Source organism: Falco cherrug, chromosome 9 (assembly GCF_023634085.1).
Source record: "Falco cherrug isolate bFalChe1 chromosome 9, bFalChe1.pri, whole genome shotgun sequence".
NCBI lineage: Eukaryota > Metazoa > Chordata > Aves > Falconiformes > Falconidae > Falco > Falco cherrug.
In genome coordinates this window covers 31663324-31802839 of record NC_073705.1, presented here as the reverse complement: position 1 = coordinate 31802839, position 139516 = coordinate 31663324, and the positions used below count along the sequence as shown (strand labels likewise).

General features: G+C 41.5%; 2 protein-coding genes across 3 annotated transcripts; one reads left to right on the top strand and one right to left on the bottom strand.

The window, feature by feature from the left end:
* The first annotated feature begins 39451 nt into the window (after nt 1-39451).
* On the top strand, nt 39452-80205 carry HECTD2 (HECT domain E3 ubiquitin protein ligase 2). The gene is made up of 21 exons (XM_055720839.1): nt 39452-39983; nt 45067-45196; nt 50560-50698; nt 53099-53201; nt 54130-54219; nt 54822-54886; nt 55949-55994; nt 57094-57203; nt 58536-58684; nt 60237-60360; nt 62556-62652; nt 63529-63636; nt 65468-65600; nt 69839-69927; nt 70980-71138; nt 71606-71680; nt 72675-72762; nt 73015-73121; nt 74315-74430; nt 75070-75213; nt 77635-80205. Exons 1-21 carry the CDS (start codon nt 39768-39770, stop codon nt 77753-77755), a joined length of 2409 nt encoding a protein of 802 aa, XP_055576814.1. The 5' UTR covers nt 39452-39767; the 3' UTR covers nt 77756-80205.
* A 38464-nt stretch (nt 80206-118669) lies between these two features.
* On the bottom strand, nt 118670-123012 carry PPP1R3C (protein phosphatase 1 regulatory subunit 3C). Of its 2 annotated transcripts, none has more exons than XM_055721167.1 (2): nt 122862-123012; nt 118670-121215 (listed from the first exon to the last, which is right to left on the bottom strand). In XM_055721167.1, the coding sequence occupies exons 1-2, from the start codon at nt 122873-122875 to the stop codon at nt 120270-120272; spliced, it is 960 nt and encodes a 319-aa protein (XP_055577142.1). In that variant the 5' UTR covers nt 122876-123012; the 3' UTR covers nt 118670-120269. The 2 variants fall into 2 exon arrangements, with proteins under 2 accessions (XP_055577142.1, XP_027659462.1); XM_027803661.2 differs by lacking the exon at nt 122862-123012 and adding an exon at nt 121941-122303.
* Between the last annotated feature and the right edge of the window lie 16504 nt (nt 123013-139516).

Here is a 139516-nt window from a genome sequence, read left to right as displayed (position 1 = left end):
CAAGCCATGCCTCAAGTTAAGATAGATGACCGGTAGATATGTTTCCTAAATGTCCTCACATTTTACTACCAGGAAGCTTAGGCTTAGTTCCACCTACTGTTTGCAGTCCAATATTAAGAGTTACTAAAGAACTTGACCTTAGAAAACTAGCATCCTAGAGCCTTACCATAGAATTACAGACAGAAAAAAAGATGTCCCAGCTATTGCAGAAGAGAGAAAGCTTCTTGCTGTGGCCTGACACTGAGGTTGTGAAACCCAGTGCAAGACTCTGTCCGTGGATTCACAGGTGTCTTGTTGCTAAATACATCGGGAGCGCAGGTCATGGTGAGGAAAAGCCACCTATTGTGAAGCAGCTGTATTGTCTGGTCTGCTTTTATTTGCCCACAGGTGATCATGGGATAATATTTATTTGGGAGTGGGAGTGGTAAAAAAACAATGTGGTAAGGTGCACACAGTTGTGAATATAAATAAAACATTTCTGTGACAAAGTAAGCACTGGGTAGTGCTTTATGCTATTAATAGCTGCAAAGAAAAGATACTGTGTCCCAAGAGCAAAAGCACAGGGGTTGTAGCCCGCTGCTAAGAGAACTTACCTAAATGTAGTCTCCACAGAGGCTGACAGTTGTTTCCATTTACTCTGTAAGTCAAATGTGTTTTTTTCCACTTCAGTACAGGATCAATTATACATATCTCTAAAAGCCTACAGGTCCAACCACCTCTAATGCAACAGACCACAAGGCACATACGCATTTCTGGTTTGAGGAGCTGAAGCTGAACTGAATCTGCATCTCTTCATGCATGAGTAATATTTAGAAAAGGTGAAAAAAATCCAGCTTTGGTGAGTGATGACCCATGAAGGTTGCATTAAGAATGCTCAAAGTGTCATAGATCCCTTCCAAGCAGCATTTTAGATGCTCCAGTTGTTTTTCTACAAAATTCACAGAGGGAGGTGGCAAGATTTTCCCTGACTTCCATAAATGCTTGAGCAAGCCAGCAATGCCCAGATGCTGAAGTCATTCTGAGTAAGAATGAGGAGCATCACACAGCTGACTGCTATCAGCAGAGCAGTACGCATGTATGCAAGACACAGGTCCCAGAGTGGGACACAGAGCCGAGGTGTCTGTCCCAGGGAATGGAAGGAAAAGTTCCTCTGTGACTCTCCAGAATCAGATGGATCAAGGCTTGTTTAGCTTTTACCCACACCCAGTGCTTTTGTCAAGGGTGAAATACATACATATGGGGAGTCTGTGCTTTGCATTCAAAGAAAAATTACTTTCTGACAATTTCCCAAGAGTCCCAGGCATTTTTTCCCCCCTAAATTTAATAGTAAAATCCAATACTGGAAGGCCAGAAGGCAAAGATCCTCCCTTAGCACTGAGACCTTCAGTGGCATGGCGACTGCAAATGTGACAGCAGCAAGAGAGAGTTCTGTGACTGGAAAATGTCTTATTAAATAGAAAAAAATACAGCAGATTTAAAAAATAACTCACTAAACTGTACATCAAAATAGAAGCCAGGGAAAGCAGAATTAAAAAAAAAAAAAAAAAAAGGAAAAAAGAAAAGCTTGTTAATGGTTTTATAGATGTCCTCCATGTTCATTAATATCTGGCCTTTTTCCTGTACAAAGGCAATAGCTGAGCCCAAGAGCAGCCACTCCCTGGGCTCAGATGTGTCTAAGTCAGGATTTGTAACTGCAAATAATACTTGTACAGTCGTTAGGCAGAAACTGAGCTTAAATGCAGGAGGCAGCTGCTGTACATCAGCGGTGACGGCCAGGGAGGAGGTGTAAAGAGTTATCTTAAGGTTTGTAAACCCCACCTGCGTGCAGCCTGTCACCAGCCCTGACCTTTAGGAGCTTGGCGCTGGTTAAACGGAGTGACGCCGAACCCAGGCAGGATGATACACCAGACACTGCTTCCCAGCTCTAGCTCTCTTATGTGATACAGATTTGAAAAACACCCTTAATCGCCAGGATCTATTATTTTCAACAGGTGATGCAGCTGAACAATTCTGACAGCATTTCTGCTAGGTATTTATGTAGAAAAACTAAGGTAAATTGATCTGCTATCCTGCTGCCCCACAATAAGCAGAACAAATAGTTACTCATATTCAGGAGCCGTTGGTAGGAACGTGCTGGACCTTGACATTTTAAGCTCACTGTATATGATACCTGTCACAGATACTTGTTTAAATTGCAGAAGGATTTAGCTCTCCATCTTTTGTTATCAATTCCATCCAAGCAGCCAATGGGTTTGTGAAGCCATGAGCTTTGGCTGTGGGTTTCACCAGCAGCGGTAACTATTCTGTTTGCTCTCAGCACCAGAAGTCCCACCTGAGAAGCCAGCTGCACTGTGTCACTCGTTTCCATCCTTTCAGGTGGGATCTCCTACCAAATCAGGTGCTGACTTATCAGATCTTCTTACAGAAGATTTTCCTCTCTTTGTCATTAAAACATCTTTGTCCTTTTAACAGCAACAGCTCTGCTTGAAATGACAGTGGTTCATTTCTTTGCAACCAGCTCTTCTGGCGGCAGGGTGGAAACTGCTGCTAAAGCAGCGGTCACAGGTGTGTGCCGTTGCTGATGGCTGAATGCAAAGCTCTGTTAGTACTCAGCTGCTCCTTCCTTATTAGCACAACACCAGGATATCCTCCCCAGGTAGCCGGAAAAACTTTCCCTAGTTTGGAACGTTCCCATCCCATCCCACCCATGGGAGGTGGCACCAACCCACAGGGGGTTCCCCAGGGCAGCCACAGCATCCCCCAGCCAGCCTCTCCCCTAACCCGTGGGGCAAGTTGATCTGCCCTGCACTGCCTTTCAGCTGAGAAAACTAATTTTGTCTCTTAAGGGTGACACCTGTAACATGAATTAGTGCATTGCAGTGCCTGGGGTTGTGAGGCTCCTGATCTGCAGAGATGGAGAGTTGGTGTAGGTATGTGAGTAGATCTGTCCTACAAGTGCCCTGGTTAGCTGTACTCTGTTAGAAGTGCCGTGTTTGGTTTTTTTTTTTTTTACATCCTGGTAAATACATCGTAGGTAGGTAGATCAGTTTCTCTTTTCATTCTTTTTCCTGCTATCATTATTCTGTTTTTCTCTTAGTTTTAGCTTCATATTATAGGCTTGCAATTGATGGTCCTAGTTCCTTCACACCTGTCTTATGTTACGCTCTATATACTGCAAGGATGGATGCTCTACGTTGGTTCTCTATATGAGTGCTTTTTTCTCTCTCCCCCCTTTTTTTTCCCCCTGTGCCTCCTGCCTCTGTGGAGACCTGTTTTGGTTGTTAACAGCCTTTCCTGATATTACACCCGAGAACAACTGCACTTTTTCTTTCTTTTTTTCTTAACCATTAAATTTAAAACTTCATTTTTCCGTTCTCTTCCAAACTTTATCGAAGGCCAGCTAACACACCCACTAAATCCTGCTTAAGGGTGCCAGTGCCCCTTCTACCCAAGTGTGACTCTCAAGGAAAGTCAAACTGGGGCCAAATTCTGTGCTGCCTCTGCCAGTGTGTTAGGATCAGGGAAACTGCATATGGCAAGAATTTGGACAGGGTTGAGACCCTCCTGGAGAATAACCTGATTCTAAGCTTTCTCAGTTTAAGTCTGGACTTGCTCCATGGGTACCGTGTTCATGTAAAGCAGACTAGATCAGATCCCAAGATTCTTTTTTTAGTATAAGCAATATTGAACCTCATTTTTCTTATTGTAAGCAAAAGACTTGTAAAAAGAGTGTTGCTGCGTATTTTCCTCCTGTGATTAATGTTATTGCGCATTACTTGCCACAGGTTGCAGGTTTGCAAAACCAGACCCTACTGAAGAAGTTTTGAGGGTCTCCCCAGTGGCATCTGTACATAAGCTGAAGTAATGCAGCTGCAGGAGTTCCTCGGGATCTCCAGGTAAGTCTTTGCTCCCTTTCCGGCGTGGACCTCCTCCTGGGATGAAACAAGGCAGCGAAGTCCCCCTGGGCCAGCTGCAGAACGCAGTGATTTGTGCTGTACAGAGGGGACACCTGCTGAGGGTTAATGTAACCTTTGCATTTGTTTCAACATGAAAAAAAACATTTATAGTAGAAGTGAGTTGACTGTAAATATAGTGAGAATGGACCGGAGCTCATCACATTATTCATCTTTCAGTTAGCTAATTAAAGCTGTGGAACACAGTCTTGCTTTCTGCATTGCTCCCTAGTATAGATGAGGTATTAATTTCAGCTTGAGCTGCAGAAGGACGTTGGCAGGAGCTGTTTGGATCCGAGTAGGTTTCCAGCTTTGTTTTAGTCTGTTTCAGTCTGTTTCTGAACATCTGCTGGGGTGGGTGGCTGCTTCGGGGGGAGTGAAAATTAACTTTATTGATTGAGTAATTTCCTTTATGAAGGATCTGAAGGGGATGGCTGCCTGCAGAAATCATATTTGTTAAGTGGCCATATTTGGAAAATGAGTCAGTGAGAAAATAGCATGCAAATCCCCCAGCTTATCTCCAGCAGGGCAAGAACAGAGATGTGCTAAGAAAGGGGAAGAGATGCTGACTTGGAGATGCCAAGCTAAAATGACCCTAACAGGAATTCTGTTTAATTTTGAACTGAAAAACAATCAGGAAAATGTCAGAACTGCCCGTTTCAAATGCTAAAATTTCTTCCTAATGAAAAAAATATGCACTAAAATCTGCATGTCTGCAGGCGAAATATGTTGGAAGTTCACAAGTGTCCATTATTGGTGGCTATGTAAGATTTTGCAGCTCTATCTTTTACCTACCGTCACCTACTTTTTCTAGAAAAAAGACCTAAAGGGGAACACAATTATGCATTTAAGGTATGAATAATAAAAGAAAGGGAAAAGAAACATCTTTGTGTTATATGTACTAGACTGGCATAATACACAAGGTTTGCGAGGCCCCAGAAAACTAAAATAAAATATCTCACAGGCAAATCCTTGGGTTTCAGACAGCTAGGCAGCAGCATGTCAGATTAGCTACAGTCACTGTCCCTTTAGCAACTTTGTCACCACTGACCTTTATCATTTACTGTAGAGGACGTTTTCCACAGTCTCCTGGCCTGGCCTGGCTCTCTAAACCCGGGGGCAGACTGAAATAGTTCCTACTTTCTACCAGTTTGGGGGTGTCTGGGGTCTTGTTTTCTCTTTTGTTCCTGAAGCTGCGCTGTGGCCTTGTTGGGCTTTATGTCGGTGTGGGCTTGGAGTGCCTGCTAGGGAAGTGGTGATAATGCTTGTTATTTGGAAAGCGGGAGCGGGGGGCAAGGTGGAAGGGGGGAGGAGACCAGCAGCAATCTGGTCAGAAATGCGAAGCTACATCACTGCTTTTGTCCCTAGGCTTGGGACCAGGGTGGGAAGTGGTGGGTGAAAAAATATGAAATCTGATATTTACTAAGTAAGCTTTTAAAACTCATGCATTAGTCTGGGAGGCTGCCCACGGAACAGACTAGCTCAGCAACGATGCAACGGCAGCATCCCTTGCCAGAGCCAGAAGCAAGGCAGCTCCGCACCAGCGCGGGACGAGCAGCGAGGTGCTGTGGGGTCCCGCTGCCCCTCTGGGAGCGCGGAGGGAGCTGGGGACTCGGGACTGCCGTGTCCCGGGGAGCCTCTGAGCTTACACAGGCCGCTGGGAAAACGCTCTGGGGCCTGGGGCAGGAGGGTATAAAAGGTTTACGACAGCATTACTCGTTTTCACTGCAAATCGCCCCCCACCTTACTGTGCAGCATGGACACCTCTAACATCAGCAATACTGCTCTTCTGGAAGAGCATGCGGCGGGCAGGGCAAGGCCCCGGTGCCGCCAGGGCTTGCAGGGCACATGTGCAGCACCGGCAGGGACGGGGTGACCCTGCCCTGTGCCAGCTGTGCCCTCCTCCGCCCTCTCGGGCGCTGCTTTGCCTCGTGCCGGTGCTCTTCTCTGTGAAACTCTTCTGTGTTCCGAAGACAGTGGAATACAGTCTTTTAAAAATACTCTGATTTATCATTGTCTGATACCAAGATTACTGTCTTCTCCCACTGATGCCAGAAAAACCACAAACGGCATTAAAGCCAGTGAAAAACTCCTGAGTGTTTTCCAGCCCACCCAAAAACTCTTCTCTCTGGAGTGGTTTTGCTGTCTAGTTTTTCAAAGATGTAAGTCCCTGTACTGGGCACTGGTGAGGCCGCACCCCGAGCCCTGTGTTCAGTTTGGGCCCCTCGCTACAAGACAGACATTGAGGGGCTGGGGCGGGGGCTGGGGCACGAGCAGCGGCCGAGGGGGCTGGGGCTGTTCAGCCTGGGGAGGGGGCGGCTCGGGGGGGCTTATCGCTCCCTGCAGCTGCCTGACAGGGGCTGTAGGCAGGGGGGGTCGGGCCCTGCCCCCAGGGAACAAGCGACAGGACAAGAAGGAACGGCCTCAAGCTGTGCTGTTGCCGCACGGAGCAGGTGACGGGCCCAGCGCCAGCCCCGCTCCCAGAGCTGTATGGCACGTCATGTATGGCAGCTCTGCGCAGGGGTGGGTGCCAGGCGGTAAATCCACAAAGCTAGCACACCTCCTCGCACACAGTAACACATTTTCTACACTCTAGGCAACTGTTTAGAATTACATGTAGTCACACTTATTTCTCGCTGGTTCTTACGGGCCTCCTCTCCTTGCAAAGATATGCTATACTTTTTGTTCCCCCCCCCCCCCCTGCTTCGTGTTCCTGGGATGGGAATTTGTTAGCAGGGGGCTTCCTTTGCTGGCGGGTGGATCCCTCAGTATGCTGGTTAGGATAGCTCACGCATCGTTCAAATAATTTTCTGTTCAGACTCATTAACCATTTGGTTCTCCTTGAGCTTATCTTGTTACGCCCCAGCTTGACACATTTATATGTCTACTCCTTCTCCCAAGGCCATGTTTTAACTATTTGTAACATTTGTTTTTCAGCTTCATTCTTGTTTTTCATTATAGATATTGACATACTTTGTCTAAATTTCAAGTTAAATAACAGACTGACTTTCTATTAACCACGAACCTGTGAGCTGGTCGACTGCAGTGCCAGGGGAGGTTTAGATTGGATATTAGGAAAAATTTCTTCACCAAAAGCGTGGTCAAGCATGGGAACGGGCTGCCCAGGGAAGTTCTTGAGTCGCCATCCCTGGAGGTATTTAAAAGACGTGTAGACGTGGCGCTTAGGGACATGGTTTAGTGGTGGACTTGGCAGTGTTAGGGTAACAGTTGGACTCAATGGTCTTAAAGGTCTTTTCCAACCTAAGTGATTCTATGATTTCAAAGGTTATTACAGGGAACCAGTTGATCAGAGCAGTGTGGAAGTATGGTGCTGCAAGTAGGACCAAGAAAGGGAGGACTGCAAGGTGTGAAACATGCTCAAAGCAAGCTGTGACACAGCAAACTGTAATGGGGGGGTGTGTGTGTGTGGTCCTTCATTAGGGGATAAGGTCATCACAAATTTAAAAAAAAATTACAACTCACCACATGTCAGAGAGCATTAGCTCTGGCCAGAGAGGGTTTTGGCAACTCTTTGAAAGATGATCTTTCTAAGAATAATACTGAAACCATCTATTTACAGTAAGGGTTGTGTTCTGACCCTGGACTGCACAGCATGGTTATCCTTGTTCTGTTTACAATAATAAAGATGGATGTATCACCCTCACGTCCCAGTGAAATACAAATTAGGTTATTTCCTTCCAGCTGAAGCTTCCTCTATGTCTTAATTGGATGTACTCTAATTCGTCTTGAGAGGTTGGGGAAGAGGAACATGCTGTGTGGGAAATCCTGGTCTTATAGGAGGTCTAATACGCAGGTTGCTGAGGCTGTTCCATCAGCTCCCTTGACCTGCCCCAGGCCCTCCATTTCAGTACCCGTCGACTTGCAGAAGAGAAAATAATCAAGCAGTGCATAAAAAGTTTGCATAGTACTTACAGCTGGATGAAGGTCTGCACTATTTTATGTAACCTAACACAATTATTTAAATGGCTGGCATGTTTATAAATTCCTAAAGTCTCCCATTGACTTTTTTCCACAGGCAGCATATTCAGAATTTAAAGTAGGTTTTGCTAGTGCCTTTTTTATGTTAGCCACGTTACCTTGAGCTGCACCCTTTCTGTTAGACTCTAGCTATTTATCAGCTAGCTCCTGCACTGGGGGTGTCTTAAGGAATTCAGACAAGTGTCAGTTCTGATCTTTGTTCCAAAATGACAGACATTAATCTGCTTTGGCACTGGGTTTGGTGTAAAGGATAGAGTCACTTACACCTGTGTGTAGAGCAACATCAAACAAGGCTGGACTGACTGTGTTTGCTGTATAGATTTACTCCAGCTCTGTATGGACTTCCACAGGGGCACAGACGACTTTTGTTGAGTTGACCAAAACTGGTTCCATAGGCAAGAAGCAAAATCCCACCTTTGAAAAAAACCCAAACAAACAAACAACAACAACAACCAAAAAAAAAAAAAAGAAAAAAAAAACACCCCACGCACAAAAAACCAACCACACAAAAACCCAAACAAAACCCAAACACTTGAATGTTTTTCATCCTGCACTCTGTTTTTTGGGGGGTTTACTGCCAGCAGGAAGACCAGCAATATTTATTTTTTTTATTCGAGTGCAATTATTGGCAAATTGCTTAATTCATTGGTGAGCCATTAAAATGGGGGCTGAGGAGGGGACTAAGCATATGACAGGGAAGAGAGCTAAAGGGATGTGGGTGTGTTTATCCTGGAACAGAAAGGGTTGGGAGGATTGAACTGCATTCTTCTGCTACCAAAAGCGGTGTTAGAGAGTTGAAAGAGCTAATTTCAGTAAACAGACACTTCATTAATTACTAAAATTCTTTGTAGTCAGAGGAACAGGGACTGCCACTGAGGTAACACAGTACTGAGAGTTAGCATGTGCCTGTGTACTGGTAATACCTGTTTGCTGCTAGAAAGCCAGCTTAAGCCATCTTTGTCACATATTCCCTTCTCAGACGATATCTGGGGTTTTCAGCATTCTTGCAGTTTCTGAACGTGTATTGTGTCCTTGGAGTTGCTGTCCTGACAGTGGGTGGCAAAAATTAAAAAGCTTCAAGTTAGAAGTCCGAGTTCCATGGGAATTGTAAATGCCTCAATGAATTTCAGAGGATCTTTAAGCAAGCAAAATGAGAGACTGCTCCAATGCCTCTGTGCAATCAATTTCAACATTTATGACTCAGACTGTGAAACATGCAACACTGAATTTTTCACTCTGGGCCAAGAAGAAAAATAAGGTGGTGTATCTTACCATACTGTGAAGTATTATTACAGGACAGCAGCAGTATGCTGAACTTCTGAAAATGCTGTTAGTGTAAATTACATGAAAATAGCAAAACATTACAGGCTTGGCTTTTGGGCATACACAATTTAATGTCATAATTATTTTTTTTAGTTGCACTTTTCCCAAAGCACAGGAAATGCTGAAGTGAAAATATGTGTATTTCTGTATTGAATCAACGTGGCATAACGTGATAACTGTTTTTTCAGTTGGTTTTTATCTTTTGTACACAAGACAGTAGGGCTTAAAGGACTGGCAGTATGGCAGCCTCTAGTCTCTAGGCCTTTGCTGTGGATGCCTGACGTGGTCATCATCTGACACCCTCACAATAGTCTACAGAACCCAGCAGGTGACCCAAGCCCAGCCTGTGAGTATCTGTTGGTGTGTTTCCAGAAAGGCTGTGCCCTGAGACAACCTTTTTGCAGTCTGACTAGCTTTAAAAAACCCAGACCTAATACTAACATTGTTCGAAAAGGAGTTCTACGAAAGCGTTTTTCACCCAAAAAAATAACTGAATGAAACTGAATGAAGTATTTCACACCAACTGTAAGGTCAGTGTAGTGCTTGTACGTATTGGTTCCATCTGGAAAGCTGCGTTACCATACCAATTTTTAGACAAAATCACTGGGTTTTCCCCCTAGCATTTAGAGTGGCAGCCAGAAACCCTGAGGAACTGGTCATGCAAAGTCTGTACGCTCAGCAGGCAGTTGCCTGGGTGAGTGAGACATCCTACCACGGGCTTCAAGCTTCAGGGAGAAGCTGTTGTGCAGGAGCCTGGCCCTGGCTCTGCCCTGGGGACGCTTCCAAGGCCCATTCCTCCAAGGAGCAGGGTATGGCTTGCTGGGTGTGTCAGACGTGCACCTTTCCCACAGCGATGGGCGGTTACAGCCTTTGCAGAGAAAGCGGGAGATTTGCATTCCTTTCCTTTCTCAACCTGAGAGTATTCAAATCCACATGTCTTATTTTCAAGGCAACCGCTTATCCTGGAAGAACACCCTTCCCCTCTCCTTTTGAATGTGTGCCACCAAATCAAAATTAATTAAGGGGAGAGAAAGCATGAATACAGAGAAACAAAAAGCTGCAGGACCGTAGGCTAATGCTCAGGGCACTCATGAGAAGAGGGGAGTTGTGAGCTGTGATTCCTGCCCCCAAGATGAGTTGTGTTTGGCACTTGGACAGAAATACGTGCAAGCATTTCTGGCAGCACAGAGAGTAACCAGAACTCCCTGCTGGCACTGGAGTGTCCTGAGCACAGTGAGAGCTTCCCTGAACAGTGTCAGGGCTTCAGAGCGCTGCCTCAAGGAGGATGAAGCTGTCACCTACCAACAAAAGCACGGGCGTCCTGCTCAGAATCACAGCTTTTTTCTTGCCCGCAGGCAGAGGCAGCTAAGTATCAGGCTGGTAATGGATTAAGAGGACCCCACCTCATCCTCTGTTCTACAAGGTGACAGAAGCCACCATGGCATCTGTCTGCACCTTGAAGACTTAGAAACCAACCACACCGTGCCCGAGTGGTTCCTGCCACCCTTAGCCTGAGCTAAAGCCCTGCCTCGGGTGCAGAGCAGATTGAAGCAGAGCTGGATGGATACTGAGCTCTGCTCTGGCTGAGCTGAGACAGTTCTGGATGTGTAAAGTGGTGCAGCTCTGTGCACCTGGGCATTGGGAAGTGGAAAAAGTAGGTACCTGTCAAATTGAGTTACCTCCAGTGCTAGGAAGCAACCAAGCAAAGAGATTCTGGGATCAGGTACCTGAGTCCTGCATTAAGTCCCGTCTGATGTTGCCTGGTAGCCTTTTTTGTCTCCTCTTTCCCCTGCCCCCCAGGTCTGTTGGTCTGAATTCCCTCATTGCAAGGACCCTAACAGCTCTCTGAGAGGGTGAGCACTTCAAGGGCTGAGGTATCACCAGTGCAACTAAGCATAAGAAATGCCTTCCACTATAAGGAAAAGCCAGTTATAAACCTGCTTTCAATGACTCTGTTAAAGGTTGTCTGTTCCAGAAGCTTCCAATGACAGTGCTGTTTGTTTTAGTACTTAGTGACACTAGCTGCTTTTGAGGATGTGTAAGTTTGGCTGCGATGACTTTTTAGTCTGGACATGCTCAGTCAGGGCATGTTACTGGAAGAGGGATCAGCATTGGCTCCCTCCTGCTGCATTGGCAGGCGTTCCCCATCACTGATGTCTGTTTTCTTTGCTGCTGGAGCCAGGGAGAGGAGGCTGAAATGAAAGTTAGGATTGGCAAGGAAAAAGCGAGGTGTAAAAACATGAATCTCTGCATTCTAATCGCAACTATGGTTATAATTAGTGATACGGCAAAGATAAAATATGCAGCATGCCTGAGGGACCTATATATCCAGCTGCTCCTGGATTGCTATCTGACAAGTTAATTAACCAGAACAATGTTGAAATACATACTCAGAATAACTGCTTGGGACTGGACTTACTGTTCTCTAATCATAGTGACATGGAGAGAGCAGAGAGAAAGAAACTTAAGGGAGTAAAGAAAGCAGTGAAATGAGGGAACCGTTTCTCAACCAGGTTGAAGGAGTTCAGTCTAGTAAACCTGCATTACAACTGGTGTTAAAGATGAGTGAGCTCCCTCCCAACCACAGCCTGGACTCAGAGCATACTTAGAGAACTCAAGAAACACAGAGGAAGAGGAAAGAAGTTGAACTCTATGGCCAGTCCACTTCAAAATAAATTATAAAAAAGACAAGACTCTTCCTGGTTTTAAGGAAGTTTCTTTTCTTGTACTTCTGTTTTCTTGTGTCTTCCATTTTCTTTTGCCCAAGAGTAGGCACTTCTGAGTCACCAGGCTTTCTGTGGATGGCAGAACAGGAGCATAAGCAGTGGAATGATGATGGAGCATTTCCCAGGGTAAGCAGAATAAGGCTCTGAGTTTGGCTTACTAAATGAATTGCTTGCTCAGCTGTAGGTGCTTGGGTGCATAGTGCTGAGTAACTGCACGTAGATACGTCATTATTGCTTGGTGTGTGCCGACAGATTCTGGTGCAGAGGAATAAAATCCTTGATCCAAAGGGGAAAAATGCAAAGGTGGCCTTAAATGATAATTTCTGTCTTGTGTGAAACGCTGATGTATCAGTGCTTGTTCTTGCCCTGTCTGCTTGTGGTAGAGAGGTGAAATAATGAACTTTTTTGTTTGACCTGTAGAAGATGTTGGTCATGTGGAAACTATTTTCTGGAGAATTTCAGATGGGTTTTTATAATGACTACACCTACAAGGACTTGGTAGGGCACTTGATGATGCTTCAGTGGCACTCTGCCACACCAGCACTCTGCCACTGGTTTGCTCACCTTTTGGTCTCTTTGCTAAGCGTACCGCAATCTCCCTCCCAGTTGCTCCAGTGGAGATGGACTGTTCCAAGATTTGGAAGTTCAAATAACTGGGGCTGTCCATCTGCTCAAATGTGGAAATTTGAACTGGATACTAACTCCTGCAGGGAAGTTGCCCACTGTTGAAAGCATATGACTAACAACATGAAACTAGTAAAGAATTGCAAGTGAAATAGGAGGCCTTGTATGGGAATTGTACATCCCCAGTCAGACCCAGCTTCCCTCCTGTTGCAGATAGAGTTTGACGTGTGTGCCTCGTTAGTAGAGAAAAGATATAGCTGTAGGAGGTGGCACATCAAAGAGACCCATCATAATTTTCGTTGGCTCTGTGTATATACATTCATTAGAAGGGTTTTTAAAAGTACCTTTCAAAATTTCAAATTATTTTCTGATTTATTAGCTATAGAGGTGTATTTATGCTTGGCCCAATGAACCTCTTTTGCATCTCGTGCTTTTGCAGAAGTTTGCTATTAAAAGAGCTGCCTATAGTAACTGGCAGCTTTGTGGTGGAGGCTCCTTTCTGCATGTGGATGTCGGGGCTACCTTAATTTCCTGAATAATCGATAAGCAAATGAGAGCATCTCCTCCAAACTGAAAATTAATTGTAACCAAACTTTAGGGAGCCCCAGTGATGATAAACAAAACCAAACCACCTGATAAAAATGCGAGTTGAATAAGCTCATGCTTTCTTCAGCTCAGAGATAAAAATCTCCGTTTAAACAAAGTCTTTTCAATTGCACTGTTTATTCACTCGAGAACACCACAGCATGTTCTGTGCCCTCACTACAATTCCTTGTTCTCTTTCAAGCCACTAATACCCTGTTCCAGGACAAAATCTGGAAGGAGGGCATGGGGGGGGATTAGGAGGCCAGCAGAGCGGGACTTATTATTGCAGGCAGTAGGAAAAGGTCACCGCTTCCCTTAAATAAGCTCCTTTGCAAAAGTATGAAATGTCACCGTGTTTTTGATAGACGTTTATAATTGCTAAGAGAAAACAGTAAGGTGTGGTAGATGTAGCTGAGTGTTCATTTTCATTTTAATATATTGGGTACTTCTGACTGAATGAAAAAAGTCCACAATGCTGATAGCCCAAAATGAAGTTTCGGTGCAAAAGCCACATCTTGCAGTCCTTAATCAAGCAAATCTCCTAATGATTCCGATGGAAATCTTGCTGCAGGAAGGATCATTTTTTGGCAGTGAAATACAAGAGCTACAGCAAAACATGAATAATCTTGACATGATTTACTTACTTTCCTCTTTGTAAATGACTTTTTTTCTTATTTGTGCTTGTAACAAGAAATCTCCTCCTTCCTGCACCGCCACAGAGCCTGCTTTAAAACCCAAAAATTGTTATTGGCCTGTTTTCAGCTGCTTCTCTTGACGTCAGTAGGGAGATCTGGCTTTCCCTGAAACACATTAAAGTAGTGCATATGAATGTTATAAATATGCCAAGAAATAAAGATATTTCTTCAAAGTGAGCAGCAGCTCCTACCTCAGCAGATGCCCTGCCACCTCCACTCAGCAATAGGCAGAAGCACGGCTGCTTGGACAGATGCCCTTCTTCTGAGTTGTTGTCTTCTGTTCCAAAGCGCATCTATTATTTCTAAAGGATTCAGACACATCAAGTTAAATCTAAACAAAGGAAGGTCCCAACAAGTCAAACGAAGAAGCAGTATTATTTTACTACAGATTCAAAAAGAAATAAAATATTTGCTATGATTTCATATTCCCTGTGCAGAAAGAATGCTTACTATTCAGCTATGGTGACTGGGTTATTTTTCAGTGCACTTTCATATTGAAGGAGATGCAGAGGGTAACCCAGGACACCGGTAAGTGGCTTTTCTTGTAACATGAGATTTTCATGCAGCACGCATACGAGCGAAGCGTTTGTGTGCAACTCAGCACAAATAATCCTGCACAGAAGATCATACTTTGTTATTGATGGAAAGATGATAGGGCTTCTCAGCCACACGGAAACAGCTCTCCCGATGGTTTGCATTAGTTCATATAGAAGGCATCTAGACTATGTCGCTAGCAGACAGCTCTGCCTTATTAGGATAAGGCAGTTTTCTTCTCCGAGTCTGCATTTTCCTGGGTTGCTCGGGAGCCTGATGAATGGGTAGATACCAATCTGACTCTCACTTTTTTCATGCCAAATAGATTACGCTGTTTTGACATAAATTAGAACCCCTTTCCTTAAGCTATATGTTGGTATTTTGAGTCTAAATATATAGTTTTCTATCTTTGGGAAGGCATGGATTGTGTTCATCGCCATCTGTGGGTGAAAGCTATATTCTTCATATGTTTAGGTCCACATAAAGTCCTAAAGATGTGTATGCAAGAGGGAGAATTTCTACCTCAACCTCTTCCCTCCTTAATCTACCAGCAGTGGGTTTTTCATGTGGGAATGTCCTGAGGAGCTGCTGTAACTATTAAGCAATTATTATTAAGAATATTTGGAACAGTCAGCACTGGGGCTTGAAGGACACTGCAAAGTAAATATGGATATAAAACAACGGGCACTGGAAATTTTGGCATTAGGCACATGTCTGGGTTTTTTACACCAATAAATTCTACAATTGGAAAAGCTGCAGCAGCACATGAAACAGCTTCAAGGAGACTAGTCTTCCTCTTCCCTAAGAAACTTAATGCGATAAACACGACCTTTTGCACAACCGAGCAGAGCCTGGTGCTTTATGCCAGCGAAGGTGTCGGTCTGCACTTGCAGATGCTGAAGCTACGTTTAAAACGTGTGCCTGCAGGGCAGCTGGTCGCTCGCACCCTTCTGCAGGTCTGTGGAGCAGAAACCTCGCCCCAGTGCAAGCGCCAGAGTCCGACCATGGGGCAGCTCAGCCCAGAGTCAGATGGTCTGTTACTGCATTTTTTACCCTGATTTTACCCTGATTAATCTGTTACTGCACCTTTACCCTGATTTCCCCTGTTTGATGTAGTCTGGCCCAAAATGTTCAAGCAAGAAGGTATCCTGACATTTCCCTTCAGCTTAAATACATGGTTGGGAAAAGCTGACAAATTACTCTCGTTTGTTCTCTGGGCTAATTTTGCAAACCAAGCACGACTTGCCGAATACTCAGAAAACATCTGACAATGTTGTTACAGAATAGACTTAACCAGGTAACTTCTGCTTCTAGAAAAAAGTCAGGCACGAGGCCACACGACTACTTCGAACATTTTCTGAAACCACGTTTGCCAGTAAAGGCTCTTTCCAGGAGTAAGTGCAGGCTGTCCCTGCACCACCTTAGGAGCCGCTCTGGCATCAGCGGTGAGAAGGGCAAGACTTGGAGACCCACTGCATTGAGTCCCACTCGTTTTGTATAAATCTTGAACAGACAATCACAAAATGCTGACAACTTCCCCAAGTGTTTTAGACATTCTTTCCGTCGCCTAAATTGCTGTTACAGGCGTAACTAACAAAATAGCAGAATAAGAAAAGAAAATTCCTCTTGCTGCTTCTCTGAGTGAGAGGTCCCAGTAACTCTGGTGGAACCCACCATTGCTATAGATTTCATTTCTTTTTCTGCAATATTGTTAATTCCAGAAGGAAGATATCACTATTCTAGACCCTCGGTCCAATAGGGAATTAATTTCTTTTGGGCATTTATATCAGTTCTCTTACCTAGATTTTTGTCTCACTTCATAGCTTTTGTTTCTGTAAGTTCCCTCAGGGACATCCCACAACACTTCCTGCTCTTGACTTTCACCAAAGCCAAACAGCGCTGCAGGAACACCCATAACTTCCTTAGAGAGATTGCTGAGAGAATACATAATCTCCCTTCTTTTTTTTTTTTTTTTTTTTTGGCTTGCTGTAGCATGTTTAAGTTTCGTAGGCATTAAAACTTTTAACACTTTTTAAATTTATGACACCAAAGAGATGAGTGGTATAGAAGAGCCCTAAATCTAAATTGCATCTATTATGTTGCCTTCTGCTAAACGTACTCGAGAATGCGATGCCTCTCGCCTCATGGCGATCCCACTTTGTATCAAAGACATGTACTTTTCATTAATAAAAGCTGAAAGCAAGCCTCAAGCAGTGGTGTTATCTTGTAAATCATTAAATCCTTAAGTCCCAATCTGCAGAAAAAAGGCAGGTTTAGACTGTTATACTTGTGCAGAGCCTCACTACCTCCCCTCTCAAGGATTATAGCTTTCAGCAAGAAAGAAATGTGCAATGGGTATGAAAAAATGGAAATCAGAGGTGAAACATAATGCTGACCTGGGTAATACACCATTTCTTTAAATATGTGTGGTTTTATTAGCTACTAAAAGCTTGTTTCTCCATTGTAAAATACTAACAGTAGCAGCTTCATTACTGTGACAGAATTCTGCTTCCAGTTAAATTTGTAACACTAAAAAAAGTTCCTTATAGCCATTTTTACAACAATATCTGCTTAAGATAAGCTTGAAAACTGTCTGACATTTCATCCTTCTTACAGACCATTACTTGGCGGTTCATTCACTTGTTCCCCCACTCCTCTTTTCTTGGAATCTCAGTATAAAAGCAGACTATTGGTTTTCAGTTCCTCGTTGTGGGTTTTCACTTAACTGTGTAAAGGAGGAAGGACATTTTTATTTTTTAATCCTCTGCAGTGTTGGTTGGAAAACTGTTTTGGTTCAAGAATGTCCACGTTTGGTCTCAAAAGAACAGATTATAGTCAGAGAACCTGAAGACATCTCAAACAGTTGCTGAAGTTTGAATGACTTAGGGTCAGAGTAGATCCCACTATAAAGCATCTTCCATCTCATACTTGCCTTCTTCAAAGCAAAGGATTTAATATACTCCCTCATGATTCTCATGGAGCTGTGCGCGAGCTGCATCAGAGAAAGTGTTTTATCAGTTACAGGGTTTGGGGCTTGTCTGGGTTTTTTGATTGGTCGGTTGGCTTTTATGTAAATAGGTTTGCATCTAATCTCGTTTCTGTTGGTTTTAATGAAAGTAATGGCTGCTAAAGTTGTCCAAATGACAAAGTAGTGTAATTCCTACCATAATGAAAGCCAAGCATTAGAAAACATAAAAATTAAAGTCTAGGGGTCCCTTAATAATAAAGAGAGGTACTTAGCGTAAGATAGATTTGTGATCCTATCTGTTCATTTCTGTTCTAAGCATCCAAATTCTGTAAGTTCTATTTTAAGTGACTTTATTGTCACCTGGCAACTTAGCAGATTACCCTAAACAAAGGCTTTCAAATTTTGAAACACCTCCAGAATGTCCAGTTAAAAACAGTTTTGGTGGTGTTCTTCTCTGATGTGATTTCTACAGTATCGGACGCCTGCCTTCATAGCTTTGCAAATCACATGCCTGAGAGCAAGGGCTAAATTTGCCGTTAGTAATACCTTTCTTACTGTGTGAGCCACAGAACTAGCACCTTATAGGTAATAAGATGAATGTTTCTCTCCTTGCATTGCTGCAGTTCTTGGCATGAGGTTTGCTGTGATGGAGGGTGTCTGTCTCAGGAGCAGTTCCGCAGGTCTCCATCTCGGACTTGTAACAGTCTGGTTACAGTCTGGTCCCCGTAACGCATATGGGGGCTGGATCCAGCTGCCAAAACCTATCCAGGTGCTCTGTGTCTGAACAGTGACCGATGGCTGTTTTGTAAAGCCTGGGCTCATAAAGGTAGTCTGATCTTCGCTGGGGCCATGGGACCCTGCAGTTCAGCTCCCCACATGCCAGAGCCAGCGCCATGAGCTGCCTGGGCTTGCCGTGAAACCTTAGTCCAGCGATGTCCACCCAACCCTCTGCAGGTGGCTGATAAAGCCACGAGCTGGGTTGTGGCTTAGCTTAACACGCGGCAAAGACGGGAACACATGAAAGTAGAGACAACCCCGTCAGCCCTTTGGAGCTGCTGTGATATGAGATGTATGCCACCGCTCACGCCGCAGAGGCTGGCAGGGCTCCGCTCCAGTGCGCGCCCATCGCAGGAGGCAAGACATAACCGCGAGAGTGCTAGCGCTGGCTGCCAGCCTGAGAAATCCACCGGGCGCCCTGGCCCTGCTCACCTTTGCCTCCCTCCAACACACGAACTAGGCTGGTAATGGAAACAATTTACAAGGCAATAATTTTTAATTCCTCTCACTGATTAACAGCCATAAACGCAGAGGTGGAGCAGAAACTCATCTACTATTCTTCTAAGAAACAAACACTTCAACCATTTATTTGACCTTACAGTAAAAAGGAGCCTGTTACAAAGATTTATCTGAAATTTTCTGCTTGTCTGAGCAGATAGCTAGTTTAAAAAGATCAACACTTTCTGACAAAACAGGGCAGGGCTTTCTTTCATTTTATAAAGACAAGAAAACAATCTTTGACTTTGTAGAATGAAATGAAACAGAGGCGGGAACGCTGCCTTTGCTGGGTCCTTTGCTCAATTTTCCCCCACGTTTTCTGACACCTCCTAAACTATTTTGCTATTTAGTGCAGTCATGATGGTGAGTAGGACTAGAGGACTAAGTGTGTCTCTCCTCCTGCTACATTTTAAGAACCTTTAGAGACTTTTCAGGACATACTTCCATCTCATGTAATTTGAACAGGATTTTTTCTAGTAAGATTTATGATGTTCTCAATTTTTAACCCTATTCCTTTTACAAATGGCAAATTATTTCATTTTGTTAAAAAGTGACATTAGAATCAGCACCAAACCCCAAAATAATCAGAGGTTTTCTGGGGGCAAGATGTAACATGAGACAGGGAAGACAAATTTCCTATGTTACCAGCCTGCTCAGGGCAGCTGAAGACTGTTGTGGCATCTGATGTAACTTGTCCCGGGATGCTTGGAAAGCTTGGGAGGTGATGTCTTGCTACACCCCTGACGAAGCCTGAAGTGCAGCACACTAAGCCAACCCCACACCTGGCCATCTTTCTCTCTGCTGTGCTGGAAGGAGGGACAGGACTGACATAGCTCCTTCACTGGGGGATTCTTCATACTGTAAACACGGCAAATTTTGCCTGAAGTGAATAATGCTTGAACTGTGGCACTTCTCTACTTGTGGAGCTGCTGCATGAGAATCTTAACTGATGCCAGAGTTAGTTCTTTTAGCTTTTGAACTTGACATTTTAACTTCATGTCTTTCTAATTCATTTAACTCTGAGCCACCAGTACTAGAGTCAATTAGATAAGGAGGTTCATTGCGCTGCTGTTCATATCTATTGTGATCCTTCACTGGGTTTTGAGGCTGCGTGACAGGAAGGGAGAGGTAAGGTCTGTCTTCCTCCTGTCTGCACGTTAGCTGTGCCAGGCTGGGACTAACAACACCCAAAATTATTCCTCCAATAATGTCTGCAAAATACTTTGTCATCATTGCTTGGATATGTTGGAAATTATCACGGGCTTGAAGCAGAGATTCAGGGCCTGGGTTTCCTCTTCTTTTTCCTACATCTGCTATATAAAGTCCTTGTATCGTGAGAGTGAATAATCATCCCTAATGATCTCTGCAGACAAGTTCCTGCTTGCTGCCTCTGTCCTTCTAATGTCACGGCCCAGTACTGGATTAGTGCCAGCATTAACAGGCATTTCCTTAACATGGAGAAGTGGGACATCACATGAATATTATCTTTGAATTGCCTCTGGCTGGTTTTGCCAGCCATCTGTCCAAACTGTGCAAAAACCATCATTTGTTTAGGCTGAATATGGTGCTCTGGTTGAGATCTGCATTGCTGTTCCTCTCCATGGGGTCTAACTTGCCCCCTCCACTCTAACCAGTGCGTACCTGACAGGGAACAAAACTTGGCCTGGACATCTCACACGTGCCTTGAATGCCAGGCTGCTCTTGTTCAGAAGGTTGCTCTATTTATACCAAGCAGAGAAGCACTTTCTTTCAAAGCTACTCTAAAAAACAACAAAAAATAATCTACCTTTCTTTGGCAACTAGTACCTAAGAGCCTGGCAGTTTAAGTTCCCCTAATAACAGCTCTAGGAAGTAGGGGAGGTCTGTTTTGTCACCATTTTACAGACCAGGAGAGGAGAAGAACCATCCTACAAGATAAAATAGCCCCAGTAAAACAGAGCACTGAAACAGCTCTTCTGCTAGTTGAGCCAGGCCAGGCATCTTTTGGTCTCGTATCCTGAGTGACACAGGCTATAGGCAAGCACGCTAACCACTGAAACGCTGATACCCAGTCTCCCTCTGTGGTGTACCCCATCTGGCTGGAAGACCTTTGCAACTTCTACCCAACCCATGTAACTGATGGAGTACGGGGCTGCCCTCTCATGCCTGAATACAGACTCAGAAGTCAGGCTTGTATATACATTTTGGAAGGATGCTTCTCAAAATCTTCGAGTAAGGCAAGCTAAAAAGGCTACAATTTCCACAGGAAAAAAACACACAAAGTATGCTTTTTAAAGGCCTAACTATAGTGAAGTATAGTAATTGCCAGCATGTGTATCTTATTTTCAAACTGTAATCCAGCCAATTTCAGCTAATAAACTGGATCGTGTGTTTGTTTACAGTACTCTCTGTTTAAAAGAGAAGTCACATTTATAATAATCACACCCACATGGAAGTAATTTTATTCACGTCTTATCAGTTGTTCATGCTTTTAGAATATTCCTTGTTCCAGTTTCGCTGAAGCAAGAATTATTCTAGTTCAGAATCTGTTTAAAGAAAAAATAGTGAAACAACCTTTTTTGCTAAGCACTGCAGATGAAGTGAGAACTATTTCTGACCAGTACCAGATCTATCCTGGGTTTCTGTTGATGTACAGCTCCGCTATACTCTTTGCCTGCCCAAAAACTGGGCCCTGGGCCCCGTAAGAGTTCGTAGCTGCAGTTGAGTGACCAGCATCACCTTATTTTCCCCGTTTATTCCAGCCTTTCCCAGAGTGAGCACGTTTCAGGCGTTTGACAGATCGAAGTGCTGCTGTCACCCAGCACAACCTTGCAAACAATGTCTTTCAAATTTTGCTCTTCACATTGTCCAGATTGCATCATTCCCATGCAAACTAAGCCAAATTAATGACTTTTTAAAGTCCCTATTGCAAAAGAGCAGAAAGTATGCACATAGGAGTTTAAAGGAGCAAGGACTTGCTGCCAAAAACCGATGGTGAACTTAACATCATATTCTATTGTTTTTAACAGTTGCAAAACAGAATGTTCTCTTTTCCAGTTCATTTAAATTTTATGATGGGCTTAGCCTGAACTATGATTGTATTAACAGAAGGAGGTAAATAGTGATGAGTTTTCTGCTGCAATACATAGTTTTTCATTGTTGTGCTTCAGCTTTCATATGAAGAATAATTTTCCATTAATCTATTCTTTATTGAATTAATATGTTTATATTCCCTATTTTCCTGTATTTTGCAATCCCAAAATAAGTATTTAACCATATAAAAAGACTTTTAAATTTTTCTGCCTGTTGTTCCTCCCCTAACTTCCACATTCCTAGCAAGCAGATCAACTGTGATCAACCCTTCTGAACCCTTATTCCCTCTGAGCGGCGCCTTGCTTCACAAATAGCTTCACTGACATCAGTGCATGTCCTTGTTATGTCTGGCAGCAGCTATCAAACTGTGATTTATCAGCCCAGTGAGATTCTGGCAGTTCCAACAGGGTGACTAGTCTGACAGAAGAACAATTGTTCGTATAGTTTATATGGTCACAAGCCCAACAGAAGTGGGATGAAACAGGGGAAAATTTGGGAAGGTCTAGTGTAAAAGCTAAATAGCTGTGAACATAGATATTAGGATCTGGCCCTTGATCATAAACAGGGCTGTTGAATGCTGTAGGACCGCTGCAAATGTTTTGTGCTGGAAAATAGAGTAGCAGTCTTTTGCATTTGAAGATCACGTGTGTCTGCCAGGATGCTTCATAGATACAAACATTAAGTTTGCAGCCCAGTGCCTACCTGCAGATACCATTTCAGCTTTGTTGCAGAAATTGTTGCAATAGCTTGTATGGACAAATGGAAAATATTACGCCTTGTGGTTTTTCAGCTACAATGTCATGTACTTACACCATGCCTCCCCAAATCATCCTACTTGTTTTGCTATTTCAAAAGAACCACCTTACAATCATTTATCCTTGTGTTTGCTAAATAACACAATAAGAGCTCAGTTCAAATGCAGAACTAATCCCACATTTATCTTCATTTCAGCTAGTTTATTGTTTCATCATGTTTATTAAGTGTTTAAGAGGCCAAAGTCACACTTGTAATAGTCAAGGAATGGGAGTTAGTTAAGATCCACATCTAAAACTAATAAACTTGTCAAAACCTATAGGGCCTGATAATAAAACAGCAGATCGCTTTGTGATGATAACTCCATCCTTACAGAAATCTGTATTTCATAAAACTGGAATTGAGTTGTTAGTTTAGTATGTCCAATTACTGCAAAGAAGGATGCTAGGCACCTGGGAGACTGGCTGTGGGAACGGGTAAGGGCGTGCAAAGCCTTCTAGTTCTCCAGCAGGAAACTTAGTGGGGATGAGTAAAGGCCATATGTAGGTATTGAGGGAAAAGCCACGTTGAGTATTTGAAGCAGTGAATTGTGGTTCTTGTGAATACCAGTTTTGGAAAGCCAAAATTGATCTAGGTCATTCAGCTCAGAGTTGGAGGATGGACAGTGGAAGTCTGAAACTCTGGCTCTTTCCTCCTTTGAGGTGTTTCCCCAGCTTCAGGCTGCTCCGTGACACAAAGAGTAGTCTGGAGAAATTATTGACACTGTTGCTCGTGCTGTCCACTGCTTTTTGGGCACACCGGTCTGCCTTTATGCTGCTCTGGCAACACAAAGCAATCATCAGCCCTTAACGTTCTCACCTGGAGGATTACACCAGCAAGTGACAGGCAGGATGCCCCCGTGAGCCCCGTGCTGTTCTGGGCAGTTCCCAGCAGCTTTTGTTATTTGAGTTCGCAGTGTGAGGGTCCGATGCTCAGCTGGACTGTGAGGGTCAGGCAGAAGCCAGAACAAAGAAAGACTCGCTCCTCATTGCAGCTAATGAGAGATGGGCTGCTGAAGGTTAAGTACGAGTAAAGGAGGCAGAGAGAACTTCAAAGGCTGAGATGAGATGAAGAACTTGAATTTTGCCTTACTTGTGTTTTCCTCACTTGAAGGAACCATGGCAAGAGCCTCTGAAAATGTGTCTGAAACTCTGACACCCCAGGTGACAGGCTGTACACAGGGCTGTCTTGAACTTGCCCAAGGTACATGGAAAAGAGTTCCAGCTTTATACTGCATACCTTTCCATTTGATCAAATGACATAAGTGTTGGTTTGGGGGGGGTATTTTATTACCTCTGGTCCCTCAGATTGTGAAAGGAATACTGGTGGAGGATTGATCGGTTTGGGGTTTTTTCACTATGACAAGAGAAGCGAAGTCTAGTGGAAACTCTGAGTTTCTTAACTCCAAACATGCAGGTGTCTAAGCAGAGCTTGCTTCCTTGCTCAGGCAATACATACTATTTCAAACTGACCCTGAGGGTTAAACATTACTTTGTTAAGGGATACTGCTATGGGAATGTGCAGGACAGAAATGGAAGGTGGCTTTGAGTTGAAGAGAAAGGAAAGTAAGGATTAAATTTTAGCAGTCTTGTTCTTTTACTGATGAGGCCACAGCTAGTTAACTGCAGGGTTTGCAAACCCTGCACTTCTTCAAACTGTGTCACTTCTTTATGTAGGAGACACTGAAAAGGGAAAATGAGGAAATAGCAGAAATTAGAACTTTATCTGTCATATGAAACTAGTTTTATAGTGTTAATGCAGACAATATAGAGGAGTGACAGGATCTGCCTTTAGTATAAGTCTTGTTGAAATAATTAGCACTAAAGAGACGAAGCTTTGAAGAACAGAGTCCTGATATGCCATGAAATATGCATTTCTAATAAGTCATTTAAATTAGAAGTGTTGAAAAGGGAAATTGTTCCAAGACTTCTCCCAAAGTCTGTGGAATAGTTAGATGGGAATAAGGAGGGAGTGTGGGGATGGAAGAGTTGTTTTGGTTTTGTTTTCTTTTTTAACTTAAAACCTGAGATGTAGCTTACCACTTACATTATTGATGAATCCCTTCCTATTTCTCTCATGTAGTCATATGATGCTGACCAAAACTGGGAAGGAAATGTTTGAAATGTGTACCTAAGCCCCTTCTCCCGTTTCAGCAATTTGTATTGTCGGATATAGAGTAATATGAACCAGCAAAACTGCCTGAGGTATTGGTTAACACTGCTCTGGAAGATTTATTACCACCCAAAACATGAGAAATTCTTCTCGGTTGACTGATTTTTATAGTAGTAAGATCTCAACTGAAGAAAAAACATATACTGTGGCAATGTTTGAAAAAATTCCCTTTGTACTACTGTGTTGCAACAGGCTGCCAGCCAATGTCATCCACATGTCTTCCTGGTAGCAAAAAAGATTTTCAGCATTTTTTCTTACTAAAATGAAACATTTTATATATATTTCAAAAGCATCCTGTCATCTTAAATTAGATTACATATATTTAGTTTGACTTCAAAAAGGAAAACAAGGTTCACACCTCTTATAGTTTGGCTTCACTTCCTATCACTCACTTCTCTCCTTTTTCAATCATCTTTCAGCAGAAACTCCACTGTGCCAACCAATTTAAAGCAGAATTCCCTAGATTAAATGGGTCTAAGTTTATACAGCAGAGAATAAAGGGCAGAGTGCTACAGCTGTATGTAGGAGAGGGCCATCAGTAGAGTTGCTCCCACAGACTGGGAGTCTGGAATCTGACTTGCCACATGAGCTAAGCTCACGTGAACCCCAAGTTCATCACAGCTAATGCTTTGCCCGCAAGACTAGAACAAGCCAAGAGAACAGCCAGATAGTCATTGGAGACATTTGCATCATGAGCAAATGGAAAACTACTAAGGCAAGGACATCTTGTGTCCTTGACCTCTGTTTTCAGTTGTACAGCACTCTGTTACCATTAATAATTCTTACTTATATTGTGGAGCTCCACTTTGGACTGTGGCTGTGTTATCCTTGATGAAATAGAAAGACCCAAAAGACTTTTTTCTGCTTAGGGTGCATTTGCCATGACCCATGGACACTGGCAACAGCCTGGTCTCTGGCTTATTCTCTTCATAAATCTCCTCCAGAGCCAGACAGGCTGGATTTCTGGCTGCAGAGCACCACCACAGTGCACAGTGATGAACCCTGGTGGGACCAGATTCAGCCTTAGGACAGACCCCTAAGGTTTAGGGGTCCCTCCTTAATCCAGAGATCACAACTTTGTGGCCATCCAAGAAGGCTTCAAAACAGTTCATCGAACATGCATGAAGTATAAGATTAAATACTTCAAACTCACCAAGTACCCATCATTGTCAAGAGGAATTTTCAACTAGACTGTAAAAAGAAGCTGAGCAAAGTCCTTCTGTTTGGAAACAGTCCTTTTGCTAGAAAACGGGGAGTTTTTACCCCCGTCACCTTCCCTGCCTACCAATTCTTCAGATTGCTGAGCAGCCTCTAACAGTGTTATTTCATCATACCCATCCATTAGCACTGATTTATCGTTTGCTGTATCACACATAGATTGCCAGCTGTCTTTGGGCCTGAATTTGTATTCCAGATCTGTACAACATTCAGCACAACAGATTTAGGGGCTCCAGAAGCAGAGATGAATAATGTCTGAACACAACTCTGCTAGCTCCTCCCGTGTGACTCTTGGAAGCGTGGATAAAAATCTAAATTAATATTATTTTATCTCACTTTTCTCCTTTCATAGGGGCAATAAAGTGAAATGTCTCCCTTCAAAGCTGTTGCACCACTGAGCCAGTCACCCTCTCAGTAACACTCCTGAGAAGAATGGGCACAAAGGGAGCCTGGGCAGATTTTAAAAAAAGCTAACCACTTCCTAAACGTACCGTTGTTCATGAACAAGGTGTTACCCACAACTTCATGCAAAATTCTGCCAGCTCATTTTAGCAGAATAAGTATTGTACATGTGCATATTAAAGATCACAATTTTTTAGCTGGCTATTCTCCTGAATAGCCTGAAGTACTTCATTAAGAGTATAAAAGATAAGAAAATACACAAACAACTCTTTTAAAGAAAGCTCACTGCTCTTAAGTCAATACATGTATAGCTGCCCCTTTATCCTCATAGCACAGAGTCATTATAAACGTAATGACAAAGTAAAAAATATTTTTTTAAAAGTCATAGATGTCACTCAGTACTTCACTAAAATTGGTACTTACAGTAAAAGAAAATGGAGAGTAACTTTACCAAATTAATTATTAAAGTTACAAAACCTTTATCTTTGTAGAAGTTTTGGATTGTTAATTTTGGGAGAGCACCTTTTTAGATGCAATTATATGGCGCATCTGTTTCTATAGCAAAGAAATGATCACTGTGTGCAAATCTAACCCCACTGGTGTTTGTGGGAGATCGTGTTCAGCAAGACACGCAGTTCTGTGCGCTCTGCATCCCTCTTGCGTGTATCAGATGTTGTCAACGTTTTGGCATGGAATTCACTTGCTTCCACTTTTCAGATCCACGCTCATGGCCCTGAGGTGCTGCGTTGCTCCTGTGTGCAGAGCGATCAGACGGTTGCACCGTCCCGCTCCTGCACCTGTTCTGGATGTATTTACTTTTCCTCTACCTCTTCTGAATGCTCTATTGATACCCCAGACAGAAAAGGGGGATTGAGTGGTTTAACAGTAATGTGAAGAGTATTTTGCAACATGGGAGTATGAAACCACAAGTTTTAATGGTTATGGCTAGAATTACTAAAATGCATAACAATAGAGAAGCAAAAGAACAAGTTTAATTGTTTTTATTATAACTGGCAATTTACTAAGAAGCAGATTGTTGTCAATAAAACTGCTTATATGGGTAAAATGGGCAGGAATTGGCTCTACAGCTCTCTAAGGCTGAAATCTAATCACTTTGGTTAATTTGTTATTTATCTAGAACATTTTGTTTATTACTTTATTGTCCTTCACAAGTAACTCTGCGTATAAATTTCTCTGCTCCCTCTCTTCTGATTATGCAGTTGTAGAACCTGAATGTATCAATTTAAGTAATTCAACAGATGCCACTGTCTGTAGCCACAATTTCAAACAGGGTCATAGGTACTTCTCTAAAAAGGTTGTCAGAACGACTCTTCTCTTCCGGCTGCTCTCTTAAATCACAGTCATCGTGTGCCACCCAGAGTTGAGATAGCAGAGCCAGGGCACAGAGTGGGTTTGGAGGGGAGGATGAGTCACCACGGTCCTTGCATGTCAAGCATCCCCTCCCATATTTCCCTAGAGATGAATGACTTTAAATACAACTAAAATATAGATGTGTCTTCCCATGACAAAACACAGGGAGGAAACCAACATCTTCAGTAGCTACATAGATATGACGCATGGCAGAAAACTGATACTAAATATGGTGCAAATGCTTACCCATATATGTTTTATTTACCTATGACTCACTTCTAAACCGATAATTTCTCATCCTGCAAGGGACAGAGGGGAGAGAGGGATAAAGAATGTCAACCCAGTCCCAGCTTATCTTGCTGGCAACACAGAAAGGCTTAACTTAAAATGTTCAATGCTACATTTTGCTTCTTCTGTGGTGACGTCTTCTGGGACTGAAATTCCATCTCCCCCTCTGCATGCGATAACACTCTGCATTTCCATGTGCCCAACAGTATTTTTAGCACATATTGCAATTCCCTAGATGGGAAGCAAAACCACAATGCTGTATCTCAGTCCAATGGTATCACTTCAGACTGCTTCCATGAGCTGGTACTTAAGTCATACATCCTTAATTATATCAGATACATACTAGGATTGCATTCTTTGCCCTGGAAGGTTGCTGTGGTATGTCATGTGTCAAATCACACCATAAGCAAAAAATATTCACTGAATCTTTTTTGGGCAGTTCTTGCAAAATATAACCTACGTGCACATTCCCCTTCTGCACTGTAGGCAGCCAAGCACCAGAAGTGAAATTGGGCTCTGAATCCCAGGGGTGCCCTGGCTGAGTCTCCCCCAGGGATTGATTTAGTCACCCTTTCCTGTACAGCCCCAATATTGGTGGGGTGAGTTCCAGCCCAGGAGCTGGTGACTGACCTTTAGGCACTGCACTGAGCCACCACTGAGCCCAGGCCCTTCTGCTGGCCCTCACCATCTTTTCATGAATGATTTACCAACCTTCACTGGTTTTTCCTTGGGTTTCACACAAGCAGCTCTCCATGTGACCACACAAAATGCTCCTGCGACACCAGGGCAGGGGAGTGTTGGGATGACAGCAAGTAGCTGGATGGTGGGGACGGGTGGACAGCTTCCTTTGGCACCAGAACTGATTTATACTACCTGAAAACATTCATGAAACTACAGCCACTGCTGACTATCAACAGCATGAGTAAGCTACCGAAAAAATCCAGCTTCTATTTGTCTCACTTGGAGACAGGTACAGAAGAAACTCTTGGGAGCTAGAAAGCTCTGGCAACAACCACGGTGTTTCCTGAGGGGAAACATTACAATGCAACCAGGGGTTCACAGAGCCTGGGGAGACACAAAAAGCATCTGGCCAAGGTGCGCTCCTCTGGCCCGTTCCCTCTGACGGCTTGGCTCAGGGAGAGACATGGCGCTGCTGCTGCTGCACAGCACCTGGAGCATATGCAGCGAGCACGGGCGACACTGGGAGCTCTGGGCTGAACGGGGCCTCCTGGAGAGCCCTGCCAGCCTCTGAGGGTCCCGTGCTGGGCACCATGGTCATTCCATGCTCTTCCCTAATCTGGGCCTAGGCTTCCTGAAACCTCTTCCCAGGAGGGTACAGTGCTAAAGAAAAACATTTTTATGCCCATACAGTAGCAGCAGATGATGTATGATGTGGAAATCCTCACATTCACACAGCTCCAAGAGGTGGTCTAGGCAGATGCTGACACAAACATGGACTCTTCTGCCTGTATCTTTCTGGGCTGTCTCATTTTTATGTACATTAGGAAAAAACACAATCTCTAAATTTTCATATATCTTTTCAAAGGCAAAAGGTTGATAAAGAAGAATCCCTTGTGGGTTTGGGTTTTCAAATTGTTTTATTTTTAAAATGAATTTAACGTTTTGAAATTATTAAAAAAGATTCAGATTTGTAACACACTGAGGGTTGTTTCTTTTAACAAACATGATTTCGTTCAACCTCCAGGTTTGCAGAGTTAAGAAAACGGATCCCTGAGTTTTCTGTAAATAAGCTTTTAAAGAAATAATTCACAGTGCACATAAGTAGAAAACGTTTGCTATTTTGCAAGGACAGCTGTAGCAGGAGGGAAAGAAACTTCTGACCAGGTTCCCATCAAATGATGATGTGAGATATGTGACCTTCCTAATAGCATATTGGACAGCTTCTGTTTGAAGAAGCAAGCTCCTGCTGGCATGATTTCAAAACCTGACCATAAATTAGTTCTCATCCACAGCTGTCTGAAACCCAAAGAAATCAGCTCAGGTTCCTCACATTGCTTCATTCTGACAGGAAGGACTAAAATATTTGCATGCCATGAGTACTGTAAGTGTGTGTTGTTAAAACTTGGCTAATAAATAGAGCTTGATATGGTATCATTATCTATTATTTTGATACAGCTCAACATTACATGGAGTAAATATTAGAATAGAAATTACTGATGAAAATCTCTAAAAAGAGGCATAGCCAATGAGCGTTGAAATTCTACCATTCCTCAGGAAAAAAATTATTATGATTGAGTATGGAATATGTATTACGTATGAGCAAATGCTTCAATCTTATAATCTTGTGACTGGTCTTTACTTGTATTTCAGTCCAGTTGGATTCAGTGGAATGAAAGGATCTCAACTTAAAAATAATTGTCTGTAGCCATTGTGGCAAATTTCTCTTTGTTTTATAAACAGATGGAGCATGCTTCCCCAAGAGGAGTAGAATAAAGAAGTAGTCATGCACATTAACTTGTACTGGCACAAGTGCTTCTACCAAGAGTAAATTGCTCACTGGAAAAAATACAGCTATGAATTTGAAGATCATATTCAATGAGCACGTTCAGTTGAAGCCTGATCACAACCTTTGTGTCCTTTAAGTATTCTTAAAATGTAGAAAATCAACAAAAACCTAGATAGTATGAGACACTTTAATTATATATAAATATGTTTGCAAATAATGTTGTGTATATTGCCTGCATTTATTACAAATGGAAACTTGTGCTGGAGACAGAGCTCTGACTTGGCAGGACATCCCCAGCTTTGTTAGCTCTTCCAACATGTCTTTCAGGGTAATTACAAAAGAAGAGAACGGGGTGTGTGTCCTGTTTACATTGATCTGCCTTGTCCTTGCAGCTGTTGGCTGGACATTCTGCAAGAAAGGTCCTGTGTTTTATAATCTCCTGGTTTTATTTTCTAGTCTACCAGAACTCAGGTTTATTTACTTCAGGATATGGCAGAGGGCCTTTCTTTGCATGTGTAAAATGGAGCAAATGGGTTCACCTGTGGATATTTATTTGGGTTGGTTTATTCTATGAGGGGCAGCTTTTTACCATTCAAACAGTGTTGTAGATCTGAACATAAGTGATCTATACTGTTACAAGTTTTCTGAATTGTGATGCTTTAGATTTTAGAACACATAGTCAATAAACACCATGGTGGACGTAGAGCCGTTCTCTGCAGTAATCACTGTGAAGGTCAAGGAGGTCACCAGTAATCCCTGGGAGGAGGATCTTCCTTGTCTAAATGGGAGTGTTAGGGAACCTCCACAGTGCTAAGGATTTTGTCTTCCCTTCCACTGTGCTGTCAAGCAATATGTCATCATTTTGGACAGTGTGTTCACTTCAGGTGTCGTCTTGATTTTTTTTAGTGTTAACTCCATAAGGATAGTTCTGTTTCACCAAAAATTACTTATGCTTCTTTCCACGGCACACCATCCTTGGATTATTACTCCAGTGTGATTACTTGTTTTATTCGTCACTGTTCAGGACTATAATGTTGGAGAATGGAGGAGGAAGGGAGGTGATACTGTAAGCTTTTGTATACTTGAAAGAGCCAGAAAACTAAAGCATCTGCAACCACTGCATAAATAAGCCATTTGACACCTTTAAAAGCTTTGACATACTCTATTTTTGGAATAAAACTAGGATCTCTGCTGACAGCTTACATGCTAAGTTTCAGCTTGATGCAAATTAGAAAAGTCCTGAATAAAAACTGCTAAAACTCAAGAGTGTATAAACACTACCTGATCCTAACTGACATTCAAAATAGACAGTAGTTAAGCTGCAGTACTTATATAGTACACTACTTCATAGCCTGGAAAGATAGAAAGTAATCTCCTTCTTTAGAAGTGCTTTACCAAGTATATGATTGGGTCACCTGAAAGGTTATTATAAATAGAACTACTTGGCTGAATACAAATGACATTATAACTTGGCACCACCGTCTTGGGAAGGAGCCTGTAGTCCTGTGGTGCTCACCAGCAAATCAGACACCTCTATACTCAGTAACAGTCAATTCTGCAATATCAGCTGAAAATGTGGGAGACTGTGCCCTTGTTCTCCTGCTGCCAGCTCAGCCCCTGGGGTGAGCAGCAGGGATCAGCAGCAGGGCTGTCCTCCCCTGCCTTCCCCCCTGCACCCTGCCAGAGCAACCCTGCTCGCCCCCACCCGGGCTTTGCGGCATGGGGAAAACCCACACACATCTTAGTGTCTCTTCTGCTGGACAGAGGGTTCACAGGAAGCTCTGCGAGAGCTTTTTTTTAAATGGCCCTTAGAGACTATGCCAGCATGACCTGCACTGCAGCGCCCCGTCTGCAGCCACATGCCAGATGTCCTGGGTGTTCAAACAGCATCCACATCACACAGCACTGGGAATGCCCTTTGCGCCCATCCGATCCCCTAAGCGCTTCTGGTACGCCTGGAGAATTATGAGTTGTGGCCCTTGCTGCCTCTTGCTGGCATGCAGGGAGCTTCTGGTGTCAGAGTCCCCGCTGACTGAGGATATGTCCTGAAGCTTCTGTCTTCCCCCAAAGCCGCTGTGAAACCTCAGGTATGCTCCTCAGAGGTATAGTAAACGTTTCAGTATGTGTGTGTGACGGGCCTATGCTGACACTAAGGACAGTCGGGGGTCTTGGGAGTTTTTCTCTCCCTCCTGTGGTTTTGGTCTGTGGCTGCCATAGCACAGCACGGTATTCCTTATCTCTACTCCCTCTCACAGCTATTCCAGGCAAGCTGCCAAAAGGCAGCCAATGAGTCTATAGCAGTGTCCAAGGGGAAATTTGCAACTGATAGCAGTGTAGGAAAGTTAAGAAAATCCTCTGGAAGAGCTGGGTTCAGAACTCATATATAGCATGCAGGGGAGAAAGCCCTGCGACACATTTTGAAATGACTGACTTTCTCAAACAACTTACCCTGAGCATGGAAGAAGGGAAAGTAAAGCAGCCCTGGAGGAGGGAAGGCTGAGACTAGGAAAGCCAGGTACCTGCCTGTTTGACACAGAACCCAACAGCTACTGCTCAGCCAAGTGCTGAGCTGGGACACATCAGCGCCTGTGCTCCAGATCCGCAGGTGGATCTGTGCCTGGCTCCTGGCTCAAGCTATACATGAAGAACAGGATTCGGGGGAGAATTGCCCTCAGGGCTTGCTCTGCTGCCGGAACAGCCCCACCAGCACTGTGGGAGAGGCTCCCTCTTCACTCTGGGTTCCCACAGGCTTGTAGCAACAGATGAAAAGCAGAGCCGATTTCCCTTACAGACCATGAAAAGCATGGCAGCAAAGGATCTATCAGCAAAAGCAGCAGCATTCAGTGGGTCAGGGCAGTAACTGCCCCAGCCCTCCAATTCTAGTTACTGTTGTATGTCTGCCAGAGGCCCTTCTTCCCTGGGAGATTCACTACCTCTGTAAGCTGTTCAGACAACTCTCCTATTAATAAGTTAGCCATAAGTAGGGAAGACAATGAGAGTTAGCTAACCAAGATATTGGAAGTAGCAGGCATCGTACCCATCCCATTAAGTCATTACAAGGGGAATATCACATGCTGCATTAAAGATGTGAAATTCTCAACAGTCTTCAAGCATCCAGCTCTTAATCCTGCCCAAACTAACATATGGGATTAATTTTGTCTGTGCCATTTGCCCTATCACTTTCCAGGATGCTCATGCAAATTGTTTTACCCATGAGCTGATCGCACATTTATGACTTTAAAGCTCAAAATCTAGGAATTTCTGCCATGTCAGACATGTCTGTGAGCTAACGTGATTTCCAAACGCTAGGAAGCAGGAGCGCCGCAGTGTGGGACGCTGCCCGAGCCGAGGCCGGTGCCTCTCCGGCGGGGCTGGGCGGCTGGCGGGGCTGGGCGGCTGGCGGGGCGGCCGCGGCGGCGCTGGAGGGAGCTGCAGCCCCGGGTACCACCGCTCCTGCTGCTCAGGCCTCAGGCAGAGAGGATGAGCATACCGAAATCATTTAAATTTTATCTAGCGCTGTCACTTCGGTTCAAGAATGTTCTCTTTTTAAAGCAATCAGGCTAGCTTGTTAAGCCACAAGTAAGCAAAGATTCACAAAGCCATGCTAAACAGAAATCTTAATTCTAACAGTATTTTACAATTTTATAGCTCATCTGACGACAAAGGTACAGAAGCAACTTTCTGAATTAAACACTATGTACTGCCTCCTCATTTGAACCTTCTTTAGCAAGGCACACGTGTTTCTTATTTCCAGTCTGAATACAAATTGGATAAAATTCTGTGTCCAATATCTGCCTCGCTTCCCGATGAGACATGACGAATACAGAGGGTTATCTCCTAGCCTTAACTTTTGTCCCTTGCTATACCTCAGGGAAGATCATGACACTGTTACATCTTGTAAGAGTTTAAGTGAAGTTAACTGAAGTTTAGAGATTGAATAACCAACACCAACTTTCTGGAGAGAAGAAATGGAAACTTTAGTAACTAAAGTCGTGTGGTCACTAAGTTCATTCTCTTCATTTGGTGAATTCTTCTCTTGCCATATCTCTCTCCCAGTGTTTGCATACACTGCATTATCACAGAAAACCTCACTAACTAAAATAGCCATCGTGTTTCTAAAATAGAGGCTAATGACTTCTTTCAACGCAAAGGTCCTGTTCCATGGCAAGGGGTAATATAATATTCAGCTTATTCAGGCAGATAAAAAAAAAAGAGTTAATCTCCAGCCTGGAATGAAAAAATCAGCTGTTGCCTAGGCACCAGAGCCCATGAGCCTTTCACGGTTAGCTGGTACAGGTGTTCTATTGCACCAGTCAGTGATAACAAGGAACCCAAAATGCAAATGTGATGATGCAGGTAAGACAGAACACGTGGCTACCTCGTCCTTCTCTGTACCAGGAATGCCCAAGCAGGATGCATCCCATCTGATGATGTAGCTTCAATCAAAAGTTTACCATTTGCCAAAGATATAATCAAGTATCTGCCAAGACAAAACAACAGCTGGGTAACTTGCATGTAAGTACCTCAGACAAATGAGCTGAGGAGTTCTTTGCACCACTTTTCTAAATGTTTTAAACTCTTCAAAAAATGGGTTTTCCCAAGTACTGGAGGACAACCAAAGAGTGAGTGAGAACTGTAGATTAGTTCATGTAATGTCGGTCATAGGGAAAATAATGTGGCATTAGTTCAGGAGAGTTTGAGTGCACCTTGCACATGTGCTCCTCGGAAAGAGGGAGCTTTTCTCCCTCACAGGTGAAGGCCTATGATACAGGGACTGAATGAGTAAGACAAGCTCAAGTTTGACAAAATTTTCTATTCTCAGCAAGAATAATAAACATAATTGAACTAGCTTGTCAGCAATGGCAGACGGATTTGCAATCATCTGGATTCTTTAGAACAGAACTACCCAAATTTATACCTTAGTCCACCTTCAAGAGAAACGGATGACTGCCAGTAGGGGAGGTCTGATGAGACTGCGGTCATCCCTTACAAGCTCTGAGGCTGTGCAGTTTCAGAACAATCACAACTTGTGGGCACATGTGAACTTCCATCTTCCCTAACGGGTGATGTGGGCAGGTGGCACAGGAGGGTAGAGCAGCTCAGGAGTTAGCTGGCCAGGGAGTCCAGAAGTCATGTAGTCTCTGATTTTGATGATTCACATGGCAAGCGTGGCAAGCTTTCCAACTGAGTCAGCAGAGTAACAGGTGGATTTTGGTGGCATCTTGCCTGAGTTCTGCTAAAAGGTCACTGAAAAAGATGCTTCTTTGTAAAACATTTCCATTTCAATGAATCAGGTCTTTCTGTTGAAACTGAAATGTTTTGCCGAAAACCTGTTGTGTTGGAAAACTCCCAACCATTTATCTCTCTCCCACTCCAATAGAGAGGAAATGGGTTGTATCCAGCCTTTGCTTCCCCTTTCAATGTTTCAGCCATCCCCTGCTTCCTCTTGTGCCCACTCAGGGTCCATTTCACAAAGTACACATCTGTTAAATGGTCTAATTATTTTGTATTGGAAAGTATACGAGATCTTCAAAGACTATGAAGAGAAAGAAACAGTACTACTCAATAAAAGAGACACAGTATAGCTGCATGATGAAAGCGTATTGCCAACTGAACAGGAAATTCAGCCTACCTTTTCTAAAGGACACAGGTCACTTCAATTCCTGAAATGCCACTTTGCACAGGGATCTTTGATACTCTTTGATTGCAAACATTACTAAAGCATTTGACAGCCAGGGAAAAACCCATAGTGGGCCAAAACCACCCCTAACGTTACTAAATTAAACCAGGGCTGATTTTGGCTATGACTGCGTTTTGGCTTCTGACTGCAGAGGAACATGTGAGGTACACTAGGTTTGTCATTACAACAGGGAATTTAGCCCTTTTTATTTTTTTCATTTGTGCATCACTCCCAAATGCCAGTCTCTGTGAGTGTATCTGTTACTTGTAAGCATTTGCTAATCATTTGTGAACAAATGTTAGCATTTGGTTTGTTTCCATCTGTCATTCCTAGTGGCAGTCTGTGCCTGGCCACGTCATTGCACAGAGATGTGCCATTGACTTTTTTCCCCTTCCTGACAACTCAGACTCTTTGGATAGAAGAAACATATTTGTGAACAACTTTAAAATAGGTTGTCAAGAAGGTCATCTTCTGGTTGAAAGGATCAACACCCTGCTAAGGCAGGGTTGCTCTCCCATAAGCACAAGAAAACATGTTCAGGGTCACGTACTGCCTGTGTCCCCCTGCAGTCATACCGGGGTGTTACTGCAGTGTAGGTATGCTTATCTGAGCCAGCAGTGTGGCACGCCAGTGTGGGGTCCAGCGCAGGCTGCAAACTCATCCAGGAATGAGGGTGGATGTGTAGGCTCAGGCAGCGTGTACCTGGCATGAGCAACAATTTTTGGTTGAACTTTACCCTTCCCCCGCTCACCAAAAAATACTGTGAAGTAGCTGGCACCATATGATTTAAAAATTTTAAGCAGCTCAGAAGGGATTAAAAAATCAAGGAAAGGGTCCTTGGAAGGATAAAGAGGGAACATAACAGTTGAGGATACAAAAGCAACCACTGAGGTAAGCAAAGGCACTATCGGCCTCAAAGAATGAACTGGAAATATTATGAAAGGCGATACAAACAAAAAGCCTGCAAACTCTTTCAAAATAAAGGCATTTAGTGTTCATGGCCCTTCGTCAAGGCTTCCAGGCCATGTGGCCAACAAATTCATGAAGTCCTGTAAAATGGCAGTTGCATACCTCTGTTTAGTTTCGCAAAATTGTGTACATTGTACATCCCACAAGTCTTGCTTGTTAGAAGACAGACTCTTTATCCTGTTCTGATTGCTCCATTGCCTGCTACCCAAGTTTATCACTTTGGCAAGAAATGATTGCAGGGTTTACATGCATTGCCTCATTACGCGCAGCACTGCTGCACCCACCCAGCTAGCATCCATCCATGCTAGCAAATCGAAAGCCAGTTTAGATGTGCCTTTCCCAGCTGTGGTTATATCTTTGACTCCGTCGTGGATCTATGAATTACACTGAAATACTTTAGTTACAAACCCTAAGCACCAGATGTATGCTGCCTTTGTCAGAAGTAGGAAAATGTGTTTGCTTCTACTTCGGTGTGTAGTCCTTTTACTGTCTTACAAAAAATAAGAAGAAAAGTTTTTAGCAGTACGTTTGTGCCTGGTTTCGTAATTGTCATGGGTCACAATATTCACCTGAATTAGTTTTGTTCAATGGAACACCTCAGTCTCAAACAGCACAGGATGGCATAGATATTAAAAATTTATGTCCTTGATGTTGCATTAGCTTTTTGTGAAATAATCTTGGCAGAAGGCTATCTCAGTGTTTTTGAAGCTGTTGAATATCAGGCCTTTATAGCTCAACGGAACTAAAAACAAAGACCACATTATGAATTAATTTGTATACTTGCCTACCTACATTTCTATTTCCTTCCGCTTCATCTCTCTGTGCACACTCAAGGGAGAAGATCCTTCGATGTTTCAAGTTGGCACAGCTCCACAAAACAGCTGTGCCAATTACTTCCACTTGGGGACTGCCACTGGGTGTATAGCTGCTTGTACTGCAATTACTATCATTATGTTGTCTCTTGGCACCCAAAGGAAAAAGGTGAGCGAGTGTGTGGGGGACTTTGCTTAAGTGCGGCAGGCCACTTATGCAAACCACTGAGAGCAATGGGGAAGTAAGCACAGTGAGGAGTGAACTTTTTGGAAAACCATTTCTTGTATTTAACTTGTTATGACAAAGCATTTTCTTAATGAAACCTTATAAATTCCAGGTCTGCCAGTTCCTTCAAACAGGGGAAGCATTTTCCAATGTGTTAGATTAACACTGCAGTACCTATTATGCCTTTGCTTGTGTGCGGTTTATACAGATCTTTACCACAGCTCCAGTGCGCAGGAGCTACTTGTGTAATGCCTATGCTGAGAAAAACCGTCACGTGGGTTACCTCCGATTCTGACCAAACAATTCTGAAGATTTGTTTCAAGTGGTCTCTGATGAGATTCACACTCCTTTGACCCTGAATCTGGGAGGGGAGCTCTTCTCCAGACACAAAATCAGAGTGGCCTGAAAGAATCTTGTCTTGTCTGGCAGCTAACGGTCTGAAGGGCTTAAATTTCGTGTAGTTTAGCGTACAAAACCATGGCACCACTCCCACGTGGAAGGCCTCCCACACACTTGCATGCCAACCCACGTGGTAGGTCAGCACCCACAGACAAGTGCTCTGTTACATCTAGTCTAGATGTTGAGTGGCAACCAGTTCAACATAGCATCTCCTCTGAAGGTGACTTGTTTTAATGGTGTTACAGCAGAGGTTCAGTAAGCACCGGCTACTGCGGAGAGGCTCTGGCAGCAGGGATTGCCTCAGGCTTCCCGAGGCCTGCCCAAGCCAAGGGCCGAGAGCTGCCATCGCACAGGCCCTGGCATCGCTCTGTTCTTGCCAGTGAAACAGGCAGGACTACGCTCTTACGCTCCCATTTCGGTATTATTTGCACTTCGTTATTTACAGAGAGTGTGACTGGAAGCCGTGATGAAGGTGCCATGAGGTGACAGGGCGGTGCCACCCGCGGCGCAGGCCCGGCCAGCGGTGCAGGGCAACACCGGCCCGCTCAGAAGGCGGCGCGGGCGGGGCCGTGCCCGCACCACCCGCGGTCCCTTCACCGCCGGCGGATATTTACTGCTCGTGTATTCACTTGCTGCCGTGCCCCGGCCCCGCCGGCCGACAGGAGCCCGCTCCCCGCTCCGCTGGCTGCCCCCTACCGCCGCCCCGCCGAGCGAAGCCCCGGGAGCCGCGGCACGGCCGGCGCCGCCGCTTTTCCTGCGCTACGGAGTTTCCGTAGCCGTGTCCTCCGCTGCCCCCGCGCGGCGCCCCCGGTTGCCAAGCGCGTTTCTATGAGCCGCCTATAAACAACATGGCGGCGGCGGCCCCTCTTCCTGCCCGCGGTCTGTAGGTGGCGCGGTGGCTGAGGGGGCGCAGCGGCGGCGGGGCCCGGCCGCGCCGGCCGCCTGCGCTGCTCCGCGTCCCGCGCTCCCCCTCCTTGCCGGGGCCGCGGCGGGGGCGGCAGGGCTGCGCTCCGCCCCACCCCACCCCACCCGCCGCGCCGTGCGGGGGCGTGCGAGCGCCCGGCGGCAGCCCGGCTGCTGCATTGCCGCGGCGGCCCGCAGCGGAGCGGAGAGCGGCGGCGGCTCCTCGGGGCGGCTCGGGGGCGGCGGGAGGGAGGAGTAGAGGGCGCGGGGGCTCGAGTGCCGGCGGGAGCTGCGGGGCGGCCGGGAGCGGGGCCATGTCGCTGCAGAGCCCGCCGGCGGCCGCGGCTGCCGCTGACCTGCCCCCCGGCCCCGGCGCGGGGCTCCCGGCGGGCGCGGAGCTGAAGCAGGGCAGCGCGGCGCCCCCGTCAGCCGAGGAGGGCGGCGAGGAGGAGGAGGAAGACGGGGAGAAAGACACGGAGCGAGAGAAACTGCCGCCCATCCCGTCGGCATCCAGCGCGGCTGCTGCCGGGGTAGGTGTCCTGCGGCCGCCGGTGGGGCCGGGCGACCCGCCAGCGCCCGGCCGGTGCCGCCCGGCGGCGGGGAGCCGCACCGGCTTTGCGGACCGCGCTGCCGTTTGCTGTGTTTGCCGCTTCATTGGGGGGGGGGGGGGGGCCGCACCGTGTTCGTTTTCGTTCACGTCCTTTTCCCTTGAGAGGCTTTCATTCAGTTTTTTTTTAAAATAACAAGTGCATCTGTAAGCAGTGACATAATGAAGCTATAAATTCTTCCGTCTACTTATAGTTCTTTAACATTTCTCACCGGTCTGCGCCTCGGGGTTAGTCATGACTGAGGCTTTGCAGCGCCGAGCGCTCGTTGGGGGTTGTCGGAGGCGGGGGGGGGTGTCGGCTCGTAGCAAGCCTGGCAGCAGCAGAGCCAGCTGGAAGGTACTTGTGTATTTTTAACTTTTTCTTACGAGATCTTTTCCGGTTTTTACTTTGCGTTGAAGCAAAGATGACAGAACGTTGCAAGAATCGATGGATGACTTAACACGGGTAAAAAATCTGTGGGAAGGATATTTGCCAGAATAATTTAATTTCAGAAACCTTGTGAGATTTTTAATTCTACTGAAGTTATGATCTCCTTTGTGCTGACCATACATTATTATGAAACATAAAATTTTCCTGGCATGAGTTGGGTACTTACATAGCTCAGCGTTAAAGCTTGCAGTGAGTTATTTCAGTCCAACAACAGAGCAAAAATTTCACCAATCCCGTAGTAAGTAATACGGTTATGAGGTTTTGATTCAACGGTTCTGATACGTAACTGACTTGCTAGAAATTATTTTACATAATTTGAATTTAAAAGATTGAGCATCTGATGTTTGACTGTCGTGAAATAATTGTAACATTAAATGAAGTAATGCAGGCAGACTACAAACTCCCATGTGCAATTCCAAAAGACTTTAAGCTTTGCAATTCTGTCAGAGTGTGGAAGAAGGTGTGTGTTCTTGTGATACGGATTTGGTGGGAGAGGTCTGTACGGACAAGTGCCCAGGAGTTCTTTTTACCTTTGGAAATCCCTATTTCAGACTTTGAATGGCAAATGCTAGCCCCTTAGAATAAAAATACAAGTGCTGCTCTGAAGTTTGTCGGGCTTAGCTCAGCTAATGAAAAAGGTGCGCAACTGGGCAGCCATGCGGAATTCCCACCGCCTTGGAGCTGGATGTGCATTGTGTACTCCTGAACCGTTGCCCACAGGCCTGAGTTGGCTAAGTTGACCTGCTACAGATCTGGCTAGGTGTGACTGCTTATCAAATGCCTGTGGGATTTTGAATTTACAAAGAGCGGCATATGGGTTTTAATGTTATGTTACAGACAGTGAGTTTTGTGGACAGATGTAATGGACAGTTCCATAGCCCTGGATTTCTCTGTAACAGAATACAGAGAGAACGCAGGTATGCTTTTGTGAGGACCTTTATGAGTTGCTGTAAAGAAGATATCAAACCATTGGTCTGCTAAGCCCTAGTTGTGACCAGCCTACCAGGGCTTTGTGAAGTATGTTATGAGATTCATCATACGTAGCAATGCAAGTTCCTGTATTAAAAGTTCTGATTGAACACCAAAAAATGAACGTTACTTCATCAAATTCTCTCAAACACTTTTTAAAGAGAGAAGTGTGTTCTCAGCTTCCTCATTAAGCTAGGGAAGTTTGTAATACGGTGTGATGACAAAAGGGAGAACTTGCTGTCTCTTAAAAAAATATCTTTGCTTATTCTTGGGGGGTTTGCCATTAAAAATTACCTTCCTTTAAAAATACATGCCTGATACAAATACAGTGATATTCCAGATAACCTTAATTTTTGTATGCTCCCTGCCTATTATTTTTAATTTTATAGCCACCATATGATGACTATGGTGATATAGGTACTATACCTTGTTTCTGTATGAAGTGAGACTCAGATATCCGTGTCTCAGAACATCTCCCCAGATTTTGTGTAATTGACATTTTCTCCAGCGCTTTAAAGATGCACCATAGATGTCTGCAACCAATGTGGCAAAGGTGAAGGTGACATGAAGGTGTGACACACCCTTTAAACAGTTTCCATTTTCCACAATAGCTGTGTAAAAGGTCAGAATTTTAGTAAGTCAGTAGATAACCATGGTATCCTTTTTCTCCTCTAGTGCTGAAAGATGTCTCATCTGCAGTTTAAACTGGTTGCAAGTTGGAATAAAGGGATGGTGTGACCATTGCTGTTGTCATTCATATCCTGGCTTTTCCTAGCCAAGGGCTGTGTGGAGTTGTGGAAGAATGGTTACTTTTTTTTTTTTCCCTTGTATTTCTGAGGAAAGTTGTGGAGATTAAATTAGTCCATGAATAAATTGACAAGGCACTGCAAGGAGTTCAGGGCCAAATGGTGATTAGAAATAATGCATAAGGGGTGATGGTTTGGAGGTCAGTGTTCAAATTCTAAAAAGAAGCTTGTGGGAAGCTAAATAACTTACCCCCTAGTAAGCAGGAACGAGTAGAGGCTTCTGTAATGCAAAACCAGTCCTATGTTATGGCTTTCAAGATAGGAATGGAAGGGAAAAGCCTACTTCTTGCGTAGGCTGTTTTATTGACAGCTGCCTTTAGGTAATCTGAGTATCTTCCATGTCTTCTTGCAAAGGCAAGAAAACCTTTTACTCCTTACTGGCCTTTGCTTGCCACATACACATGGGTCTTGAATGAGTTATGTTAGGGGTAAAGAGTAGGATTTTCAAGAAGTGAAGCATGTGCTCTTTGCAAACAGTTTGACTTTCACCATCTAATTTAACTTCAGAAATGAAAACCATAGATCTGTGAAGCATAATGCTAGTACCTTTCCAGTCTTATGGAGAACTTAATGCTTTGGAGAACTTCCATGAAGAAGCCAGCAGAGCAGAGTTGTCAGTTATTAATATGCTCCTCTTAAAAAAGAAGGATTAAAGATTACTTTGATCCACTTGCTCCCTCTAAGCATACTCATTCTTGTATGTAGGGTTTCAGTTTTCTGATGGCAGTATGTGTGTAGGCTCTTAGGCTCTAGAGGCTTGCTGACCTCCTACAAATTTTTCTAAGTATGACATGGTGCTGTATATTTGTCCTAGATTACTCTCCCAGGAGATGTCAGAGATCCTCATTAATAAGTATGCAGTTTCCCAATATTCTCTAGGGATTTCCATTAAAGCCTTTGTCCATACGTTTGTTTAATATTGTTGGAACTGCACTTGGAGCAGGATGATGGAGTTAAATAGCACGTGCGTTTTTTATTCTGAGAGTGTCATTAAGAAGAACATTTTAAAATAACTGTTCAACTGTACTGTTTCAGCGGTGTGGCTGGAGTGAAACCTAGAAAGCTGAGTCAATCAAAAAGGCTGTCACAGTAGTCTGTTTCATAAAAGCTTATCTTCTCAATTATCTGTGATAACTATTCTCTATTAATAGAGACTATTCCAAGCTCCAAAGGTTTTCTACCTAGAGCACACATTTTGTGACACAGCAGATTAACCTCAGATCTGGATTTGTTTAAAAGCCTGTTTTTCAGTTGATCATGTCTTGGCATGTTTGTTCAGGACCTGGTTTTCGCCAGTCATGTGCCAGGTGATTTTTAAGAAGCATCTTAGTGATATTTCAAAGGTGATAGAAAAAAAGAAAAAGGTAATGTGAAAATTCCAATGGTAACTACATTTTATTTTTGATTGTTTGTTGCATACCAGCAATTGGGAGCTAGAAATTGAAACTTTTAAAACCAGAAGGCTTGCTGATTGTGTAATTTGCTGAGTTTATAAGCCATGGGAAAATGGATGTTTGTGCCATAGTTATTTAGAATTCCTGACAGTGCACCAGCTTGCATATACTGTGGCATGGCAAGTTTATGGGCTGTGTTACAACCCTCCTGGTGGTATTTCAGGATGTTGTGGTGTAACTGAAGTGCTTTCCTCAGAACTCTGGCTGCATGTCTTAGTCCAAATTTACTACTCTTAAGGGGAAAAGGGAAATGTATGGGTTTAAAAAAATTGATGGGATATTATGTTAATTATTCTAGAATTTTTATTCTTGTTTGGGGAATTACAGTTTTGATTTGCATGAAAACATTTTTTTCTAACTGGGAGCATAGATACTAGATATCAAGCAAATGAATCTGTAGGTTAGTGTGAGGCTGAAAATTACGATGTGCAGGGAGAGTGTGTATGTTTTCTGAAGTTGATCTACTTTGTCTGGTTTCAACTGATGACTTGGAGCTGAGATGGAAATTAAAAATCTCCATCATGCAACTTCTGTCCTCTTGGGCAAGCTGCTTAACTCATCTATGCTTTGCAGGTTGTCCAGAGTAAATAACTGTATCTACTAGCACTCCACATCAAACAGACTGACTGGAGCAATCCTTTGGAAGTCTGTTGTGTGATTTCACTTCTGTTCACTGTTAAAACACATTAGCACTCAACACTTCTTAGCAAAGGCTTATGCAGACAGACTCCTTGGTGGCAGCACATACAGGTACTCCAGCAGGTTTTTTTAACACAGTGTTAACAAATGTTTGTTGGCTATCCTTTCTTCACCAGGAGCAAATGCTGATGATTCTGAATCATTAGGGGCTTTTACCCAGGTAGCCACTGTTGAAAATGTATTAACATAGAATTTTTGGTCCCACATTTCAAGTCTTGGGAAATTTGTCTAAACTACTGCAGTATATTAGGGTTATTTGGAAAAAGGACTATGTGGCACTCATCTGTTTAAACTGAGCTGGATGTAGTGAGGAATATAAAAGCAGTTAGAAATCAGGATATGGACAGTTAGAATATTGTTGAAAGCATTCTAATCTTACTGTGTTTTTCTCGCAGTAATCCAAGGATATCTTCATACCCTGAAAATTAATACCTGAGTTTCTGAATGTAATGGAAAGGAATTTTATGGTATCTCCCCTGAATCAATTTGAAATAAACTTGCAGAATCATTATTTATGTCTTACTTGGGTATTACCACTCTGATTTCAAGATAAAAGGTATTTAAGTACTCTGTGTAATACCTCATAAGTAAGATTACACTTGCAGTAATGTATTAGCCCTTTATAGCTTGCTGTCATCTTAATTACAGGGGTTGGAGAGAGGAGCCAAAAATCAGTTTTCTACTTTCAGCAATTTCATCACAACTATCAACCAAAAGAAAGAAGGCATCGGAAACAGAAATTCACCTACGCAACTTGTTATACCCAACATCAAAAATGGTAAGAGAATAAAAGCCCTGTGTTACTTAGTTACCAATTTAAGAAGGTGCTCGGTGTTCTGCCAGTATTTGTATTGTGGTAGTGCCAGAAAATCTAGAAACCTAGATTTCATTAAATTATGCTATGCTGTACATTGTACAGGCAGTGACATACATGATAATCCATCCTCTGCAGAGGTTAAGTCAACAGAGACGAGTTGGATAACAAATAGTCTTGGAGAATGAAATAATAATCTGAAGTTTTAAAGGAAGTTACAGATTCAGTAGTCCATCTGCAGATACTGTTTGTCTAATTGCAGTCAGATGGCAGCTTCTCTAGAAATTGTGTCAGAACTTTGTGGAGAAAATGTTTCTATCTCCATCTGAAGGATGACAAGCATAGTGCTTTTAAAGGAGACAGATGCTGAGAGTTGCTGGGTTTTTTGAGTGAAGATGAAGGCCAGTGATGACGCGCAATAAAATTCACAGACAAAGACTGGTCAGTTCTGAAGAGCTTTAAAGGTGAGAGGAAAGGTGGTTGTGGTATGTTAAGGTAAAGATAGGGAAAAGATAGAAAGTGGACTTGTGTATTCAGTATGGTAGGCTAGAATTGTGAAGCCTGATGAGATGGTTCATCACAGACCTGAAATTTTTATTAGATTGTTGGGCTAGGATATGGAATTTTCATAATTTGGGACTTCTGATAAAAGGCTGTTCAAACATTTGTCAGGTTTGTATTGATCTTGCCTATGAGCAGTTCCCTCTCAGCCTTATTCTGTGATTCAGTAAGTCTTTATAGCACTCAATGAATTTAAAGCTAGGAAGAAAGAGACTGTATTAAATAAGAGATCTCAGTAGGGTGAGTTTGAAACAAAACTGCTGACAGGTATTGTCAGTCTTAAATTTGTGTAGAGAAAGATGGCTTATACCTTGCAGGATTGGATTCTTACTAAAATAATCTTTGTATCCTTGCAAGCTATTCTGCAAAAGTAAAAGTCACTCTCAGTGATGTTCACTCTCATGTGCCTCAGTTCTTGCTGCACATGATACTGTCCCAGTAGTAATTACTGCCTCATAAGTGCTTAGTGGTTAATTTTCACCACATTAAGGCATGGCAGTATTTATTACAGTCAAGGATATATTCTTGAAATAGAGCTCAATGTGTAAAATTCAGCAGATATTCTAGTAGTTTCAGGATAACCAACCTATGTAAAACCAGATAATTTTTACTAACAGTCCAAGGTGCACTCAAAATTTTTTGAGGAAGTATAAGTATTCTATGAAAAAAATCATCAAAAAAAAAATCAAAATAATCATTGAAACAAACTTCTCATTTAAAAAGGCTTCTTTTGCTATTCTAGAATTCAGGAATGAGGCTGGTTTTGTGGGTTTTCTTTATCTATACACATATTCAGAGAAATAGCATGTGTGTGTATGTGTGCTTATACTGGTAATACTTCAGGCCTGAGTTCAAAGACTGCTGTTGAAAAACAGAAGCATGGAAGAGGTAATGCTGGTAAATACAGCACGAGAGCTAGGGTGATGTTTGCTATGTAGCTACCACAGAGATTAAATTTATATAACAAGTCTTCTAATGCAACAATGATCTAGTATGAAATCTAGATATGAACTAGATTGTTCTAGTTCTTCTATAATGTTACAAATATAGGTAAGATTTGTTTGCTTTACCTACTTCGAAAATTTTTATCTGCTAGTAGCCATGTTGGTCATAACGGCTGTTCTAAATTCATTCACACTAAATTTCCTTGTACTAGTCAATCCTGCTTCGTATCAATGAGATTTTCTTCCTCAAAGTTTTTGATCATTCCCTAAGCAGTCATGCATTGCTGAGTCTTTGCTTGATGTAACTGGGCAAACAGCCAGAAATGATTGCTTTTTCTTGTCTTGTAATAATGTGTTATTGCTGCTTATCAACTCAATGCATAAAGTTTCAAGTTTCTCCTCAATGGAACTCAAGTGAGAGATCTTAATTAATATTTTTAAATGTCAGATGAACAAATACATCTATTTACAAATAAACTTGAATTATGGCAAAACATACTGAAGTTGACAGTATTTATTAAACATGTTATTAAACCCCAGTTTTAGTATATCTAATTTAACCTACATATATTTCAAAGAAAACTGCATCACTGACAGGGTGCAAGTTACCAGCTTAGCACCTGCAGCCTCAATTTACTGAAATGAGAAACAGCTTCTGTCAGCAGCTGTCTCTTCTACAGATGTGGAGAGAATATTTTCCTCATTTCAGTGTATTCAGCTGGTTATAATTCAATGTTTAATCCATTTCAAACTGAGAAGACAGAATGAGAGCTAAATGAAAGTGACTTGTCTTTCTCAGAGTATAAAAATAAGACATAGTCTTAGTTTCTTTTAGGTCAGGCCATCTTGCTTTCAGAGAATGATGTGCAATAGCAGAGCACTTGCCTGGCAGCATTGTTTGGCACCTTGGCTTGAGTTGAATTGATTTAATATGTATGTGTCCACTTTGGTTTTTTTTAATTACTGCTCTTCTCTTTCAATAGCTTTAAATTTCAGCCCTGAGAGTGGGCAAGATTCCATATCTGTAATCAATGCCATACTCGGGGAGCAGGGGGCTTGAGGGCAGCTCTGATCTATTATCATCTGGTGAGTGGTGGCTGAGTTAAGTCACAATGACAGCGTCTCTGTCATTAGCATGAGTGTAAAGAATCTGCCTTTGGGTTTTGGGGATTTTGTTAGCATTTGTTTCCCTGCTGTGACAAATGGAGTAGGCAGCTGAATAGTGATACTACTTTGATGTTTAGTTAATTTTAAAAAACAACTCTTGGAAAAGGCCTAGAGGGCTCCTGGAAAATTCATACAGGGTTTTGGTTTAATATGTTTGACTTCTGAGGACACTTTCTTTATATAGTGTCTTTTATCCCAAACATGTCATAATTTATATAGATGCTTTTAAAAACATGCAGTATACATCAGACTAAAAAAGCATTTTAAGGATATTTGAGAAGACACTGTCAGTAAAATGGATGTTCGTGTGTACTGCATTGGAATAATTTTTTTTCATTATTTTGGTGTGTTTACCTTGGCCAGCTGCCAGACACCCACCCAGCTGCTCTATCACACTGCCTCTCCTCAACAGGACACGGAAAGAAAAATGAGATGAAAAAGCTCATGGGTTGAGGTAAAGGCAAGGTGTCCACTTTCCAGTTACCATCACAGGCAAAACAGACTTGGCTTGAGGATATTAATTTATTGCCCATTAAAAAAAACCAAAACCTAACACCTTTCCCCTGCCCCCCTTCTTCCCAGGCTCAACTTCGCTTCCTTGTTGCCCACCCTTGGACTTCTGTCCCCCAGGCGGTGCAGGGGGTGAGGAGTGAGGGTGGTAGGCCACTCACAACATTTGTCTCTGGTATTCCTTCCTCCTGGTGCTGTTACCCTGCTCCAGCACAGGGTCTCTCCCACCAGATGCAGTCTTTCACAAATTTCTCCAACATCGGTCCTTCCTGTGAGTTGCAGTTCTTCACGAACTGCTCCGACGTGGCCCGTGCCGCAGGGTGCAGCCCTTCAGGAAGGGGCTGCTCCAGCATGGGTCCCCCACAGGCCCCAGTTCCTGCTAGCAGCCTGTGTGGGCAGGGGCTCGCCACGGGCCACAGGGTGGGTATCTGCTCCGCCGTGGGCTGCAGGGGGGCAATCTGCTTCACCGTGGGCTTCTCCGTGGGCCGCCAGGGAATCTCTGCTCCGGTGCCTGGAGCACCTCCTCCACCTTCTCCACTGACCTTAGGGCCTGCAGGGTGGTTTCTCCCTCTCTCCCCCCTTTCTTTATTTAAAAATCTCTCTCAGCCGCTATGCGGTTTTTTACCCTTTCTTAAACATATCATCACAGAAGTGCTGTCTTGGCTTTGGCCAGTGGTGGGTCTGTTTCGGAGCTGGCTGTACCTGACACAGAGGCAGCCCCATCTCATCTCACAGAGGCCACCCCAGCAGCCACCCCTGCTGCAGAGCCTTGCCACGTAAACACAGCTCAACACTCTGGAACCAGGGAGAAAGTAAGGAGCAGAATAGGAAGGCCTTGTTAAAGCGCTACTATCTGTACTTAGAATAGGCAGCCAAATTTATTGAAAAGAAATGTTTAAAGATGCTGCTGTTTCAGCTGTAATTCTCTGCAAGACAGAAAACTTGCATTTTTCATTTAATTTATTGGTGAGATTCTTTTAGGAGGCTATAGATGATCCACAGCCAGCTTTTAGCTAAAAATTATGTATCATAGTGTAGAAAAATTGAATGAAGACTTGTCCTTGTATGTCAGAAAACAGTTGGACTTTGGTGTGGTTGTGCTTGAGATTTTTATTGGGTAAAGGGAACATCAGTGTTACAGTTTGTATATTACGGAATTTACATCATATGCTGTAAATACAATAATGGGCAACACTACTATTTATGGCTAATAGCTACCAGTCATGGACTGCTCAGTTTCTCTTTCAAACAGCAAATAGAACAGGATCGTTCTGTGTAATTGTAATTCCATGACATCCTGTGATTTTTATTTTTTTTTTTTTTTTGTAATTATGTTCTAACTTGCTTAGCTTGAGTTCCTTATAGGTTCAGGTAGATGTGATGTTCAGAATAGGCACTTTGTTTATGCATCTGACTTCAGAAGGCACTTGGCTTAATGTTCAGAAGGTTGAGCATCTACAGCTACAATAAATTTAATGAAAATACTGCAGCACTCATTTCTTGTGTGGTGTGAATAATGCTGTGTGTATACCATTGTGTGATACAATACCAGCGTGACTTACGTAAGTACAGTGGTTTGCTATTTTCCCTAAGAATGAGTTGGAACACAGGTCACCAGGTTGGGGTTTTTTTGGTTGGATGGGCTTTTTGGGTGTTGTTTTTTTGGGTGTGTTTGCCAGCAGCATGTCAGCAATTCAGTTGTGAGAATCTGTCTTGTTTTTTCCTTTGTTTCTGTAATAGGCAATCATTTGTTTGCAACTTGGTCCAGAAGCTCGTTTATAAAATGGTAGCAACTGCCTTCTTTCAGAAGGTGTTAGATAGGAGACGGGCTGGCCAGTTTTCTCACTCAACTGGCAGGAGGCAGCACTTCATTCACAAAGACATAGTTATGAACTCAGGATACAGTTTTTTGTTTCTAGGGTTTTATTTCCCTTTAATTAGTTGAAGTTTCCATCATGTCTGGGATGAGCATGTGGTAAGAAAAGTACTGGGATGAATAGGGGTTTAAAGATGTAGAATCAACCAGTGTGACTTTCCTTTTTTATTTTTCCCCCTAGGTCCTACATACCTGTATTTCACGAGCTAAATGTTTATGTATATTGTATATGATTACATTATGTTTATTGTTCTTTGCATTTTTTTAAGTGAGGGACCTACCACCTATTTGTCTCGATGTACGACAAAAGCAGCGCATCTCTATAGATACACTACCCCAAGAACTGAAAGCACCAATTCCTCCTGAACCTTCCCTTCCCATCCGAACCAAAACAGTGAAAGATTTTCAGTAAGTTACACTGAGGTTTCTAAAAGTGTACTTTCTTTCTTTGGACTTTTTTCATTTTGTCCTAATTCATACATCTCAAATAAGGAAACAGTTCAGTAAGACTGACAAGTAGTTAGTCTGGTTGTGATGGTGGGATCGATAACTTTGTTACTGTGAAAATGATCAAAATACTTTCTCTAGCTTGAAGTGATGTTCTGTTCAAGAAATGGCAAAGCTTGTACTTCAGAGTTAGAAATTCAGCTTCTGACATTCAGTGGATGTTTAGTCTGGGGGGAAAAAAATGCATGGCTTATTGTAGGCTGGAAAATCCCTTTCAATCTTAGCTATTTTGTTTGTATTGCCAATTATGGGGTGTCCTGTCCATTGAAGTATTGGGCATTCTCAGTCTTGTGTGCACACCAGACACTTACATGTGTAACATCATGTTTGAGGACCTGGAGTGGTGATTATGTGGACTACACTATTTCTGACTTCGTCCAAAAGTGCCTTTCTTCATGCATTATGTTAGAGAGTGTTGATTTTCAATATTAGTTTTATGGCAAAAACTTACTACTTTTTTCATGTATCCTTGCTGCTTATGTGACCAAAATTTTAAGCAGTGTAAGTGTAAGCTATTCTAGCACTTCTGAAAGGCACGATGCTTTAAGTTTGTCTAAGTAAAAGTAAAAGCTAACATCAGAGTCTGCGTAGTCAGTATTTATGTTGCTGCCCCATAAAACTGATTTTCACATCAATTCTACTTCTAGATAAGTGTGTTGTGTTCCACTTCTGTTTTTGCAGATCAGTACAGACCCTTAATCAGAACTGTATCTGCATTAGATTTCTTCCAGCACTGTTATGATACTCGGCACACAATGCTTGATTGACTTAGCTAGGCTAGCAGAAGTCCCCAGGGAAACCACCTGAATTGTTTTTAAGTAGTGTAGCCCATTTCCTTGATGTCAGGTCTGCATCACAGAGTTTTGCCGGCTTTACTTTGTTCACTGTAGGGACAAGGCAATAGGGAATATTTTTCCTCTGCTTAACATAGCTATGGTCCTCAGAATTGTGATATTGGCACTGCTATTTGAGGAAGTGGTATAATTTTGTGGGAAAACTAATGATATAAGGCTGTTATATACCCCCTAAACTGGGGGACTCTGCCTGCAATACGTGAACATATATTGGCATGGTATTTCTGTAGTGTGGATGTGTTCTTAGGGGGGTATTACTAATTCATTGGAAGCATGGGGTGGGGTTTTTTTGGTTTTTTCAGCCTTAGCACCTACAGAGCGGCATTATGCTGCTGTAATACCCTGAAGTGTTTTACAATAGGGTAATCTCGGTCAGGAAATAGGGAAAAGTATTCCTAGGAAGAAGCCTGATTCTTCTGTTTCTCAAACAGATGGGGGGGAAAAAAAATCACAGTTGCTCCAAGTCATGTGAGCATGTACTCTTCATTGCTCTTTTCTGTATTTGAAATTTTTGGCGTTCAGTAAGGACAAGGAATGCTTTTTGATTAATCAGTGTGTGTATTTGGTGGAAAAGGAAATGTATAAAAAAGAATTGGACAAGAGGTGATCCTTTGTTGGTATTCAGGTGATCTGAAGAGCTGAAATCTTTTCCATATTCAGATTTTTGTATCTATTGATTGCTCTGCCTATTTAAGTAATTATAAAGATTTTTTATTCTTTCAAGTATAGTATAAAAAAAAGTCATTAGCATTTTCAGTATGTCTTACTGATAACGTCTTAAAAATAGCTAGTGCAGAGAAATTATCTGGGGTGGTGCGAACTGGGATTTGTATCACCAGCATTGTAGATAACCAAAATAAAATTCTGCTTCAGAGGTTGGTTGGTTTTTTTGTTGTTTGTTTTCAGTGTGTGATATTATACAAAATTTCATATACAGTTACTTGCTTTAAGGTCCAAGGACTTTAAATATAAATCCAAAGTTTTGTTGTCCCCTTAAAGAAAGTGTACAGTCACATACAAAGTTTGTTTTATTTGAAAAAATTGAAAAGAAATAAAACCTTTTACAAATGATAATGAGTTTTATGACTTTAGGAGCCTGCATACTTAAATAAACTACTCTCAGAAATCTTATTATGTCAGTGTATCTTCAGCATAATTCTGTTCTGCTAATTATTTGTCTTAACATACCGAACTGTGACACCATGAATTAACATTTTGGATAAAAGACATTGTTCAGGTATATCAAACACAAACTATGCTTTTGTTCTCTTGTAATACTATGATCTTTAAATGTCAAGGAAGATGTTAGAAAGATACTGGTATTATACTTGCCTGTCTTCTAAGTGTGCTTAGTGAGGAAAGCTTAGAGTTACAGTGCAGTCTAAGGCCTAAGTGTCTGGGAAAACTGAACCCTTATATTACCAATATTTTAATATATTCTTTCTAGGGATGATGTGGAAAAGGCTAAGTCATCAGGAGATTGGAAGGCTGTACATGATTTCTATTCTACAACATTTGATTCTTTCCTGGAGATAAATGCTGCATTTAAGGTAGAAAATAATTCATAATACTCTTTAGTACTTAGAGTGCTTTGTTTCTTCAAAGTGTTTACAAAAACATCGGTTAAAGGCTTGCAGCTAGTTACTCAAGGCCACTAAGATCATTTTGTCATGATCTTGCCTGCTTTTGGTGGACCATCTGTTATTGCATGGATTTATTGATTCCAGTTTCAGCAACTGTATTTCACATGTCTGTGGAGCTTTAAAATTCCAGTATGTAGTTCGTTCTGTGACACTATGGCTGTGTAGATACTTTCCACACAAGGTACAGTTTAAAAACAGCTTATGCAGCTAATACAGAGGCCCAGGCAAATCTGGAAGCAGAAATTCCCTGTGCCTAAAACCGAAGTGGGATATGGGCTTAAGGAGTATAGCTGTTCTTGTGTTGTGATGACATACTCAGTTTTCCTTGGGAAAGATCGTATTTGTGCATAAAAACTTTCTGAATTCATGCTAAAATTAGTATTTCCTGACTGTTACAGAGCAAAATGTGCTCAGGATGTTTAATATGGATAGTAGAGCTTGAACCTAGACAAAATAACCTGTGACTTTGAGTTACTTGACAAATACCAAATGCTTATGGTTTTGTTGCTCTTGTTTGATGATGGATCAACAACAAAGATGAAAAATGAAAAATCAATGTAATTCATTATTTGAAATCCTCTTACATTTTTAAAATGGAGCAATAAGGTAATGGAGTTACATGAATATTGCCAATGTTAAGTATTATTATTGTTTAGCTTAATCTTTCACATATTAGTAAAAGCAACTTAGATTCTTATGTTTTCATAAGGAAAATAAGTAGTTATATCTGTATGTTTTGTTTAAACTTGCTGTTAAACTTTTATTTTTCAAAGATAGCTAAAATATTCAAAACATTCCAAAACCAAAATGCTTCATGTATTGTCTAACTTTACAGAAAGATACCAATGCACCATTTAATACCATTGAGGACTCTGGAATCAATGCAAAATTTGTGAATGTTGTCTATGATGCCTTATTAAATACTGTAAGTAGAAGAAAAGAATTCATGTTTTAAAATATTGTAACAATTATTTCAGTAAAGAAGTATGCTAAGAAGTAATTTATACCAAAAGTTTTTCTCAGATAGGCACAATTTCTGAAGAATCACTCAAAACACACTTAAAATGGTCCTATGAGAATTGCCCGAGTCATGAAGGCTGCTCTAGTAAAAGAGGAGAAAATTTTTGCTACTAGTAATGCACTAGTTTGTACTGTGGTAGATCTCAAAGACTACTTGCAAGATATGTATGACTGTGATCAGACATTGCATGGTGGAAAATAAGGACAACATGAGGATGGGGGTAGCAAAAAGGAGATTCTGTGCCTCGTAAACAAAGGATAGGAGTAATTCAGAAATTATATTTACAGTTTTTAAGTTGTTTAAAGCCTTGAAAGCCACCGTTGGCACAGCTCCAGGCCTCGGCTAATAGTCTGCAGGGAAAGACACTTAGGAGCTCAGCATCATAACACAAAGACTTCTTAGCTGGCTTGAATCACAAGCAAAACAAACTTGCTTGTTCATACAATATCTTGTATAGAATATTTATAATTACATCAGATATGATTTTTCCTCTCCTTTTTCCATAGCCTCAAGATGTTCAGAAGTCAGTCCTAAAAGGAATAATTAATGGTCTGCTACAAGAATGGACAGGGTAATTATAGCAAATGTTTTCATTAGTGCTGTGCCAGCACTTAAAACTGATACATGTTTTGTCTTTTTTGCTTTAGCCAAAGAAAATGTTCTGATAAAATTTATTTGTATCTCTTAAGATACATAAGAACTTGTCTTCTTTTGTAAGGCAAATCTGCTGAAATGTACCTTGAACTCTGTAAGCTGACATCGAACCTCTGAGAGGCAGACCCAGACCCAGCCATACATTTCCCCACAAAATCTCAGCTGCTTGTGGCCAGGGTGATCTCTTGGGCATCTGAACTGTGAGATGAATTAAGGAATTTATCCAGAGTAAATCATATTTTCCCCCTACCCCCAAAAGCAACTAGGATGTTTAACCTATATAATTCCATGATCCAAAGTTTACTTCACAATTTAAGTGTGTGGTAACAGCATAGAAAGGGTAGTGCAGGATGCAGAAAGGGATAGCCCAAAGGTGGGAGGTTTGGAGATGACGCCATTTTAACAGAAAGTAATAGAAGTGCAAATGCAGTTTGATTCACAAAAAGATACAGCAAGACAGCACCTTGTTGTGCCTCACCTGTGACCCAGCCCTTGGCTGTTCCTTTCTCCACTTTATACGACCTTTTCTGTGCTGTTGTGCCATGTATATCTGTGATTATGTAAAAGTCTTGAAGCTGACGAACAGCAAGAAGTACAGAGGCTGCAGTGGTACAAGTGTATGGAGAATTCTGGCAGGAAATATCAAAGATGAGTCAAACTCTTCTGTGGTATTGCTCGAGATTAGACAGCAGCATGGACTTTGGAACACCTCTTGCTCTTCAATTCTATAATTCTTTTTTTTGTTGTTGTTTTCGCTTTTGTTATGCTACAAAAGATGGCTGATACAACAGCCTTTAGAGAGGAGTCGGAATCTTTAAGTGTCCCTCTCTGTTTCTGAGAGCAGTGGAGATCCTTACATGTATTATTCTACACGTATTGGCAAAGCAAATTTAAATTGTAGAGTGCATGACTTCGTGAATCCTGATGTGTGTATATGATGTATACATACATTTCTGCTTATTATTTCATTCATTCATAGGCCACGAACAAAAGATGATCTTAGAGCATACTGTATACTTCTACAGGTAAGAAAAATACAGTATTTTTATTTAAGTATATGTCTGATTAACTTATAATCTATAAACCAGTATACTACGCAAACAAGATACTTTGTGTAGCTGAGATAATTCACATTTAATTTCTTGATATAAGAATGTATTAAAATATGGAAGAAGTGTAGGGTATGCATGATGGGAATGGGAGCTTAATGGAAGATGATTGATAGGGAAGGGTTGCATAGATTAAAACCACGAACTAATAGGCATGTAATTGTTTCCTATCATTTTGTGGGTTGAAAGAACAAATGTTTTAGCAGGTTATTTGTTCTTATTTCTTCCTTTTTCCCAGATTTGCTTTGTTGCTATGCTGTAACTCTCATCTTTCCAGAAAGTTTCAGTATATGCACTTGTTGATATTGTAGCTTTCTCCAGTGTTGCATTTTATCCAGCAGACTTTCTCCAGCCTGACTGGCTACACTGTCTGATTTCTGTTTGTGTTAACCTATTACCTTTGCTACTGTAGTTGATCTGCATTTGTAGCAAATTTCCCCTTGAAATTTTGCCAGTGTAGGTAACACCTCTCCACACAAGGAGAGGTTTCTGATGTTATTTGAGAAGATCAGATGGTAATTTGATTTTTTGAGACAGTAGTTCTGTTCTCTGGGGTGGTATACTAGCTGTGAATTATGAGGAATGTATCCTGCTGAGAAGTGGGAATGTGTGAACTCATGTGTAAGAGGGAGAGTAAGTTTGGACTGATGTGCGGGAAGACGGGAGCTGTGAGAATCCTTATGACTGAGGTGGAAGGCACATCACTCAGAGGAGTGTGTAATTTATGTGCTACATAGTAAATGATAATAAAGAAAAATATGTTGAGTACTGCCTTAATTACCTGTGGGCTTTCTTCTGAAACGAACAAAAAAATCATACTTTAGAAGTTATGTATTTTTTTATTTGACTGGAAGTTGCAAATCACTTTTTTTTTAGTTTTACCACTGTCACAGTGATTTTGTGTATTCCTTTCCTGCGTAATTGTATTGGCAACAACAAACATAAGAAAAAATCCTAATGACTTTTTCCCTTTATGCAGTTTATTAACCTAACACATTTTTTTAATCTTTTTCAGAATCCTCAATTTAGTAACACTTCTACTTATGTCATCTATGCTCACTTGCTAAGACAGATAGCAGCATTAACAGAAGCTGACCATCATTTCCTAGTGCACTGGTCTAAAAAGTAAAAAAAATAAAAAAATAAAATAAAAAATTCCATTTTTAGGATTAAAATTGTTACTGTATTTCCATTTATGTTGACTGTTTTAGAAATTCTATGAAAGTTCATTTAATTGACTGAAGAGATTGTTTTTGTTGTTTTCAAAGTACATTTGGACATAGACCACTGGTGATACTGATTTATAGATGCAAACTTTATATAATATGTAAAAATGAATATCTACATGCAAAACAGCCTTAACTGTAAAATAACTTACGTTTGTAAGTTTCTTAGATACATGTTTAAATGGTATTATTAATACAAACATCTTCATGATCTTTAAATAAAGGTTTGTCTTGCATAATTTGCAAAAGACACTGTAACTTTACTGTATTGTGTGAAAACCACAAATGAAATTGAGTCCCTGCTTTGTAGTGTAATAGAGGTGGTGAAAGTGTGTAGTTAGGGCATTAGATTTTGAAGTAATTGAAATAACTCTAATAGCACCTCACTAATACAAGTCATGTGGGGGTAACTGCCCAAAGAGCAGCTTCTAAGGTGGTATGCAGGTTGCATTCCTTTTGAATGGCCATATTCACAATTCCCTTATCTCCTAGGGAATCTGTTAATAAAAGGCTTTCTTCTCTGCAAGGATGGAAATTATATTTCCCTCCCCCCACCCTGTAATATGTCTAGATTTGCTTAAAAGTGTGGTAATGTATGATTTCATTTGAATCGGTGTTTACAAATAAGGTTTACCATCTTGGTTAGGGATGCAGTAGGCATATTGATGTTTTTATTCTTTAAACTTGTATTAGAAATCTAAACCACTAAAATAAGAAAGATCTTATTTAGAAAAGGATGCTTTAATATATCTACATGTGTATGTGTATTGTTGTGATATTATGAAAGTGGTGCAGCACATAATTTAAAATGACATGCTCTTGTCACAAGCATGTGAAGTACTTATCATGCTTTATTCAATAGGACCAAGTATCTCAAAATAAATTAAAAAATCAGAATTCCTCAGTATTCAGATTATGGAGTGAAATAGCTAAGGATTTTTGTTTTCTTTTTGTTTTCTAGAAGTCAAGAACAAGTAATGATTCTGTTGCTTTTATTTATGTATTTATTTTTGTCAAATCACAGACATTAAAAAGCATAGTTAGAAGTGCACTGAAGAGCATTGCTGTTCAGCCAGTACTTAAAAGCATGTTTCTTCAAACTTTATATTTAGAATTTTGTGTTTATGTATAGGACAAAAGCATGGCTTTTAAAAAATAACATTGAAATCTGATAATATGAACTAGTGTGAACAGTGATCACATGAGAGTAATTGCAGCATGTTTGTTTTAGGATTTCACAGAGGAGGTTCAAGCAGCTGGTGGACAGGTTACTGCAATTTATTTCTTTACGCTTGTTTCCTGCAAAACCTGAAGAGTTTCCACCTATGGTGAAATGTACCTGGTGGATTCCATCAGCAACCAAAGTTCTGGCTTTATTTAGTAGGTATTTTTCTTGAACTGTGTATGCATGTGTATGTATATGTATGTGCGTTTGTGTGTGTGTATATATAGAGATATATATGTGTATATGTACATGCACGTGGTGGTGGGTGGAACAGTTGACACATCTCTTCTCGGGGAGGAGACTGACAATGATGGTGGCACAGTATAAACTACAGTAAAATACCATAAAGTAGTAAGTAACAGAAAACATCTTCTGTGGGCAAGTCCTCATACTTGTTTTCCAGTAGAGGATAACTGGGATATGTCATTTTCCTGTAACAACTGAAGATCATTCAAACAAAAATCCACAAAAGTAACTGATGTTCAAGGTTTCCCTTGGTTAATAAAACAAACAGTTTTAAGTGTTTAATTGCCAGAATTTCTTCTGCAGCTGGCTTTTCCCCTGCAGAAGTATTTAACGTCTAAGAGAAGTTAGTCAATTCGTATGCCTCTGAAGTCCAAAACTACAGCTTAAAACTAGTAAATACCTGTCCAGTTCAGCACAGAGCACAGCAGATTTGACCACTGCAGATGCAAACCTCCTCCTCCATCATCCCCAAGAGCTTAGTGATTAGAGCATTTACTATGGAAATGGGAGGCTTAATATCGGTGCCCTTTTCTTGAGGGGTAAAAATCCTTTTTAGGAGAAAATGAAACCACCAAGTGAAAATTAAAATTGGAATGAGGATGGTCTCGTTTTGCTGTGAACTTAAAACTTTTAACTAAAAGCATTCTGCACAGTACTGCCTGTCCAGAGCCACAGTTTAGATACATGAGCTCAACTGTATCTAAAACCAAGATATGTGTTGTCTAGTCATCTGTTGAAGAGTTAATTGATTAATTCTGCAAAAAGAGATATTTAGTAATGCAAAATATACAACTACTGACTGATCAAAATTAGATTATATTTAAGTGCAAAGAGAGGATAGTTATTGGCTGTTTGATGTTATATGAATGTTGCATAATGAGATAGGCAGCTTAAATGAGAATTGGTTTTCTTCATTTTGTCAAGTATTTAATTTTTTGTACTGGTGAGTCTAGGTGGTACTGTAGTTACCTGAGGAAATAGGTGTATCTTTGCATGCTATGCTTTTTACACCTCCCTTTCCATCCCTTTTGCAAGCAGACATCAAACTCAAACAGGTAATCGTTAACTGGAAAGCATGTAGATGTAATAACATAGCTATGTTTGAAATTAAGGTGTTTAAGAAATCCATCTATCAAACTGCTTTTTCATTTATTTCAGCAGAACATAGCATGCTTTATTCATGAAACCTTAACTTAGTGTATATCGTTAAGCAGGCTGGAGTCAAATGGAGGTTCTGTTATCATATATGGCTGAACTAGGGATTTACTATATTCTACAGCGATTAATGTGATGTCATACAATATTACGTTATAGTTTTAATTCTGTAGCTAAGACTGAGGCAAAGTTATTTGTAGCTGATTTGGCTTAAAGTTTCTGAGGTCACTGGTGCTCAGGATGCCTAGAAAACAGATGTGCCTGATCCAGGCAGTGTTTTAAGAGGGTTTTGTGTTTTCTTTGTAGATGCTGCAAATAGTCTGATCAGTCCTCCTATTATTTCATATACGGATTTCTATAATTCTACACTTGATCATATTGATCTTATGGAAGAATATCATAACTGGCAATGTTATGGAAATTCTCACAGGTAAAAGGAATAACTGGTCGTTTCTTGTTAAGTAGTATTTCAAAGCACTGTATTTATACTATGTATATCTATTGGATATACTGTGTATGTGTTACACATACCCTTTATGTGTGTATATAGAGTCACATTAAATGCTGTATTTTATTGGGAGAACAGTATAGCTACTACTTGCTATACTTGCAACTGCATGGGTGCAAGATTGACTAATAAAACATTCTGCTGTTGTAGTCTGAAGAAAAGGTGTAAAATGTAGATGATAATAATATGGGGTTATTATTTATTGGCATAGACTTCTGTGTCTTACTACAAACATATTTTAATGTCCAGTATGTTCTCAGAAAGTGGTATTGTATGCATACTTAACCATGAAAATGCATCTAACTACCTGTATATATGTGGGTCTGATCATATTTGTTCCAGTGAAATCAATTGTACTTTTTCTGTTACGTGAAAATAAACACACAAGTTAAGTCTTTACAGACTCAAAGGTTGTAAAGGTATTTCTCTTCTTGTGAGAGGCAGCAGTCAGTATGATTTAGAAATGTCTAGAGAAACGGCAATTTCATCCTTCTGTTAATGTTTAAAATCTTACTAACATTTTCTTAATAAAAATGTTATTTGTGTAGCTGTATTTTTCAGCTTATCAGTCTGTATCACTCAGTCTTTACAGCTTGAATCACAAGATCTATTAAAATTTCCCCATATTTCAAGACTTTTCAGTAAGCTAGTTTAAGACATTAGCCATCCAAATGTAGCTTTTTGTTTATTGTGTCTGTGTGCAATTTTCCTTGCCTTTATCAGCAGTTGAGAAAAACTTGGAGAGCATAATTTGCTCCACCAAAGCAGGTATTTTAGGCCAGGCTTCTGTCTGATACCTGATATTCTGCTTAGGAAGGAAGAAAGAAAAAAAAAAAAACCAAACCACAAACCAAACAAAATCCACCAAAACCCATGACATGATAGCAATAGAAGTACAGTAGGCTTTGCGTAGTCTCAGTAAAAGCATTGGTATCTGAATACTGCTGAGCTTCAGAATTTATTTTTTTTCCTTTGGCACCATCTGGCTGTTTTGGCACCCACATCCAACCTTACAAAAGGGCTGTGAGATTTCCACCTGCTGCAGTTCTTTTCAGTTAGCTGGGACATTGGGAATTCAATATATGTCAAAATGAAGTTTGCTTGATACATCATTTCTGGAGTAGCTGAAGTGCAGACTATGGCTGTATAATTCTTAAAGTAAATATAATTCTTTTGCTTTGTTACAACTATATGGTTAGAACTAAGAAGGCCAAGTAGGAGCATGTCCTGATTTACCTTCCATATGAAATATTTTGAAATACGTAATTCTTTGAACTAAGTCAACGCTCCTTAGTAAAATGTTTTGGATTAGGATTTCCAGCAGACTAAGTGAGAATATTTTTTTCCTCATTTTCCTTCCTTTCCCAAAGACATTAGAATCTAGAGCTTCTCACAGGCAAGATTCAGGGTGCACATGCAGTCTGGATTGAAGATGCACACATACAGTCTGAAGCTCTGGGTATTTCTATGTGAACTTCTGCTAGGTGATACGTGAACTAAATCAACAAAAAACTTAGCAAAATAACCAGTAATAAAAAAAAACCTTTTACCTTGATTGTTCAAGTTTTTCCAAGTTATTATATTACTTGACTGCAGTGGAACATGGCTGTGATCTGATGTTAGAAATCAACACCTGTAACCCTGGGTTAAATCTGAAGGACTAGTGGGAAATCAGGTCCTTTGAAAATCAGTTATGTAGCAAATAAGTCAAACTAGAAATATTTTTACTGTATACCTAAGAATGCTGCACTTAGATAGCTTTTTCCTGTATTTAATAAGAAGAAACTTAATGTTTTCTTTAACTCAGTGTATCAATTAAAATTTAGTACTTAAAGCAGATGACTGATTTTAAGTCTACTGATAATGATAAAAAAGCTTTATTGAGGATAAGTATTATTACTAATTACAATTTTAGTAGTATTTGAAAATAACAGTTTGTTCTACTGAATTAAACATGTATGTAAAACAAAAACAACAGCAGCTATTTGCAAATTACTGTCGGTGGAGGAAAGGTAGTTACTAAATGATAATGCAACAATTCACAACTGTGTACTTAAAAAGAAAATAATATGCTAGATGCTAAAACGGAAATAATGTGTTGTCTTTTCTCTTGTTAGGTTTTCTTTCTGTCAATACCCATTTATTATTTCTATAGCAGCAAAAAAGCTTATTATTCAAAGGGACTCAGAACAACAGATGATAAGTATTGCACGGGTAAGTCATTTAGAGATAACTGTTTGTCCCTTATCCATCGATATTTTATCAGCTTTTGTTAGATTGATATTACATACAGCCTTTCATCACAACTCCTAGTATTTCAGATTACTCTGAAACAGAACTTGAGCCATTTTACTATTACTAGTTTACAAATGTCCATGCTGGATTGTCTCAATATTTTTTATTTTCAGGATGCTTATAAATACTGGTGTTTTGGAGAAACAGTTACAGTAATTTAATTTTTTTTTCTTTTTTGAGAAACCAGCATAATGTGCTTGCTTGTTAAATTAACAATGTAATTAAGGAAGAAAAATTCCATAAGAATTTTGGGTTGTTTCCTATTTTATTCTGCAAAGATATGTTGTCATGGAAGACCAGGATGCAACTGTACGTTCACAAGTGACAGAAGAGGTACTGCTTCTGGGCAGCCTATTCTGTTTCGGAAGGGGCATTGTCTGCTTCCTTCAGTGGTAATTTTCTTCAAGTGCTAGGTGATACTGGCTTCCTCGGTGCTCAGCATGGCAGCACCGCTACATATCCATTCCTGTCTTGCTGGATGTTTCTTGTGAATAGCTAAGTAAAGCACAACCCAATCTTGTACGTATGTTTTTAACTGTTTGGGGAGTTAAAAAAGTTGCTGCACAATGGCCACCTTCTTGTTAAATTTCCTGGTAAGTTAGTTCAAATATGGTGTAAATGCTATCTGCAGTAGAAAAATTGCTCTCCACATCTCAGAAGATATTGAAACAGCTATGATATTGGGGTAGTGCCTTTAATGCAAGATACTAAGGACTTGTGAAATGTAAAAAGTGTGGCACTTTGCTTTTTAAATGAAGATACTGTATGTATGATGTTTATTTTTCATTCAAATAGCAAAGCCTTGTGGATAAAGTCTCTCGTAGGCAGAAACCTGACATGAATATGTTGTTCCTAAATGTGAAAGTGAGGAGGACGCATCTCGTTAGTGATTCACTTGATGAGGTAACAAAATATGTAATTAAATGGTGTGTTGCTGCAGAATAGCTATTGAACTTAAGATTTCAGTTTGATAAGTCATATTTAAATTTTTCTGAAATAAGACATTGGGAATAAAACTGTATAATACTAAATAAAAATAATTACATTTCTGTCACAATAACAGCGCTGCAAAGTAGATTGGGTTAGACATTCTGAACTTTATTTTCTGTCCTTATACTGCTCCATAGCTAAGCCCATAATAAACACACATTTGCATGCCATATAGTATGTATTTGTGTTTGCAATTTTTGTTTTAAGAATACAGTGCATAATTGTCATGTAGGACTTGGTTCCACAATAGGAACATGAATAGTAAGTCACTGATCACTAATGAGTTTGTTCTGTTCTAATTCTTGGAATATTTTTATTCTTTTCCTTTACCAACTTCTCTACCCTGCAATAATTATTTTAGGCTTTCTTTAAGTTCTTGTCTTGATTTTAACTAAATTGCTTGCATTCTTGAATGTAATTTTTCCTTTTTTAGAAATGAAACAGATGTGTCCATTAAAGTGGGCAATTCTTCAGTGTCCACTGAACCATGCCAATTAACATTATTTAATGAAATCTAGTTCCCTACTCTTTCTCAACATTAAAACGAGCCTGATGGTATTGAAAAGTAAGTCCAAGTGGTGAAAACAAAACCAAAAAAATTCTGATTACTCATGTTCAGAAAACATAAGTTTAAACGTTTTTTTCCTAGATTAAAGCCTGTCTATTTTGGCCTTCTTTCCTGAGATGAAAGAAATAAGAGTCGTAATACTGCTTTCTGTCAGGCATTGTAGGGATAGCTTTACCACACTGAAATAACCAAGAGCGACTTCAAGTTCTGATAGCCAGAATATTCTCCTATTTATTTCTGATGTTTTCTTCTGCCCGTCTTGGGGATGAGTGAGAATGTATAATATTCTCCACATTCCCAAAAGTTTGGGGAATGGAAGGTGGGGAAAGATGTCTTATTTATATTTCAAATTGAAAAAAAATCAATTTGCAAAGGAAAATCAACTAATAAATAGTTTGTGTTAAATAATACAAATACCTATAGTTTTAAAATTTGTGCTAGAGGAATTTACTTGAGCAGCTAACAACATAAAAATTACTTTAGCACATGCATCTTCCTGGTTGGGGAGCTTTCTCTGGAGCTGGCCAGTAATTAATGATTTAAAAAATTGTATAGGGTTTTGAACTGAAAGATCACTGCTAATTGTGAAAGACGGTAGTCTAATTCTTTGCAGGTCTTTTGCATATCTGGATGAAATGCTGTCTCTCAAGATAAAGGAACGAAAACAGCTTGTTACCATTGTCTCAAAAACAGTTTTACAAAACAGCTGATACTTGCTGGCAGGTATCTTATGCTGAACAGAACAGTGTCCAAATACTGAACGTTTTAGCTACCTCCTTATTTCTAAATATCTCCAAAGGATGTCTAATTATTTTTTTAATCTATCATTTCTTCCTGGTAGCATGTCTTCTGTGCAGGTAAAAAATTATGTAGGTCCGAAATATTCCAGACAGACTCAGTTCATTGCATCTAGTAGCGTATTAAAAGTCTGTTTGCATACCAAGTAGCTTCTTTTCAAGTCTAGAGAGTGGCACCTTGTGCAAGGCAATTGATGATGTTATGTAGGCACGATCATCTTGTTTCTGTAATTCAATCATTGTTTTAATATAGTTTTGACCTATCAGTAAGAGATGATGCAAATTACTAGTTTAAACAAAGCAAGAGCAGTAGACAGATGTGTTCTCCATGGCTAGAGGTAAATCTCCTTTTTCTTCCTTCCTTCCTGTTTTGCAATAGCTGGCAAGGAAGAGGGCAGATCTGAAAAAGAAGTTGAAAGTCACATTTGTAGGGGAAGCTGGTCTTGATATGGGTGGCCTGACGAAAGAATGGTTTCTTCTTCTGATTCGCCAGATTTTTCACCCAGATTATGGTGAGTCCTTATGTATGTTCTTAAGTGCAGTGTTAAAATATATTCATTTTAAATTATTGAAACAGTGATGGATAAGAATTCTTCATTAATCCAATATTAGACTAGTTACTAATTGATGTAAAAACAAAAGCAGGCAAGTTAGACTTGTATATAGATGAGAAGTAGTTTTGGCATAGAGGAAGGCAGAAGGGAGTGGGAAGCACCTGAAAAGCTTTGAAGACCTTGGCTTTGGACAAGATGGTTCAAGCATTGTTGAAAAACTGAGATTTTGCTTCAGTGGTATAGCAAAATCAGACTGTGAACAAATCTCTGATCAATGGAAAGGTTTAGAATTAGAATTGGGATTCCGAGTTTTATGCCTTTAGTCATGGTAAACCTTGTTTCAGAAACAGGAGACTCAATGTGTATGGTTTGTTAGTGTCCCTAGACTAGTGAGTATATTGGATACAAAGCAGGGGGATTCAACACTAGCAGCAGACTTTCCTTGAAGAAGTTCTTCAGATATGTCAGTTTTGTTACAGTTTTTCGGTCTCTGTCCAGAGACAGGATCTTGATTTACCTCTGGGCAGATGGGAGAAGGCCATCAACTTCTTTATGGAGTAGGAGAAGGATAATTTAAATAAAATTATAATTATATTAAATAATAAAAATATAAATCTGTTATAACTCAAATGGAGTCAGGCCTTTGAAAGGGTTATTTCTATTTCTCTTCTGAGTAGAAAACTCATAACAGTTTTCTATGAGTGCTAGTCCTAATAACAAGCTACGAATAAGCAAAAGCTATGCAAGCCATTGAAACCGACATTTATCTGCCCTTGGAAGTTTTCTGTAATTCACAGAAATATATGTGTGAATGTGTATATTTGAATTTAAGAATAAATTTCTTCCATTTAGCATAATATATCGTTTGTTTGCAATTGAAATACGATATTCCTGTTGCGAAACAGGCAGAGACATATATAGCAGCCTCTGAAGTAGATGGTTGTTGTGGCTTAACCCCACCTGGCAACTAAGCACCATGCAGCAGCTTGCTCACTCCCCCCCCAGTGGGATGGGGGAGAGAGCTGGAAGAGTAAAAGTGAGAAAACTCACATGGGTTGAGATACAGACAGTTTAACTAGTAACGCAAAAGCCGTGCACACAAGCAAAGCAAAACAAGGAATTCATTCACCACATCCCACCGGCAGGCGGGTTTTCAGCCATCCCCAGGAGGGCCGGGCTCCATCACATGCAACGGTAACTCGGGAAGACAAACGCCATCACTCCGAACGTCCCCCTCCTCCCTTCTCCTTCCCCCTAGTTTATATGCTGAGCATGGTGCCATATGGCACAGAATATCCCTTTGGTCAGCTGGGGGCAGCTGTCCCAGCTGTGTCCCCTCCCGACTTCTCGTGCACCCCCAGCCCCTCGCTGGTGGGGTGGGTGAGGAGCAGAAAGGGCCTTGGCTCGGTGTGAGCGCTGCTCAGCAGTGACGAAAACATCCCTGTGTTACCAACAGTGTTTTCAGCACAAATCCAAAATGCAGCCCCATACTAGCTACTATGAAGAAAATTAACTCATCCCAGCCAAACCCAGCACAAAGGTTTAGCAAATATTTGGGTAGACATAAGGCCAAATGTGTTTGTCACCTGCCATCCTTGCCTCTTTCTCCTCATGCTGCATTTTCTGTTTTTACACTGCCCTCAGCTGTCTTCATATTGCTAGTTTAGGGGATGCTGTTACTGTGCTCAGTTCTAGCAAAGTGCTGGCTGCAGCCTCCCATGTATCGATGGTTTCCATTTGCCATGATAGCTGCACTCATGTTGCCTGCAAGTTCTAGCACTATTTCTGTGATTGGTATAGCTAGAAGTTAGTTCTTACCTGAATCTTTGTCATCATATATTCTTTTTGGTGTATCTGTGTGGCCAGTATTCTTAAAGTGGTCTGAGATGCTCTCGGGAGAGGAGTCAGGTGCAGAGACAGTATAAGCAGTTGTGAGACTGAATGAAATAGCCTGCCTCTGCTGTTACCAGGACCTGTGAGCCCATAATGATACCTGCAGGCCCAAGGAGAGAGGGAAAAAAAAAAAAAGAGGAAGATTTCTGGAGTTAACAGGAGATTGGAAGATAAGAATGAGCATTCATAAACAGGCAGTTCAATCTACTTGTTTTATATTGCTGTAGATGGATCTGGGTGGTTTCTTTTTCCCTACTCTAATTTATCAAATGAGTCAGCTTTCCTCAGCTGTGCATGGATACATTACTGATGTTATAATAGGTTAAAGTGTTCCCAGCCTGGCTTTTAAATTGGAAAGACAGATTTCCAGGGACTTCAGCACCTACTAGTCATTGGTAGAATGCAAGAGCTTGTCTGTCTTTGCTGGGGGTGTTCATGTCTCTTAAATATGCATGATCCTCTGATGATTATAGAATTCCTTCTAAAGGTCCAGAGTTTTAAGTCATAAATATGTCCTCAAATCTGCTGAGATCATTAATTGTCTATAGCCTTTTTTCTAGTAAAAAGGGGTCTGTGTGGAGAGATGACATTGGTGATAACCTTAATAGGAAACAATTTATCATGGAGAAAGGGTTCTGTAGGTTTGACAGTTCTGTTAGTAAAAATGTGTTGTCAGCAGAGCTTGGTAACTGATGAGTTTGGAAATATTAGAGAGAAATATATTTTTTTTTCGCAAGCTCTGGCAGGCTTCCTTGCTTTAAAGTGTAAATTCTTCCCTTGATAGGACTATCAGTCAAGTGTGGGAGGAGTTCAGAAATGCTCTTGTCCCTTGGAAAGGGACTGTATGCTCTTGTTGTCTTTAAAGCTGCAAATAATGTATATCAGAAGCTTCACAGGAAAACATCACTGTTGTTACCCTTTCCAGGTTAGCTGATCCTGCAGATTTAACCCATGCAATTAAGGAACACTCAACTCGCTCAGTTTCTGCCTTCCAATCTGCATTACTATGTTTTCTTCATCTTGGTGTGGACAATTAGTAAATGGGATTTGAGACTTGTTTTTTTTCCAGCATCACTGCCACATTTCAGTATGTGAACCTTGCTCAGCCTTGCATGCAACTGTTCTGTTGCTTCTGGTAAAGGCACTGTCTAAACCTTTTGTGATGAGGACCTTTTTGAGCTGAAGTTGAAAAGCTTTTTCAGGAGAGTAGGGGAGTATAAATACGAAGGCAGAGTTTTACGTATAAATTTGTATGAGTAGTAGATGTCCCTGAGACATCAGTTGGATTTTAGCTCTTTTTTTAACCCAAAGGAGTTTGATTTTTCATTTAAATATTTTTTTTTTCCCAAACTTCATCTTCAAACACAGATGTGGTGAGCTACTGCATACAAGATGTCCTTTAAAACTATTCAGTGCTTTGGTTTGTACACTGAGTATGGAAGCAATAATAAATTGTCAGCCCATTCAATCCCAACAGATTAAAACCAGTCCTCACGTTTTATCCAATTTACTTTGCATTGCTGAAGTGAATTTCACTGTTAGTGCACACTTAACTAGAGTGTGTCTTGTTTCTCTGAGCAATACTTTCTAGGCATCTTAAGGCTGTTATGTGGTTTCATTAGGTAGGTTTTTGCTTTCTATCACTCTTTAAAACAGAATGATCCATATCTGATGCAAATAGCAGTCAAACTAGTCTATAGTACTGATTTCAGTAGGATCTAAACTTGTCATTGAGACCAGTAAGCGGCTTTTTTAGGGTATGTGTGGTTTGGGTTTTTTTAATTTTTTGACAGAAAATGTGAAACATACCACTTTGCTGCTAGTGCATGTATAAAATAAACGTTTTACAGCTTTCTGTTCTAAGAAGGAAAGCTTCATGGGTTTTTGTGTTGTGGAATTTATGCCAGCATTTTTAAAGACTGTCGTCTGCTGCTGACCCAGGAAGGGGGAAGAAAGCGGGTTACAGCTGTTTTGTTTCGGGCTGTACAGATGATGAAGTACAGCGAAGAAGCAGATGGCACAGAGTGCGGAATATCCACGACTGGAGGCACTGAGGAACATGTCGTGCCAGCACCCAACGGGGCTGGTGGGCCTGGGCCTGCTTCGGGCTTGGCACTGCCCTTGGTGGTGTTACTGGAGCACCTGCAGGCGCCTCGGTGGGTGGGAAGACGGGGCTGGGGACAAGCACGGAGGTACAGGTGCTCCTGGCAGCGCTCGTAAGGGTGCTGGTGTGAGACCGGAGGGTTTGTGTGACGCTTTCCTGAAGCTCAGGCTATGTAACGGCCGCCGTTCTTGTTCTGCAGGCATGTTCACCTACCACAAGGACTCGCACTGCCATTGGTTCAGCAGCTTTAAGTGCGATAACTATTCTGAATTCCGATTGGTTGGAGCCGTATCCTTTTATGTCCACTAGAGGGTGCTAAAGCGACAGCCGGCCGGGGAGGTGGTGCGGGGTGAAAGGCGCTGGTTAAAGCTCCTTCAGATGTGGTATGTACAAGTATGTTCCTCTTAAAATGTATTAAAAGAACGTCATTCAAGCAAGTGAACTAAAACCAGGAAGAAAACGGGGGTATGTGGCACATTTTACAGCCAGAAAATACTAGAATTAAGATTAAACGTGCAACTTTTTGGTGTGTAAGCTGTATTTTTTTTTTACGTACTTACGTCTCCAAGTTTAATTCAATAAGTATAAATGAGGCTGTATGCATTAATATTTTAAGTCCCCATTGATCATTTTTAACTGAATGGAAGCCACATGCTGCTTTGAGTGTGAGTTTATTTCCTAGGTTTTCTGTTGCGCTCATTTACGAAGTCCTCAGTGAAATGATTCATGATAATAAACACTTAGAACTCCACTGAGATGATGGTCTCCATTTTACTGATTGCAGTTGGACCATATGATTGTTGTAGGTGTCTTCCTACTGAACTATTCTATTCTAATGAGAAGCTGAATCATGAACTAGATTCCTCTAATGTTTAGTATGATTTCAAATTTGTTTCACAAGACACGCTTAATTGTGCTAGCTGATGAGTGACAGTGCAGGTTTATCTTTAGATTTATTTAAAAGAAAAATTACTATACTGAGCTCTCTCTAGAATTTTTGAATTAAAAATACATTCTACAGTTCTTCTTAAAAACATATTTCTTAACAATACTTCGGAATAATTTATTCTAGAAATGCTTATATAGAATATTCTGATGAAGATTCTCAAGTGTTCTGTTAATGTGCATCATTTGACAGTTTTAACTGCTACTTAATTGTAATAAAAAAACTGCATTTAAAACTATCAGTCTAAAAAATATAAATATTTCCATTCCTTCTGTGTATTTAGCATGTATTGGAGTATACTGAGTAAAATCTTAAAATATTTATTCCAAGTAACTTTAAATATTAACTCTAATATGGATGTGTGGGGATTGCCCTTAACGTTTGATATGTATAGCTTATGGGACTTGCTGTATATAATAGCATCACCTTGGATATTCGTTTCCCACCTTGCTGTTACAAGAAATTATTGAGTCCTCCCATTGTTCCCTGTGATCATAATGCACTTGTAGGAATCTGTGATGTCACGTTGGATGACCTGTTTCAGATTATGCCCGTAAGTATTATGGGTTTTAAGAAGCTAAGTTACTGATTTAAAACCTGTTTTATTTGTGTTTAATGCTTGCATTATAAACTGTTTGAAAACAGCCTTTTGTGTGTGAACAGGCTGATCGTGTCCTTTTGTTGAAAACAGAAATTTTCCATGTTTTCTAGCATGGCAGAATTTTTATTGATCTACTTGACATTAGAATATGAAAACCTGATATGAGCATTCTAGACACATTTTCCATAGTAAAAAGAAAAATGTAACAGTTTATGCTGAAACAAAAATAAATATATATATATACACACACACACAGATGTGTATTAATTAAGCAGTGAGTTTCTCTTTGTGTATGCATTTTGAATATACAGCTTTTTTTCCAAGATACTTTCTGTATTAAGTAATGATTCTGGCACATCCTTGCAAAGTACATCGCTTACTTTTGTAGATTTACTGAAGAGTTTTTACTTGTATTGTAGGAACTGGCCCATGGACTAAGTGAACTTCTATCCTATGAAGGCAATGTTGAAGAGGATTTTTACTCGACCTTTCAGGTCATTAAATATATAGTTATGACTGATTCTCAAACTTGTTCATAATTTTTACCACTTTTTTCTGTGGAGTGGCCTGCTACTGTGTTACTGCTGGTTGTCTGGAATATAACTGCATGGGCATTGAAGCTTGCTTCAAGTCTGGTCCTGGGGCCTCAGGGCATAGAGGCTGGTTCCCTTACTGGGCTTGAAGCTGTTGTCCCCTGGCAGCGTAGGTGGATCTGAGAACCAACTGCCAGGGCTGCATGGCCAGCTGCTGGTGCATTTCCAGCTCTTTGCTTGTTCTGACACCATCACCATGCAGTCAGTAACCCAGTTTGCAGAATTCATCTGGCTGCAAAACAATCCCTCTTCTGTCTAACCCAGATGCTAGTCAAAGCTTGGTGTGGTTATTTTGTATGGTTGTTCCAGGAAATCTCACTTGAACAATAGCTTATTCAGTTTCCGATAGTTTTGCCTGACCTGTATGTCTAACTGCTATTCCAGTCAAGAAACCTTTTTCATTTATTCATTCTTTCAGAGCACATATTAGTTAGTAAAATTTCATGCTGGCTTATGGATGTGTATTGCACTAGTATTGACTTTTTTTTTCCCCCTCAGCTTTGAATTACTTTATTGTCAGACCATATGAGAATTTTTGTAAAGCAGGTACTTTTGAGTTCGTAGGTGAGCTACAGTAGAACAAATAACTTTTTAATTGTATTTGATGTTCCTAAATTGTTCTTTTGTATGAAAAACTGTGACTCCAGAGCCTGCAGGTCAGTTTGATATGCCACTGTGTAACAGGACCATTCATTCTACTTTGAATACCAATTTCTTGAGTAATTTGTTGAAAATTGTAATATTTAACTTACTTAAACCCCACAACCCTCAGAATTACAGCATATGCTAAAGAGGCGGACAGGGGAGATACATGAAATAGTAAATATAAGCTTTGTAATTTGTGCGTATGTGAATGTATTTTCCAGTACTGACCTTGACCCCTCTTTTTCTCCAGGTTTTTCAGGAAGAATTCGGTGTTATAAAATCTTATAACTTAAAGTCAAATGGAGATAAAATTCCAGTCACAAATCAGAATAGGAAAGGTACTTCAATACATATTAATGACATATTTAGCAGATTTCAGTTTGTCCTTTTTTCATTCTTATAAGCCTAGGTATTCTTTAAGAAATTGTGAAAATGAAATTACTGTAGTCCGTTCTGGTATACCTACCGATTTAATACTATCTAAAATTAAATGCATTCATTTTTCTTTATTTAGTATAATTTGAGAGAACACAAGAAATGATTATTTTAAATTATTTGATACATCAAAATACAATGTTTTTCTTTTTTAGAATATGTGCAGCTCTATGTTGATTTTCTTATCAACAAATCAATCTACAAACAATTTGCAGCTTTCTATTATGGATTTCATAGTGTCTGTGCTTCATATGCGTTACTGGTAAGAATAAAATGAAATACAAACATCTGTTTCAAATATGTGACTGACTTATCTAAATTAAACAAATTACACTGGCTGAATTTAGAATTTGTGAAGAATGTCGATTAATCAATGTAGCTGATTAAGCAACGTAAGCAGAAGAAATTAAGCAGGCAATCAGCTGTTCCCTGTACTGTTCCACTGAAAACAGATAAGTAAAGCTCTACAATTAGGTTTATCAGCATGCGTTCACTGACACTTCACGGGCTCTCAAGTGAATGTTTACAAGGATTCTGTTATTCCCTACAGTTATGAGCAGCAGAACAACTATGTCTGTGTGCTCTTGAGTGACTCCTCTGAAAACTCCTATTACTTTTTGGAGGAAGAACACTCAGTGAGGTTGAGATTAAACATTCTTCCATGTGCAGTCCTGTTTGGCTGTTGGAATGCCTTTTGTAATTTTGTAATTTACAACATCCCTTGTGCAGTAAGAAGAGAAAGAAAGAGGCAATTACAATTTGCATGAGATTTTATTCATCCTGTGAAATTAGCCCACTGTGACACACTTGCAGCAAACTGAGATGTGGCTTAACGGCAGGGAAGGTTCTGGAAGGAGAATGAAAATCCATTGAAATGCCCTGACATACTTTCATGCAATTTAACATGATGTAGTAAATGAATAAGTAGGTTCTGCAGGCGTCAGTTGAGCAGTTGTTGGACGTGGTTTATTGTTATGTGTATTTGCTTTGCACAGCAGTGTGTATAACTTAAGAGTCAAGTTCTGTCAGCCACTACTGCTCAGCAACCTACATTGGCACTCTTCAGTGTAAATGAAATGGAAGTTGTAACCAGCATTGAGATCAAGACGCTCGCTCTGATTTCCATATGTACAAACTTAATTTTCTCCCTGATCCATTTGTAATCTAATCAGATGACAAGTCAGTGTAATAAATGTAAGAACGAAAAAGAAGTGAGGAACAAAAGAAATATGCTAACATATGATGTTACCCAGTAACTTGCTTTTTGTTTTATACGGTTGTCAGAGATTCTTCAAAGTACTGAGGAATTTGTTTTTCTATAAAACATATGTATCTAAGCTACAGATTTATATGGAATGAAATTCTGTAATGCCAAAAGAAAAATTAAATCTGGATCTAGTAGCATCATTTCTCATCTTTTAAAAAATTAAGTATTTTATTCTTAATTTCTGTCAGCTACTTCGCCCAGAAGAGGTTGAAATTCTTGTCTGTGGCAGTCCTGAACTGGATATGCCCGCTTTACAGCGAAGTACCCAGTATGAGGGCTACCAAAAAACTGATCTGACTATACGGTAGGCTTAATTTTTTTCATTTCAATTACTAAGTTTAAAAAGATCGTAGAATGGTAGACTGTTGGCAATAATGTCTTCAAGGATAATCTGAGGATGACTGAAGTTATAAAAACCTGTTTCCAAATAAGATAAAGACACTATTAAATTACCTGCAAGTAGGAAGAGTTAGATCCTTAATGGTATAGCATGTTGCTGAATACTTTTAAAATGTTATGATCAGTTTGAAATGGAGGTAGTTTAAAAAGAATAGCTTCAGACCCTGCATAGTGAAATTTGCACCTTTATTTTTATTATCCATTCTTCTAAAAATGCTTTTTCTCTTCCAGTTCTATTTGATACTAAGGACATTGACGTTTAAATGGGCGAGTAGAAGGCATTTATATTTTTATAGAGAAGTGGGTTTGGGCATCATTTGACAAGACATCAGTCCAAAACTTGTGACATTGTACTTGTCAAGTCCATAGGAATGTATTTAACGCTGCATATTAGGGCACTATTGGTGTCCTATATATTACATTAATTAAATTCTCAGTAAGTGACATTCTTCATGCAGTGCTTGCAGTTGTCTTATGATCCTCATACTGTTTTGTCGTGAAACTGTGTCTTTCACCTTTTCTTGTCCCTTTGTCCTGAATACAGATACTTTTGGGATGTAGTACTTGGATTTTCTCTTGACCTTCAAAAGAAGCTGCTACATTTTGCTACAGGAAGTGATAGAGTGCCTGTGGGAGGAATGGCCGATTTGAATTTCAAGATTTCTAAGAGTGAAACATCCACTAATTGGTAAGTAGGGTTTTTTTAAATTTTGTTGTTAAATTATTTCCTGAGAGCTTTTATCACTCTTGAATGTCTTTTTTAGAAGATCAAACTAATGTATAAGGAAGCAACTGCATGGGCTCCTTTAGTTTGTCTTCAAAATATTATGTCCATTTATTGATTGCATGAATTTTGCAGATGACAATTAATACAAGATTGATTGCTCAGTCGGTGTTTACATTTGAGGCCAGGAATTCTTTATTTATAGAGATTCCTTACATGTTTTCAATTAAAATAATTCCTTTAATTGTTCTTAACATGACAGCTGAGCTAGTGAAAATATACTGTGAATCACCATGATTTTCTCTGAATTCATTGAGTGTCTGTCATTTTGTATAGCAGCCCCTGCAGCTGCAGAAAATGCTTGCATTCTTTCTTGATGGCCTAAGTAAGAATTTTAACATGAATGGCTGAGAAGATGTAGCATTCCTTTAGGGTCTCTGGTGAGTAAGTGTACGGCTGGTACAGAGGCTGCTCAGAAGGAACAGGAACAGTGCAGCTTTAGAATTTCATTGTAAAAGTTAAATTGTTCATGCCAAGTTCTTATGTTTCTGGTAGTGTTTTATTTTGTATTGAACTGATTTGAGAAATTCCACATACTTTCCAGCTAGTATTTTCCTTCTCAAGATTGGAGAAAGTCAGTTTAAATAATTTGGAAAGCTCTATAGAAAAGCCTACTGTTCTGAAGCTCACTGCTGAGCAGTAATTGCTGCTAAGCAGTAATTACTGGCTTTACCGACACTTCTCAAACGTTTAGAATAATCAAAATATTTAAATGGAACTACGTTTTTCAAGTTTAAATTTTGTTGAGTTTCTGTGGAGAGCTGAATTAAATGCATAAACAAAATAAATTTTGGTTTTGTTTTTAAATTTGGTGTATGTCATTACTGTGGTATTTCTAATGTTTTATTCAATGAGCTAATAACTGGTTCCAGTAACATGTTAAAGCAACATGAGGATCTGATGGAAAATGAAGAAAAATCAGTCAGTGTTGAATCTCTGTTTAAGTTCATTCTCATGTAAATTGTTCTTAAAAATGGAAAAAATGTTTTGAAATAGTGTGCATTTTAAAATTATGTAGGTTTATGTTTTGCAACATGATTTCAGTGAGACTGCCTGCACAGAGACGAATGTAGACGTTGGCATTGTATTGCTCACACAATAGGATCAAAGCACATAATAGCAATAGGAATTGCCAAATTAATATCCAGTTTCCCAGCTTTCCAGATGCTGAAGCACATGACTCCAGTCTGATTAACGGATCTTTACTTGCTTATTTAAAAGGTGGAGAGGGGGAAGCAGCTTGGGTTTCCAGATCTGGGGAGATATCACCCCCTTTCAAGAACATTTGATAATGACCAAAGGCCAAGCTGCTGCCATTCAGAAGACTAAGGGCTTCGATGAAAACAGAACTAGAGAGCTTTTGAGTCGCATACTGAAGTTTAACTTTTAAGTGTCCAAGTCGTAAAAATTTTTCAATGTGTTGGGTTTAATTCCAAACGTCAGGTTGAGCTTCAGCTCACTCTTTCTCCTCTCTCCCCCCAAGTAATCAGCTGTGGGACAAGTCTATATCAGTGCTGTCCTGCATGTCACTTCAGAATGTTAAGGGGAGGAAAATCCAATGGCTGCTTAACGCCTGTGGCTATGAGGCAGGATGTTAGTGGCATTGCATATTGATGCGATGCTAAAACACATGCTTCTGCTCCTGAAGGACAGTCCTCATCAAACAAATCTGTTCCAGTGAGGAGCAGAGTTTTCAGTGTTTCAGTCAGGCAATCCTAAGAGGTGTCTGCAGTATGTATTTATACTAAGCAGTCAGAAGAAACTTGCAACTGGAAGTGTTGGAATGGCTAAGACCAGAAGTTGTGAACTGTTGTTTTTCCAGGGCTTCCATCAGCTCCTCTGTGCTGTGCACCGAGGCTTATGTCTGTGAGGATGTATTTGACGAGGCTGAACGTTGGCTTCTGTATCCTTATGGTAACTGTGGCTCATCTAGGTGTCACTGTAGTCAATATAGGACCCTTCATTCTTCATGTTGTGGATTCTGATTATAACCAGATTTTGTGTTTAGAGAAAAACTGACTTTTGAAGGCATGTGGTACCCATAGTTTCCAAGATCCGGAAGGAGATGTTTCTCACTTACAAGAAAAGAATGGTGGGGAGGGGGTTGCAGGCAAAAAAATTCACCTGGGGTGCATATGACCAACAGTGTTCAACAGAACTTGAACCACCAACACCAGGATAAATGTTCCTTTTACAGAGTTTCTTATTTAAGTAATGTTTAACTGAAAATGTGTAGGCAGTTGGCAGTATTCTGCTTCTATTGTATTACTATTATTATTATTTTTATTAAATGTGTTGTGTTGAGGTTTTCTTTCATTATTTCAGGTTACCTGTGGCCCATACCTGCTTCAACCAGCTTTGTCTCCCTCCTTACAAGAACAAGAAGGAACTGAAGCAAAAGTTGATCATTGGAATTTCAAATGCAGAGGGGTTTGGTCTAGAATAAAATGAAATACTTCAAGAACAGCTTTTTTATGTAGCATTCACTCTCTTCTGATTGTGCCTTTTAAGCTTTTTGTTGTTATGTTTCTTGATACTGTGCCAGTCTTACCCAACTTAGAGATTTCTTTTTTTTATTAAATATGAAGTGTACGGTTTTTCCTGAATGGCAATACATTTACTGCTTGCTTTGTCACAGAAAGTAGCTTTCTTTGTACAAAAAACTAGTCTATTTGATAAATGAAACCCGACTAAAGACAATTTCTAAGTTATAGTTTGATTCTGTTTTTTCTTAATAGCACTTTATCATTCATCATAATTCCTTTACATCACAGGTACCCCACCGGGAGATAATATACAGAATATTTCTTTAATAGCTAATCCCAGTGGTAGAATGTTTTCAACTAACATGAATAATAGGGGGAAAAAACCAAACATACAGCATGTAGCCATATTTTCACAAAGGCAAATAGGAATTTTAGTCTTTATAAAATGTATGCAGTTTTAATATTCTGGCTTTCCTTTTCAATGAAACAGGCTGTCTAAGAAGCATGTAAATAACTGCCTGTGAACAAATAGGGTTTTGATAGTGCCATTTACTGCTAAAAATTTATTTTTATGAAGAGGTTTTAGACGTTCTATATTCAGCTTTTACACTTGACTGTACAAGAGTGTTAAAAGGTACTTTTATCAGCTTAAGGGGATTCAAGTTCAAACTACAGATGTTAAGCAACTTGTATGTTCATTCATTGACAGAAAACTAACCAGATCTGCTGTAGCATTATAGTAAACAAAGCTAAGTATTAAATTCCACATACAGTGAAATATTTCAGAAAAATAATGAAATCCACAACACACAGAAAACTGATACAGGGTATCATGCTATCATTTTTGTCAGCAACTTTGTTGGAAGTCTTAAGTTGTGACAGAACTGAATACGGTAATGTTTCAGAAGGATGTTGAAGCTTTCATGAACTTGAAGACCAGCATTTAAAGACAATGTTTTGTGGTTTTTTACTGCACACACTACATGAAAAGAATTCTTGCTATGCGTGCTCTGAGTTAGTAAATTAGGAGCTGGGAAAGAAACTGGTTCTAGAATGCAGATGTAATTATAAGTCTGGGTTTTATTCATTAAATGGAAAGAATTTATCAGCATGCAGTATAGTATTTTTTTAATATGAATAGCTACTGTGTGTTCTATAGATTTTTTTCTTTCAGCTGAATGAGGCCCAGATGTTTCAAGACACTTTGGCATCTAATTTGTCAGCTTTGCCCATTGACTTCTGCTGGGGCATGGATGCTTAAATATCTTGTGGTGTCTGTACTCAATTATTTGCAATAAGAGTGAAATGTTATGTTATTCTTGTTTTCCCTCTCTGTATTATTTACATACAACTAAGAGATTTATACAAGATGAACAAATTAGTCTGCCTAATCCATGGTTTCAAAGCTGTTGCAGATTTTCTTCAATAGCTAAGTGTAATTTCTGTTTTATTCTGCTTTCTAGAGAAGGTACTGATGACATTAATGTTTTATTAAAGCAGAGATAAAGAGTAGGATATTTTAAAATATTTGGCACTGTATTCATTGTGGTCTCCTTGAAATGTGTAATACAATTTCCAGTGAGTTCAGCCTGGAACAAAACTAGGTTAGCACAGAAAGTGTTAAAAGCAACACTTCAAACGTGCATTTTACATTGTCTCTCCCAAATGGAGATTTAAAAATAAATTTTAATTTACAGGATTTCAAATGTTAAGAAAGAAATTAAACTTCCACCATTGCACTGAATGAACTAGATAGCTTCAAGCAATGTTAAATTTCTAACAGCTGAATGTGGATATAGATAAATCTAGAGAGAAATGCCTCCCCCCTTTCCCCTCTCTGTAGAATGGGATCCATGGAAGGTTGGCTTATGAATGAATAGCTATACAGTTTATGTGAAAACATGGCAGATTAGCCAAGATATTTTTTTATGGCTTAAGCCCACTTTTAATAAATATTTATCTATTATTGTTAAAATAAAAGCTTTATCTTCTTATTTTCAATGAATTGCACTTTGCCTTGGGTTTAGTTTTATTTATTGAAGCTTTTTCGATTTATTGTGTAATATTACCTCAGAATTCTAAAAAGGCTATTGTATTTGCATCAGTTTTTAAATAATATTGTCATTCAATGACATTTTATATATTTCCTGATGTTGATAAATTCAACAGTAAATTTTGTATTTGTTAAATGAAAGCATTGCACTGTATTTATGAAATAAGCCTTTGATCATTTTAAAACTTTCCTTCAATGATGTTTTATTGTTCTTTTGTCTTGCCCTGTAATCCAGCAAATTTTTTTTTATCTCATCATTGTTTTGTACCGTACAGAAGAAATCTGGTTTGTAAAAACTTGTTCATTACTAAGTATCTATTTTTATGTATTAAAATTGTGCAGTCATTAAATCAAATACTCCAGTTTCTGGCCTCATTTAATTTCACATTTCCAAAATTGATCATAATGGGTTTAGAAGTATGATCAACCTATCTGCTTTTGTCTTATTTTTCTTCTGAAAAGTTTTTTTTACAATAACAGTTTTGCTAAAACATGACATGGTTTACTGAAAAACGAACTGAGTTTCAACTACCAAACATAGAGCCAGAAGTATATTCCATGTTTATAGTCAGTTACAGGTGTTCCAGTGGATGACAGCATGTAATGATGCTGTAAACTAGCGTGGATCCTCAACTTAATTTTCCCTATTTTTTTTTTTTTATTTCTTCAGTTGCAAGATTACTTTGAGGTACAAGGAGAGAAAAAGCCAAGCTACTGAATGTTTTATCTTTTCCTGACTAATTGTAACATTAAAATGGGGAGGGGCAGGCAGCAAGGACATCCTGCTTTCTTACGGACACAGGTCCTGATCACAGGACCAATACCTGACCAGCTTCAAACTTGCTGCTTCCCTCCTTTGTACCGCTCAGGCTGCCCACAGATGGCAGCAAAGATGAGGACTGAAACCACTTAATTAGATGCCAGACCTTCTGCTAAGTTGCAGTAGATATTCTAAGTACGAATAATGAGGAAAAAAGTTACATCTTCAAAATGTATACCACAAATAACTTCAGATTTGCAAAATCAGCGAATATAAATTGGCTTCTAGCGAAGGGACATGGAGGAGGGAGAAGCAGTTGCTTCTGTCTAGCACTGGGTTTTGAAAATGTCTTCTCTTTCCAGGAAGAATTCTCTAATGTGTTCTGGGATCAATGAGAGACTCTGCCAAAGCCTCAAAGAGAGAAGATTGATTGTTACTGATATCTGAACAGTCAATAGCCTCCAGACTGATATTAGAGGTTAGAAAACCTAGCTTGCCTTGTCCTGTTCCAGCTAGGGATCCGATGGCTGGTGCTGGGGCTTAAAATTGAAATGTAGTATTTCCTTTGGGGTTTTTTGGCCAGAAATGGTGAGGTTCCTTCCCTGTAGTTTTAGTTGGTCATGGTACTGGTTGACTTGCTCCAAAAGCAAATGCTATATCTATTGTTATTTTTCATAGCTGTGGTATTTAATATCCTTCCCTGGAAAAAAATTGGAATATTTTTTCCTCTGTTTTGTAAAAAAGCCTCTGTTTTAATGTCCTGACTGGTAGACTGTAAGAGAAAGTGGTTTTCCTTCTAGAGCACCTAGTTCTCATCAAAGAAGATTCTTTTCTAATTTTGGTCAAGTAGTTTTCCGTTCTATTTGGATTTTTTTTTTTTTCTTCAGGATCTGTACTGTTGTATGTGGTGTTGAAGTTTCTTGCACTTTCAAAGATTCATAGTGTCTAGGAAAATAGTAACGGGATGGCTTGGACTGCCACAGCTGTTTCACTTGTGTTAGAAAGGTTCTAATTCATAGTCAGGCGGGGTTTGTTATTAAATTATTGAGCAAAAATGGGCCCCTAGAGATCTGCACCTTTCAAATTATTAATGAAATTCTTAATAAAGTCTTTAAACCTCAATGGCTTTATGTAAAATATAACAGGGGGACAGGTATGGCAAGGGTTGTTATAGTTTGATACAGCATTTGTAACTGTAGAATGGGTATTTGATTCAAAAATAACTTGTTCTACAAATTACACTTAGGAAAGAACTCTGAGGTCAAGAAGACGGAGAGCTTTTTGTCTTCAGGATCTGGTAGAGTAGTTGCTCATTAAATGCTGGAAGGGTGAGAGAAGTTCATGTAAGATGGGCAGCACCTAATGTAAGTTCAGTTCTGGACTCTTTTGCAGTACTAATGTTAAATAAAACCTATATGTGTAAGAATAGGATATATATGTTAATGGCTTTGTTGCATGATTCAGGAGCATGTTCTACCACAGCAGGGCTTCATTTACTGTTTTTCTTTTTGATGTCTGTTTTTGTGATTTGATATTTTGGTGAGTGATGAATAGACTTCTACTTTTTGACGCAGTATTTTCTTCCCATGAGAGTTGTCCTAGATTATGTAGATGTATGATGGTCAGGTTTAACTTAAAGCCTTCTGGTTTGTGTGGTGCTTTTGACTCACTAGCACGCTTTCATTTTAACCAGGAGAAATATATCTGTTCTCAGAGAGTCCTTAGTATCTTTACACTGGCATCTCTGGCTGCTACCACACTGTGGATAATGGTAACCCAGCTTCTGCTGGGCTCTGTAGGCATTACTGGAACAGAGTTCTTTGTAACAGCGTGTGATCCAAACCATCTTGTCAGTGTGAGTTTACTCAACGTACATGCAATCTCTTTGTGTTGCAGAGAGCTAGAATATCCATTTATGTTGCTACTCATTTCGTGTCAGTAGGGATACTGTGGAGGGCAGGAACTGAGTTTTGTCTCTTGGAAAATCAGTCCTTCTGAAAACAGTGTGGTTTAAACTCAAACATGTGGGTCTTTGTTGTCTTCTAGTGATTTTATGTAACCTCACACACCTCATTTTCAAGGACTGTGGTGGCAGCATGTGTACTGCTTGGAGGTTTTAATAGCTGGGCTTGATTAGTAGCAGGAATGGGTGGATGGGCCAGTAACACACACGTGCCATGGTGAGCAGAGAAGGCACTTAATTTTGTCATCTCGCTCATCTGTCCCACATTACAGAGGGATACTTTCCCAAATCTTTCTGGATTTAGTTGAAATTAAGCTGTTTCTCAAATGGCACATTCTGGAAGATGAAAACTCTCTTCCCAGTAGTCTGTGCTACTGGAAGTTACTATAAAGCTCTGGAAAGGATTCCAAGTTAATAATTTCTTAGATTGCTCTGTTAGTTGCCAGATAGGGGCTGAAATCTCCTGGGGTGTTATAACCAAGCTGTGTTTGAATTGCCTAGGGGGTGTTTGCTTTTGGCTATTGATCATCTCCTAGCCTGTGCTTGCCCTGTTTCTCCTGGTGATGGGGTTTCACATGCTTACAGATTTTTTTTAAAATGTGTTTCTTGCACTGAAATATTTAATACCCATCAATTCTTCCTTTCAAAAACTGGGCTCAATTTCTGCAATAGTTTAGGATGCTGGTCAAGAACTCACAGGTACAGAACTAGAATCTCAATGAAATTAATTTAGAAGACCCAGTTTTATTTTATTTTTTATATATTTGATTTTAAGAGTTAAACATCCTATAATCAAAGCTGTTCAGGCAGCATCGACACAGCTGTACTGAGAGCTGTGCCTCTGTTCCTCACTCCCTGCTTTTTTGTGTGTAAACTACTGTAGGCACATAAGCAAAATGTGAGAGATGCAACAGGAGTAAGATTTTTGATATTAAAGTGATAGTGTTGGTATTTTTAAGCTCTTTGCTTGACTTCCCATCCCCCTGTGCTAGCTGTACTTGTGTTTTTCATTTGTAACTGTTTGCAGTGGGTACACTGCAGTCATGAATCTGAGGGTGATGTTGTTTGTGTCATATTTTATATCATTAGTTCTTCAAAAGAAAAATGAACTTCCTCGATTTCTCTTCCTTGTCTCCAGGGCACCAACTGATACGTCAGGGCATTTATATTTTATGGTGCGAAGGTACCCTCAGTTTATCTTTTGACCTTGAATTTCATCTCAATTTATTTGTTGCTGATTTTATTAATTATATGTGTATGGATTCTATGCTTAATCATACTTGTAGGTGTACCATGAAGAAGAAACCAGTGCTTTCATGCAGCACAACCAATCCCTGGCTAATTTCTCCTGTCATTACTTATAGCAACAATCTGCATTCTTTGGATAGCGATGCTGCTTTTCACTATGTTCAAGATCTACTGTCATTTGTAATAAAACAGATATCTAATTATAGGATGATAAAGAAATGAAAGCTTTCATTTGAATTTCCCAGATTAGGAAATCGTGCCTTGGGCTATTTATGACAAATATTTTTCTCCTTATTTTTACCTAGACCTCAGGGTTGTTGTTTTTTTTATTTTTCCAAGGCATTGGGTAACTTAGGGGAATTTAGCAGACATTTAAGAACTGAGTTGTCACTTACGTAGATTAATTATTTGGCTAGCTCTCTTGTCGCTCCTTATCCTAGCTACATGCAATGTCAATCCTCTATTTGTAGCACACTTTCATAAATCAAAGTGATTCTAATATTAATGAGGAACACACGGATAAAGCTGCCGAGAAAGGATGAGGAGGAGTTGTGTGTCTAGGGTGCAATTTGTCAATGTGTCTTTGCCTCTTCAGAAAAAAAAAAAGGGGGGGGGGGGGCTGTTTAAAAACACTGGTTCAGGGTGGTAGTAGGGGGAAGCGCAGAGAATCACTGTGCTTCATCTCTCGTTTCTGAGGAGCTGCATAGAGGCTACATATTGAAGAAAAGTTGTCTGGGAGAAAATCCTTGCGGGGTAACATTACGAGTTTCAGCTCAGTCATCACAATTTGACCTCCTCTTCCTTTTTCTCACGATTAGCTTATTTGAGTTGCCTTAGGTGGGTGTTTGCTTTCTTTGCTGTCGATCTGGCCATAGCCCATGCTTACCTAATTTCTACTAGTGATGGTTCCCCATGCTTTCAGATTGTCAGAATTCAGGTTGTGCAACCGAGCTCCCGCCCTGAGAAAGAAGCCAAAACTTGTCATATGGACCACATGAAACCCCGCCCTACCCGACAATATTTAGAAAGCTCAAGAGTTAACAGCGTATATCTCAAGCCTGTCTAGATGGAACCATTTTTAACCAAGACTGATCCCAGCGTTACTGGGAGATGATGATGTCTGCCCAGCTGGTGCCCTGTGCCACCACTGCGGCGGGGCTTGGCAGCGGCAGGTCCGGTGGTGCCCTGGCTGCCCACGGGCAGCGGCTGCAGCCCCTCGCCCCAGCTCTCCGCCTGCTGCTCAGTGTTGCATTTGGGAGTCGTTTCCACTTGAAAATGTCAGCCAGCAACAAAGGCTGGATCCCAGCTGAAGCTCACTGGGTGGCTTGCCTCTGTATTCCGTGGTTGATTTTTCATCCTTGTTCAAACAGGTTTTGCTAGGAATTAGCAAGTGCAGGTGAGCAAAAACATTTGAAATGTTGGCTTACTACTATATTGATAGGATTAACAGGTTGAATACCAGTCCTTCTTTCTTTTGAAGAAAATAGGTATTCCTCCCCTTCCCCCCTAATTACCTGCCTTTTTTAGGTATCACTTTTTTATGCTTGTTAGTACATGGACATACAGCTGTCTTGAGAATGTTGTAAATGCAAAATCCTGATGTGCTAAATTTCTGCAAGTAGCATTCTTCTTTAACTAGGTGCATCTAGGCATCTCAGTGATGACTTCATTCAGTTTAGATCCCAGCAACTTTTCAGCTGAGTCAAAGGAGAAAACCAAGAAGCGGGAGATTCTTGTGTTTTGAATGGATCAGATACTACTACCAAGGTGTCGGCCAAGTGGTTGCTGACTTCTTTAAAGTTTTTAAATCAAGGCAGTTTTGGAAATGTGCAGCAATGATGTCATAGCTTCATTTGTCTTAATTATAGCAGATAAAAGACAAAACAACTGCAGCAAACACTACCTCAGAGCTTTTTGTTAGTAATCGCAAAGAATTTTTCACGTAGCTTATCACACCTAAAAGCAGTGTATAAAAAGAATGTGGAAATGTAGTGCTTAGAGGTTCATCACAAGCATTGAATATTGCTAGTCCAAAGCAGCTAAATAAAGATGTCTCGTCTTAACATACGGTACGTGCTGCACACTTTATGTCCATTATATTTTGTAAAGCTGAGTAAGAGCATTTCCAGTCTCCCTCAACTACTGTTTTAGCATAGGCGGATTGTGAAGAAAGAACCACAGAAAATACTGAAACACACATTGGCAACATGCATATAATGAAAAAAGGTTTATTTATTTTTGTGTATTGAAGGGTGGGGTTTTTTGGATGTGTTTTGTTTTGGTGGTTTTATTGGTGGGGTTCCCAGACTGCCCACAAGCAGAGCACAGGATGGCTTTGGCTGAAGGGAATTAAAAAAACAAGAGGTAACTCTAGGGCAACGCTCTGGTTTGTAACTACTCCCTGCTTTCAGTATTACATCTAGCCAGTAGCGTAAGTGCGTGTTTCACCAATGGCTTAGTTTTATAGCAAATGTGTCTGACTTTTGCAGCAAGGTAAACTAATATACATCAGAAATCACATTTGATAAATAAAGCATCCATAAAATATAGCTACAGGGATTTGCATATTTACAGCTATTCAGACCTATGGCAATCCTCCCTTGCGCCTTCAGAACCTACCTGAGGTTTTGCTTGATCCAAAACTGCTGATAAAATTTAGTGGCAAATTTCAGCTGCTGCACTTTGCAGAGAGAAATATTTGATTTATAAAGTGAGGGAGGTGTCATGCCTTTCCATCCTTTCCACTTAACACTCAGGTGGTCAGAGCATCAGCTGGTGCTGGGGGGACCTGGCATTCAAGCCTTCTGAGGGCAGGATTTGGACTTGTGCCTGCAGCCCGTGAGCTCCTGAATCGCTGGTTTGCATCAGGCAGAGGGAGCCCGGCCCTCTCCTGCTCAAGGTGAGCACCCCGACTCACAGACTTCTCCCGCCATCGTGAATGCCATACGAGCTCCAGTTTTCCAGCTGGATGGTTGCTCTTGCTAAACACATCCCAGTGGAACAGAAGTGGCATTTCTGATTCGGTGTGAACCAGGGCCTTCTGCCTCTTCACCTCGGGGAAAATAAAACAGCCCGTACTGCACTTTTATCTTGACTTGCTTTCCATCTTTGTTTTTGGAGGATGTTTTGCTTTGGTGGCTAAAGCAAAATATTAATCATACTCAGGAGCCATGCCTGAAACCCTCCCTCCTGTGGGCAAGGCAGGTGGCACCTAAGAGGACGACAAAAGGGGCTGAGCAGGGGGAAGAATTCTGCAAGGTGTGGTGAGTCTAATAACCAAAGTACCATCATTCTTCGTGCCTCAGTATGACATTTTCCTGAGCAATGTGCAAAAGTAACAAGCCAGAAAGACCTTAATGGCTGAAAATACAGAGAACGCTCTGAAAGCCATCATGGTAAAGTGTTCCATTATTACATAGCACTACCTTCTTTATTATCAAACTCAGAAAATGACATGTTTTGTTGTGATATCAACAGTATATTCTTTGGGCTGTATTTAGCTGTTTACGTAACATCATAAACCTTCAAACAAGGCCTTGCCTGGCCTCTGAGCCATGGCAGGGATTATTTTCCCGGGGGAAATTGCCTTGTCTCGGGAGAGGACCAGTGCAGTCAGGCGCCGAGCTGCGTAACCGCTAACTGGAGCAGGCAGGGAACCTCTGTGTCCCAGGCTCAGTTGCCCTTCCCGTCAGGTGTTGGCTTTATTTCCTGATGCCAGTTTATTGGCAAACATTTTCTTGTGTGAGAGTAAGAGACCGTATCACTGGTTCTTACTTCTACCTTTCAATATTTCAGTCTGCGTCCTGCGCTGTGTATAGTACTCATGTGTGAACAAGTGCAATTTAAAGCAGCCTAAAACTGCCATTTCTATATCATATGGAGGGCTTTGTAAATGTGTTTTTCTTAGTGGGTGTTTGCAGAAGCTGTACCAGCCCATGGATACTTATGAATGTTTTCTAGGCCATTTCTTCTGCAAAACCCTGCCTTGGATTGCAGATAATTAAAAAAAAGAAGCTTGATTGTTCAGTTTGGTGCATGTGTTTCACAAATTTTGTTAGTAGAAAAAAACTTAGCACTTCAGGTGCTAGAGGTAGAGCATGCCTACGGCATTCCAAAATTATTTTAATCATGGAAGAATAGAGCATCTCGCATAAAATCGCGTACAGGATTGAACCTAACCTGGATTTCCTGACTTGTAGTTCTCTGTTCTACTGATTAGCTGGTTTTTTCCATGTAGATAAATGAAATATAGACAGTTTTGAAAAATACTGTGTTGAAAAAAATGCATTTGGAGTCTCCCTCAAATTTTTGAATTTTTAATGTGCTTTCTAAGCGGAAAATAATCCATTTTGATCATAAAGCTTCAAGCAGTTTTGCAGAGATAGGTGTTGAGAACGCTGTGTCATTTGCATTATGAAGCATATAATGTGAAAGTCCTTAATTCAAGTCAAGGAAAACGCTCCCTGATTTCAGCAGGCTTTGGATGAATCCTATATTTGCCAACTTGTAAAAATCCTGTCAATATAGGACTCAAGTTTGGCTGTAGAAATTTCAGCCTGACAACTGATTGGCAAAGACTTTAATACAACTATTTATATGCTCACTAGTTCACAAAATATGTTGCCCAAACTTAACAACTTGAGCATTCATTCTTTCCTTATTTATGAAAAATTATAACTTTGTGTATAGAGTTGCAATCTGCACAATGGAAATGTATTTTTTAAGCTTATTTCCATTATTTTCCCCCTTTTATCAACCTTGGATGTTTTGTGAGTGTTTATAGCCAAAGCATAGAACACAGCAGAAACACATAAAGCTCATATCCCCTCTGAATATTCCTAAATTGCCTTATTTTTAAGATACATCTTAGGATACTCTTGAAACACAAATACCCTCTGTTTTAATTGAGGAGGTGTTTGTTTTCAGCTGTTGGAAGGTAAATAGCGTTCCTGTAGGTTGTTCCCCCCCCCCCCCCCCCCCCCCCCCCGGGAAGTACTGCTACACCAATTATTATGCATCTTTTTCAATGAACCTCTCATTCTTTGATGAACTGATTTTTGTCAAGACAAGTAAAATAGTTTGAAAATGCTCTTAAAAGTCTCCAGTCTGAGGGGCAGGATTGTAATCAGCTACAGGAACACTGCACTGTGTTTCTGAACATACTAAGCAGAAAAATCATCAAAACAGAAAGGAGTAAAACAACATGAGCAGTGGTGTTCCTGTTTCCCATGGGTATTTATGCAGCATCTATTTAACTTTTTTACATACATCCTATTCAGTAAGAATTAATATTACCATAAATTAGCTGCTCCAGTTCAGTATTTGAGCTCAGCTGTGCTAGTCACTTTCTGATATAATCTCCCTAACTCCAGACGAAATTCTGCCCAAGGTGGGTTTGACCATTTCCCAACACAAACTCTGCATCGCTGCCCTCTGTGCGGTCACCCTGAGGCTGCCGCTGCTGCGGAGCGTACAGAGCCACTCACTAATCCGTGGGCAGCAGCTTCCATCCAAACTCCATCTTCCAGCACTGTTGGCTACCATTGAATGTTTGAAGTTCTGAATGATCAGGCTGAATTAATAAATTAATGTCCAGAATGTGTAACTTTGCAGTTCCTGCAGGTACGTATTTGTACGGGTATCTCAGTGTGGGCTTGTATAACTTATCAGCTTTAACTTCATCAAAATCATATTTTGACTACTTCTCCAGTCTAATTTGTTTTTATTTACTCTGAAATAGTTTTTTCTTTGTCCACCAATCACTTAGTCTGTTGCCCTCTTTTTTTTCCTCCTTTTTTTAATAGGAGATCAGGTGTTTGCCAGTTGTCCTCTAAACTCATTGAAGAACTTTGACTCTGTCCAAGCAAGACAAGCTGTTGGTATGTTGACAAGGAGTTCACGTGGGCAACTTGCTCAGGTCATGTGTGCTGTCAGCACCAAAAGCTGTGACTCACAGCGTTAGCAGAAAGACAGCTATTAAACAAGCAGAGCCGTCCTCCATCCTAAAGGCGTGAGTTCACGCTCACAAGAATCCACCCCAAATTTTTATCTCCATATTAAATCCTCATTCTAATGTGGAGGAGTGTTTGCTCAGAGGAGTGTTGACAGTTAAGACTGGGGGAAAGGAAAAAAAAAATCTCTGCTTAAAAACTCTTGAAAGGATTTCATCTAAAGAAACATACCCAGTCTTGCATTATAAACTTTTAAATCACTGTTAAATGTTTTCTCTTCTACCATGTAAGACCAATTCACCACCTAATTACCCCACCTTTTCAGTGTAATTAATGCATTCTTGAAACATGGTAGAGATTCCCTTTAACGCTGGGATTTGTGCATTAGGGACATCAGACTGCTTATAGCACGGGGTACCCTCCTGCCTCCAGCACCCGCTGTATAAAGGTGGGTTCGTGGGCTCTGCCACCCCTGTCCCCACAGGTGGCCTGGTCTGTCAGCAGGAGCTGCGCCTTCGATCCCTGTCCCGCAGGTCACTGCCTTAGAGTGCTGCTGAGCTCCTCCAGGTCTGCTGGGGAGCGGGCAGGACATGCTGGACATGGAGTGTGGCTCTAGGCAGGGCTTGGTGTCTCCACACTACCCCTTCTCAGCTAGCCACGAGATGCAGCAGTAGCCCACCCGGTCCCGGGGGCACTAAGCTGCACCCGGCAGGACCACAGCCGATGGTAACGCAGGCTTAGGCAGCCTCCCCAGCACCCCACCGACCTGCCCCAGCTCCTGCTCAGCAAGTGAGCAGACCCACAGGTCCTTGTGCGTGTGTCACCTGCAGACCTCACACAGCAGCACCCACCCCTCCCTGGTAGAGCATGGAGGCCCCTTTAGCTCTGTCCCATCCCCAGGGATTCATCCCAGCTGCAGTGATATTCCAGTCACTCTCCCACAGTCTCTCCCAAAGAGCATCCAGTGATGCTCTTCTCATTGCAGCTCCCAGGTCACTCCTCCAGATAGTGCCTGTGTATACGGAGGCAGCCACTAATAAAGTAAACATGATTATTTTGCTTTTGGGTTTAGTACAGCCAGCTCATTCCCCGAGCTACATCGTTTGTGTGTGACATTGGTTTTGTAAACATCAGGATGCTTCATTATCGCTCTGTTTTGAAAGCCAATAGCCTCTACCTTGGAATTATGCTGTGTTGTCAGTTTCCTCAAACAAGGCTGCAACAAGATTGGAAATTATTGACCCTACACTAAATCAGATAATTTCCCTAGGCTTCAGTTTCCCCATATGCAAAAGTGGGAGTAATGCAGGGGTTTAGTAAAAGCTCTGGGTACTGAAGGACACCAGACAGTGGAGAACCACAAAAGCTGCCCTGTTGCTTGCAGAGTAGTCGGGTAACCTCACCAGAATCAACCTTCCTCAAAAACATTACCTCGGGATGCAGATTAGTGTTTGTTTTAAGAACATATATGTATCTGGAAGGAATGATAATACACTGAGTAAATGAAGATAATTCTGGACTTAGAACAAACATAGCTGAGCTTTCAGCTGGGGCGAGAGTGTCTTGGTGCCAGAACAAACACGCTTTAGTTTTTCTTTGGCCTTTCTTTGGAAAAACTAGCTGTGCGCTCATAGCTGCCAACTTCTGTTGGCCGAGTTGACACGCTTCTTACAGATACAGATTTAACTCAGCCAGTGATTGCAATAGACTTTTTTGCCTTTATATGGTTGTTTCATATTTCCCTGCATCTAGCTCAGCCTACTCCCAGTTGTGTCTGCATAGATTAAGAAACAAGCTTTGTGTCTCTGGTGTGTGTGCTGATGCTTTTATGCTTAAGGGGTGCTTAAAGCCCTGACTTCTAGTCAGTTGTTGAAACCTGATAGTGTCAATAAAGAATGATGCTGAATAAGTATTAGAACAGCCCCCTTTTCACCCCAAGAAATACGTTATTCTTGATCATTCTCCCCTAACATTGATCCATATTCAGCTTTTCAGAAAGTGTTCTTAAATAAGCAGCAGACTTAGTTTACACATGAAATAGTTCTTTGTCCAAATCTTCACCATATTTAAGCACAAAGATGTTTATATTCCCTAAAGAAAGAGTTTTCTCCAGGACGTGGTCTGTTAGCGTTGCATTAGCAGAACAAATCTGGAAGCTGCAACACAAATCTGTGCTACTGACTTCTCTCTTTACCCAGGATGAATAGATGTGCAAAATGGCACATGACTATTAAGCCATATGCAATGACTCCCTATGACCCTCAATTTCCACTCTCTGCAGTGGCAATTGCTACTAAACATAGCTTTATGTTGGGGTTGTTTTGGGTTTTTTTCTCCCCCTCCAGGGTTAGGACTGTCAGAAGTTCCGTGGTTACTCCCTCTCTGGCAGATGTGACAGATGGAAGGGGAGGTACAGACAAGTAGGAGAGGCAATAAAAACAGGTGAGAAAAAGTTTGGGAAATGTTAATATAATGTGTCCTGGTTTTGGCTGGAATAGGGTTAATTTTCTTCCTACTAGCTGGTACGGTGCTGTGCTTTTGGATTTAGTATGAGAATGTTGATAACACACTGATATTTTAGTCGTTGCTAAGTAGTGCTTACTCTAAACCAAGGACTTTGCAGTTTCCCATGGTCTGCAGTGAGCAGGTGCATGAGAAGCTGGGAGGGAGCACAGCCAGGACAGCTGACCCAAACTAGCCAAAGGGATATTCCATACCATAGAACACCATGCTTAGTATGTAAACTGGGGGGGTTGGCCAGGAGGGGCCGACTGCAGCTTGGAGACTGGCTGCGTGTCATTCAGCGGGTGGTGAGCAGTTGTATTGTGCATCACTTGTCTGTCTTGGGTTTTATTCCTCTCTTTGTGGTCTCTCTTTTCATTACTATTATTATATTATCATTATATTTTATTTTATTTCAATTATTAAGCTGTTCTTATCTCAACCCACAGGTTTTACCTTTTTTCCGATTCTCCTCCCCATCCCACTGGGGGAGGAGATGAGTAAGTGGCTGTACAGTGCTTGGTTTGCCGGCTGGGATTAAACCACGACAAATGTAAGCAGTACCAGTATTTGTCACCTGCATATTCTGCTTGCAATAATAGATTATTATTTTTCCATCCTGATAACATCAGTGTGGTCCCAGCCCAGTGCCTATGAAAAGACTCTTTTCAGTGCACTTAGAATTAATCTAAACCATGGTAATGCAAGGAAGACACATATCGTTACATACTATGCATATTTGTCTGGCATGTATTAGATTTTTGGTTTTATCAGCACTGAAGAGTGCAGTGCTTTCAAAAATCGCTTTTTGTGGTATTTTCCTATTTCAGGTATATTTTACACAATATATCTAAGCTGAAGTCCATTGAAAACCTGGATGCATTCTTGTAACTCACAATCACTTTTTAATATCCAAGAAAAATTAGGCAGGACGTAAGAGCAAAACAGTATATTGGACAAAATAAAGAATTAAAAACCTCTGGATTGGGAACACTTCCATGGCAAGCGCTATCTTCCTCTCTTTTATTTTAGAGGTTAGCACAGGCAAGTACATAGTTTGTATGGTAAGAAAGTGCAGCCTCTCTTTATATATTTGATGGTGGATTTCTGCTATAAAGCAGCATTCTCTCAGGAGACTGTTTTGCTGCTTCATGGGAAGCTTTGCAGAGGGAAAATAGAATAATATCCTGAGTCTGCAAGAGTCAGCATAATGATAGCGTGTATTTCCAGCCAGCCTCAACCTTCATTCTTCCGGGATCAAGGCAAGGTGCTGGGGTGCCAGGGGGGTTGCTCTCATTCCTTTTTACCAAGCTGCCTTTTGCCTGCCACCACTTCCTTACCGCAACAGCCCTCTCTCCAACAACTGGTAAGGTGCAGGCGAGTTTGCCGTCTGGCATCCCACCTGCTGCAGCCCTGGCACTGCTGCTAAGATCGTTAACACCACTGAAATTCCTTCTTTGTAGTCACAAAATGCCCTAAAGCGGGTTCACCAGAACCAGAAAAGAATGCTGGCAAGGGCAGCAAAGGGCAGGCAGGATTGGGGATGTTTGGGTGAGAAAATCCTGAAGCTGCTTCGAAACTGGAAAGCTGTGGCCAGGGAAGAGTCTGGCTCCTGAGGGAAGCCCCTGCTTAGTAGGAGCTCGCCTGGACTTTCTATGTTGGCAATTTGCACCAGAGTTCTATGCTTCCCATACCCTGGGTGACTGGGGAAAGGAAAGAGAGACAGCATGAACCAGAAGTGATGTGTGAGCAGGTTGGCTCAGCCCAGAGTCAGGTTTATCCGGCTGCTGAAAGCGAGGACATTTTGATACCAAAGGTATGGCATAGGTACTCCCAGCTGGCTTTTCTTTGCCTGAAATGGTTGAACATCGCTTTAGCTGGGTCTTTTCCTTTCTTTCAGCAATATCCATTTGCCTCACCAAACAGCCCGTTTATCAACATCTTTTCAACACAGTCAATTGATCCCAGGCAGAGCTACATTAGTCCACTACTGGGATAAGACACAGTAATTTCTAGCCACACAAATTATGCAGAATGAGGATTTTGGCCACTGAAACAAAGCCACCTCATACTGTTTTCTTATTCCTAGCACTTCAGGAAGAATGGGGTAAAGGCATTTTCTCCTGGATGGCAAACAGCTGCCTCTGTTCACTTAACAGGGGTGAACCCTCCATTTAGGAGCACTAACAGTTCTGATTGCACTCAGAGTCAGCAGAGAGACTCTGGCTGGCATCCTTCAGAATTCAGGGGTGCATCGATAGGCTGTATTTGGAAGAGCCATATCACTCTTAGCTTCTGTGTTTTGTGTTTGTGCTGGCGTGGATCCTCTCCGTGTCTCCATTCATATCGCAGCTGTGTACCTCTGGGATATAAATACTCATTGGTAAAACCTAAGTGAAGATTTGCTGTGTGGCGTAACTACCCAGGGTTGGCTCCCATTCAGGTGCTGGTGGGTGCAACCTGGGTGGTGGCACCACGTGAGCAGGGCTGTATGCCACACCAGGGGTGCTTCATCTGCTGCAGGTGACTCTGTGCTTTCTGTACCCAGAAAGCGCATCTATTTGTTCATGTACCAGCTTTCTGGAAAACTCTGGCCACCTGACCTGATGGCTTTTAGCAAAATAATTTTAATATGTCAGCTGTGAGGATTATATATTTTCCTACATTTTCTATGAATGTTTTAAACAATGTACAGATATTTTTTCTAAACCAAATATTTTTTTTTCTTTTTTTTTTTTACTGTTTGAGATTGAAAAAACTGAACAAATTCTTGTGGGACTGAAATGACAAAGGACTTTCTGTCAGTTAATGAGTCCCAGGATTGATAGCTAGTAGGTATAAAGATAGAATGAAAGCCACTTTGATTTGATTTTTGGCAATATTGCCTTTAAAGAAGTTTAAACACTTGCTTAGAGGCCAGTTTAAATGCTTGCTTGGGGAGGAAGGAGAGGAGGGGAAGACCTCTAGTTCATGGCATGGCTTTAGTTCATTAAACTGTAGAGTTTACATTTCTGTTTGCTAAATGTGGAAACAGCCAAGCTCTTTCGGCTTAAAGCAGCATCTGGGGAAGTGTATTGAAATACAAAAAGCACAAAGCAAAATAAGCTGCAGCAGGGTTGTCCTGTATGTTTCTAGAAGACATTGGTGGGAGATTGTTTTCTAAAATACATTAAGAAAAAGAAGAATCTCACATTTTGTAAGCGTTTCATGTTTGTATGTGGCACATGATTTTGTCAAGAGCTGTATTTCTCCGATGACCACAAAAGTCACCTTTGCTTTCCGCTGCAGTAACATTAATGCTGCAGAGGCCACAGCAAAAGCTTATGGCTTTACTACAATTTCCTCACCTGCCTACATCAGTTGTTTACGCTTCATATCGCAAAATCCAAGTTTACTTGGATTACAAATCCTGCCCTCCTGAGCAGGGCAGATGGAAGTGAAGCACGGTGTATGTGCTGGCACACTCGCAGTTCAGTACTGTCTCACTGAAAGCAGAGGCTCTTCAGCCTGCTGGAAGTTTGCTTCATGGCATCTCCAACAGGGAGCAGAGGCTGACACCTGCTGCAGGGCTTCAGAGATCCCTGTAACCTTTTGGTGATGCCCGGGGGCCCTGCACCTGAGCTGGAGGGGAGGCTCATCCTTTTAGATCCAGGAATGAAATCAGCACGCCGTCAGAAAAAGAAACACAGAGCTGAACCTGTAATACCTACACCCCAGCCTCTAAAAACATAGAAAAGCTATCCACTGCTGGCTGTCTTTTGAATTAATGATAATTGGATTTCAATGTGGTAAGACTTCACTAATAGGATAGCAGGAGAAATCTGCGTCATACACAAGGTCTATAGATGGGGTGAATACTGATAGTAACACGCAACAAGTATCTCTGCTCAGGTACTCCTGGCCAGTCTTCAGGCTCCCATTTAATGCAGTACTATGTAACCCAGATATGTAAAGCTCAGTGTGAACTCGAATTCTGTATGGCATAGTTGTAGCTGTGTGGTACCCTCACCATAAGCTGCGTACCTAAACAACGATGCTGTTGTACTGAGGAAGGAAGGAGAAAAAGGGGAGGTTAGAATAGCTGCGCCTTTACAGCCCAGCTCCAGCAAGCAAATCTAACTGGTTTTGCAAACAACTTTCATTGCTCTAAATTCATCAAATTCAATTCAGTTGGAGAGCTGAAGCAGAGGTCTAAAGGACTGATTTTGGCAGGAAATGCAGACTAAATGAGAAAAGATTCTGCTTTTGTTTGCTCAGTCCCATCCTGAGGTCTCCAGATTAGCCCATCAGTTATTAATGAACATCATGCTACATCAGGGGTCCTCAAACTACAGCCCGCGGGCCGGATACGGCCCCCAGGGTCCTCAATCCGGCCCCCGGTATTTACAGACACACACCCCTGCACCGGGGGTTGGGGGGGGAACCAAGCAGCCGCAGATGGCTGCCTGCCACTTCATCCGCGCGCCGGCCCCCTGTTTAAAAAGTTTGAGGACCCCTGTGCTAGAGCAAATATCTTTACATAAAAAAGACTTGAGCAATCCCCATCTTAGGTCAATCTAGACTTATTAGGGTAAAATTCTGTGACTTTAGTTTTATTTTTTTTTAACCTGAAAGGTGCTGAAAGAGGACAGAAATGTTTAGTGAATCAAATCCAAGAGACATTTCACCATGCTCGAGGCAGACCTTGCCAAGAAGGATCATTTGTATTGGCAGTCCTTCAAAGGTCGCCCTCTAACCATGCTCAAATCAGGTGAGTCCCACAGAGAACTCCTACTTTATTTTGGGCATGGCTTCGGTCTGCAGCCACACAAGCCAGAAGACAACTGTTAAATTTTAACTGGCATTACAGTTTCTGTCTGAGCTATTAAACTCAGGTAACCTGTCACTGGTAAATACATATTTTTAGACATCTGCATGTTAGTAAACACGTGGAGGCTGATCAAGAAAGTTCTGCTCCCCCTGGGTTTTCAGTGCAACTTTTTTAGTAAAAAATTGCAATGTTTTCATTTTTAATGGATTGTAAGAATTTTTCCTCCATTGTTAGCTAAGCATTATATTAGTGCATTTTAGAAAATCAGCAAACTTTGAAAGTTAGGAATATATTTTGCTTTCTTTACTTCATACAAATACTATTATTTGCCCATAAATGGGAAAAATGAAAAACAAAATTTAAAAAATATTCTTTTTCACAAGTTGTGAAATACTCTTTTACTTCTCTGTGTTGGGCAGACAACCCACCTTTTGGCAGCCTGAGAAGCTGGTACAAACCTCTGCAGTCATCAGACTTGGATTTAGAAAAAGAAACAGGGCTGCTTGTTTGCACTTCTTTTACAAAATTAACTTTGCAGGTGAGTCACATAAACAAAGCACCAGTCCCAGCAAATAATGTTGGCATTTATTTTACCCTCGCTGGGTATTTAGAAATTTGCTTACGTGACAGAGTGAGTTGTACCCTTTCTGCACTCTCATGCCAGGGCTTCTGCAGCCTCCCCTGTCACTTTTTTTGGGGGGCTGGGGAGTCTGGGGCTGAGGAAGGGGCGGTCTGAGGCTTTGGTTGCAATTGTAACAGTGAAAAATGTTCTTTATATTCCTCTGTGTGTGTGAGTGGTTGTGGGTGGTTGGAGGTTTTTTTGTTATTTGTTTTCTGTTAATGAAAGTTGAGTGAAAGGTTGAGGGGGAGGCTGGTGAGATGCATGGGTTATTCCTAAGCCCATTTCTTGCAGATTCAAAGGTCTGTTCCAAGCTGCTCCAAAGCATCAGCAATGCAGAGGTTTGCTTCTGTGGGGAGGTGGATCTGCCATGTAGTCCCACCTGGGAGCATGTCTCTGGCCACGTCAGTTAGGGTGCAGGGCTGGAATCACATACATGTCAAACTTCTTTCCCATCTCTAGAAAGGAATAATGTACCAGAAGGTACATTTTTTATTCTGTTCACATGAGGGAGAACTCAGCTCAGGTGTAAGGTTTTGCTTATAGGCAGGTCAAACATAGTGGTTTTAGCCAACTTAGTTTTACTTTTCTTTTTGGAAAGATTTAGCACGTATGTAACATGGCGCTCTAAAGCTGAGACTTCTCTTTCCCTGATATCTCCAGTCTTCCTTCCTGAGCAGCAATTTTCTGAAACACATCACTTTGTCTAGCCTGTCACTGATTGAACATTAGTTATTCTAAAAATGTCCTCGTTGTGTCTAAAGGGATTTGGTCTGGCTGCCTGACAGAAGGCTGCAAAAAACAGCCCCCAGCTCTCTTTCAATCTGCCACACACCAGTGTGGAGCCCAGGCTGTCACTTGCCAGGTATCCCCCAGAAGATGCTGACAAGCTACACCACCTTCACTTCTGAAAATTGCCAGAGTCAAAGGGAGTGATGGGAAGGAAGTTCTGCTTTTTGTAGAAGCTGAATGTGCAGCAAACTGGGCGCTGTAACCTGAATGCTTGCAGAATGCTGTGGATGGACAACGAGGCTGCATAGACCTAATCGATGTACAATCTACAAAATAAACTTTTGAATTGAAGCAGGCCCCTTGAGGCGCTCTGTTCATGTACAACATGCTGCATACTCTGACTGCTGTCCCAGTGACACAGCAAACTAGAAAGTGTGCTTCTGCAATGCACATGCCCTCATGTTTCAAGCCAGCTTAAAATTCAAAAGGTTTTTGTAAGCTTCGGTTCTGTGCCTGTGACACCGGACCATCCTCTGCAGTCAGGAGCAGGTGGGCACATTGTCCATACATTGACAAGTATTACTGAAGTTTGGCATCGTGGTTACGGTCATACTTTAGGAGATTTCTTCATTCTTAAAAGCTTTTTTAAACCACATCTTAAAAGATGCACCAATATTTTTTTCCCTGTGAGCACCAATATTGGACGGCACCCCAGGGAAAACTATCTGTTGTACAAGGCTCTCTTGTGCTATATTTTCTTTTTCAAAGGTATTTTTGTTTCTTCAAAGACAAATTTATGCAGTTAAAAAATAGATCAGATGGTCTTCTCACTGTAGGTTTTTCCTATATGGTGACAATACTATGCAAAAAATATATTCTGTGGTTTTTCAGTTTTCTGAGGCTAAAAAAAGTAATGAAAATCATGAGCTAAAAGATGCACCAACATACTTGAGTTCACTGGAACATAGGCCCCATTCAGGAATGTGCTTTTATAAAGTGTAAGAATATACTTTATATGGAATCGACTGTTAATAAAAATACCAGTATTAAAAAGAATCTAATATATTACATTACAGCTTAAACCAGAGATTTTGTTGAATGAGTTTGTAGTCGAATGAATCATAGAATCATAGAATGGTTTGGGTTGGAAGGGACCTTAAAGATCATCTAGTTCCAACACCCCTGCCATGGGCAGAGACACCTCCCACTAGACCAGGGTGCTCCCAGCCCCGTCCAGCCTGGCCTTGAGCACTGCCGGGGATGGGGCACCCACAGCTGCTCTGGGCAGCCTGTGCAGCGCCTCACCAGCCTCACAGTAAAGAGCTTCTTCCTAATATCTAACCTAAATGTAGTCTCTTTCAGTCTAAAACCATTCCCCTTTTCCCTATCACTCCATGCCATTGTAAAAAGCCCCTCTCCAGCTATTCTGCAGCCCCCTTTAGGTGCTGGAAGGCTGCTATAAGGTCTCCTTGGAGTTTCCTCTTCTCCAGGCTGAACAGCCCCAACTCTCTCAGCCTGTCTTCATAGGAGAAGTGCTCCAGCCCCTTGATCATCTTCATGGCCCTCATCTGGACCTACTCCAAGAGCTCCACATCCTTCTTTCTGTTGGGGGCCCCAGAGCTGAACACAGTACTCCAGGTGGAGGGTCTCACAAGAGCAGACCGGAGGGGCAGAGTGACCTCCCTCAACCTGCTGGTCACACTTCTTTTGGTACAGGCCAGGATATGGTTGGCTTTCTGAGCTGCAGACACCCATTTCTATGTCATGTCAAGCTTCTCATCAACGAGCACCCTCGAGTTCTTCTCCTCAGGGCTGCTCTCAATCCATTATCTGCCCAGCCTGTATTTGTGCTTGGGATTGCCCCGATCCATATGCAGGACCTTGCCCTTGGCCTTATTCAGCTTCATGAGGTTCACACGGTCCAAGCTCTCAAACCTGCCAAGGTCCCTGTGGATGGCATCCCTTCCCTCCAGCGTCTCCATCCCTCTTGTACATTAATTATTCCACTTGTCAGCTCATGCAGATTGAATTGTAGCACGGGGCTGGACACTTTACAGTTTGCCAGCTCTCCATCTTCATGGTAAATTGTAATACATGAGTTTAAATTGTTTCTGTGTTTGAGATTTGCTGAAGTATTTTGAGTAGAGGAATAGCAAACTTGCTTTTGCTCTTGCTCTGAAGTCTGTTCCTACACGGTGTAACAAGGGAGAAGAGTGGGAATGGAAAAGAGGCAGAGGAAGAAGGGACACTCTTTGCGTGACCTAATTTGGTCAGGGTTTTGGAAGTTCATAATAATTCACAGTTGTTTACTACTCTCTTTTGGTATTTCTACACTAAGAGTAATTTTACTTGCAAGATCTGGCAAAGGGATGGTTAGCACTTATTAATACAGCTTTGTTATTCAAAAGAGAGATTAAGATAGAAGTTAATTGACAGTCTACCCACAGTTGCACTTTATAATTCATAATGCCGTGCATGAACAAGAACAGTCTATTCTGTAAACTTGCTCAGGTTCCACAGATCTATAGATCTTGAATAGGCAGGCCAGTGACTCAAGGCTATCCTCCTAAATGATGCTGTAGTCATGGCTCACAAAAGCCCACTGAAGTCACGACCAAAAAGCATGAGTCACGGGTGTGAGCACCATGCCCAGTGGCTTTTACCTGCTAGTGGGAACTCAAAAAGTGCCTCATCTCCCAGGAAAACTGTGAGCTGCTCATGCGCAACCTTAGGTTGTTGAACTCAGCCTGAACCCTATTTATTTTTACTTCTGCAGAGAGGACACGAATTATCCTTCTGACACCAGATCTGAGTAAGTGGATGCACTCCATGTGATCGCATTCTTTCTATTGCAGGAGGCAGCGGCAGGCTCCAGTGCTTCCTCTCAGTACTCTGTTCCTATATATATTGCTGCGTCGCATGGATATGCTTACATGGTCATGTGGGAAAAGAATCGTGTAGCTTGAGAAAAAGTGTGTGGGAGTGAATTATTCTCGAACAGAGGGAAGAGAGTCCACAGCTGAGCAAAGCTGGCAGGTCTTGGCTGAAAAAAAATTGCATGAGTTGCATACAGTCTCTTATACTACCCACAGTAATCACAAGAAGAAACGTCCCATATTTTGATTCAGACATAAATGAAAGGCAGATTTTGCAGATAGGGGTCCCGCTCTCATGAATAACTAGTGGACTGATACTGTTACCAGCCCTATTCCAAACCTGAGTGAGACTGCTCTCAGTTCCCCCAGTCCAGGGGCTTCACTTTCCCCATGCTTCCTTCCCGTTGAGGAGATCCACCAGCAGCTGAGCAGCCTTCTCACTGGAGTCTGGGCTGGGGCTGTGTCGCTGGTGCCTCTGTTTTCATTTCACAGCAGAGTCTGAAGGGCAGGAAAGGGGCAACTCTCTCTTCCCTCCTGAAAGCAGCAGTGTGACCGACGCTAGTTTCTCTGGTGGTCACTGTATCTTGAGCAAATGAAGGAACTGAAACCTTCTTGCAAGTCATTCTAAAGCCTAATAGAAAGCACTGCGATGCTGCTCATTTAGCCAGCTGTCAGGAAAGCCCTTACTGTCAGACGTGATGTACTTCAATTAGAAACTCAGCTTAGCAAGAGGAGTGCTCTTCAGACTGCAGGGCTGGTTCTCATGACTTAGCAGGGCAGCTCTTGTGGCTAGGTTTACCCAGGCATGCAAGAAGTAACATAAGCTATTGCTTTACATGCTAATATTGGAAAGATGACAATTTAGAAGATAAAGAAATTAGCATGATAATGGGGAAGGATGTTTCAGCTCTTACAGTTCAGTCCTGGGACAGGGAGAGAAGTCCAAAGTGCTCTTAGTTAGATGCTCGATATATACCTCCCCAATTTCTTTCCCCAGAGCTCGCAGAACCACTGACATACAATTTCCCTAGGTAACCTCCCCGATGATATCCTGTAGCAGGGATAAAATGAAAGAAGGGCAAATGGGAAGTTCACAGCATCCAGGACCACTGAATGGTGGTGGTAACTGAACACGACCAGGTGGGTGAGCTGCTTCTAAAAAAGCAAGAGCTGATCTCCAAAACCAAAGAGTCCAGTTCAAGCCTGAATGACTTCTGTGTCTTTCTTACCACCTCCCTGAGTAGCTGCTAGCTTTTTCTTTCAGTTTCTTCCATGATGTCCCAGAAGGGAGATTTCAACTCTGCTGTCCATTCCAGCCACTTCTCAAGATACTGAGTTAACAGTCAATCCTCATCTAGCAAAATCAGAAAAAGCTAATTCTCAACTGGCCTTTCTCTGTACTTGCATTTTTTTTTGCTGCTGTTCATAAGAGATTTCCTTATGTTTGTCCCGTTTTATGAAAGTAATCTGAGCCAGCTTATGTATACAAACTCCAGAAATCTCCACATCTTCTGGTGGCCTTGAGACTCAATTCCTTTAGTTCTGCAGCTTTCATTCAGAGATAAATTGATCTCTGAAAGGAAGCAAAATGGAGCTTCATTTAGCTGGTCAGGGTTCAACCTTACCTGTAGCAAAATGCAGCCCTTTTCTCCTGGGGTGACTAATACCCACATAATAGCAAGCAGCCTTTGCAGAGCGAACCAAGCAGCAGCACAGTGGCAACAGCAAGTCCTGACAGGGCTTGCTAACAAGCAAAAAGTGAATAACATTGGGAATGCCACTCGTGGCAAAATAAGAGCTGCAAGAGGTCAGAGGGAAAAGAGAATGAAGATGAGTATAACCAAAAACACTTGAAAATTGGACAGATGTTACTAATGGGAGAAAAAACTTTTAAAAGAAAAGCATGGCAAGGAAAGGGCAGCACAGAAAACCAGCAAGTTAGCAAACAGTGGACTGAGCTAGCTGTGTACACACCCCGTTTGCCAGAGGAGGGAAGGAGCAGAATGCAATGTTCTTTCTGGCCAGTCAGTCCAGCATGGCATTGCAGCAGCACACGTGGATAAAAAAATCTGGACTAGATCCAGTAGCAGCAAAGACAGTACAAGGTGATAGAAGCAGGAATCCATTTCATAGCCAAGCTTCCATAAGCTCAGCAACTTGCCCTGTATGATCTAGTAATTGCTATCTGCAGAAAATGGCCCAAGGTGAACCTCAGTTACCTGAAACGTGATTTACTTGGCTTTGGGAGAGATGGTCAGTTGCTGAGATTAGACTGGGAAGCTGTCAGGTATTTTATTTATAGTCAAATAACTCTATTTACAATGTTTGAATTGTAGTTAAACTTTTCTCATGACTCCAGCAAAGCTCACAACCAATTTCAGTCTGTTACACAGTTTGGCAAACGTTTGTCAGTTTTTCCAAACATCCTGGAACAAAATTTATTCAGCAATAATGAGAAAAGTACCTAGAAATGGACTTGTGAAAACCAATTGTACATGTCACCAGTAAAACCTCAAGCAAAGTTACAATCTATAGCTGCTTTGCCATCGCTATTGTGATGAAGGAAAGAAGGAAATTCTCAAAAGTATTATTTTTTCTTTTTTTTTTTTTTTTTTTTTGGGGGGGGGGGGGCGGCGGGAAATCCACCAGGCTGAAAGACAAGAAAAAAATTTGCACAACTAATTTTAGCAACCCCTCATTACTTTTTAAGAACCAGGCACTCTGGCCATGGCTGAACTTTAAGGCAAGGTATGTTCTCTGTTGCAGAGAACTGAAACCCTAACCCGGTGCCATACAGTCAATGGGAACAGGTGCTTCTCGGCACATTTGAGGCATGGCTGTCAGCTTTGCCAGTAGAAAGTACAATGCTTATGTTACCTGGCAGCAGCCTACCCAGCACAGCTTGTCAGGAGTTAAACGTACTTTCAAATAATTATAGGGTGCTTTATGAATGTATAGTTAATAAACAGAGGATAAAGAAGTGCCTGTTTTTCAAACAGTGAAAGCTATGAGCCTGCAAATGGTGTATTTAAACATAGGTGACGCTATTGAACAGAAGAGACAAGTCAAATTTCAATATAATTTTACCACAGAAGCGCTGAATTGTACAGTCTGCAAATGCCGTATACATATAGCAGCAAATGCCATATTTCTGGCTTTTGATAGATATTTAGGTGTACCTTTAAATTTATGCATAAGGACATGTAAGCTATTGCTGTCAGAGTATTTGGAGTGTGTTTTTACCAAGGCATTTAGAAACAAACTAGGAAAAAAAAACAAACTGTGCTGCTTTTAAACGTTCTGACCTGAGCAGTTATTAAGGACAGACAATGGTTTCAGCCAGCCTACAGCTTACTGAGCACTGCAGACTGCTGTCCAAAAAGAACATTCGGAAAGATCTAGAATTGCACAGAGCAGTAATGTGTTAAAGCGGAGAGAAATGTGAAATGAACTCCATATTTTAAAATCTTTCAGGGAACACCTGTGTCCCTCTTTGTCCCCATTGAGAGCTCCTACTGTTCCTTTTGCGTCACACAGTCATGAAAAAGACCTGAGAAGAAAGTGTTGTATATACTGCTGGAAGGAAAGAGCCTGTGCCAAGGGGGTGTTTCCTGGAGTGTATTCTGGGGACTCATTACAGGGAAACTTTTTAATTCTAAGGGAAATGGAGTATCTACTTTGTTTTAATCCCGTAATGCCAATGCCGGGATCCTGGACTGCCAGAACTGAGAATGTCCCAGGAAGATCTCAACAACTGCTGCTGCAGAAGCACCTACCCTGGCAGCACTCTTCCTAATATTAAACCCAGTCCTAAATGACATTAAGAGCTTTCTCAGGACAGCCCAGCTTTAACTATCAGAGAATGATTAATTTTAAGACTTTTTTTTTTTTTTTTAAACAGACAGATGGAGCTGATCCCTCAGCCTGAAGAGGATTCCATGCAGAAAAACTATTTCCACGTAAGTGGGTTATTTAGTTTATTTACCTGTATTTTCATGAACAGCTATGCTATAACAGCAGCTCTTTAACTAGAGTGTGTCACATGGAATTTTATTGTTTCTGCAAAGATTTTGGAGCACTTACCATATCCAAGACCAAGTCTTTCCAGTTATGGTTGAATGTGAAGCCTGCACTCAAGAAGCAGGCTTGGTATTAAATGAGAACAACCCTCCACTGAGGGTTGCCACCATTGTAGCACTGTTTACAGTGGGTTTCTATGTTACCTCTGCTTCTTTCTTAAAAAACAAAACTGAATATTTACCATAGAAACTGTCATGAGCTATATTAAACAAAAGCACACTTTAGAAAAATCACTAATTTTAGAATGATTATAAATATTTGTCCCAGACAGACCATAAACAGCATCTTAGAGACTGCACTCTGTTTATATAAATTCCTCTTAATTTAGAAAATATTGATTTGATAGACTGAGGCAGCCATAGCCAACAAACCTATATTTGAGAGAACAGTCTCCTGTGACCGAAGTTTCCCCATTCGTACAGCATTCACGTTTTGTTTCTGATTAAAGCCACTCATAAGGGTTGCCTGCCATCATTTTTTGTGTAACTGCCTATTCATCCTGAGTTCTCATGCTGGAAAGTTTGCTCGGGCCCAGAGGTTATAGATGGGGGCATATAGAGAGGTCCTTTCAGCCCTGCTCCCGGTCGTGCAAAAGCTTTCTGCACAAGCCCAAGAGTCCATCGGCAGGCGCAGGGCTCCAGGCTGCAAGCTGTAGGCAACAGGGACCGTGCATGGTTCTGTGGTTGGGACGCCAGAGCCCCCATCCTCCTGAACTGCTGCTGCAATATAAACCAAGTTATTTATTTACAGAAGTAAAAACGCCTTTGAATTGTACGTGGTTCAAAAGCGCTTTTGTAACTAAGACTGTCGGTCTGGGATTATCCCAACCTGGACTGCTGAAAATTGAACCCAGCAAAGAGTGACTTTGTTTTGCAGCTGGGTGAGTGTCCTGCTCCTGTCACTGTCTGGTCACACAAGCCCAGGAGAAGGCAGGAAACAGGCGGAGGAGGAGGGCAGGCCAGATTTGTTGGTGGCACCTTGCACTTGGGTCGGCTTAGAGCTGTTGAGAAAACATCACGCTAGAAATTATTTCTCTAAGTGTTTTTAAAATTTGATCTTGGTCTTGGGCCACATAAGTCTTATTTTCTACCCAGAACAGATTATTATCTGCGGAAATATGTCTGCCATCCGTGGGTTGTAATTGCAGTTGGAGGTTATTTTCAGATGTTCTTAACCTCAAAAGATATAATTAAGTGTTGGTTCTGTACACAGGCTGTATATACAGGAAAACCACATTGCTGAAAATCCTTTCATTTGCTGATTGCAATCAATTTTGCTGCCCTGCTGTCCACTCTCAAATCATTTTTATTATCACAGAGTAGAGCCTGTGGCTGTCCTTTTCTGATCAAAAGGAGGGGTTGCCCACATCCCTCATCTGTGAGCAGGTTCAGAGCTGGGGTGTGGGAAATAAGGGAGCAGCTGAGTTTCAGAATCTGCACCCAAGCCGCTAGCAGTAATGGCACTGGATTCCCCAGTTATAATGAGGCCACATTCCCCAAAACAAAAGTATTATTTATCTAACATTTCCTATCCTGCAGCAGAAAATGGGAACCAAGTTGACAAAAAACCTTGCTAATGAGAAGTTTTTTGCCAAGTTGCCATGTCCCATTAAGTTGGCACAGTATTTTATACACTTGCATTACTGTACTTTTTTCCCCAAGTTTGAGCCCAGTTTCCTGATATAAAAGTAATTTCATCCAAAATGTGAAGGCACAATTTGAGAAACAGCAGCTGAGGGCTCTGGGTGCACAAATACCACTGCTGCGTGGGGTTTTACTGACACAGATTGTGGAAAAGGGCAGTTCTTCTAGAAGGATTTTTCAGCTTGCATGATGGGGGCAAAGCTTAACTATCTGCGCTACGAAGAGATCTGCATTTTCTCTCTGATATCCAGATTACATTGAACTGTCCTTGGTCGCGTCCTGTGCCTTAATATTAGAATAGTTTAACAATATTCTTAGCAAATTTACTTAGTTAACCCAAATACAGCTAAACTCCCAAGAACTTGTTGGATTTGGTGGTTTGCTGAATCTGTGTTTTTATCAGAATGTTTATTCTGGTGCTTTGCCCATCTGTTAGACCTCTCATTACTTTTTAACTTTATTGGTCGTTTGTTGCTGCTCTGCACATAAATCAGTGACGGCATTGTATGGTTTTGATTGTAACTTTTTCTAAATATATCTGGTTTATACGGGGTAAATTCAAATCACTGGGTGGAATAATGGATTCCTCAGAGAACTACCCAGAAAGATATTTCTCAAGAAGTGATGAGGCTAGCACAGGGTCCTACAAAAGTGCTTCCCTGAATGCTGCAGTCTCGCTGACCCTTTCTTGATTTTCTCTAGAGAGAATGAATGTTCCTTATCACATAGCACTTGTCCTTCACATTAATTCACTCCCTAATTAGAAGCAAGAAAACCCCCAGAACTCCAAAAAAGTGCATCTGGGGTTCAGAGGAGGGGGGAAGGCGCTGGACTTGTATGTACTGAGCTTAGAGATATATAGGGGAATTTTTCAAAAGGGGAGGAGGGCATAAAAGAAAACCAGGGCTCACTCACTGTCTAGAATGGATTTCAAAATTAATCATAGAATTATTTAAGTTGGAAAAGACCTGTAAGATCATTAAGTCCAACTGTTACCCTAACACCGTGAAGTCCACCACTAAACCATGTTTCTAAGTGTTTCCAAGTATTTACTCTCAGATCCAGCTGGAAAATCAGCTCATGAGCAGAATGCTGAATTAAGAGCAATTTTTAAAGTACAACTAAGTAAAATGCAAAATCAGTTATTGAGAGGAGCAAGGCTTGGCACCCACTTTCATATTGGCTAACTTGAATGGTCTCCATAACTACCTAGCTATTACAGAGATATTTTTTAAATGCCTTGCTTCCCCTAAGGAAGAGCACAAGCAGACTCAATTCTCAACTTAGGGAAAAGTTGTTGCATGAGCAAAACCCAGCTACAGGCTTAGAAACCTTCATGTCTGCTCTCAGATGTGACTTCCCCTGCATGGCCACAGCACTCCCATTCCACTCACATCTTTCCCTGCTTTGCATTCAGATGGTCTCTTGCTTACATTAAAAACCCAGCACTTTCATACTGACGTGCCTTCAAAATATTGTCAGCCTTAAAGAAAATATTTGCAGAATGTAACATCTTAACACTAAGTAAACAAATAACAAAATGTGATTTTGTAAAATTAGAACATCCATAAAAAATACTGTCTTTATTAGTGGCTGCAAATGCTCTTCAGGGTATTACACAAAACATGTTTAGGAGATAAGGGATGGTTATCCACTTGGCCTTATAAAGCACTAAGAGGACAGCACGTCGTTGCTGTAAAACACAGGCAAAATATGTTAAGCATTGCGTTCCTTAAGCCACAAACCAGGAGTTTCTTGGTGTCAAGCTGACCCTCTGCTAATTCGTCTTGTACAAAATATCACATAATTAGTAGGTTTTGTTTGGGAAGGTAGACCAGAAGGGGAAGGCATTGCCAGACAGGGTCAATGTGCTGGCAGGGCTGTAGAGGAAACTTGCAGGCTTATACGTCCTGCAGAATAGTCTACCTTGTGCGGCTCAGGCCAGTGAGGGTTCACCCCCAGCCTCATAAATAGCCACCCCCAGGCATACTGCTTTAACAAGAAATTAGAAATAGTTAAATTTTGGAAGAAATGCTTTGACTTTAGTTTACGTTGTTAATTACTGTAATTTATAACAACCATTAACTAAGCCTTATCACACAATTAACAGTTGGTTCCTTTTATTATCTTGGTATGCAGTGCTGTTTTGCTTGTTTTTATGGATGCTGCAATGTAACCCCACGCTGGATTCATTAAATAAATCCAGTCTTTTTTGTTCAGATGGTAGATTTTAACTCTGCAGTTTGACTGACATCAGTATGACACATCTCTGTGATACCTGATCAGCCATCTGCCTCCAGCTCCTCAGAGCAAGTAATAAGCGAGAAACACATGAGAACTGGCAGTGATTAAAAAGGCAGAACAACTGGAGAATAAAGTGTAATTGCTAGTGCCTCAGTTGTGCCAGGATAATACTATGAGCACTCACAATAAACTGATTTCCAACTACAGTGCTGTGTGTTGTGAGAATCGAGATAAGAACATTTGACAGGGTAGACAAATGTGAAATTGCTCATAGCACTCAGGCGCCATCCCTGCCCTTCCATAGTGCTTTAATTTGCAGTCTGTAAATACAACGGGATAGCATATTTTGGGCTACTACAGAAAGCTTTTAGGATAATGATCTATTACACGATCGCTGGTGATTGTGAAGCTTGAACCTGATGACTCGGGTGTGATGACTTCCAGCATGATGCGGCTAGTAATGCGTTCTGCTGAATCGCCCTCAACCCCTTCACCACTGCCTCTCCTAAAGCTGAAGTGTAATTACTGCTGACTCACACTGGTGTGTACAGCCTGGGAATTTCAGGCAGGGCATAAGGTGAGAATAGCTCTGCTGCAAATTTGGAACTGGGGGTGCACAAGAGGGAACATGGCAGGGAGCCCAAGAAGGGAGGCAAGCACGATGGCAGAATTCTGTGTTGCTTGACCAACTGAAGTGAGAGCTAGCCAAGAGAAATCGTACTTGCAGCACATTCAGTGCAGGTGGGAAATCCAGCTGGAACTAAAAAATAGCTCCCTCTACTCCAGAAGCAGTCTTTGTACTAAGAATATATTTGTTAATTGTGTTTGAAGTATTCAGCAGGCCTGCAAAAACATGAAAATGGGTGAGATGGCTTAGATCAGCCACACCATCACACCTCCATCTCCTACTCCACTCCTTGCTAAACATAATTCAGATCTGATCTGTAGCTCTGGCCTTTGCTGAATGAAAGGAGTAAAACCCCTGTGAAAATAGCAAGGGATAAAAATGTATGTATTTCTCTGTTATTTTTCCAAATCAGCCAAATTAGACGGAGACTCTCGGCACTCATCTCCCATCACTGGTCCACCTGTCAAATGTAGGAGAAAAACAGGTGTTTCAAGGAAGCAGATGCTGGCAGTACAGCTATTTCAGTGTCTCCTTAGAGCAGAGAAGATTTCCCTCAGCAGCACTGAGCTGCAGCCCAGCCCTCACTGACCCAGCCATCCCCTTAACCCTGTGCCTGGAGCTGGCTGGGCTCTGCTTGGCAGCCAGCGTGGGAAGCGAGGAGCCACAGCAAGCATTAGGGACCGGATGGTGGAAAATATCCAGGGACTCCAGTCCATGTCCTGTCCTTTTTCACTTTTGTGCTGCTTGCCAGATTGAGAAGCAGTCGCACATGTCCCAAATTGGTTGAAGGACAGAGACGCTTAATTTGCATCATTATGTGAAGGGAAATCCACACTGTCTTGGAAACCGTGTGGGCTCACCGTGTTGAAAAGGAATGCCCTTTGGAGAACAATAGATACTTGAACATAATGGGCTAAAGTCACTCTAGCAGGGCTGGCATTAGTTCAAGAGGAATTGCCCTACAGATACTTCTCCCTCACCAGTGATGTCAGACCAAGTCAGTCGGGTAGTCGCAAGACCAGTAAATTCATAGTAACATCAAAGATTATTATGCAGGATGCTGGAATTTATTATCAGTTGGAAAAAATGCATTACAAACGACTGCATAGATTTGTCTCTACAAAGGCACACAAATAAACCCTTACATAAAATACTGCAGGGGCTCCCATGCTATTCCGCACAAACTTGTGACTCACAGCAGGAAAGGCAAGGAGTTGCTTTAACAAAAATTGAAACCATAGATAAAAAAAAGCCCACCACTGTCTCAAGATTATTTTAAACCTGTGGCAAATGTTCCTTTGGCACCTAAACCACAGGTTATGTGCCTATGAATTACACTGCTCTATTTACGAAAATAACAGTATAAAAATGAAGTTAAAATATTAGGAATTTATTCTGGCTTCTAGTCATGCCAGGGTCATGGTAACCCTGATATCTGAGAAGATCCGTCAAAATTGTTACAAGAGACCATTTTTCTAAGTGCTGCTTTAATAGCTATGCCTTCAGGGTTTAAAAAAACTCAGGAAACAAGACGAATTCGAAAACACACAGAATGCTGTCTGGAAAATGTCCATAGGTCACTTCAGAAAGCAAATGTTACAGCCGTCAATAACATTCCATTAACAGTGGAGAAAACGCACTTCTCAGTCTCTATTGTTTTAATTAAAGATTTTGAGTTTTGTACATCAGGTTTTGTGCATCAGTGAAAATCAGTTTTCTTACGACCTTTTGTCAAACCACGCTGAGTGCTAACAACTGCAGATACCAATTAAGCTATAGCCCAGCTCTTTGCCTTGCCAAAGGGCTATAGACAAAAACATTCTCCTCATCTCCTGGAATAGCACTTCAACAGGTTTCTGTGCCAGATAACATACAGTGAGTAGCGTTTGACAGAGCACCTATCCACAGCTTCCCTCTCCTCCAGTTGCTCCTGTAGCTCCAGAGGGACTTTGGCCTCCCTCCCTCTGGGCTGCCCCGCGATGGGCTCTCCTCTCCCTGCTCCACTCGCACCACAGCTGCATCCCTTGGGCCCTCCCGGCTTCACATGCAGCCCAAGGATTATTTTCTCTGCTGCTAATCTAAAACCAGAAGGTGGTAAATGTGCTTTACGTTTTTAATTTTGCACGTCAGCAATGCCGGACATTAAATCCCAGAGCTGAGAATGCTTTGAAAAGGCTCCCAGAAGGGATGAGCAAACACAAGAGGGGCTAATATAATCCACATGGAAAAGGAGGAGGAGGCAGTATTTTGCATTTGGAATTCACTCTGCTTTGCTCTTGCTGCCCTAACATGACAATTAGCTATAGATGTATGTCTCTGGCTAATCGTTCCTTGTAAAGGCATTGCTGCCATATGCTCACCGGTGGCTGGGGAAGGCGTTAGTACATACCTGTGAACTACAGGTCCTGAAGGGTAAAATTGTGCCTTCTCTGAGGTGCTTTTAGCCCAGGCAAGGTAAGGGGTTATTTACAATGTCTGCACAGGCCTCTCTTTGCCTATCACCGCCACACAGACAGAAAGCAATTCTTTCCTGTGTTATGACACGAGACAAGAAAGACTACACCTGCCAGGGCAACCAGCTTCGCAGCCACTGTGACCCCCAACCCAGCTCAGGTGTGTGCCCCAGGCAACCTCCTGGTTATTAGGGAGCTCTAATAACTAGCTAGCAAGATGTGATCTCTGAAACAGAATTCATCTCTCTCTTTTCCCCTCGTTGAACAATGACTGAAGCACGAGGAGGAAAAGCCCAGCACAACCCCACTGAGAGTTTGCTGCCGGGGGCTATGACTACGTGACACTTTAACCTGCACTTGCCCAGAATGTACACATTTGTATGACATTTTGTACTTAAGAAGCAGCATATTTTTCACTGGATAGAAAATGCAATGCTATTTATGTAACTGATCTTAAGAATAAGAACATAATATTTGACACTTGCAGTCCAGTGAAAATACCAAAATACTGTTTTTCTAATTACTAGCTAGAATGAATATCAGAGTAGAGTTCTTCAATATTCAGCTGCTCATAGATTTTGAAAAAGAAGAGCAGCGTCTTCACTCATACTCACACAGGGTGTTTTGCCCTGTCATTCTCTCCTCCAGCTGAGCAGGGACACCTCGTACCCACAACCCTTACTCTAACAAGGTCCACACTGCATTCAGCACAGGCCCAGGTGTTTTTTCAGTGGTGCCTTGACCTTACGCTTTCACATAAGCCAATGTAAAAAGTTGTGTGACTGGTCCCAGTACAACTAGGATGCTGAGATAGGGGCCTGTAAAACACCCATTTTGTTTTTCTCCCACACAGTAAAGGTTTCATTTGGAGGGGAATTAGTGCTATTCAATTATTTGGCAAATAACCACCATGCGTGCTATACAGTCAGCATCAGCTCCTCCCATCCTCTCAGCTGCTGCTAATGCAGCACTCAGCACCAACCCACTGGTCTCAGGTGACATCAGGCCTACAGAAGACCCTTCAGCAGTAACACCTGTCCTGAAAGCATCATTTCCATCTCCTGGTGGTGGTTCTTAGCTCTTGTCCTGAGGACCCATGAGTAATCCTTATTCTTCCTATCTCAGTTGCTGGTGTCTCCTCTCTACCAGCAGACTGCTTCTGTGCACTGGGATTACGTGCTGTCCCTGGTGTCTTTCCTGAACAAAGACAACGACAGACTTCTGAAAGTTATTTTGTCCAGCATTTCAGGTGCTCATGGTCTGTCAGGAGATTATGCCAGGTAAGAAAAGAAGGATCCTACAATCTGGTAGAAAAAAGAAGCTCTAGGGCTGGGGAGAATGGTTTGGAAGTTAACGTTTCCTGACTTCCTAAAGAAAGGGTGAATGCTTTTGCTGGTGCAGATGCTGAGGTGATAGTTACAGGCACAGAGGGTACGTGCTGGTCTTGATTCTGCATCTTTGAGGGCAAAAGGAAGGGTGGGACTCGTCCAAGGGAATAATAAAGTGGAGCAGAAAATGTTAGGAGTCCTTACATCACTTGTCTTTGCTAGATGGAGCATTTGAAGGCTATCAGTATTGGACGTATGATTGTCACCTGAATACAGAATCATTTTTATTTGTACCCATCCAACTCTGCAGCTCCTGGGTGTTTCTGCACTGTATCAGTGTGTGGCCTGAGCTTTTTATGGATAGAAGAGGAGAGAATAATAATGGTTGTGGCTGTGCTCAGTTTATGGGTGGCTCTTGTTTTCCTGGGGTCAGCAGATTTGCTGTGGTGCCCAGAGCCAAGTCAGAGGTCTGTGCTGCACCATAATATTCTTGACCTAACCTGATGGACCTGTAGTATGTAATTAGGTGTAAACTGAGGAATAGAACTAGGGGTTTTGCTTGTTTGTATAGTGTGTTGTGGCCTTGTGTTTGAGGGTTGGGGGGGGTGGGGGATGTGCAGTTTGTAAATATATATAAATTCTACTGTAACTGCTGGTTTAAAGTAAGATAGCTGGATGCTTTCAGAATCTATCTGTCTCCTGGTTAGATGCTGAATTAGCTCCAGGCACAGGAAGCTGGTGGGAGACTATGAGTGGGGAGGCAGGAGACAAAAACAAAGCCTTGCAAAGAAAACCCTCTTTTTTAAAAAAAAAAAAAAAAAAAAAGCACACATTACCACTTCACTCTGAGCTTTCCCTGATTTCAGTTAATGATACTTGCTGAATGCTATGAATTTGTCTGTTAAAACAGTATTTTCTCAAAGGAATATCAGTAAGACATTCTTTCAAAAATAAATAATTTGGATATTTGCTTTTGATACTACAATTTCACAGATTTGACTTCATGGTTAACCACAGTTGTTTGTGTGACTGGTGGAGGAGGGGACAATTTAGGGCAGGAGTTGTGCTAAGTGTTTTGTTTTATCATTTCTGCACGAAAGGGAATTTGCCATATCAGTCCCATTCCTATCTAGTCAACTGTGTAGTGACAGTCACTTCCCTCTTGTTCCTAAAAGCAAGGTGCAAGATGCTGTAAGTCCAAAAGCATATCAAGTACTACGATGACCTGAAATACAGAGATGGCAGAGGTATTTCCCCCAATAACACCTTTGAAGCAAGTAACTTATTTTATTCTTCCCCGTTTATTTCTTTTACAGTACATTAAGTGTAGAACAATTTCTTCTCTTGCAGACTTCCAGTTTCTGGTATACTATATTTGATTGCTTGCTCAATACTTACTCCTTTCCCCTGAATAGCTTCTGGTTGCTAATGTGTTGTAACCATAACCTTACTGACAGTCACTCCTGTCAGAAAGCCCAGTCTCTAGCTGTTGAGCAGCCTTATTTTTTTTCCTTTGTGCTGAAAGAAAGCTGAGGATGAAATGTGGGTATGTGACTGCTGTATGTTCAGTGCACTGCAGTGCCTGAAGCGTCTTACAAAATTATCAGCAACTGAGCAGACCCACAGTGCTGAGTTCATGCTTTGCCTCACTAAAATTAACCCTGGCTATTTTCTACCTTACTGCCTGAAAGATGCACTTACAGAGATCAACACTGGGCCACCTGCAGTGAAGACTGCAAAACCAAAAGTCAGTCTGCCTTTTCTGCACAAATCCGATCAAGCTTGCATGAATCTTGTCACTGAAGCAGAAAACACTGGTTCTTCACATGGAAGAAATGGAAGCTGACCACCTTAAAGAATAGGCCAGAAAGGAGATAAACAAAGGCTGGAGCGTTATTACACACAGCTTCTATAGGGAAGAGGAGAAGGAGAAAGATGAACGTTTTTAATGGATAATATATTTAATAATAAAATAATTTATTCATTAGAATAAATTCAATTAAATGCATCACTGATGCAATCTGCCCAGCTGTTAGAAGCATCACAGACAGTCTGTTGAGCACTATATAAATGATATATACGTTCCTGAGGCCCTACTGTATGAGACTGATGAAGTCAGTTGAGCAATGAAAGATGGGTGCTGAGCTGTGTGAAGTTTTCACTGGTGAGGTTGAGGTCCACACTACAAGGCTTTTGCCAGACCTGGCAGAGAGTGGTATTTCTGCCTTAAGGAAAATCCAAAGGTCTAACAGGTTCCTTTCCAAACAAGGATGAAAAGCCAAAACATACACTTTTCATGAAATGAAGTATTGCACAGCCTAGAGAAGGGATGAGGGAGAGGAGGGAAAGCTGTTCTTTGCTCTCAAGCACTTGCAGACTATCGCAAAAAGAAAGCAGTAGTTCTCTCTTTTTGTCTATGCAGAATAAAACAAGTAATTAGGAGCTTAATTTTAATTAGGCTAAGATCTCAGGAGCTTATCTTAAGGTAAGAAAAGGAAAGAATAATTGGAAAGCCTGAGGAGCCTCCATCACTGGAGGGCTGTAGGAACAGGTTAAGTGAATGCCAGTCGGGAACGGCTGAAGTACAGGTGATTCTTGAAACCCAAGGAGAGGCCCCTCGAGAGAGGATTCAGTGCAGCCTCACTTTCTTCTATTTCAGCCTCACTGAAACATTTTATTGTTGATTACATTTCATTTTAAAGCTCAGAGTGTCTGAGTGGGACAGAAGTTACAGTATTTACATATATATAAAGCAACAACATCTACCATATTACCATTAACTTACCATATAAATTGTGATAATTTGTTTAGATCTATGTAATTACAGAAAAAGACATTCACTAATTGCCTGTGAAAATTCTAATTATGTTCTCAGTAAATGTTCAGATGCTGATCTTCTGGGGTGGCAGATCTTTGTTGATAGGAAACACCAGTAAATGTCAGTGTAATGTTACATGGTAAGATGAGGCCTAGCTTCACAAAAGCCAGTATGGTTATTAGGAACCCAACTCAAAACACTTATGTTTGAAGAATGAAGCCTGTAAGTACTGTGCGACCCCTAGGCTATAACTGAAAGTCGTACACCTTGGATCTACAGAGCGATAGGAATGAATCCAATGATCCGCTCAGCCACCGTACCGGTGGAAATACAAATCTACAATGCAGCTGGAAGAGTGACTTCCTAAGGGAACGAGGTGATGCCATAGGTTTGCAAGCTCTGTTTCAAGGACTGCATCTGCTTTAAGTTTTTGAGTAGGGTGCATCTGACAGAGCAGCATCTAAGATGTATGTTGGAATCCCCTGGGCTAAGACAGTTTTCCAGAGGTGACACTGTTTTTCTCAGTGTCTGATAAACACATTTGTAAGATTAGTTTTTTCCACTTGCTATACCTTAGTGTTGCTAACAGGGCTCCTAGAGGAAGGTACCTTTTTGATGGATGCAAACTTTAGTGTTACACATGAGTTCTGCTTTTAAGAGGAAGGAGTGAAACTGCATTGCTTTGGCAGGGAGTGGAGAAAGGAGAAATCTTTTGCCCCCTCAACTGAGGCAGGACTTTGGAGCTGCTGAGCAACACTGCAGCACCGCATTGCCTCTCCGCTGGGCAAAGATCTTGCAAGGCATCTTTGCAAAGAAACTGGCTGGAAACCAAAGCTTGGTCAATGGAATCTGTCTTTGGGTATTTTCAATTGATTTATGTCTCAGTCAAGAGGAGGCCAAGTAAGCATTTTCAGTTGCAATGCCTGGTGAGAAAACTTGGCTGGAGGTTAAGAAATGCTACTTTTCCTCATGCTGGATGGCTTGAGCTCTACCTAGCAGCCCTGCATCTGGTTTGCTGAAGCAAAGTCCCATGTTGAGGCAGAGGAGCCTTCAAGCCACTGAAGTTAAAAATCTCTCTTCAGTTCACTTCTTTTTCTAGAGCAGGGAGCTGGCAGCGCAGTGTGTATCATAAGAGCTCCTACACAGTAAGACATAGCGTAGTATTTAGTAGTCTGAGGTTGGTGGATGGTGTTGGGGGAAAGGAGGGCTTTGTGTCCAGTGCAGGCTTTGCAATGTCGAAGTTCTAAATTCATTCCCCAGGTCAGAAACATTCTGTTAGCGCCGTGTTGTCTATTGCCTTTTGGCAATTGCTTTTTCATAATTAAAACTAGATTTCTTGCTGGGAAACCCTTGACTTTGTGGGTAATGGATTGAACTAAACTGCATCTTGTCACCTGGTGTGCAACTGGTGCTGGCCAGCCTTTTCTTACTCTGTGCTGGCCTAAATTGCTGCCTGTGAGAAGCAGGGGTCTACCAAAACCTTCTGGCCCCCAGAGACTAGGGACCTTGAGAAACAATCCACCATTTCCTCCATTCCAAGTAACTGCAAGGGTAGGTCCACACTGCAGCATCAAAGGTGAACTGCTGGTGCAGACAGACACTTTATTTTGCAGGGAGCTGTTCAATACTGTTGGCAGGTCAGCTGGATTCTTGTGTATAGGGGGAGAAAACCCAACCTTCCAGTGCCCCAAAGAGCAGTATAGCTGCGGGAAGCAGTGTAATGAGCTAAGTACCAGATAAAAGTGAGCCAGAAGACATCAAGAACCACTGTCTATACGCACCCATACAAGCATCACATGCTATACCTTGGCAGGTAAGGCTGGCCACTGGGTTAAGACAGACTGCTGCCAGACAGACTCATCCATGGCACAGCAGTATCCCTGACAGAATCTATCAAACCAAAATATTCCAGTTAAATTTGGTGAGATACGGAGGGGTTTTTTTTCAGATGGCACAACTCATAAGGCAATACTTTTAAGGATCTCTCATTTAGTGAAGAGCTTGGATTTCACCTTCGGAGTAATGCCAGCTCCTGACCTGAGACCATGCCATAGCCAGCTTTAGCATCACCCCATGGCACAGAAGAAACTGGTTTACCTTATGTCACAAATGCAGCTGTTTAAAGAAGCTGAGAAATCAGACAGGTTGAGCTGATGCAGTAAGAACTGGGTGTATCAAAATAAAATTTATTCTTAAAATGGCCAGTTTACACATAACAGCAAAGGTTACATAGGGAAAAAGTGCAATTAGTGAAGGAGACTTATTTCACCTTAGTATTTACTGCCTTGCTGTACTGCAAGTAGCTTCAGACTCAGGATATTATTTCTTAGCAATGGGCAAAAATGTGTTTATATTTTGACGTTAACGCCGTTTCTGTGCAGTTAAAAGGTGTACCAGTATTCATGCCTGCTGAAAATGTCTCACGCACATCTTGCATGAAACACAGATTGCCTTCAGTTTGACGTCTCAGAAAGCTAAATTATAAGCATAGAGATATAAAATATACATTAGAGTTTACTGAAGTCTTAAAAAAAAAACTTCAAAAAATGAGGTAAAATAAACCAGAGCCGTTTTCTATTTATGTGCAAGCCTATATTCAGTCTAGGAAAACCACATAGTAGCAACCCTGCTCTTCTAAAGAAATCAGCTTTCACAGAGTGCAACTAATTCACTGTCTTCAATATGAAGGACCTTGCCTATGTTACACACTTGTGAAAAGTCATGGCTGACTTTGCAATAGGAAGCAGGATACTTGACCATCAGATGCTGTAAGATTAGATCAGGTGATGAGTCAAATCATCTGTTGCTGCTACAGACTAGGAAACTTACAAATTGCTTTGTTTTGTCACCTAAGGTTATTTTTGGCATGTAGGGTGGTTCTTAATTTTTTTTTAAAGGCACATTTTTCCTTCTAATGTTATAAAGTAACCATCTGCCTGTTGAATAAATAGGATGATGAAGCAAAGGCTACATTTGTTCTCAAATGCAAGACATGGATTATTCACAAAGCCAACCAGGACAGAGATGTCTTCCCAGAGCAGCAGTCACTTCCACCACTCAGTGTGCATAGTCTTCTGTATTTTCCCTCTTATCCCATAGAACTTTTTCTGGGATTTTTGAAGACTAGTTTTGGAAAGATTAAATTAGAGCATTTTGTCTCCAAATCATACAGCACATCCAACCTCATTCCTTTTCCCACTCATCCATTATCCTCTCCAAGTTTCTTACAGTACTGTAGCCACAAATCCTAGCCATGCATTCCTACCTGCCTCTGCTACAAGCCCATAAAGGGTTATAGCAAGCCTCTGTCCTGACCACATCACCTCATCCCTACTGGTGCAAAATTAATTGTGATGTTCTGTTCACATAATGTCCCTGTTTGTACACACGTACTCTCACACATGCAGTTACTACAGCTTGCTAAGATACCATCGCCTTCCATACTTCCTTGCAAGAGCCTCTCTCCTAGTGACTCAGAGTCAACAGCAGAAAGAAAGCAGCATATACTTAATGTAAGGGCATGCCATTTCTATAGTAGGTAGCATACGCATGGGTTTTATCTTAGTTTTCTTTCCTTCCAAGGATAAGGTCTGGCTAAGAATTTCAGTAGCATAATATGGTTTAACAAGTCTCACGGACTAGTGAATTTGGATTTGTTCAGCCAGCCTACAAAACCTGCCAGGTGGTTTTGTCACATAGTATGTTGAACCAGAAAACTAACAGTGTTCTGTCGTCAAATGGAACAATGCTTCCTCACTAGTACTGATCACCAATATGGTGACGAATTTTCAATCCGACCCAAGCTCTGCCACTGGGGAAAGAGACCACTGGACAGCCTCGGACTACCTAGTTGATCAGGCTCTCTCTCTTGTCCTCTCCTTGGAGTCTGAAGATCTACACAGTCTTTCTTGGCAGATGGTATCTGAACACCATCAGACTTCCACTCTGCATGGAAAATCTTGTAATTCTGACCCTCATTATTGTCCCAGAAGGTATGTTCTCCACTTTGGTAAGAAATGCAAAACTCTATCTTCTCCTCAGAGGAAAGGGCAGGAGGAAAGTCAATGGTAAATGAGAAGGTATCATTTTCAGAATCACTGTAAACATTGTTCATGTATACACACTCAATGTCTGTGTAGGTCTTCCATGTATCAAAGGTGATTCGAACCTGAACCTTTTTTTCAAAACTCACGTTCTTCACTTTCACAGTACCTGACAGCACCTTCTCTTGCAGGGTGCAGTTCTCCAGGCAGACCAAGTTCTTCTGCAGGCGATTCCTGAAGTCCAGGTAGTCAGCTGAGGGCCGAGGGAAACCCAGAATCAAGTTTTTCTCCTCATGTAGCTTTAAGCCAGATGTTATATTTTCAATGCCTAAGAGGTCAAACTGAAGATCCCACCCAGGGTGCTCCTGGAACTCGGAGAAGGTGTGTATCGCAGTCAGGGACAGCCCCTTCGAGTCCGCGAACACCACTCGCTTCTTGGCTCGGGCTGCCGAGTGGTTCCAGTCGCTCTTCTGAGCTTCAGAGTCACGTTTCACATGAAGACACGGTCTGAGAGGTTTGAATCTGTTCACAAAGTTGTTTCTTTGGCAGTCCTCAAGGGGGCTGAGAAAACTCTGAAGTGGTGGAGAATGGGCTAAGCAAATTCTCATGGCCACATCCACAGGCATGATGGAGCTTGGCAAGGGTCTCGGGTCCAAGATCTGTATCATTCTGAAAGGAGCAGAAAGGCAGGATGTTATTATTTGTTACATCAGGTAAGAAGCTTCTAAAGAATGCATATTTGCTTCATCTGTTGTCTTAATTATTCATGGCTTCATCTTTGCACAGCTTTAAATAATGCAGCCTAAATTAAAACTGACAGTTCAAGCTAAGGAACTAGGGTGAGACTATTCAGTCATTTCTTGCTAATTCTGAATGCTTTCAGTTTAAATGTAGTTTAATTTGCTCTTTCCAAACCTCTGAAAAATGTATTTTTGTAACAGCTAATGAAAGACATTTCCTTCAAAAATACAGAAAAGAACATCCTAATAGCCAGTAAAATAAATCCAGTTACAGTGGAAGCGTTCATCCACTTTAGCTTCCCTTTTAGAGACTCTGAGCCAGGTCTTAGAATTCCAGCAAGCTGGATCAGCTGCTTCATCTTTGATCAGAGACAGCACTATATTAGGCAAGTAGCCTATCCCATCGGAGCATCAAATGGGACACTACGTACCTTGATGCAGAACCATCACACTGTGGCTCTGAATAACTGCAAGTGCATTTACTAGACACTCTGGTTTTGGTTAATTCAGATGAATAAAAATGCTGAAGTACCTCTGGAAATATTTGTTTCTGAGGTATTAGCCCAAGTCTAGGTTAAAGAGCTTTTTGGCACTGTTAACACTGACTGCTGAATGAATAGGGGGAAAAAAAACCACCATGGGGGAGTGACACACCTTATTTTTTCACCTCGTTGTGCTTCAAGAACTGGCTTAAAAACATCTTTTTATAATGGCCAAAGTCTATGCTAAAAGCCTACTGCAAGTCTTCAAAGAGAATGCTACAGCTTTATTTGTAAAGACTTATTCATAACCCTCCCTCTCAGATGATAATCACAATTCCTGTGCAGGAATGTGGCCCATTCAAAGCCAGGTAGCTTGAATATTTGTGAGAAGGGGCTTCAACTGCAGCACAGCCCTTCTGAGAATGATGCAGTCCTTGATAGAAATACGGATTTTTGGTGAGTCATGGGAAGCCAGAGCATTTGCTTTGTCGCTTAAAAAAAATGGCTTTCTCCTTCCCAGGGTTCTCACTGGTATTCCAGAGCCCTGCCAAAAAAAAAGGCAGCATCAGTGCTGGCCTCTTAATTCTCCTTGCTTTTTTTTTTTTACTGTGGTAGTACTAGCCATAATAAGTAAGACAAGGAGAGTACCAGCATCAAATTAATCAAGCGTTGCTTTGCTTTAATAGGGAAAGAGCTGAGGCTTCGAAAATGCTCTCCGTGCAACTTTGATGGCCAGCTCCTGGGGCAGCTGGTCCCAGGTTTTTGCAGCACACAAAAAAAAACCCACACGAGAGGGAGGAAAAAAACCCAGACACCCGAAACAACAAAAAAACCCAACGAACCAACGAAACCCAACAACACAAGCTGAGCAGGGCGGGCTGCTAGAAGAGGCTACACTGAACGGCCAGTAATGGAGGGGTGGGTTCGGCCACTGGAACAGGCACTGCGGCAGCACCGGGGCGCGTTTGCGGGACCTGTGCAAGCGGCGGCGGGGAGCGGAGCGCGAGTCCGGGGGCTGGAGCCCGACGGCCGCCGTCCCGGCGGGGCGCAGCCAGACGCAGGGAGCGGGGGTGCCGGGGCGGGCGGCGCTTACCTGCTGCAGTGCATGGGGCCGCGCAGCCGCCTGCTGCTCCCGGGCTGCTCCCCGCCTCGCCCGCGCCGCCGCCTTTATGGGGCCCTGCCCGCGGCGGGCGGCCAAGGGGCGGCCCCGGCCCGGGGGGGGCGGCGCGGCGGGGCTCGGCGTGCCCCGGGCCCGCGGCGGGGGGCGGCGGCTTCACGTGTGGCGGCGGTGCGGCGCCGTGGGCCCCCTGCGCAGGGGCGGCCGCCGTTCCCCGCCCCTTCCCCCCCAGGGCTCCGTGCCCCGCTGTGCTGCGCGCTGGTGGCCCAGGGCGCGCGCTGTCCCCGCTGGCACGGTTCGTAGCTCCTGCTGCCGGTGCCCCGAGGGGGCGGCCGGGCAGAGCCTCCCGGGCAGGTATCGCTCTGTCCGGCATGGGGTGGCGGGGCTGCGGCAGGGCAGGAGCCTGCTCCGCGGTGTGCCCGGCCCTCCCGTGCCCCTGCGGCAGGGCAAGAGGCGAGGCTCCTGCAAGGCAGCTGCAGGGCACCAGGAGTGTCTGATGGGGCTCGCTCCAGCCCCTTCCCCTGCAGCCAGCCGGGAAGCAAACAGGTTTGCTACACGAGATTTCCGTGAGAAGTGGATATTGTTTCACGTGTCACAGCAGGGCTGCTCCAAGTCACTGCTGAAGGACTACAGTCCTAGCAGAACAAAAATAATAAGCAGTTGAAATTACAGACTGTCAGCCTTGTTGAAAAGGAGCTGGAGCCCTACCTTGTAGGAGAATGTTGCCAGAGCCAGAAATGTGTCGTCCTGGAATACAGCTGTCCGTATCCTAGGTGAAAAAGTACTTTCAGACATTTAATTTGGTGCTGATGGCTGTTCACTTCCCACGCGTGGGGATCTGTGCACCACCTGAGGACGTGACAGGCCCTGCTGTAGTTCTTACCTGTTTCTGGAGCAAAAGGACAAAAATGAGCGGAACATGGCCCCGCAGCATGAGCCGCGGCGATGCTCCCTTACTGCTTACCTGCTGCCTCCCGGGAGGCCCCGGGACCCGCGAGGCTGATGAGCCCTCGCAGATGCTGGAGGGAGGCAGCCCCGGGGGTGACGGCGTGCTGTCTTCTGCAGGCTGCGAGGCGCCCAGAGAAAGTCCATCCCAAAGTTACTGCGGCTCAGAGGCTGTGCCTTGGCTGCTAAGCGGCTCTGGGGGTCTTCTGTGGCTCGGCAGTTTCACTGTCACCTACTTGCTGGCCCATCTGCTCTTTCCCAAGGGCAACAAATGACTTGCACTCACCCTACAAGATGTGATACAGTCTGTGAACTGTGATTTTCTGAGTTCATAATTTTTACTGGTAGATGAGACCATGCACAAATGAACAGCAGGAAGTCCTGTGCTCTGCATGAAGTAAAGGGGGCTTACTGTGATGAACAGATGATACAGGATTTTTCTGGCTCACGCAAATTATTTTTCCGTTCTTGGCTTGTGAGGAAAAAAAAATAATGAAAGGTTCCTCTGCTATGTGCGAGAGTTTATTAGGAGACAGTGCGTGAGCGTGGCGGGTGGTGACGACACCTCTGTTTTGGATTCAAGCTACATAGAAGCAGAGAGAGAAAGAGTCATGAAAGGGCTCAAGAGGGAAGGCTTCTGCTGACTGATGCGTGGCACACCGATCAGTACGCTGTCTCTGTACTTATAATGGGAGTATTCATAGGAGAGTAAGACTTTGGTTGCTTAGCTCAGACCCTTGGTGACTGAAGTTCCTGCCTTTTGCGCCAGTATGTGTCACACAGATGAAGCCTGAAGCAGTACTAGCAAGGCAGACAAGATTTTGGAAAGTACTGCTCTGTTCCCTGGCACCAGTTATTCAGGATGACCTTCCTTGGTTCTCTGCTTCTCAAGTCACATCCCTGCCACTCACATCATCTTCCTCTCCTTTCCTTTCTCCGTCTTCCTTATGTCTTGGTGACTGCCAGCTCCCTCTCAAAGGTAGATGATATTTTCTCATCGTTTGCCCAGGGAAAATGCTAGAAAACAGTACCTGTGCTCTGGAAGCCTTGTTAGTTGCAAGGGTTTTATTTCTCTTTAGGAAGAGAGACAAACACTTTCAGCCCTAGCCACCTGCCTGGCAGCAGTAAGCCCAACATCCCCTGCAGGCATAAGGGAGGGCCAGGCACATGGCTGGCATTTACCAAATCTCCTCTATATACCCATTATAAAAAAGAGTGAACAACTATGGTGAAGTTTTATGACCCTGTGCTACTTGAATCTTTGCCCACACAGCATCCCCCACAGCACCACTTAGCTGAGCTGCTGCGTTATTGGGGAGCATGTACAACAGCTGGGGCTGCTGTATCACACTGCCTATGTGCAGGCATTAAATAAGACCTGGGAAATTATTTTATTCTATGCTTGAAGCTTGCACAAAAGGAGTCACCTCAAGGCTTTGCTACAGACATTTCTGCTACTATGTACTAGCTCATTGCGCTGTTTGCCGCTATAAAACATTTTGTTCCCGTTGTGTTAATATCTGTTTTGCCCAACTTAGAAAACATCAGGAAAGATTATTTAAGGTGATATGCTTAGCAAAAAAGCAGTAGTGAGATACAGAGGCTTTCATGGGCAGATCATTGCCCAAGTCAGTAAATATGGACTGGATACAGCAACTTCATGCCTACTTGGTAACCTGGAGCACATTCATGGCCATGGACTGGTGCCCCAATTTGCAGTTGCCAATACAAGCAGAGAGCATTGTGCAGGGCCAGGGTGACTCTTTCCTCATCCGAGGAGATGTCTCTGCATCGAGGCAAACTGACAGGGTTATCTCAGGTAGCACACCAGTTTGCACTGTCAATGATGGTTCCCTAGCTGCATTTTTTTATAGAGGACTCAGATTTCGTTATTTTGGTTGGGCAGCTCACCTGTCATCAGCAGCTTAAAATGTAGATCTACCCATTTATCTTGCGTTTCAAATAGGACTGCTAAAATGGGAGCACCAGAGGGAAAAAAAATCATTGTCTTACTGTGCATTTGACAGCACTTTGTGGCGTGTCAGCTTTCCTGATGTTTGTAGGTACATATATTAGCAATGGCAGAAATACAATCCTGGAAGAGGCAGGGTTGATTATGAAATCAAGGCTCATCATAGGGTGCTGTACCTTCCGACTGCTTCTGTAACACGGAAAGCCAAATGGATCACCTAGACTCGTTCTTTGCCTTTTTCTGAAAACATTGCACTTTAAATGTGAGAAGCTAATTGCAGTAAGTTAGCTGTAGTAAACATGGTTTTAGTATCGTCACCGTAGTTTCAGTAAAATTTAAATGTATGTTTTTAAAACTAGTTTGCAGCCTAGATGATCCAGAGGAAATGTAAGGCACAGGCTTACTTTGCAAGGAGTTTACTGAGGTTGCTCAGTGACAAGCAGGCAATTGGGTTCACGCTGTTCTGTTCAAAGACAAATACAGGGTATTAGCTCCACAGTGAATGCTTTTATATGCTGACAGCCCTCCGGGTCTCACTGTTCTTCACCTGTCTGAACTAACCAACACTTTTCAATCAGCAGCTCTGAGAGCAGATAATGAGTGATTGTGCATTTCTGTCAACTGTTGAGCAGCAATGGGCTGCTGCGGTCATTTGTTTGTTGGCTCTGGTCATTTTATGGCAGAGTAGAATGAAAGAGCTGTTTTTTCCACTCTGTGTTCTGAAATTGAGTAATTAAACAAGGGTTCTGTGGTTTACTGTGACTTTATTACTTTCAGGTCGCTGTGCTTCTCTGCCATCCTCCCCCACAGCTCCAGGAGGGAGGAAAGGGAGTATGTTGCAGCTGAGGATATAGAAAGGGTTCAATGGCCTTTGGCATTTAATTGAAGCCTTATGAAGCAAAGATAAGCATTTCCTTAGAGCAAAGTTAAGTCATGACCATATTTATAGGGAAAAAAAGTCTAGCAAGGAAAAAAATATAAATCTCCATTTCACTTGCATAGTAATGCACCACTTGAAAAATTGTTGCTGTTTGCATGGTGAGAGAGCTCATTGCAGTTATAATGTGCAATTTTAACTGGGAAGTTTTTGATTTTATTTTGGGCTTGAGACTAAAATCAATTGCTAGGCCAAAGGCAAAATACTGAGATTACTAGAAAACAGAAAACATCCACCTTCTTTTGGCTGGCATATATTTGGTTCCTGCAGCACCACCCAGCACCTGTAAATGCAGCAGAGCTTTAATGAAAGAGTAACTGTGACACGGAGAGACATGTCCCATTAGTTCAGGGGACAGTGATGTCACACAAGCTGTACAACAGCCTTTTTTCTTTTTTTTTTTACCCCCTTGCATTGAGGTCTTCTGTTCAATATCTGCTCTTGCTACTAAGACTAATCTTTGTGTATTATCTCTGAAGCTGGGCAGCAGGTTTTTATGAAAGTGGCTGAGTTGCAAATAGTGATTATTCAGGTGCATAATGATTCAATTCCAAGTAATTATTCAAGTCCAAACTGAGTTGAGCCTGTGTGGCTTTGAAAATTTAGAATTGGTGATCTATCCAATGAAACAGTGAGCAGAAGTCTTATTTAGTCTTAATAGAAGGTTATTTTCTTTACTTGCTTCTCAGAGCCCTTTGGTGAACTTTGAAAATTCCTAATGGTTATGAATATATACTGAGGAAACTTGTCCTGGGAAACACCATTGTTTCAAGGATTTCTTCAGTGCTGGCACAGTCCATATGAGGAATAAGTAAGGTTTTGATCTTTTCTGTTTTTCTTACTCTGTTCCTCATGGTTCAACCAGACCTAGCATGCTTCAGCCTTTGGAAACCCCTCATCAAGAGGGCACCAGTAACCTGTGACCACTTGTTAACAGACAAATCACAGAAAATCTGGAAAAAAAGTATTCCAGTGCCCATAAAACTCCTTTTTCTCGTGATGATACTGCTATGCTTTGGGAGACACCAAGAGCATTTTTTGTTGATATCATTCAGGATGAAATTGCTGCTAAACCTTGCTTATTTGGAATATTCTGCTTTTGGAATAAACTTTAAATTTTGGAAGAAAGAAGGTAAAAAAATCAAATGAAACATTTCAAAAAGACAAAATGACATAAAGCTGGGGATGGGAATAGTAATTTCTCAGGAATATTTAACTTTTCTAGATATTACATTATTAGACAATGTTAAAAAACTCAGATTTTGCCAGGACAGTGAATCCGTTTCCCACCCCGCCGCAGCTTGCTTGCAGCAATCCGGCCTTTTTGCAGATCTGCCCAGCAGAATGCACCCATTCCCTACACAAAGGGTCAAGCAACATGCAGCCAAACTCAGCAAGAAATTATGCAAAGATGGATGGTGCAGCAACTGTACAATAATCAGTCTCACCAGGATACGATTTAGGCCTAACTATTTAAGCAGTGACAGGAGATCTAGGTCTGGGTCTTTTTAAGTCAATAGCAAAAGTTCTTGCCAATATTGGGTCTCAGAACTTTGTAAGGTTAAATTCAAAGGCATTTAAATTTAAGGCATTTAAATTCCTAGAAACTGAAAGCTTGGGACTGAATTAGAAGCTAGAAATTGATTTCAAATTTCTAATCTTATTAAGACTGATTAATGACAGATTAGTCAATGGTAGATGAGTCATTGCTTTGGAAATTAGTAGTGCAAGAGATGTGCATTGATTTCTGAAACAACTGACATAGAAAAAGCACAAAAGTATATCTGAGGCTGCTCAAATGTTTTGTGTACTGTGATTACATTATATTTGGTATTTCAAGCAAGATTCCCTTAAACAGCTTTTATACTTTTAAAAGGCTACATTTTGTATAATTGCTTTGGTTGTATGTAGCAAGCAGCATGAAATAGAGACAATGCCATGTTACTTATAAATTGCTGCTACTTAGAGTTAAAAGGGAAAGAAACTGAAAGAAAGAAGAACATGAATGTAGGCACTGGAATAATCTGAACTTCTGATGAAGGATTCATAAGAGTGCAGAAAACAAAACGCATACATATATTTTATACAGCAATATAAATCTGGCTTATGAATACAGACCAGTTTTTGAGAATGCAAAGGCCCTTCTAGATGTTTAAAAGGAATATAATATTTCAGTATTATTTGAAACTACTTTTTTTTCTCAATTTTTGTGTTGTTTTTTAACCATGCACCCAAGAAGGTTGAAACTTGAGATTCTGTGACCAAGTGTTTCAAAAATATAAATCAAGTTGCTGTGTATAGATAATCAGTCTTTATTCTCTATTCTTTTTCCTAGGCCCAGGTGGAGGAATTACCTCTGCTGATAAGTAGTCTTCTCCAAAGAAAACAGTAAGTGAAATGCTGCTTTGTGCAATTGGGTTTATGTTTAATCCTGTGTGACCAAGCAAATGTTGGTTGAGTAGACACTTCCATCAGGTACGTGGGAAGTATTTTTGTTCTTCGCAGTCTTTCAAGAAAAAACTATTTCTTTATCCACATGTGAACAATTCCTTACAGCCTTGCAGGAGCCACATGATTTTTCAATGTGATTACCATTCCCATACGACTTGCGTTGAATGAAAACCTTCATCCTGAATGAGCATTTCTGTATCTGACAGCAGCCCAGCTAACACTTGCAATATGTTCACCCAGCATTTAGAAGCCTTTGACAGGTCTGAATAATGCTCCTTTTCTTGTTCTACCACCCAAGAGACACGATCCATTCCTGTATTTAAGGTTCTCTACAAGGTTCTTTTTGTCTTGTGTATCACAAGGGAGGAACAGGGTTTGGAAATCAGTACAGTCAAATTCTGTGTCAAGTTTTTCTTGGATTTGCTATGTGGGGGGAAAAAGCTCCTCTATGGCATAGGTCTAAGAGATGAATGAACCTTTTCTGTTTCTGATTTAGTCTAATTTCTAATCGCTTCAGCCGTTAAATTGGAGTTTCCTAGGATCTGACCTAGTTATCCTTTTTGAATGCACAACATATATATATATATGTGTGTGTGTATGTATTTCCCCAGCTTCACAGGGTCAGACTTCCTGCAGAGATTCATTTCAGTTTCAGATTTCCTGGAAAGAATGAGGCTCCTAAATCCAAACGCTGTAACAGCATCAGTCTTGTTTCATCCTGAGTGGGGCAGAAAGTAGTTAGGGCCCTGAGTGTAGAAAGATCTGTGGCCTAAATACCATATTTGCAAATTAGTTTCCTTAGTTTATTCTTGGATACTGCTTCCCAGAACACATAGACTTTACTGTCAAAATGTACTTGCTCCATATATGCAATAACACTTACAGTAAGTTTTGCAATCTTTAAAATGGGTTTAATCAGTGAGAAAAATCTTGCATGCTTATCTGGAGAATTACAGTTATAGAATAACCGGTTGCAAGAGGCCTTTTGAGGCTGTCTAATCCAGTCTCCTCCTCAGAACTGGACTAAGTTAGACCTTGCTTGTCCAGATGATCTTTTAATACCTCCAAGGGCAGAGAGTCTACAGCTTCTCTAGGCAACCTGTGCCAGTGGTTAACCACTCTTGTAATTTTTTCCATGTACTTATCTGGAATTCCTTTGCTGCAACATGCGAATGCTGCTGCCTCTTTTCCTTTTGCTGTACATCTTGGGGGAAAGTCTGGTTTTATCTTCTCTCTGCTCCCTCGTTCAGTAGTGGGAGGCTGCATGCTGACCTACTGTTAGTTAGCCTTCTTTTCTGCAAGTTAAGCAAACTCAGGTCCCACAGCCTCACCAACCACCTTGGTGACCCTCCACTACTTTCACCCCAGCTGGTCCATGTGGCTTTCTTATTGAGGGACCCAAAACTGGACACAGTTCTCCAGATGCAACCTCACAAGTACCCCACAGAGGAGAATAATAATTTCCCTTGGCCTTTATTTCAAGATTTTAAACAAGATCAATGGTGTTCTCTCATACATGGAACACAAGCAGAACTTGTTTGTTTGCTGTGGCAAAGCCTCGGTACAGGTTGGTATACAGAAACTTGTGCAACTTCTTCAGGGCTGTTTGGTTTGTTTGGGAAAGAGCAGTTATCTCGCTGGTATTTAGGCATACAGTAAGTTACATTTTATTTGCGCATTGGGGGATTCTCTTTTTATCACTCTTGGTTCCAAATCTGGCAGTTTTGGAAATCATTCTCTCATATATGATTTCAGTCATCTATGGAGGGGATATTACATTTCTGTAAACAGACTATTGCAATCTTTCTCTCAAGCCTCCAGGGCTTTTGATTTAACATCTGCCTCCATTTCCAGATGACACCTGTTCATGCTTATCTGTAAAACTGAAAAAAAAGTTTCCCCCAGAATGCTGAAACACAAACCATTTGCTTTGCTTGCTGTTATGGACAGGCCAACTTCAAACCTCTTTGGAGACTTTTGCTCTGACACTACATCTTAAGATCTTCCACATCTCTATTTCTGCACATGTTGCCGCTTCCATTTTCGTATCTCTTCTTCTAATTTATTTTGGTTCTGTGACTTCTCATGCTGAGGATTCGCATTTGACCTTCTCATCCCTTCTGTCTCCAAGTCTGGTTCACCACATTTCCCCTTTATCTTCCTTAATCTATTACCCAAGGCTTATTGCCCTGTTAGCTTAGCAAAAGCCACTAAGATTTTCATTACTACTTTACTTCATCTCACTGAAGCATTCAGGCTGGCAACCTTTCAGTTTTTCTTTCTGAAGCCCATTAAAAAGGCATCTAATGCAAAAAAATCACAGCTGCTCTTTCACCATGCTGTTCCTACAAAAATTTGCTTCAAACCACATAAGGTTGCTCAAATGCTCATCTAACCCATACATATCCTTCCTGGTTAGTTCTTTTTAGTCACCTTGTGTTAACCAAGCAACTGGCTGGACTTTATTCATTGAGCAAAATGCAGCTCATGCGCTAACTTCATCTAACTTGCATTCTACTGCAAAAGTGTAGATCTCACCTCGGTGACACTGACATACATTTGCTAGTCACAATGTACTGTTTAAGGGTGTGAGGAGTTATTTGAGGACTTCTGCCTGAAGGAGAAAGCACTGAATGTGTTGGAGGGGAAAAGGAATTCTGCTTTTATTCCCAGACCAGTAAAAAGGAGAAAGCTTCTCTTAACCAGGGGTAGTTAGAAATTTTTATTTGTTACAAAATTGCAAAGTTTAGAGGAAAAAATGTAAATCAGAGTGCTTCTTGGAAACCTAACAGTTTAAAAAAAAAAAAAAAAACAAAAAAAACCACACCAAAAAACACAACAGCCTTTCTCTTTGCCTTTAGCAAGGGGTTCTACCAGGGACTCCTTCCCAGAGAATGAGGTGGGACACAAAATAACACAGGCAATGTATGGCATGGTATCCACGTCCTTGCCTGGGCTAGGGAAAACCCATCCTAAATATCCTGATCCTTGATACATATTTCTCTGCAGTACCTCTATGTATGCAAAGTTTCTTAGCTCTAACAGAGAAGCTGAGAGAGACAGATTCCAGTACAGGCAGTTTGCGGGCTACCCATAGGGCAGGAGCAGGCTGTCTCCTGAGCCAGCAAGTGCCTGGCCATACCAACTGGCTGTTATGGGAGAGGAAGCTGGGATTCTGTCCTTTGGGAGCAAGGGAGGGAATGGAGGGAAGTAAAATATTTACAAAGTGAAACTTAATGAATCTGTTTCCATCCAACCCAGAATGTCAACTTTTTCAAACTGTCCGTCCCCAAGGGAAAGGAAAGTTGCTCCACTTGTAGTTGTTTGTTTTTTTCCTCAGGGTAGTCATAAAGACATTGAGAATGAAAGAAAATAAACTCTAGTTCTATATAAAAACGGTAGCAGAGAAATTATGTATCTATTTTATTACTGCCATCATCCATTACACATTTGGCTTCATTGGATAATAGCCATATTCATAATTCATACAGTCTGTATTTGAATATCCCCCAAAGAAGGTATTTAAGGGGAAACTTCTCTGCTAGTCATAGCACAGCAGTGTTGAAAGCAGGATGGGGTGTTGGTCAATGGAATGCCTGTTTTAGAAATGACACCTTATGATCAAGGCTTCTAGCTCCCAAATCAGGTTATGAATTCCCTGCAGGTATAATACCAGAAAATAAAATAGTGTACATGGCTTTTTTATGTAACACAATGTAAGTACAGATAGAGGAAGAGAAATGATGATTCATTATCTGTTCATCCAAAAACCAAGATTGCTGATTCATATGCTACATCCTAAAGCTTCACAAGTCTAAACGTATTCTTGACTATTGTCAAATCTCTATAAAAAGATGCTGTGCACAGGAGCGTGCCCATGCTTCCTGTCATTAATCTTGTTCCTAAATCAAAAGGTCTAGATCAGCCTTAGACTCACTGGTATGTAATGTCTCTTTTAGTATGTCCTACTTCTAGCATCCCTTGTTATAAGCTTTACAGGTAATACAGCATCAGTTTTGTCCTCTGTGGTTTCAAGTAGCATGCAGAACTTTAAAAATACGTAATATAGTCTACAGCACACTACAGCTTTTGTAAATTGCATTCCAGGCTCATGCTTGTGCCCTGGTGTTTTATAATAACCATATATAAAAATGAAGGCAAATCAATCCCTCTTGAAGGTAAAGGTTGTTCTGTCCAAGGCAGGGAGCTTCCTGGACTCAGACTTCTTTTTTTTTATTTTTTTTTTTTAAGATATATATAGTTTGTTGAAATAAGTAAAACCTTCTTTCTAGCATTTTTATCAAAATTAGGCATTAATCTCTATTTTGTTTAAACCTATTAGTCTCAGGTGCATTGTTAATTAGAAACAACTGTGCCTTATGAAACTGCAGATTTTCTGAGAAATGTGAGACCTACTCCAGTGTAAGCACATCAAACTAGTGTGAAGTGACGAATAACTTGTTACCACTTAAATGCAGGTGGTCTCTGGCATGATTCTCCAGCTGATTTTTCTCAGCTAAGTCAACAAAGATACTCCTCTTGCTTTTGTGGGTCTTTGAGGTCCTCTGTTCTTAGGATCATTTCCTTTCTTTATCCATATGAATTGGAAAGAGTAATTACACTCCTGAAGATCTTTCCCTGAACAGTATTACCACACTCAGTGGGTAACTCTTACAGTGCAAGTAACAACGAGGGTGGAAACTCCCTTGAAACTCCTACTGCCAGTCTTTTCTTGGTGGGGCAAGGAGATGCTTAGAAAGCCATGCAATGGGGTGTGCTCTGAGTTTTGGCAGAATTCTACTTTCACGACGTATCATCCCCACGGCCACAATAGTTTGCACAAATTTAACGGAGTATGAGGTTCCTTTGAATACATGGGTTTCTGTACTTCAGCGCCAGTATAATTCAATCCGCTTGAATGGTGATAACCAACACCAATCTGTTGCAATGCTGAAAAGAAACACTGTAAAAAAAGCTGTGATAGTTTCAAGAAGTGTTGCCTAATATCTATTTCATCTGTCTGTATTGTTTATGGAAGAAGTGGTTCAGCAGACTAGCTGAGCAAATACCCTACTTTCCCTGCAGATTAATATTGGTATAAGTTTCACAGCTGAATGATGATGTTTTCATGCATTAGCAAAAGAGTCATAAAGTCAAAGATCTGAAACAAGGAACCAGAGCAAGACTTTCTAACAGGATGGAACGGAGACTGACAGATATACCATACTATATACACTCCAACAACCTATAGCCAAACTATTGCAGTATTCTTTGAGCCACTGTTACATCCTACAATATTTTAACTGTTGAGTCAGCATACTTTTAGCAGGGTAAGACTACAGGGTAAGAAATGTGTTAGACTCCATTGCTGATACATAACATCATACCTAAAACCAGTTTTCTTCCTTTTTAAGTCTTATGAGTAGATGAGTTCAATTATTCACTGAGAATTCATTCTTGCAGAAAAGTTGACTACTCATCCATCTTAAATTTGTCTGTGGTAGCCTGGCTCAGAAGGCAGGTGTTAGGATGGCTGATGCAAAAATTGTATGCATGGATTCAGAGTGGATAAGAGAGATATGAGCACACATTCTGAGAAAATGCTTAGTTTGCTTCCCCCCACACCCCCACCTGAAAAATGGGGTGATGACTTCCTGCTAGGGGACACTTTTGAAGAGAAGTGTCTTGAATTATTTATTAAATTGGGTCTAACAGGGAGCAGGATACAAAGAGCAGGAGGAAATGGTGATGGAAAAAATGGATGCCAGACAAGGAAATGAGTTAGAGGCTCCATATCTCAGAGGCTTTGTTCTGTTTCTGAGCAGTGTCCCAGAATGGGTACTGATGTGGCACTTTGCTATGGTGTCCTACACTTTCCTCAAAGGGGAGCAGGAAGAGAGCACTGCTCGTTCACGTTGGTCATTTTTCTCCCATCACATATGTCATAATTTAATGTAACGTGCAAAGAAAGAAGTAAAAATTTTTTTACTTAGATACAGTGCCTAAATATGAAGGGAAATGTTATGTCTCCATAAATTCTGTATTTTCACTGTAGGTAAGCATTTTGTAGGCATATCTGATTTTATCCAAACATCACTATGCTGGCAGAAATTCCCTCTTGGGTTTTATTTTTTAAAAAGTGCCCTTGAGCAGCACTAAGCATAAGGGCCCTAAATTAGAGATGGTGTTGGCCACTGCCTTTCCTTTGCTTTGTTCCCTTTACCCTGGGCCTCAAATGGTGCAACACAAATGTTAGGAAAAGGTGACAGCTAAAATGGTGTGTGATGTTTTAAGAGGCACATTTTCCTGCCATCCCATTCCTCCTCCTCCTGCTGCTCTTTTTTTGTGCTTGCAGTTAGAGGAACTGTGCCAGTTCCCAGTGTGTCTGGCTGCTGTGGGTGCTAGCCCCAGGGCTGGGCTCACACATTCCCACAACAAACATTCCACAGTGGGAAACTCATTGCTGCATTGAGGCAAAGCGGGTTGCTGGAGGGAATATAACAGGGGACTCAACCTGCCATTCTTGCCCTGAGGATGTGATGGGATCAGATCCATCTTTGCCTCCTCTCACTCATAGATAACAGAAAGCAGCCAAGAATTGATTCAATGATTCTTTCCAATTCATTTTGGGTCACGTCAAAGAGGTTTGATGAAGCCACAGCAGGACTGCAGATGAATTTCTTTGCCCTGAAAAATGACTAAGAGCTGTTATGTTCTCAGTTACAGCTGAAAGGCAGCTTAAAGTTATCAGCCTGTCAGCTCGAAAGTGGTGCCTCACTGTAACTGTGCTATTAGACTTAAAATATGCTAACATGACAAATGCAAAAACAAGGTTTGCATGTCAGTGGGTCTGCTGTGACCAAGCTCCAATTCAGCAGCTCAAATGCACAGTCATGAGCATGTCTTTTAAAGGGAAGGGTCTAGATTACATTCAGAAGCAATTTTAAAATAGGAGGGTGTTAGTTTCACATAGATAAACATGGGAAAGTGATATAAGGTGGTAAAAGGTACATAGCAAAGGAAAAGGACATACAATTAAGTCCCTGCAGGTCACTGTGCCCTTGCTTTGAATTCCTTCTGGGTTTAGCCTGGAATGTCAATGCTAAGTCAAGTCACTGTTTGAATGCAGCACAACACAACCTGCCCAAACTAAGCTGCAAAAGCCAGTTCCCCTGTTCTGTCCTATTTTTCTTTGTAAATCACTTGATGATTTAAAGCCTTCTGATAGCCAATGGAAAAATTGCTTGTTAATAAGCTGTTTAGAGATCCCTGAATTGAAAGGCAGAACTTGAAATGAATACCAGTCAAGATACCAAGAAATTATGGAAGGTCTTTCTCTTTTCTGTGATTAGTCCCTGGAAAAGGTTTTATTGTCATTTTACGAACATCCTTTTTTCTTGTAAGAGAAGCAATGTAAATTTTTCTATTAATCAGCCACAAAGTGCAGGTAATTTTCACACGATGGTGAAAATATTACCCCCCTACCCCCAAAAAACCCCATAATTCTGAGACTTTATATATTCACTGTTTTTTATTGTTTGTGATTCTTGGTTAACATTTATGCTAATGTTTCCATCCATTAATTTTACGTGTCCCAGTGTTTTGCAAAAGATCAAGGTACAAAATAGCCTGTGTGTAGAATTATAAGGTAATTTGTTAGCCATGTTTCTAAGGTAGCTGTTATCAAAATGAAAGCACCATTTTGGCCTTGAAAGCTGAAGGTCTTTCACGGCTTTTAAATTTCTGGTTTGAGATTTTTTTGACACATAATGCATATCATGTTCATGGTGGTTTCTCTTCACACAGCTTTGTTTTCCCTGAACAGTGGGCAGAAGGCAGGGTTTCCAAATGGCACCGACTGTGTTCCAAGATATATCAGAATGCTTGGCATCAGAAGTAAAAAAAGAGTAGAATTTGCCAGTACTCACAATAACCACCTATCTAACTGCTTTACACAACTCCTCTCAATATAGATACAGAGGTGCTATATCAGGCTTTTACACAATGTAAGTTTGGAAGCTCTGTCTGGGGAGTATGAAGTCACCTAAGCCTTCACATTTGTGCTGGGATCAGCTGCAGCAGAAGCAGCAGGTTAAAAGAGGACAATGGCAGTTTGCCTAAGAAAAAATAACTGCCAATAAATCCTCTGTCTAAAGTATTTGGACAAAGTGTAACTTAAAAATTAAAAAAATCAGTAACCGGGCAATTTCAAAATACAAACATAGACAATCTCGGATTCCTTGTTTCTTTGTAAAGATGATATATGCTTCTGAAGTAGTTCAGTAACTAAAGGTCACATCTGGTTACTTGGGCTTCTCTTTCCTAAATTATGACTTTCAGTGTTGTCCCCAGCTGACTCTGTCCATACATACAGATCTCCAGCCTGACTAACACTATGAGCTTGGCCTGCGTGAGAGCATAGCTTGGAGTTCATGCATTCCTGATGCTCAGACCAATAATAACAGCAAGGTTGTGACTACTCCATTCTGCCAGCGTAACTGTTTGGGTGGTTCTAGTATCGCTTTGCAGCACACCTGCTTTTACTTAACCCCTCTTTCATTCTTGAGTTAACTCTTTTACCATATCTACAGAGAACTCTTCTACCACCTCTGCTGGTGAACCACCTCCATAAAAAAAGCCCAAACAGCTGTAAATATGCTGCTTTGAAAGAGTCCACACAGCAGTGCCATACTCCCCGTCCACCTTCCATCTATCCTGCTGCCTCACAAGTTGCTTGCAGCCTTGGTGGCCTGAGGTGCTGCAGTCTCAGCACTGTGAGGGGCCAGCTTATGCCACCTCTTAGCCTGTGCTTCCAAGTTGGCATCTGACCGACAAGACTGGTGCTTTAGAGAGTGGTCTCGGGGCAGCCATTGATGCATGATTTAGGTTTAGACAATATGGTTTCCCATAGCTTTTTCCAGCAATGTACGTAGCATGAATACTTGCTTGATTTCTTATTCTATTGAAGCATAATGTCTCCAATTTCATATAAGAACTGGTTCTTCTCTTCAGGGGCTTATTGAATATTCCTTTTAAGAATGTTATGAGCTTAGCATCAAAGAACATTACAAATCTGTCCATAGATAAATAAAACAGTATTGAGGAATGGTAGCTAAGGGAATCTATAGTAAGATTTATTTATTTCTCCATCCCTTCTGCCAGTGCAGAACTTCAGGCCTCCCCCAGAAAAACTGCCTGGCCCAGAAGCAAAGCCTGCAGTTTCCTTTCCTATCCTAAAGGGACTGGCAGCTGGCTTGCTTATTTAACAAAGCATTCTGGTATGTTACTGAACTTCCCATACCCAGGTCTCTCTATGTAAGTCAACATGACTACTCAAATATTACAATACTTTGCTAACCAGAGCAAGGCCACCTGGGGAAAAAAACAACTGATCTAGATTTTAGCCAAGGTGGGCTACACCTACAGGACTCCATGAGGTCTCTACCAAAAGCAAAGCAATTCTCCCCCAGAAGTTGGTGTTGCTGTCCTGTTGGATGCAAGGGACAGTTTCTACTTCATACTCTGTAAGATGAATTCAGCTTTCCAGAGCTGCCCTCTCTGCTGAGCAGATGCCAAATGAGCCTAGCTCAAAAAAAGTATGATTTTATTTAGTTCCAAGTTTGTTTTGCTAAAAGCTTTTTTGGCTAAGTTGCAGGATTCCTAAGACCTCCTGATGTTTCCTTACTGTGATTGCTCTGTTTCTGACAAAATGCCAGTAGCATTGAGGGCAGGCATGTATCAGATGTTCTGGTAAGGAAAGTCCACACTTTGGTCATTCAGATCTCGGGTAGAGCAAGCAGACTGCTTTCAGATCACTCGATCTAGCTGTAAAATGGGAAATCAATATTCCTAATAAAATTATTAGATACGGTTCCAATCTAAAGTGCCTGAATAGAGAAGAAAGTCCCCGAGTCATTCATGTACTCTCCTGAATATACTGTCATAAATTCTACAGTGCTCTGCATCCCTTTGAATATGTAGCTGACGTTAGGGGCTTTTCTGGTTGTGTCAAATTAATTCAAATGATAAAAAGAATTTGTTTGCCTACAATTAAAGACCCCTAGTAACTAGCATGCATTCCATATATTTTTCTCAAATATCACATATCTTGAAATAAATACAAATGAGGCCAACTTCTGTACAGTACTTATCTGTTCCATAGGACTTTTGTTTACAAGCTGAGGGACACAAAAATGGCTGGGTGCTATGTCCTCATCTACACTGCAAGAGCTATTCTGGTCCACACTGAAGAGTTTCTGTACACAACAGTTACCAAGAAAGACAGCAGTAGCTCTGCTGCATGAGCTGTCCAGACAACAAAGAAAG

Coding starts and splice junctions, on each gene's coding strand:
- HECTD2 (XM_055720839.1), top strand. CDS start 39,768: ATGTCGCTGCAGAGCCCGCCGGCGGCCGCGGCTGCCGCTGACCTGCCC. Junction 45,197..50,559: donor TATACCCAACATCAAAAATG/GTAAGAGAATAA, acceptor CATTTTTTTAAG/TGAGGGACCTACCACCTATT. Junction 74,431..75,069: donor AAAACTGATCTGACTATACG/GTAGGCTTAATT, acceptor TCCTGAATACAG/ATACTTTTGGGATGTAGTAC.